Source organism: Pyrus communis, chromosome 2 (genome assembly GCF_041283825.1).
Source record: "Pyrus communis isolate YQ-2024b chromosome 2, ASM4128382v1, whole genome shotgun sequence".
Lineage (NCBI taxonomy): Eukaryota > Viridiplantae > Streptophyta > Magnoliopsida > Rosales > Rosaceae > Pyrus > Pyrus communis.
Genome location: NC_142566.1, coordinates 20,193,823 through 20,309,132, shown reverse-complemented (window position 1 = coordinate 20,309,132; position 115,310 = coordinate 20,193,823). Strand labels below are relative to the sequence as shown.

Sequence of the window (115,310 nt, the reverse complement as noted above, 5' to 3'; positions counted from 1 at the left end):
ATCTTGAAACCAAGACATTTGGAGAACACTCTTCCCTGTCCATAAGTTTGGAGTTCATCTTTCTCGGTACTGGTTTGGTACTAAGGTGCTTTCATAAAAAATGGATATAAAAAAAAGCTGAGCTCAAAAGGTGTTTGGTAAACACTTAAAAACAGCTTATTTTCATAGTTTTGGGTGAAAAAAGCTGAAAACGTGAAACAACAAAAATGAGCTTATTCTCACATCATAATAAAAATATTTTTTTCAGTATACCAAATCAGCCCTCCATATCGCCCAACAAATCATCTTAAAACCATCAAACTGGGCTGGGACATATGCTCTGAAATCTCCATTACCCAAGCTCTCATTGATAGTGATGCTGCGAAGCTCGGGGGAACACGGATAACCAAGCACATTTAACATAATGACATTCTTTCAAGAGTCTCATCATTTGGATTGCGGAAGACACACGAATGAGCAATTTCAATGCGATGCTTTCGGAGATTGGATCTTATGGAGATAAAGTCGTGGCATAGCCTCCACATTCCTACTTTTACTTTCGGAGGGATCAATGCCTTCCAAACCTTAGACCAAAGACCAGTAAAAGAGTTGGCAGAGGAAGATGAAGCTCCACCGATGGTTGGTTGGATCCACTCCCTAGCCACATGGTATGCGTTTTTTTTTTAACTGTAAATACACTCTTTTTGTTAGGAGGTCAGATCGAGCAATCATCAGGTTGTATAAGGCTAAGGGGAATTGAGCGAATCGAATCAACTTCAACTGGAGAGAGGAGAGACCGAAGAAAATTATATTCCAATTAAGTCCGACATTTTTGACCAATGTTAGATCATGGCTTGCTGGCCTTGAAGTAAAGATGTGGAATGATGAAGGCAAATTTCAAATGATTGCTTGCTTTCTTTTGAACATCTTGTGCTTGGCTATTGCTTCAAGGGTCTGACCACTATTTTTAAGTACTAATCGAATTAAAGCTCAAGATTTGACTAATTACATGTGTTTAGTTAATTAATAACATCTTTTAATTAGTATTGTTCTTCCAAACTTCTTAATATTGTGATTGAGTTCCGTTTGAGACTAGTGGGAAGTTTTGGTGAATGAAAAGGCTTCCATAAACTATTGGTTGAAGGAAAAGTACGGCTAAACTATAAACCAAATGTTGGTCAATTATTTGTTGTTATGTCATATGTTTTGGTCCTGAAAATTCAAGATGAGATTGGTGAGGTCATGCTTACATTTTTTCCTTTTGGTAAAAAAATGCTTTGCATCCTTTCAAAGTTTCAACTCCTCACTTCAAAATTAGACATTGCTTCATATGTGTGCCATTTTTTTACAAAAAAGGATAGCGATTTTAAAAATAACGGTTGTCACAAGGGTATATTTTTTAGTGATCAAATTATTGATCTGGAGATAATTTGCATCACATGGGTACATAGTCTACAATAACATTTAAAACAAAGTATTGATGCCCTTTATCGAACGATGTTTCTACGTCCACGCATAAAGCGGTATTATGACGTTTACAATGTAAAAAACAACGTTATATAATAATAAGAAGTCATTTTGTGTTGCAAACTATGACTCTACCCATATATTATGTAATTTTGAACTGTAAATTTTGACAAATACAATGTAACTTTATCCTTCTTGTAATTTAGACGCCTGATGTTGACATTGGTGTTGTAATGCCATTAAACATGAAGGTAATAAGTATAAAAGTGAATAACGATGATGGGTAATCCAATAATGTTTACTAATAATAAGTCTATAATGTAACAAGACGTTCATGATTTAACAATTAACGTTGGTAGTGTAATAAACAATATCATTATATAATCTAAATAATAACATTGGACAATAAACTTTGATGATTGTAATGTAACTTAGTTAAAACAAAGAGTACCAGTACCCTCCTTTCTATAAAAGGTATCTTGGAATCGTGTACGTAAATAAGTTACACGAACGTCACAGCTAACATACCTTTCATATGAACTGCACGTGTAGAATTCGAAGCAAGTTACTTTTGGTGGGTGCATAGATAAAGGAAATGATTTCTTTCAAGGGCGCATAAATCATTTTTCATTTATTTTCCACTGCTCTTCTCGTTAATTAATTTCACTAGATAGAGTGACCAAACATACATTTCAACCCTTTTACCATATATAAATATATATATATATATATATATATATATATATATATATATGTTAACGTAAAATACAGTTTAGTAAAGAACAATCAATCTTCACGTTATGAAAAAAAAAAAAAATATCAGTCTTTATACTTTTCAACCCTTTTAGTCCATTTCGAACTAAAAAGCTTAAAACATATATAGTCCGTCCAAAATTATAGTTTTGTAAAAAAATATTTTTAAATGAACAATGTTAGGTCAAATTCATATATCATCTTCAACCGAAGGGACTAAATATAGACCCCTCAATAATTTATTAACCTTAACTTTATATTTTAAATTTATTGGTTAATTTAATTAAACTACCATTGGATGCTCTCAAATCTAGCTGTTGAATTTGAATTAATTATTACAACTGATGAGTTAGGCCTTAGAAAAGGGGCTAAGAGAAGTGCTACATTTGGCTAGCCTGATGCCCATTTGGCCAAATAATAGCCTAATAGGCTCCACATAATGCAAATCAGGTCATTTTTGGCTTTTGGACCTTTAGCCATCTCCATTGGAGATGGTCTTAGCATATATAACTCCATCACGAGAAGATCCGCAGCTGCCCATTGAAATACCAAAAAGAGCTCAATATAGGAGTTGTAACACACCCTCATGCAAATATATCAACTATTATGCAGGATTACCCTTCCTGGGATTTGGCCGCAAATTTCATTTAGCAATGGCTTCGGTCTTAACATGTATAAAAATAAGAAAATCAACTATAGTGTGGCTTTATAGGATTTACCTACCGACAACACGGGATTATCCTTCGTGATACTTACCAGCAAAAACTTTATTTAACAATGGCCTCAACTTTCACACTTACAAAATTAAAAAAAATCAAATCAACTAACTATAGTGTGGTTTCGACTTAACTATATATAATGTGGCTTCATGAGATTTGCCTACTCACAACACCGGATTACCCTTCATAGGATTTACTGTCAACAACTTCTCCAAAACTCATCTTTTTAAGAAAAAAATAACCGGACTTACAACAAATACATGAAGCCACATTATATTGAGAAAATTCAAAGAACAATGAAGAATTGAAAAACCTGAAGAACTAGAGAGAGAAACTGAGGTGAAAAATAAAGAAAAATGAATGTGCTTTTTTGTATTGATTGAATGATTGTTCATTACAATAGTTAGCTCATAAGCTATTTATACAAACAAACTATTTAACCACTTTTAACTATACTAATCCAATGCAAAAGATAATACCACATGTTACTAAATCAAACTCATCACATAGTGACCGTCACTTAATATGGCAGATTAATATGAATTCGGAGGGTTATTTTTGTATATTATGAATTATATTGTCAATTGTCAAGTGAATTTAGTCAAACCCTAGATTCAGTAATCTTAACCAAACAGTGAATGGTCTAACAAAAGATGGAGGAATCGTACTTTATATATGCATTTGGAACATGAAAACACAGACCACGAAACTACCAGACCCCATCAGACTACGTATGTACTGAGCTATTGGATCGACTTGAATTTAAACAAATATGAATCCTCCCACAAATTACCTTGAACATTGTTTAGTACAAATAATGTTAGTGTTACTAGCTACTTCAACTAGCATAAGGACTGGTAGTTGTTTGCTTTAAAAAACATCATGTAATTATCATATTCCAATTCACCCTTTCTATTAAAAAAAATGGTAGCTAAATGGCTAAGAGATATTCGTAAGGATTCTCTTTGATTAAGCCAAGTTATCCGTGAAAAACCCAGTTTGGCCCCTTCCCACATTACGGCAAGTCATAGTTGAACATACATACATGAATGATTTGTTGAAGAAACTCACGTGTCAAATTGTGATTACAGACAATACGAATGAAAAAATGATTACTTTCGAAAAAAGATGTCAAGTATGTAATATCCATTTAAACAACAGAGATTCAAAAAAGAAGAAATTCTGTCATATAAGTGTGTACAAAGAAAAACTTTTGAATTGCACCTTTTATTTTCGAGGTTGAAATTGCATCTCCGTAGCTCAGAAGCATATAAATACAGATGTAAAATTTCATTAAGGTCTGACAATTGGATGCTGTCTCTTTTTTTGTTTCTTTGATCCGCAATCTAGGCACTCATTTTCTGTTTTATGCCAACCATTATCCAACCCAAAAGGCTTTGAACATGTTTATATTTATATATACTTATGGGCTTGATGAGTTTATGAAAGGTTGCCCCTCTAATCTTGTTTCAACAAGGCTCTGAATATCAGGCCCAAAAATTAACCTTTGCAAAATTAAATTTTTAGACTTGGTAGCATATAGAGCTCATGAAATCCCTAGTGAATGCTCGAGGCGAAATTTTTGTGAAATAGAGTTTACCTAACAATCACATTTCTTTTGGGACATTAGAAATGACTATCTCATGCCATATGTGTATTTATATAAAAGTAAAATACAAGAAAACTACTTCATGTCTAATCAACTAAATGCTAAAATCTATTTCATCTATTAAGCTCTAATAAACTAACTGTTTTCAAACTAGTTTTATCACTATAAATGTTAGTGCATTTGTTACTTAAGTTTCTTCTGTCTATGACATACTTTTACTTTGTAAATATTGGAGGAAACTAAATGACTAATTTCCTGTGCCATCAAATTTGGTCACAAGTACAAGCATGTCTTCTTATCCATTCTCGTTAGATGATTCGTCTGCAAGTCAAAGTCGTTCTCCTTCTCCATTTTTTACAGATGATTCACTTGCAAGTAGAAGTTCGTCTTCGTATCCATCCTCACCATCAAGTTCTCCTTCTGGACTGATGTCACCCCTTGCTTTGACAATTAAACTTATTACTCACAAACTAAAGAAATTATGGACCCTACTTGGTGACTAGTGACTAGTGACTACCATAAATGGATGGGAATCCCATAGTTTGGACCTAACTTTATGGGAATCCCATAGTTTGGACCTAAATTGATAGGAATAATTCGAACAAATTTTAAAACTAAGTTTTACTATAGATTCGGACATAGTCTAAAGTGGTATTTTAGTGCTTATCATTTCTTGGTACAACTGCAATTATAAAGAGAAGCAAATATATATAGAAATGTAACACAGCTTAATATTACAAATGTAAACAAAGTGTTTGAAGGTGCAAAACAATTGGATGGGCAACTCCATTAAAAAAATGGTTATAATTAAAATATTTTACACCAAATATTTACCAAGTTAACGGAAAAAAAATCTGACAATATGTGGTGGAGACCCTTTCAGGTATGAAAATAAAGATATTGATTTTTTAACCAGAGCTAATCGCCCGCTGATGTTTTCTGGACCACCAGACTAACAAACAACATAACTGGGGCACAAAGAGAGTATCAATTTTGACTAGGTTAACACACCGATGCTCTCTTTTTTGTTTCCTTGATCAGTAGTCTAGGCTCTCATTCACTGTTTTATGCTATCCATGACCCAACCCTAGGCGGAGAACATGTTTATATTTACAATTATACTCATGGCCTTGATGCGTTTATGGAAGGTTGCCCCTCTAGTCTTGTTTCAACAAGGCTCTGAATGTCGGACCCAAAAGTTTTACTTTGCAAAACAAATTTCTAGACTTGGTATGCAAGCAAACATCGAGGTCACGAAATCCTTGGTGAAAGATAGAGGCAAAAGTTTTGTGAAACAGAGTTTAGCTAACAATCGCATTTCTTTTGCAACATTAGAAATGAATATTTCATGCCGTATAGATTTTAACTTTTCTTGTAAAATTGAAATGTAAGTAAGATACAATAAAACTACTCCATGTCAATTAACTATATGCTAAAATCTATTTCATGTCTTAGATCTTGAAAAATTATATTCACACACCCCAAATTACTTCTTTCACACCCTTTTAATTTTTTTATATTTTCTACATACCACTAACACTTGATAGAAAAATATTAAAAAATTAAAAAGAGGTGGGAGATCTTAATGCATTTGTAGAATTTCCTCTCCCAACTCGTTGTTACTTAAAGTTTACTCTCTGTGTTACATACTTACGTAAATATTGGAAGAAATTAAAGGGTTACTATTCTGTACTCACCAGAAAATTTGGTCGCAAGCCCAAGCATATCTTTTTCTGCATCCTCATCGGATGATTATGTTGTAATTCCAAACAAATCTCCTTCTCCATCCTGGGCAGATGATTCGCGTCCAAGTTCGCCTCCATATCCATCCTCACCAACAAATTCTCCTTCTGAAGCGATGTCACCAAGCTCAAATCAAAGGACCAATTCATTTCTTAATCTTGTGAGGCTTGGGTTGGCTGATGTTGGTGATTTGAATTCAGCGTTTTATCTACCCTCGTTTAAATAAATCCCAATTGCAGACCAAATTTTTATTTTGGTCGTTTAAATATATTATTGCTACAGATTGAAGTCAATTTATTTATACTAATGGTTGAATTGATTTTATCGAGAATGATTATATAAATTTGTGGAATGTTTCATTAATTCTAGGCTGTTACCGTGGTTCTAGTTACATATATGCCAAGATTATTCATATTACACGTATATAATTTTTATTATGAGCAAATTTTTTAACCTGTTTAAGGCCTCCCTCACTCCCGAAAAAATCAATCATACAAACACAACAAAATGCAAATGAATGAAATATGAACAGGACCGTAAACCTCGAGTACCGGCGCAACTAGTTTCTTCAATATAAGAGAATAAGCATCTCTTACTTCAAGCATTAAAAGTTTGGGACTGCCAAGAACAAAAAGAGCAAAAACAACTTAAATTGGTCACTGAAAATGATATTTTTCTTTTTCCAACTCTTAAAACCTCTGCAACATTGATTCTTGAAGGTTAATATATATATTTCAATATTCTATGAAAATAGTTTTCCAGTTTTAAATTATGCCTAAAGGCAAAAGTAATACGAAGGGAGCCCAAACTCCGCAGAGAGAGGAGTCCAGGGTTTACCTTGTACAGTGAAGAAGCAGAGTGATGAGAATTTTCTTGTACTAACCAAATGAATTCAGTACCTAGTTTAAGTTAATATTGAAGCTTAATATACTAGCTCATAGAACTAAAATATTAAATCTAATTGTCATTCAGAATTTTAGTAATTTTCAATTTAACACAAAGTAATTTTGATCTCTACTACGCTAATAGTTAAGAAATATAGTCACCCAAATACGTAGGCAACTGACACGAACACTGCTCATATACCAAGGCATAAATTACAAAAGAGAAAAATCCAGTCCCTAGTAAAGCTAGAGGTACATAGTCACGTCCAATTATTGAAATCGACAAAAACAAAAATAGGATATAAAGTTGAGCCGCTATTACAGCACAATTATATACGTCCATTCGTGATATACCTGCCAAACATATTAGACTTACTATCTTTCCTATTGTCAAATATCTCATAAGATCACCTTGGAAAGAAAGAAATTAGGTGATGAAAATGACTTTCCATGGTAAATAAATTAAAGAGCAATCATCAATGTAAGACTATAGCCACAAAAACTTGCACTATATTATTACTATCAACGATGGATAAGGCTTCAAGTCAAACTTGCTTCATCATATCGCAAGATCAAACTTGCTTCAAGTGCACCAAATTCAAGTAGTGCTTGAACTTAGTTGTATTAATCACCTTTGTCAACACGTTGGCTGGATTATCTTCTGTATCAACCTTTTTTAGACGAATCTCACCTTCAGCTACCACTTCTCTCACAAAATGATATTGTACATCAATATGCTTAGTCCTAGCATGATGTACCTGATATCTGGCCAAATAAATGGCACTTTGGCTATCACAATATACATCCAACTTGTGTTGTTCTACACCTAAATCTCCTAACAACCCCAGAGTCCACATTGCTTCTTTGATAGCTTTAGCGATCACCATGTATTATGCTTCTATGGTTGATAGTGCCACCGTTGGTTGTAATATTGATCTCTAGCATATAAGACCCTTTGCCATAGTAAACACATACACAGTCATCGATATTATCTTGTCTAAGTCTCCAGCAAAGTCTGGGTCCACACATTCAACGTTGAGAACTTATCAATTCCTTCATCACATCTTTCAAAACAAATTAATTTGTCCCTCATTCCATGTAAATACCTTAGTATCCACTCAGCAGCATTTCAATGCTCTCTTCCAGGATTATACATGAATTTACTAACAATTCCAGCTGCGTGTGGTATATCAGGACGAGTACACACCATAGCATACATTAATCCTCTAACTAAATTAGCATATGGAATACCATCCATCTTCATCTTTTCTTCATTAGTTTTGGGACATTGTTGACTGCTCAACTTGAAGTGAGCCCCTAATGGAGTTCGTACAGGCTTAGTGTCTTTTGTTACTCCAAACTTTTGTAACAACTTCTCAAGATATTGCTTCTGAGACAAACGCACCAAACATTTTTGTCTATCCCTTGCGATCTCCATTCCCAATATTTTCTTGGCTTCACCGAGATCCCTCATTTCGAACTCCCTTCTCATTTGCTCCTTCAACTTTTCTATCTCTGAAATATTGCTTGAGGCTATGAGCATGTCATTCACATAGATTAACAAGTACATGAATGAACCATCTTTCAACTTCTTGTGATAAACACAATGATCATAGTGACTTCTTGTATAGTCTTGACCCTTCATAAACTTGTCAAATCTCAAATACCATTGCATGGGTGACTGCTTTAAACCATAAAAAGATTTTCTGAGCTTACAAACCAATCTTTCTTTGCCCTTCACTTGATACCCCTCGGGTTGTCTCATATAAATCTCTTCATTCAAATTATCATGAAAGAATGCAGTCTTCACATCAAGTTGCACCAATTCAAGGTTGAATTGTGCAACTAGGGCAAGCAATATTCGAATGGAGGAGTGCTTAACCATACGAGAAAAGATCTCATTGTAATCTATTCCCTCATTCTGAGCATATCATTTGGCGACTAGCCTAGCTTTAAATCTTACCAAGCTCTTTTCATCCACTTCATCCTTCTTTGCATAAATCCATTTGCAGCTAATTGCTTTCATTCCTCTAGGCAGCTCCACCAATTCCCAAGTCTTATTCTTGTGAAGGGAGAGCATTTCATCGTCCATTGCATCATGCCATTTACTTTATTCTTCACTATTTACTGCTTCTTCAACATTAATGGGAATTTCAGCCTCAATTACTGGCAATGCATATACCATGCAGGCCATGCAATCTTTATAACTCGCAGGTAAGGATATGTCTCTTCTTCCTTTCCTTTTGGCTATGCAATCATCTTGTATCTTTAGTTTTTCTGATGGTGTTTCTTCTTCGTGATCAGAGGTATATTCCCCTCCATTGTCACTTCTCAATATCTTAATCTTCTTTCCAGTGTTGTTCTCCACCATGTTCTTCCATTCCTGAAAGATGTCAAGAAACTCGTCCTTTCGTTTCATCATATATATCCATGATCTGCAAGAGTAGTCATCAATAAAAGATACAAACCATCTTTTTCCACCTAAAGAAGCATTCTTTGCAAGCTCCCAAACATGAGAATGAACATAGTCCAAAATCAAGCATTTTGTTTGATTAACAGGTGAGCCAAATTTCACCTTTGTTTGTTTGCCAAGAACGCAATGCTCATAGAACTCTATCTTTCCAATTTTTGCTCTTTTTAAACACCCTTGCTTGATCAATCCTTGCAATGTTTTCCTCCTGCATGTCCCAACCTCATGTGCCATAATGCAGACAAGTCACTTTTATCACTTTGCACTTCATCAACTACCATAGCCACTCCATTTTCCAAAGTCTTTCCTTGTAGAATTTGCACTTCATCAACTACCATAGCCACTCCATTTTCCAAAGTCTTTCCTTGTAGAATATAGAGTAAGCCATTCTGAGGCCCTTTCATTATGACAAGTGCTCATTTAGTAACTTTGAGCACGTTGTTATCAGAGTAAAACTTGTAGCCTTGTGACTCGAGAGTGTCTAGTGAGATCAAATCTTTCTTCAAATTTGGGACTTACCTTACACCATGCAATTCTCGAATCACATTATCATGATGCTTCCAATTCCTTGAGTTGTACATGGGTTATCATCTCCCATATAAATAGTTTCATTCATACATTTGAAGCTTGAAAACCAATGCCTTTGAGAAGTCATATGATGGGTACAACCTGTGTCGAGCACCCATTTTTTCATATAATCCACAGTGCTTGATGCAGTTAAGGTATAGACAAATTCCTTATCCTCAACTTCAACCATATTTGCTTCTAAGTCATCCTTTTTTTTTTTTAGTCTTTTCATTGATTTTAGGGTAGTCCTTCTTCCAGTGTCATTTTTCATGACATAAAACACACTCATTTTTGTCCAAGAACTTTCTATTATTTAAGACTCCTCTAGTATGAGACCTAGTATTTTTCCTGTACAAACCTTTCTTTTCTTTCGATCTCCCTCTCACCATCAAAGCTTCAGAGTTATTCCTTTCTTGCCTATCAAGGTGTCTCACCTCATGATTCATAAGAGCACTTAAGATTTCATCATACTTAATTGTCTCTCTGCCATAAATCCAAGCAGTCACGAAAGACTCATAAGATTCAGGCAATGAGTTCATTAGGATCAAGGCCTTATCTTCATCTTTGATTATCTCTTCAAGATTTTCCAGTTCAGCTAGAAGTTTGTTAAACTCTTCTAGATGGCCAATCATCTTTGTGCCTTCTTTGTACTAGAACCTGTACAACTTGTTCTTGAGATGTAGTCGATTCTCTGCACTCTTCTTCATATAATTTGTCTCTAATGCAGCCCACAATTCCTTCGCAGAAGTTATGTTCATCACACCATACTCCTGTTGCTTTCCCAAGCATAGCCAAATTGTAGAACATGCATGAGCATTCAATCTTTCTCATTCTTCTTTTTTCAACGAAAACGACATGTCTCATAACACAACAACCAAACCTTGTTGTATCAGGACATCTCGAACCTCGCATTCCACAAATCAAAGTTGGTCGTTCCATCAAATTTCTCAATTTCAAAGCTAGCACTCTGAACTGTCGTCTTGGTTCCACTAGTGCCAGACTTTTCTTCAACATCATCACCACTGGTAGAATCACTAGTCTTCGTCATTGCTTGATAGTTACAACCCACGTAAGACCACTTGTTGTAAACTAAACCAAAACCAATCAAGCAATAAACAAAACACGATGATTTTAGAGTTCCTCCAATATAGGAGTACTTCTCTAATAATAGAAGCTTTATTGATTACCAACAAGTACAAGAGAACTCACAAACACAAAGTGTTCTCAAGTATACAAATTTATGCCTCTAAAAAACTCTCACACAAAACTCTATCCCACATCCATCTATTTATACTAATAGATGTCATAGGTTTACACAAGGTCCCTAGAATATAGGAAACCAAATCCTATACTAAAACCAAATCCCAAACCAACTAGGAAACACAAATCCAAATATCTTGCATCCACGATATCCTAATCTTTGTTTGATTGTTGTTTTAGTTAGGCATGTTGATTTAATGCCAAATCCAACAAACCCTAGCGATAATAGGGAGATGGAAAGATTAATTATGGTTCTCTAGATTTGGATTTGATTTCAGCATACATGCATGCAAATGTGCTTTCAAGAAGCTACACCATTATTTGCTTCCTTGGTACATGTAGTCTTCTTCACCTCTTGTAGTCCCTTTTCTCCAGTGTTTATAGTAGATGTACTGCAAAATTATCTGTTATGCTTGTTAAGGCATATCAATAAAATCATAAGTATAGGTACTTATAGTTACCGATCATATTATTGATCACATTTTTAATCATATTTCTCACGTTTCACAAGTATAGGTACTTATAGTTACTGATCATATTATTGATCACATTTTTAATCATATTTCTCACGTTTCACTTATGTTAAAAGATATGTGAACAAAGTAATCTGTAAATCTAGTAAGTATATTAATTACTTAATGCAATGTTAGGACTATTTTAATATGGGTTATTTGTATCATGTTTACCGATCACACCTCTCACGTTTCACTTATTTTAAAAGATATATATATATATATATATATATATGTGTGTGTGTGTGTGTGTGTGTGTGTGTGTGTGTGCAGGAGGACTAGCAAAGGATACAAATAAGTCAAGTACTACGCAAACTGCAGCATCGAGCAACCATGACATGTTGGCCTTAATGTTATCCCACTCGGTGGTTCTTACAAGTATGCTGCAAATTTTGGAATATTCAAAAAATTAATTAAGAAGCATGAGAAAGTAGAGATAGGAAGATAGTGTGGTAGACACATTGTAAACTAACCTTCCCACATAAGTGACATTTGCGATCAGTGCAAAGACGAACATTAGAGGATTCAAGCCCTGTATATACATAACCAATAGTTTTAAACTGTTCGCCTATATACATGATCATATTTAATTGAATATATTAGAAAGGAATCAAAGAGTAAAGAATTACCTCCACACTTCCTCTTTTAATCTGGCCAATGTAAATCACACCGCGATTAAGTTCGGAACGTCCAAAATAAAATCGGTAAATAAGGTAAAATAAACGTTTTGATAGTGACAGAGATATGAATGAATAAAGTATAGTAATTAAGAGGATATACTTCAGCTATTCCTATTTAATTCAACGGCTAAGGATAACTCTTAAGTTAATTAGTAAAATATATACACGTACATTTAACCAAATCTGAGGGAGTCGACCACCCATGTATATACCAGCCATTAGCCAGCCCAGCCATTGACCCAAGGCACTATGCTCATCTGAGTGTTCCTGTACAGACACTAGTATCAGCTAATGACTATTTTGGAGGAAAAATGTTATTTTCTCAGATTGTTGGACAACATAACCCTGTGAATCTAGACCATTGATCATGTTTTTTTTCTTTTTGCATCAGCGGTATTAATAGATATGGTTTGCATGACAACCAATCATACCTGCAAGAGTTTCCTCCCAGTAACTCCCAGGTATACTTGTGCCAAACCCTTTGTTTGTGAAGGCAAGTTAAATGATGTTGCTAGAAATGTTCCGTAACCAACCTGGAATTATTTTACACAAAGTGGTGATTAAATCAAAATGATATAGTAGAACAAAACACTTGTTAATTAATTATGTAAAGTTTTTAAGACAACAGAACTACAAATATACGCCTAATATTCTCCCAAATCCTCGTTACTAACTGATGTGATATATAAACATAACAATTCATTATTAAACATGCACAATTTAGGCAATTTACTAAATGATCATAAGTAGGAAATTAGATTTTCGAGGCTCACGGATCTTGGGATTGGCCTAGGCTGGGTAACAGAGTTCTTGTTGGATGTAACCAGAACTGACTCGTCCTCAGAAGACGAGTCACTGTCCATTATCATTGCAGAAGGACCACTTCTAGCTGCTCTCATATAAGTTCGAAACGGCGGAGTTCCACTGCCAGCCATTGATCTTGCTGACCTGTAAAAAGTATGTGACAAGAAATTCGTTTTATCAATCAAGTTAAGAAGATACATCCTAAATATGGAACATATATATGTAGAAGTTGTAGGAGGAGGTTACATACGTGTAGTAGAACTCCCTTTTAGGAGTGGCTTTGGGTGCAGCAGTTGGTATTGGAATGCCTAAATCAGCCAACTTAGGATTCAATGGTTTTATATTCTCTTCTTCATCCTAATTACATGTTAATTAATTGATCATTAGACGCTCGTATTATCCAGCCAGCTTCAGTTAATAACAATTATTTTGAAAATAATTGATAGATTGAGAGGCCGAAAACCAAAATTGAAATGAAAATGTTGTACCTTATGTCTGGCTTTGATATTTCGGCATTTCCACCATGCATAGATGTAGTCATAGTACACACTCTGCAATACTAATACTACGGTACTTGCTGTGTAGAGCTATTAAATAAAGAAAAACAAAAGAAAATGTTACATATAATAAATTAAAGCTTATAAAACGGTATCACTAATTTAAGCTAGAATGAGTTTAAAACGTAGTGGGTTAGATAGAAAAATCATAACTAACAAAGTAATTCAGCACTTTCTTTACAAATTAAATTTATTACTCACAAAATTAAAAAAATTAATGGACCCTACTTAGTGCCAAGTGACTCCCCTAAATTGATGGGATCATAGTTTACACCTAAATTGATGGGAAAATTTTGAACAAATTTTAGATTCAAAAAACCAAGTCTTCCTAAATATTCGGACATGGGCCTAAATTATCGTGCATTTTAGTGCTTATCATTTCTTCCTACAACTGCAATTACCAAGAGAAGCAAAGATACATGGAAACATAACACAGTTTAATATTTTAAAAAAATTATATTCAGAAACGTAATACAAAGTTTTTGAAGGTGCAAAATTACCAGAGCTGTGTACAACTGGGTCGGCAACTGCATGAAAAAATAGCTATCATTAAAATATTTAACCCAGATATTTGCCAAATCCAAAAAAAAAAAAAAAAAAAAAATCTGACAATATATGGTGGAGACCCGTCATGCATGAAAATAAAGATGGTGGTTTTAACCAGAGCCAATCATGTTGATGGTTTTCTGGACCACCAGACTAACAAACGAAGAGAATAGATTTTTCAGTGTAACCGGCATACGGAGTGATACATCATGTGTCATTATATAAATGATGAGATATATGGATTAAAAAGTTAATAACTTATCAAATAAAACTTCTTACCATTTACATAAAAATACATATACATGGTGTACACCGTAAAAAATTTCTCCGCAATGAAAAAGTCAATAGCAATATTGACTGGGGTTAACTCACCGTTGCTGGTTCCAGAAAACAACCCAACAAATTAAACACATCCCTGCATGAAACCCAAAAAATAATTAATTAATTAATTAACTTTCAATAACATTACACAACTTTAAAACCTTTTTTTTCTATTCAGGGACGAAGGAGAATATTCGAGAGCTGAGAAGACAAATATTACTAGACTTCTTAGTTTAATCGTGGGTCAGAAAACTAACCCGGCGACCCAGGTGCAGAGGAAGGCGAGGGAAACACCGTGGCTGGACTTGGTGTGAAAGTTTGTGATGATTTGAGGAATTTCAGCCACACCCCAACACACTAAGCTGATCAGACCCAGAGCAAACGAGATGTCATCGCTTAGGTTGCAAAGGCAGTCCTTGAAATATTTCTGAACCCAACGCACACAGGGTTTATTCTCCGCCACACAATAAGAGAGCGGCATTCTCTCCGGACGCCCCTGAGTGGCAGCTGAGTTCTGTTTTGTTGGTGGTTTTGCAATTGGCAGAGCTGATGATGGTGGTTTTAAGAGAGGGAGAGACGGGGGAGAGAGAGAGGCGGCAATACTTATAAAGTGAATAACACAACAGAAGGCAGCATATTACAGAGGAAGTGAGGACTTAATTATAAGTTATATAGAAGCCTAAAGTATCTCCGAAGTCTTCCTTTTTTAGGTCAAAATGTAATTATGTAAAATAGGGCAACGCTAGACATGTGGTGTGCCTAGTTTTTAGCCTGATGTACTCAGAAGTGTATGTGTCTGTTTGTTGGAGCAAAAGAATAAACTTGGTACACAAGCTGGGGTGTGTGCGGTGGTGAGCATATTCTATAATACCATGATGCTTTTTTTATTTCCATAGGAAAATAATATCGATAAAACAGATCCTCTGAGGTCTGAAAAGTTCATACTGGTTAAGTGTACAAGCGTTTCTTTAAAGTGAGTAGTTGAAATGGACAAAACCATTACGCAAAAGTGTTTTTGAAAAAGGCTCGAATACTTCTTTATGCTTCTAGCGCTTAGACTAAAATGTTTTCATTAGAAATTTTTATTAAAAACAAAATTTTTTAAGCAATTTGTGGAAAAGTAGCAAACTGCTTCTTAAAAAAAAAGATACTAGATGCTAGTCAGGTTGTGGACTAGAACCTAATGCTTAGGTGAATAGGCGGGAGTCTAGGTGGATTAGGTAAATTTAAGTATATTTATTATATATCATGTAATAAGTGCTTACTTATACTAAAAAAATTGGGATAAATAACTTGCCAAATATATAGATTATAAAGTATTAGAACATAATAAAACATAGGTAACAAGCATATAATGTGTGTTCACCTAAGTATTTAATAAGTCTCTTACAATTTATAGAAAAATAAAATACAAAATAAAAGTGTCTAAGTGAGAGTCGCGATCTTGGTGGGTTTAGGCGGGCTAGGCAGGCACCTAGACCGTTCTTAATTTCAAACGTCAAGGGATTAATCAGGACGATGGTCAGTCGCCAAGCGCTTAGGCGGGACCTAAGCGACGCTAGACGTGTATTTATTTTAAAACAATGCTTGTATAAAGCTTTCGAGTGCAGTTTTTAATTAAAAATTTTCAATCAAACATAATTATAAGTGTTTTTGGTAATATGAAAATATTTTCAATTACTTTACAAGCACTTTCAAATAGATCTGACTACTCCTAAATATAAAAATAACATACTTGGGAATTTAGAAATTTGAATGCAAGAAAATGTGGAATTAAAATTTTAACTAGAGAAGTCATTTCCTCAACTGTTAAATTTTGTTTCTCTCTGGTGAATATGATCTCATTTTTCCCAAAAGAAATTAAACATCTTTGAATATATTATAATCAAACAACAACAACAATAACAAAAGGTTACAACAATCTTAAAATTAAACTGCCTTTAAAAATATAAATTTAGAAATCCCTCGATGCGAATCTTTATTTCAGATGCCTCCCCTCATGCTTGCATGGTTTTCCTATAAACCGACATGAATTGGCGGTCGAGCTAACTCAGCACCAAAAATGGTTTAAAAATGCACGATAGGTCCAAAATGTCAAGGACATGTCAACATCCTCTTTTTCGTGTCACCGCTTACAGGTCTTTATGATAATTTATTTTATTTATCAATTGCAACTATTTAGCATCTCTCTTTGATGATAACAACTCTCTTTGATGATAACCTTGCTTGCTTTTTATATTGAACAGAACTTGGTTGCTGAAAAATCAGCAACCGTTTCTGTTGTTGATAAATCATAGATGAATATGTGTTTAATTTATAATTAAAAAATTAATTATTTGGACACTATCTATTTGTGATTTGTTTGTAGCAGCTCCTGCTGCTATTTTTTCTGCAATCAAGTTCTATCTTTTTATGTTTGAGACCAAAGAGAAGAAGATATTAGACAAAAGAAAAGGATCCTCGCTGGATCATTTTCTTGGGAATCATGCGATTGTGATAATTCATCGTGCATTGTGCGGTCAGTTTTTGTTAGACATTATTTATATTTAATTTTAAATTTTAAAATGATTTATAACCGTATGATGTACAATGAACGATCACAAAATCCCTAAGATCCCTAAGAAAATAATTTGGTGAGGATCCTTTTCCTTAGAAAAAGATGTGTGGGTGTCAATCACAGTGAGAGCCGTTAAGTGGAGTGCAAAGTAGAAATGATTTTGAGAAAGAGAAATTGAATGCAAATTGGGGAATATTTTTTTTGTGAGGATCCTGAGAATTCTTAAATCGTGTTCGTTCATCGTACATCATGCGATCAATTTTTGTCCGATACTATTCATATTTAATTTTAAATAAAAGTATTTAAAATGATTTCTGATCGTACGATGCCCGATAAACGGACACGTTGTGAGAATTCTGAGGATTCCCACCAAGAGGATCCTCATTCCAAATAGGGTCCCAGCAGGATAGAAAGGAAAATGATTCTAAAATGTTTCTATGCCCCAATATACAAAGAGATTTTTCACTAGAATCAGAACACGGAGTGGTGTACTCCATGTCATTATACAAATAATGCAATATGTATGTTAAAAAGTTAATAACTTAAAAAATAAAAATTTTCACTACTTATATAAAAATACATGATATATCATCCGTGTTTTGGCTACAATGAAAAATTTCTTCAATACACAAATAAAGACTATTATTTCAAGAGCATACTTTCAAACAATGATCTAATTAATAATAAGTAATGATATTCATACCATATTTTTATATTATATTTCTATACCACCTTAGGTGACATCTGATGTGGACAGCCACATCATTTGAAAAATTTGGAAAACCCAATGAAAGGAAGGAGAAAGACTCCTCGTATACCACAATCATCATTTAATTAACTAATTTTTCTTAATTATTAATTTATTAAATAATAAACAAAATTTAAAAATCTGATTAATTCAAATGATATGGCTATCCACATCAAATATCACCTAAGGTAGTATGAAATGTGGTACAAAAACGTTGATATGAATAACATTACTCGTTAATAATAAAAATCAATAATTGTAAATGTTGCATGAAAATGATGAAAGAGACTGAGTATTTATAGAAATCAATGCATCAGTGATGCCAGATCATGTTAGAGATAAAAAATTTTAAAAATTAATTACGGGATAAGAAAACATGTCATACTTCTATCTGAACATTAAGGAAAAACATATCATATCCAATACGTACTCTAGGCGAAGAACTAACAAAACAGCTTCAAAACGACCAAACTCGCATATATGTGATGAGACGATCAAACTTGCCTAAAGCGAGACACCAAACTCGCATGTAACGAGGCCTAATAAGTCTTACTGAGTTTCTTAAATTATTACAAAACAGCTTATGAGAGAATCGTGATGCTCACAATAATAACTCGATTCCAAAATACCAACACATCAACACTAGAATAAAATAAAACCAACAATAAAAAAAAAAAACAACACAACTTCGCTCAGCAGGATCTACCCATTTTATCTATAAAGTTATCTTGTTTTTCCTCGTCTCTGTCACAAATTTCTCATATCTTTTTGCCTCTTTTATTTTTATTATTATTTTTTAAGAAACGATGTCATCTACGGAGAAGGGGATGAGTTTAGTCTTATAATGGGCTAACAATGATGTAGTTCAAATTCATTTTTAGCAAAAATCAAATTTAAGATCCTCTCACTTACAAGTAAAGAGAAATACCACTAGATCATAGTATTAAATAATATTTTATTTTTATAATAGAAAGTTGACAAAGGATTATCAAATGGATTCCAACTTGCTGATACAAGTTTATTTGAAATATTCAATTATCGCATGATCCAAAAATCATATTTGAGATGTTTACTTTTGCAATCTAAATATGCTTTAGAGACTAGCTAAGTCGTCCACTAGGATCTAATTATATTCATCATCGGCTTTCTTTTGTTTGAGCTGTGATCTTGGCATATAGCAAATTTGTGGTATCAAACAAAGATATACTTGAATGAGTCCGGATCGTCGTCTGATTCTCTTTGTGAGGATTCCGGAGATTCGTGAATCGTATCTGTTTATCGTATATCATGTAGTCATAAATTATTTTAAATATTTTTATTTAAAAATAAATATAAACAATATTTGATAAAAACTGATCGCATAATATACGATTAACAGACACAATTCATGAATTCTCAGGATCCTCATCAAAAGAATCCGGACAAAATTCTGTTGGTACTTGAATATCCTGCTAGCGCGGTCGTAGTACTCCACCTTCCTGCAAGTTGCAGATTACTTTAAAACAAAAAATTATGAATATCGCATAACGATAAATTTGGTTATGGGCATGGCAATTAAGAAAGTAACATAAATACAACTTATATCACATACAAAGGAGATGATTGGATGATGGCTTGCGAGATAGAACCGGATCGATTTTCATTATTCATCTTTGCTTCTAAATTTTCAGTACAAAAAATGTCTATAAGTAACGTGATAGCATTTATCCATCAGGAATAAACTAGCTTCTAAGTTATAATTCATACGAATGAACAAGTATTCAAATAATATCATATCATTTATTAGTTCGAATCGAAAATGAAATATTTGTTTGGTGTCCTTAACAGTATTCAAATAGACTTGTTTTTATAAAAAATTACCTAATTCTTATTACCGTTCAATTTCTACTTTCCATTCCATGAACTAATCACCAAACTAAAACTCTGCGCGTCAAAAACATTTTCTTGCTTGTAATAGCATATGACGAGTACTTTTTTGATCTGGAAACCACACATCCATACATCAGAAACATATCCATACATCAGAAGCGCATCCAAAAATGACAATCATTGTGAATTAAGGAAAAGGATCCACGCCGGATTTTTTTTATGGGGATCCTAGGGATCTTGAAATCATGATCGTTTATCGTATATCGTGCGATTGGTTTTCGTTAGTTACTATTTATATTTAATTTTAAATTTTAAATTTTGAAATAATTTATAACTGCGTAATATACGATGAACAATCATAATCACGAAATCCATATGCAGACAAATAAACTAACGCAATAATCTATATGGATTGCCCGCGTCCTCAGTAATTTATTCGAATATAGCCTCCATACTCATCCAGGTTCATCCATTTTACATTACTTGTCCTTCTTTTTGGATTTGGAACCCATCCAAATCTAAATGGTGGGGATTATAGGGATCATCATATCCTAACTGTTTATCATATATCGTACGGTCAGAAATCATTTGAATTTTTTATTTAAAATTAAATATAAATAGTACTTAACGAAAATTAACATCATTATATATGATAAACGGTTAGGATATGAGGATCCTTACGATCCCTATCATTTGGATCCAGATGGGATCCTTATCGCTTTTTTTTATATTTTCGTTTCTATTTAGAATAAAAAAAACATATCGTGTATTTAGTTTTCATTAGGTACTATTTATATTTAATTTTAAAATTTTAAAATAATTTCTAACTGTATGATATACGATAAACGATCATAATCACGAAATCTCTAATATCCTCATGAAAAAAATCCGGGGATAATCATTTTCCAAAAACCTGCACGTTGCCCTGGTCTATCTCATCAAACTTTATGACGGAGAACAGTGATGTTAAGTTCGACAAGTGTGGAATCCCTTCCGTATCAGAATTGTTTCCTTCTCCTCTTACTTTCCATTTCTGAACCGTTCATTTAATGACAAGTTAATTTAAAGCTCCAAATTATGTCATGTCACCAACAGCACCCAGCATTTTCTGCAGGCGTTCCCTCTCCCTCCTATCTGCCCTTTATGCCGCCTATGTTTCGGAACTGTTTTTATATTTGCTCTGTTATATGGCATGTTTTTGCTGTTAAGACAAAAGTAAGAGTGCTGTTGCTGAAAAATGAAATTTTATAAGCCTGGACTGCAGCAACAGAATCTGCAAATTGAAAATTACATACAAAAATATTTGTTTTGCAATAGTTCCTCAATTTTTCTTTTAGTTTAATTTAAGTTATTGACCTCTCAATATTCATTTCTTTAGCCATTAAACTTAACAATATATTGTACATTAATTTTTTTCACGAATGTTCTTTCTTTGAAATATTAGTAAAAGAAACATACAATCGAAAAAGAAAATGAAGAGAAGGAAAAAAAATTAATAAATATTAAGCAGTTGTGGATGAGAATAACCCTTTAAAGTGTTGGAAAAAAAAAAAAAAAAACTCTTTAAGGCAGATCGAAAACGACAAAAAAAGAACGGAGACGGTGCGCCACAACTTGGCCACTGATCATTGGCACGCGTATGTCAATGTCATTTCATGCTTATCCATCGATATCCTAGAGTGTGTTTGCCTGTAGAGATAAAGTACGAGTGTATTCTCGTACTCAATTGTATGTGCGTATATTGATTGAAGAATTTAATCGTAGAATGGATATATATGGGGTTAGAGTCTAAGACAGATAGGTTTGTAAAAATTTGAGATAAAGACGGCAAGCGCCCAAGGTTTTGTACAAAAAGCTGTCTATGATGAAGAAAGATGATAGTGTTTAGTCGACATCAAATAATAGGGCCGGGGGTTTAGTTAAAAAACCGACTTTGTGATTTTTCACTCAAGTGGAGCCTGCAGAGTGGCATTTACGATTTTGCTAGCTGTATATATATATGTTGTCCTCATCCATGCATGTCTCCCGCACAAAGTCTTAAGTACAAGGGTTTTAATATTTTTTTTTTTTTCCCATCCCACCTAGAAATGTAGTAGTTTTTTTTTTTTTTGAAAACTTGTAGTAGTTTTTTTTTTGGTATCTTAACTTTATTGTTATTTCAAGTTCACGAGAAAAGTGAATGCGTTATGACATGAGATATTCATTTCTCATGTTGCAGAACAAATGTGATTGTTAGGTTAACAACTCTATTTCATAAAAAATTTGCCTCGCGGGTCTAACTCAATCCCGAGTCTAAGACCGTCTAACTTATCAAAAGCATGTGCATGGACGTGCCAGCAGCAGCAATCCCATCTATGTTTGATTGCATACCAAGTCTTGAAATCAAGTTTTCAAAGTTAAATTTTTGGTCCCGACATTCATGAGAGCCTTGTTGAAAAAAGCATAGAGTGGCAACCTTCCAAATCCACAAACCTTTTCGGCTTGGATAATGGATGGCATAAGATAAGACAGTGAATGGGAAGAGATTTTTCGGTGTGACCGTCACACGAGGTGATACACTACGTGTTTTCATATAAATGGTGGCATATGTATGTTAAAAGGTTAATAACTTAAAAATTAAAATTTTTTACCACTTACATAAAAACACGTGGTGTACCATCTGTGTTCTCGTCACAACTAAATTTGCCTCGTAAATGGGAGCCTAGATTATTGATCAAGAAAACTATAAAGAGAGAACATCCAATTAACTTTGTTTTGCCCCTGATGTAATTTGTCATCTATCTTTACATGTGTTTGGACCTAGATTTACACTATCGGCCCGTGTAATCGAGACCGTTGTTTGAGCATAGTTCCAGATCGACGGATGGAAATGTAAAGATAATATTATGGTTTTATCATAATAATTATCTTTTAGTAAAGAATTGTTTTTATATAAGATAAATGGGATGCAAACTATATCTCAAGCTTTGAGACTCTTATCTGGTTAAGCAACAATTTGCGTGCAAATTAAATGTTGGTCAGATAAAGACTATGAGGAGATACATATGAGATTGAATGGGTGATTGACTGATGTCGTGCAAGAATTGGATGCCATGCGTTTGATGGAAGATGGTCTTTGAAGTATTAGATAATAAGGCATGCATGATGGGATTATATTCCATTTTATTATGCATGCATGGGACAAAGGCTACTATGGAGTTTTGGTGATGAGGTAAGAAGCCTAGGTGGGCTAAGCTTTTGATATGATGTGATAAGCCTAGGATTTGATGGTGATGGAGTTATGATAAGAAGCCTAGGTAGGCTAGGTCTTTGGTCATGATGGGATAAAACTCGATGGGTTTTTATTTGAAAAGTCAGCCACACTGATCATATTTCATTCTGCAAGTTAGAATTGTAGTCGGACTCCACAATTATCTAGCCGTGTCAAGCAAATATCAACCCTATAAATATAAGGCGCTGTGCAACGTAAAGGCTACCTCCAATTCAACACACAATTAACCTGCGCAAACCTCTCAAACATCTTGATATTTTTTATTTTCTTTTTTAGCTGACACATCTTCATTTTGGATAAACAGCACTGTGAAGGCAACCGGCGAACATCTTCAGTTTGGATAAACAACACTGTTGTCGTAGAACCAGCCGACCGAGGAACACCTTCAGTTTGGATAAACAGCACTGCGTCGAGGCCGACTGGTTACCTATCCAAGTCTCGGTTGAGAAGGGTTTCCGAATCCTTATTGGCAGAGGTCATCTTATTAGCCTTCCCGGGGAAGTAAGGTGTTACGAGTTACGAAATTTGACACATTGATTGTCGAGTGATTTTATGATTGGATACTCACAAGTGAGTTTCAGAGTTCGGCATTCTGACGGCCGAACCACATTTACCATCAAGACATACATCTCCTTTTAGTACTTGTGTCCATATAGTCTGGTGTCGATTCGACGTGCTTATACTCTCACGAATATAATCACTGTGACCGAATCCGGCGCCGACGATTCGTGAACTTCGTAGAACTAGCAGCCTTGTCTTCAAGCTCGAGAATCCAAAGGCCGAGATTTGTTCCTTCCTCGGCCACAATCGCAAGATCAAGAAATTAGCAACGCGCTCAACGCAACATCAACAAATTGTACTCCTCAGCCAGACTCGGCCGACGAGTTGGCACGCCCCGTATCAACCGAATGACGTAATTAGCTCATTAGTTACTCGGCATGCGCTCCACGTAGGCTTTGCAATTTTTAAGATCAACAACATGCTACTGAGCTATGGAGAAGTAATTCAACCGAGAATGTGCAAATCAAAAGTTCTTATATATAATGGAATTTCTTCTATTTTGAATCACATACAGTTGTTTAATTAGATATTAAATTTTTGGCATCTTTATTTGAAGGTAGCAATCATTACTGTGTAGTCACAGTTTGACATGTGAATATAATTTTGTTTTTTTGTTTTTTCATGAATTATCTTTGCACGTATCAAAATTAGAAATGAACGTGGGAAAGAGCCGAACAATAAAAAGAATCCATACGAATGATACATAGCTATCATTTTTTTTAATAACAACTAACGAACATATTCTAGTAAAGATAATATATACTTGGGTACTCACTAATGACTACTCTATACTATATGTACCTAGGTATCATCCTTGGATAATAAAACATGTACCCTATACACCTAAGTTTCATAACATATTCATTATTTTTTAAAATAATAATACATGCGTTAATATATTATTAGACAAAATTAAAAAGTAAATGCTACCTAATGAGTACTCAAGTGTTATCGTTTTAACAAATGAAAGGCAGCGAAAGTTATCTTGTTTTTACAATTAACGTACGTTGTAACTAGTAACTCTCAAACACAGAAGTTCTGTTCGAGTCATTGAAAAAAGCTGTTGCACCATCTGCAAAACGCATTTTATTGCAGGTTTTTACCTTTAAAGCTTTTGTTTTAGAGGGTTTCAGAAATACATTTCTTATTAGGTAAGGGTGCTGAAAAGGGTTGTCTATCTTTATTTAGTGTTTGGTTTTATTGCTTCACGAGGGATACAAAATCTGACTTCTTAACTAGGTATAAACTTCTTCTTCTTTAATAGAGAACTTTAACGAAAAACTCTTGTTATTGTTTATTTTAATAAAAAAAATCATATTTTTACATTAAAAAATCAATTCTGATACTATTCATTTTATACCTAATTTTATCCTTGTCATTAAAACTCAAAATTTTTAAATTTTTTTCATTAGTTTTCTTTTTTTAATATCAATAAAATTTTCTGGCATGCCCAAGTTTTTTATATAAAAAAATGTTGCAAAAGCACATCTGATGTCATAAGCTTGACAATTCTTCACGTAATATATATTTTTTGGCCTAAAATATTCGCGCAGCTTCAAACACCATTTCATCACCGTACTTTCCCTACAATTTCCTCACATTGACCGCAGCATAATTAATCAAAACTGACGCATTAACTCGCCCACAATATTTGATCAATTTCCTCCTTGACCTCGACTTCGTCTCCACCCTGGTTACGCCAATAATTTGAAACATGTAGTTTTAGCCTGGGAACCAAAAACAGAAAACCCATAAGGTAACCCTGCTGTAGTTTCTTTTGAGAACTTACTTTAATAAATATGTACTTTTGTATTGACTAAAAAAAATTTTACCTGCAGGCAGAAGAATAGAGGACTAACCGAGAGAAATCTGAAGACAAATAATAGGGAAAGTGGGTGAAAAAGAGATTGACAAGAAAAAGTTAATGAGAAAGTTGTGCGTTGCGGAATTTTAGAGTAGCCTATATTAAAATTATGTATATTATAGTGGTTTAACTAATATATACAGTGATCTTCAGTTGACAGATCCGTCTAATAAGATTTTTTGTAGGATCATTTTGCAATGAATTTTGACAGAAGGGGGTTGTATTTTTCGGATAGGAGTTTGATAGATATGATTTTTTTTTAGGGACAACCTTAAAGATATATATGATTGAATCATTGAAATACAGTGAGAATTGAACCCTACAAGAGATCTTTTATTCTCTTTTACTTTATTGAATTCAAAGACCGTAAAAACAAATTTGTGCATGGGTTAAAAAATTTTGTGTGGAAATCATTTCCCTTTGAATATTAAGCATTTGATCAAACCAATGACCTAGGTGATGTACACGTACTAATTTGAATTATCTTTATTTTTTAAACATTAAAAGAGGTTCAAGTTGGAATTCTCCAACCAGGCTAATAAGAAATGTATTAATAATGCAAATAAAACAAAGTTTACAACTTCGTGCTTCTGTTGTGGGCCAGATCCTTTTTCTAGGGATCCTAGGGATATCGTGATCGTGATTGTTCACCATGTATCGTGCGATCATAAATCATTTTAAAATTTAAATTTTAAAATTAAATATAAATAGTACCTAACGAAAATTGACCGCACGATACGATGAGCAGTTACGATCATGAGATTCCTAGGATCCTTAAGAAAAGGATATTCTGGAACACAATAACAAGAAGGTTTCCACATCAACTGTAGGGAAAGAAGGTTAAAAGTTCAAATGAAAGCTCCATCAACCTTCTTGCTTTAGACATTAAACAACACTAGTAAATTCCAAAGTTTATGTGACCAAATACCAACATAAAGCATTTTTATTGGGTTTGTGGTATAACCTGAATCATCAAAGCGGAATCCGGATACTCTTTACGAGGATCTCTAAAAACTGTAAATCATGTCTATTCATTGTGTATCGTGTGGTTAGAAATTATTTAAAATTTTTAATTTAAAATTAAATACAAACAGTACTTGACGAAAACTGACCGCAAGATGTATGATGAATCCCCGAATTCTCATAAAGAGGATCAGGAGAGGATTCTGTTGGATAAAGCATATGAGAATCATCCAAATGTTAGTGATCGTCAGGACCCCTTTGGAAGTTGCCATGCCCTTCCTCTTAGACCATCTCCAACCGAACAAGGGCTAGAAGGCTCGTTTTAGCCCTCTAGCCTTCCAAGAAATTAATATTTAAATGAATAGTGTATGGTCATATTTCTTACCATCTCAAACCGAGGGCCAAAGGGTCATAAGGATCGTTTTAACCTTGGCATAAAAAACCGTCTTCAACCGAGAGCCAAATGGCCAAACATAATTTATTATTTAAATTTAAAAACTACAACTTAAATTTAAAAACTACAACTTATATATAGAAACTACAATTTATATTTAAAAAATACAAATTAAATATAAAAACTACAACAACTTAAATTTATGTTGTATAATTTTTATGTTGTTTAATGTTATTTCATATTGTTTAATGTTGTTTCATGTTACTTAAATTAATTTAATGTTGTTTAATAGCTTAGGGAGTTATAGGAAAAATAATTTGTAAAAGTTAAAAATAAAAATAAAAAAAAATAAAAAAAAATTATGGCTAGCTGACGTCAGCTAGCTAGCCGTTGCAATTTGTCTTCTAGCCCGGCCCGGGGCTGGCTACTTTGGGTCAGAAATCATTTCAAAATTTAAATTTTAAAATTAAATATAAATAGTATCTAACAAAAATTGACCGTACGATGTACGATGAATGGTTACGATTACAAGATCCAATAGCTTAGGGAGTTATAGGAAAAAAAATTTGTAAAAGTAAAAAAAAAAAAAAAAAAAAAAATTATGGCTAGCTGACGTCAGCTAGCTAGCCGTTGCAATTTGTCTTCTAGCCCGGCCCGGGGTTGGCTACTTTGGGTCAGAAATCATTTCAAAATTTAAATTTTAAAATTAAATATAAATAGTATCTAACAAAAATTGACCGTACGATGTACGATGAATGGTTACGATTACAAGATCCCTAGGATCCTAGGAAAATGATATTGTGGAACACAATAACAAGAAGGGATCCACATCAACTGTAGGGAAAGAAGGTTAAAAGTTCAAATGAAAGCTCCATCAACCTTCTTGCTTTAGACATTAAACAACACTAGTAAATTCCAAAGTTTATGTGACCAAATACCAACATAAAGCATTTTTGTTGGGTTTTTGGTATAACTTGAATCATCAAAGCGGAATCTGGACACTCTTTACGAGGATCTTGAAAAACTGTAAATTATGTCCATTCATCGTATATTGTGCAATTAGAAATTATTGTAAATTTTTTAATTTAAAATTAAACACAAACAGTACTTGACGAAAACTGAACGCACAATGTACGATGAATCCACGAATCCTCGTAAAGAGGATCAGGAGAGGATTCTGTTGGATAAAGTGTATGGGAATCATCCAAATGTAAGTGACCGTCATGGGACCCATTAGGAAGTTGCCATGCCTTTCCTCTTAGACCATCTCGAATCGAAGGAAGGCCAGATGGCTCGTTTTAGCCCTCTGGCCCTCCAAGAAATTAATATTATAATGAACAGTGCAGGGCCATATTTCTTACCATCTCCAACTGAGGGCCAAAGGGCCATAGGGCTCGTTTTAGCCCTGTCACAAAAAAACGGTCTCCAACCGAGAGCCAAAAGCCATAGGGTCAAACATAATTTATTATTTAAATTTAAAAACTACAACAACTTAAATTTAAGAACTAAAACTTATATTTAAAAACTACAACTTAAATTTAAAAACTATAACAACTTAAATTTATGTTGTATAATTTTAATGCTGTTTAATGTTATTTAATGTTGTTTCATATTGTTTTATGTTGTTTCATGTTACTTAGTTTAATTTAATGTTGTTTAATGGCTTAGGAAGTTATAGAAAAAAAAAAAAAAGAATTTAAAAACTTTTGTGAAAAAAAAAAAAAAAAAAACGGCTAGCTGACATCAGCTAGCTAGCCGTTGCAATTTGAATTCTAGCCCAGCTCGGGGCCGGTTGGCTGGCTGCTTTGGGACGGTCGGTTGGCCCTTTAGCCCTTTTTTGTCCAGTGAGGCCCACAAGCCCTTTGGCTTGGCCTTTGGTTGAAGATGATTTTCAGGCTATTTTTGACCCTCTGAACCCTTTGGTTGGAGATGACCTCAGTACTCTCCACCTAAGAAGTCTGTGCAATCGAATTGTTTTCCTCGGCCTTGCAATTTCACTGCCCAACACTTTGTGCTCATACCAAATAAACCCTAATTTATATTCCTCTTACTATATAAGATGTGACACATTATGAATTGTATCATAGTTTCTAGCATAGAAAATACTAATTGTCTAATTTTAGGTTCTTCTTAACCTTTGTGTCTAGCTTTAGTAGCCTCATCTTGCGTTACTATATATCGTCTCCTTAATAATGAAATGCGAATTTGGAGACTTGAACCTTATGTTGAGTAAGGGTTATAATTGCCCTTCCGACCTATATAATAAGCGTCATATACAAAAGGAATTATTGGGTATAATATAAAAATTTTCATGAGAAAAATACTAACATAAGATAATGTGTACATCAGATTATAGAAGTATTTAATTGCTCTATAGTGCCTTCCCAACCAATGTTGACACGTGCAAAGATTAGTGCCACAATACAAACCTACTCTTTTTAATAAGAACAGAATAAACTATTTTTTAGTACTAATTGAAGATTAACTCCACTTACAGATCATGTTCTGATAAAAGTTGAAGTCAAACAAGGCAACTAAGAGGAAGTCAACTAGACGGTCCTTCAATCCACCCTGGGTTTTGCATAAATTATGCTAATAATTCACCATAGAAATTCGATATTAGTATCTCAAGAGGCCCACAAATTTTGCACAAATTTAAAAACTACAAATTAAATTTAAAAACTATAACAACTTAAATTTATGTTGTATAATTTTAATGTTGTTTAATGTTATTTAATATTGTTTCATATTGTTTAATGTTGTTTCATATTGTTTAATGTTGTTTAATGTTATTTAATGTTGTTTCATATTGTTTAATGTTGTTTAATGTTATTTAATGTTGTGTCATATTGTTTAATGTTGTTTCATGTTACTTAGTTTAATTTAATGTTGTTTAATGGCTTAGGAAATTATAGGAAAATAAAAAATAAAAAAAAACGGCTAGCTGACCGTTGCAATTTGAATTCTAGCTTGGCTCGGGGCTGGCTGGCTGGCTGTTTTGGGACGTTCGGTTGGCCCTTTGGCCTTTTTTTGTCCAGTGAGGTCCACAAGCCCTTTGACCTGGCCTTTGGTTGGAGATGGTTTTCGGACTATTTTTTACCATCTGGACCTTCGGTTGGAGATGACCTCAATACTCTCCACCTAAGAAGTCTGTGCAATCGAATTGTTTTCCTCGGCCCTGCAATTTTATTGCCCAACACTTTATGCTCATACGAATTAAACCCTAATTTATATTCCTCTTACTATATAAGATGTGACACGCTTAGTGAATTGTATCATAGTTTCTGGCATAGAAAATACTAATTGCCTAATTTTAGGTTCTTCTTAGCCTTTGTGTGTAGCTTTATTAGCCTAATCTTTCGTTACTGTATATCGTCTCCTTAATAATGAAATGCGAATTTGGCGACTTGAACCTTATGTTGAGTAAGGGTTATAATTGCCCTTCTGACCTATGTAATAAGCGTCATATACAAAAGGAATTATTGGGTATAATATAAAAATTTTCATGAGAAAAATACTAATAACATAAGATAATGTGCACATCAGATTAGAGAAGTATTCAATTGCTCTTTAGTGCCTTCCCAACCAATGTTGACACGTGTCAAAGATTAGTGCCACAATACAAACCTACTCTTTCTAATAAGAACAGAATAAACTATTTTTTAGTACTAATTGAAGATTAACTCCACTTACAGATCCTGTTCTGATAAAAGTTGAAGTCAAACAAGGCAACTAAGAAGAAGTCAACTAGACAGTCCTTCAATCCACGCTGGTTTTTGCATAAATTATGCTAATACTTCACCATGGAAATTCGACATTAGTATCTCAAGAGGCCCACAAATTTTGGAATATATTCCAAGTCCGAAGTTCCGAACTTCTCCTTGCAGAAAAACTCCACACCTTTCGATTCAAGAAAAATGAATATCCTCCCTCTCGTATCTGCTATAATTCTCACCATTTTTTGTTTCTCTTGTTTGATTTTCGCTCAGCAGCCTTACGAGGGGCAGGCCTTCTCAGATTGTCACAACCCAGAAACTTACTCAAAATCTGTTCTTGGCTACACCTGCAATGGAGCAAGCAAGAGTTGCCAATCATTCCTCACCTTCAGATCCCGAGCGCCTTACAACACGGTCTCTTCCATCTCCAGTATGCTGGCTTCCGACCCGTCTCAGCTGGCGGAGATCAATTCGGTTTCTGAGACTGCAACGTTCGAAACCAATAAGTTGGTGATTGTTCCGATTAATTGCTCCTGCTCAGGTGAGTACTATCAGCTAAACACATCTCATGTTGTTGTCCATGGCGATACCATTTTTATCATTGCGAATAACACATTGCAAGGCCTTTCGACATGTCAAGCTATGTTGAGTCAGAATGCTAATCGAACTACAAAAGACTTGTATACTGGTAATAGACTCAATGTTCCTCTTAGATGTGCTTGTCCCACAAAGAACCAAACTGATCTAGGTTTTAAGTATCTTTTGACTTACTTAGTCGCCCCAGGCGATTATGTTTCATTGATCAGCAATAGATTTGGACCATTTGGTTCAGATACAGGGAGAACTCTCGAAGCTAACGGCCTTTCGGAGCAGGATTCCACAATTTTTTCCTTCAGCACACTCTTAGTTCCTTTGAAAAACCCTCTAAATAGTTCTCAAATTGTAGAGCCTCCCTCGTCATCACCATCACCTCCGGCAACACCTCCACCTGCCTCCAATAACTCAAACAAAACATGGGTTTACGCCCTTGTTGGGGCTCTTGGAGGAGGTGGGCTTGTATTAGTCATAGGCGTTATTATCTTCTGTGCATTTTTCCGCAGAAGTACTAAGAAGGGCTTCGATCCAGTTATCGCCTCACAGAGCTTTGAGGCACTTGAGAAATCACAAGAGAAGAAGGTGGAGGAAGAAGGATCTCGGGACTTCTTAGAGTCCTTATCTGGCATAGCTCAATCCCTCAAAGTTTACAAATTTGAGGAACTGCAACGCGCAACAGATGGTTTTAGCACTGCTTATTTGATTAAAGGGTCTATTTATCGCGCCAAAATTAATGAGGATTTGGCAGCCATTAAGGAGATGAATGGAGATGTGTCCAAAGAGATTAATTTACTAAAAAAAATCAGCCATTCCAATATCATTCGCCTCTCTGGAGTTTGCTTTAATGATGGACATTCGTATCTTATCTACGAGTATGCTGTCAATGGACCCTTGAGTGATTGGATTTACAACAGTAGCAATGACGGGAAGTTCCTGAATTGGACACAGAGAATACAGATTATGCTGGATGTGGCCTCAGGGCTTCACTATCTCCACAGCTTCACAACTCCTCCCCATGTCCACAAGGATGTAATGAGCAGTAACATTCTTCTTGACAGTGATTTCAGGGCCAAGATTGCAAACTTCGGTCTAGCAAGGTCAACAGAAGCGCCGGAAGGTGAGTTTTCTTTGACAAATCACATTGTCGGAACAATAGGCTTCATGGCTCCTGAGTACTTGGAAAATGGCCTGATATCCCCAAAGCTTGATGTCTACGCATTTGGCGTTCTCATGCTGGAAATACTCACTGGAAAAGAGGTTGCTATGTTTTACGAAAAGAATATTCTCTTGTCTGATGTTGTAAACTCTGTGCTTAACAACAAAGACGGAGGTCAGAGTTTGAGGGAGTTCATGGATCCTTCTATGCAAGAGAGTTATCCTCCAGAACTTGCTGTGTTCGTGATCAAACTGATTGATAACTGCTTGAACAAAAACCCCACTGCTCGCCCGGGCATGGAGGAGATTGTACAGTTTCTGTCAAGAACCATGAGCAATTCACTGAGTTGGGAATTGTCAAGCAACGTCTCAGGCTACCAAACTTTAGTGGGAGTTCTTGGTAGTACCGAAACTGGAACAGGATCTCATTCAACTACTTAGTTTAAATTTGGATTTTATTGTAATTTACTGCTTCTCTTTCTCTTTTTCCAATTAAGATTCATCTGCTGCTATTGTGTATAAGTTATGGAAAATTCTTCGGATATGCAGCAGTAAAAAGCCTCAGGCAAATTTCCATAAAAAATAAGCCAATGACTGGAGGAAATGTTTTGACATAGAAAAGTGATCTGTTTCTGCAGAATTATGTGTCTTGGCCCGATCCCGAGATACGTTCAGTTTAGGCTTGGATTTTATTGTAATGTACTGCTTCTCTTTCTCTTTTTCCATTTAAGATTCATCTGCTGCTATTGTGTATAAATTATGGAAAATTCTTCGGATATGCAGCAGTAAAAGCCTCGGGCAAATTTCTAGTAAAAATAAGCCAATGACTGGAAGAAATGTTTTGACCAAGAAAAATGATCTGTTTCATGTAGAATTAAGTATATGTGTCATGCTCCGAGATACGTTTAGGATCGACATGTAACGTCAGAGAGTACCTATTTAACTGTCATGTCTCACTTCCGAGATATGACCAAAAACAATCCGGTTCAAAGCGCAGTAACTTTTTCTTTTATTTCATGATTGCATCTAACCTTTGTGTTAGACTGCTTACATACTTAAGACGGATCAAGTTATTTGTAGTTCACCCTTTGTTAAGCTCTGACATTTCTCATGACATTCCTAGCAGGAAAATATAAACAAACAACTTTCGATGTAAGTAATTCACCAATATTTCACTCCATTGTTTTTGGAAATGAGGCAGCATGCAGCATGTGAGTTCTCGTAGGACAGAGATGGAGATAACATGCAGTACGTAGAGATTAGTGTATATATATACATACTTGTATATATATATATATATGTTGTGCGTTTATATATTTATATATATGTTAGAGAGAGAGAGAGAGAGAGAGAGAGAGAGAGAGATTTAGCAAAGAAAAGAGAGTAAAAGAAAGATATAAATGGCATTAGGAGTGATAAATGGTATTGGTGAGGAATATTGCTTGCTTGGCTTGGAGACCAGGTAGGGAGATCCTCACTTACCCTAGTTATGGAATTTTATGAATGTATGTATATGTAAATATACGAATGCCTGTGAAAGCTGCATGAATTTTATTGTGATAGAACCATGAGGAAAAATGGTTTTATTTTATATCATGATATGCATGTTGTTTTATGCTACAAATTAAAGTGATGACTTGAGAGTGAAGGGGGCATAGCGACCGCCTTGGGTTTTGATCCCCTAAACCTCCGGAGGGGCTACTATGAAGGGATTATTACTGCTACCCCTCTAGGAGAGGTACTAAGATATCTAAGGGTAGAGCATTAAAGGACACTTTCGCTACATGGGGTAGTTGGTCATTGGACTGGTCATTAGGCATGTAGCGATTTATTGGGATCCCTATTTTTTTTTTAAAAGGAAATTGTGTGAACATACAATCTATTTTCAAAACTAAACAAAGCTTTTGTTGTGCATCATTTTCCTATAATATATATAGTGTCATATACTATTTTCAAACCTAGCTAGGGTGGATTCTCTGAGGGGGAGCGATGAACGATGCTCACCCCCTACTTTATTACATGACCGGTGCACCTACAGATAGACGTTAAGTCGGGACTAGTGTTGTTTGTTACTTGTAAACTTCTCGGTCGTTCATTGCCTCATCGTCTTGAAGGATTTTTATAGCCAAATTCAACGTTTTGCATTTTCAAATCGTAAGAGTTGGTTTAGTATGATAATTACTTTAAACACTTTGGTTTTGTTGTAAGTTGTAAACTTCATCTTTGATGTAAAAAATTTATCCAAATTCCGTTGCCCTTTTATTCTTCGTTTTACCAAAATGATTTCCACTTCCGTACTACTTAAAAATAAATTATTTTACTTCCCCTCAAATAGCCTTACATTCTATTGGGAATGTAGTGCTATAGTGTTGGAATTTAACACTATAATATTGTGTTACTAATAGAGCGTGACATTGTTATGTGCCCCTTTTTGGGGCATGACAACATAAATAATAATAATTTCCAGAAAATTCGAAATACAACAAACTGAATTGTGAAATCCAATAACAGGATTTCATAATATGGATCGGAAATGCTTTGTGCAAAACGTCCATTCATTACAAAAGAACCGACTGTGAATACACCATAGACAATGTTGCAATGTCGTTGTGTCGAACAAAACGTACGTAGCATAGCCAAATTATTAATATGGACTACAAGGTATTTTTATTGGCATATAAGGAGACTTGGTCTAGTCAAGAGTGCTACTAGTCATATGATTCTCCCCCACATCCCTACCCTAAACTCCCTTAATTAAGGAACTACTGCTCCTTTAAAAAAGATTAAAGTTCAATACAAGTTAAATTTGGGTCCCAACCACGGATGATTTTCTGGGAAAATTCCATGTGATTAAACCTAATTAGTCAACATAAGTACAAAAAGTCAATTATTCAAAATAATTAGAACGCGGTAATGCTGATGCTGCAGACATTGTCATTGCCATGTACTACAAAACTTCAAGACTTCAAGCTTTTCCTCTGCCAGAAGTCTTCACAGAAAGTAGAAACTTGATCATGGATTGCTCTATGTTCATGTTCTTAGTTTTGTTGCTCTTCACTCCGAAAACCAAAGCCCAACAAAGTTATTTAGAAGACTCGGCTTCTGATTGTGGCGAAAATGTTGGTACATCTCCGGCTTTTCTGTACAGCTGCAGTAGAAAAAAGCAGTCATGCAAGGCTTTCTTGATTTTCCTCTCTCAACCCCCTTATGATTCCGTCTCTGCCATATCGAACCTCACAGCTTCAGACCCGTCTGAACTTGCGCGGATCAACAATGTCTCGGATCATACTCTCTTGCTGCCTCCAAACAAAGAGGTGATTGTTCCGGTGGTCTGTTCTTGTTCAGATCAGTCCTATGAGGCCAAAGCCTCTTTTGTCATTCCCTCTATAGACCACACATATTATATAATAGCAACTCAGACATATCAGAGTTTGTCTACTTGTAATGCTCTCATGCAACAGAACAATTATAGTGCATTCCACTTGCAGCCTGGCATGAAATTAAAGGTGCCGCTGAGATGTGCTTGTCCCACAAGCAACCAAACTGCCGATGGTACTAAATTTCTAATGACTTACTTGGTCAGCTTGGATGATTCTGTCCCTGACGTGAGTAAGAGATTTAATGTAAGTGTAAAGAGTGTAGCTTATGCAAATAGGTTTACAGAAGATGATCCTCCTTTGCTAGCATTTACACCCATTCTAATTCCACTGTCGGTGGAGCCTTCGAGCTCTCAAACCGTAATTCACCACCTGCCTGGGCCACCGCCATTCCTTTCTCCTCCGGTTACTTCTATTCATGGAAATAGAAGATCTAAGGATATACTTATTTGGGTGGAATTGGAATTCTTCTGCTAGTTCTCTGCTTGGTTATCTCTGTGGTCTTCTTTCGTTGCCAGAAAAAGGGTTCTCAAAAGAATACACAAGGAAAGAAGAAAGGGGCACTGGAGGAAGATTTATTTGTTACCATTTCTCAAGTTGATGTAGGGTTGAAAGTCTTCGAATACGGAGAATTGAAACATGCTACGGAGGATTTCAGCGAAAAGAGCTGGTTGGGGGGCTCTGTACATAAGGGGTTTCTCAACGGAAAAGCGCTAGCCATTAAGAAAATGAGCAAAGATGTGACTAAGGAGGTGAACTTACTGAAAAAGGTTAACCATTTCAATCTGATCAGCCTTTTGGGTGCATGTGAACACGGCGGGGATTTGTACCTCATGTATGAGTTCATGGAAAATGGTTCGTTACGAGATTGGATCAAGAAAAACAATTGTCCAGAAGTTCAGAGTTGGGATCGTAGGGTTCAGATCGCTTTGGACATTGCCAATGGGCTTCACTATCTGCACAACTTCACCAGTCCTGCTTACGTGCACAAGGATCTTAGCAGTACCAATGTTCTACTCAACAAAAATTTAAGGGCTAAGATTGCAAATTTCAGCCTCGCACGGTCAGCAGAGAATCAATCGAATGGGAATTCATCTATAAGGTATGCCAGGGTACCAAATGGTTACATGGCACCAGAATATATAGAATATGGATTGGTGACACCTGCAATCGATATCTACGCCTTTGGGGTTGTTATGCTGGAGTTGGTAACAGGAAAAGAAGCTGTATTCTTGCAGGATGGAGTGGAAGTACTTCTTTCAGACACAATCTCTACAACAATGGGAGGAGAAAATGCAGAAGCTCAGCCTGATGGGCTAATAGATCCGAATTTCAATGTAGAGCGCTGCGCAGAGTTTGCAGTACGAATGATAAAGCTAAGTCTTGAATGCTTGGCTCAAGAGCCAGAAAACGGACCAAGAATCCATCAAGTACTCTCGTTCCTGCAAAAAATTCAATTCGATGCAATAAAAGTAGATTCATTTTTGTAAAATACTGATCTAGTTGAAACAGTACGCATCTCATAAAGCACTGTTTTTCTGCAACATGTAAGTGTAACAATTGCATGATGAATAATTGTTTTGTTGTCAACTTTATTGCCATTCATAATAAACAATTGTAACAGTTGCATGATATGGATGATGTAATGAAATAAAGACGGTTTGAATCGTTGAAAAAAGTTACGGAATAAACATTACAAGGTGTCCCTCAAATAAATTTTTTTTTGAAGGATCCCCAACGGAAGGGGAGTGGTTTCTACAATATGACATTTGCATATAGCAAGAAAATTACAGATTCAGGTTCCTTCATGAACAGGCAAACTTAAATTAGTCGAAAACTTTACACTCAATTCCATCATCAAGCAAACTCTAAATTAGCTGAAAATTCAGAACTTCAAAGGAATTGTACATCATTTTCTCAGTACATAATTATGAACATGTAAATACAGATCTAATTGGGCTAAAGCTTCCGGCTTCCTCCCTGAATCAACGAGCAGCGATTGGACTGACAGTTTCAAGAACTTCTGCTTCTAACGCCGAAGTCCAAGACCTTTCCAATGTCGACTGAGAAGATGAATGAGTAAGTACAGAGAGGTTGAACACAACTTCTCCCATGCTTGGTCTAGTTGATGGCTTCTCCTGTGTGCAGGCCCTTGCCAAGGCTGTCAAGCTCAAAGCACCATCAATCGGATAGAAGTTCTCCAAATTCGGATCCATCCATTTTCTCAACCTCTCCACTTTTTCCTCTTCGGCTTCCAAAACCCACCTAACATCCTTCCACAACATGACAGCCTCTCCATTTTCTTTCGCTTCCATGCCTTTCTTTCCGGAAAGCAAGGCCAAAAGTACAACCCCAAAAGCAAAAACATCTACTTTGGGGGTGACATCGTTTGCAGCTGCTCTAGCCATGGAGAAATTTGCTATCTTGGCCTTGAATTTGGAGTCGAGAAGTATGTTACTCGTCCTGATATCCATGTGAACAATGCTTCGCTGCGTGTGTTCGTGCATGTATTGCAGGCCATTGGCGACATCTAGAGCTATACTTAGTCTCCGATTCCACGTGAGCAGCTCCGCAGATCTTGAAGTGGCCGAAGATTTGGAGTACAACCACTTATCAAGTGATCCATTTTCAGCGTATTCGTAGACCAAGAAGCGACTCCCGTCTGTTTCAGATGAGACTCCGACAAGCTTCACCAAATTTGCATGATTTACCTTCTGCAGAATATTTAGCTCCTCCGTGACATCTTCTTTAGTGTTCTTTACAGCCAAGACTTGTCCATCAACTATGGCTCTGTATACCGACCCTCCAATTCTGCAGTGCTCGTTAAGATTCATCGTTGCTTCCATAATCGTTTTGACCTCGTACATGATTGGCTTTCCAAGATAGCTTGAAACTCCCGGAAGAAGCTTATCTTGTATAAACTTCAGGCCAAAATTCTCATCAATTTTCCCTTCTTTCATTTTGAACCATTCAGCGCTCTCCAGAGATGAACCAGGACCGTCCAAAGCCTTCTTCACCTTATGTTGGCGACCAGTATACACCGCAAACATCGCCAAAAGTGAAGAAACTAATAGAACACCTCCCAAGATTATGATGAGAATGAGCCACCACCGCTGCTTGAATATGTTTCTTCCTTGGGGGGGCTTTGGTTGAACTAGAGCAGGCAAACTTGACACGGGGATCACCACCGGAAGTCCCACTGCAGCGCTGTCATTGTGGAGGTTATTTGCAGATGAGATTTCAAGTGTTGACACACTGAACCTGGAACTCACACGACTGATGTCATCGTTGGGTTGCCATATGTATGTGATGTGATACTTGATTCCATTTTTCGTATACATCTTCGAGGGGCACTTGCAGAACAGAGGAAAGATGACTTTCTGGCCAATCTGCAAGAGGGTCGGATTCAGAGTTGGGTTCATATTTAGCACTTCATGCCAATCGGTGAGATTCTCAAATGAATTGACTGAAACTAAGTAGAAGCTATCTCCGCTCTTGATCTCATATGTGATGTTAGAAAAGTAACTGTTTCCAGAGCAACCGCAGCTGATTGGAACTAGTAAGAGTTGGCCTGCAATCAATCTGATGTGCTCAGAAACTAGATTACTCGCCTTGGCAATCGATAAGGGACTGACCCCGAATAGATGAGATATATTTTCCAGGCTCATAAACTGAGGCTGGGGGAAGTAGGACACGTACGTGTCACACGAAGGAGGTGAATCTACAGAGCACGAGAAACTTGTGCTCGAGTTGGATGGCGTTGATTGAGCTAAAATTCGGGCAGTGAAGAAGAGGAGTAGCAGAAGAATACAGAGAGGTTTGGAGCAGAGGAAGGAGATCGCCATTGTTATGACCTGCTAAAATTCTGCAGGCTTCTCAACTAGTTAATGCAACATTTGCTTACGTGATCGTGCTAAAAGTCGAAAAAAAAGCTGGAAGGAAGGCTTGCAGAGAGAGCTTTCAATCCAAATTAAAAACATATAATTCATTTCAGGTGACCATCTCTCTAGCTTCAAATTGAACGAGTCTTAATCGTTTGATTTTATATAAACTAAAATATAATCATACAATTATTGTGCATTCGGACAGACGTTTGATTTTATATAAACTAAAATATAATCATACAATTATTGTGCATTCGGACAGAAAATAGATTTAAATACTTCAAAATTCCTTTCTGCAATGAAGTATTCAAATAAAGCAGATTAGTTTAAAACAAGCAACAAACTCTGGACGGCAAGTTGTCTCTTAATCCGACCATTTCTGTATATAAAGTCAGCTACAGGAACCATGGATGAGATCATGGTATCGAATGCAACGTGATAGATTATTGCTCATTATTTGTTGGCCTGTTGGAAAAAACCAAAGGATGGCAATCATGCTGTTGTGTTGAGACAATCACAAGAGACAGATGATTATTTTCAATCAAAAGGGTTTCGATGTCAGGTGATTCCCGACACAACCATAAGTTCATAACCACAGATTTGATTCTGAACGGCTGCTACTAGAGAGATACACTAACAAACTCAAGGGGCGGCCGCCTGCGGTAGTTGAATGAAAATAGCTGTACCAACGTTTTCAATGGAAGAAAATAATCAGACAATTTAAAATAACAACGTTTGTTCGATAGTGACATCAACCGAAGTAAAAGATAACAATACATTGTAAAGGGGAAAACTACCGGCACATAACAATACAAACAAAAACATCCGGTATCTGCAGTTATAGGACTGCCCTTAACTTCAAGATTATACGATTTCAAGTATTCGGCTACAAAGTAAATCGTCGGTTTTACATAATTCATCTTAAAAAACTCTATTCGCCAGCAGATGAGAAATTACTGGAGTAAATAGAAAAAGCTTTGGTAAGATCTGCAGAGCTCAGCGTCCATATGCGACCCGGCAACGTGAGAGGAAGGGTGTTGCTTACTTCCTCACAACTCTTCCGCAATGCAAGAGCAGCTCTCCCACATTTGCAATATGCTTGGATCAGGACTTTAAACATATAAACATCTGGCTGGACTCCACTCTGCCTAACCATTGCGAAGAGTTTCTGCACAGTTTTGATGTCCGCGTTTTGTGCAAAATGATGCATCAACCCTGAAAATGTCTGGATATCGGGAACAATTCTAGACATAATCATCTCTTGAAGCACATTCGAAGCTAACATCATCACCAACATCCTCATCATCATCACCGCTGATTATTGATATGCTCTTGGTCCCCTCATTGAGTAATTGGGCAGCGTTTCTCTTAGAAATTCATAAGTCTCATGTACAAACCCTGCTTTTTGAATCCGTTCCAAAGACAAACGCATAGCGTGACCCGGCAGTATCCCATCAACCCGAATTTCATTAAGTAAATTCTTAACCTCGTCAAACTGTTCGACATCAACACATGCCTCTACCAAAACTGAAAACTGGTTTAAAGTTGGATTCACCCTCATCAAAGGAAGCACATTAAACACCTCCATTGCAGACTTCCCAAAACAATTTTAAATTCTTTTTTATTTATATAATACAATTATTTATCCGGATATTGATACGATTCCTCTAATTATTCTTTGTAATACAATACTTCAGTAAATTTTGATTAATTTATCATATTTTAGTTTTGTTTTATGAAATTTCATAAAAAATAACAAGTCTTTATGTCACGTTACATATGGCCTCGTTTTCAAAAAATTCATCATCTACAGGCTTTACCAGGACTAACTAGTGAAAAGCCTAGAGCCGGAAGCGATCTTAGAAACCAATCGCGCGGTGATTGGATTGATGATAAAATAGAATTCTAGGTCTCGAACAGTGATTCGATGGATGATAAAGAAAGAGAATTCTTGGTTCAGAAGAGAATTCTTTGTTCATTCTCCACCTTAACGACAGAAAAAATAATTGATCTCTATTGAGTTTGACTCGGTATTCAAGCTCTTATTTTTGCAACCTTAGTTGCGGCTTATATTGGCAAATCCATGAGAGATCATCATTGACTAGTTACATAGTCTTAGCTTGACGCAATGTATCCGCGACTCTAGGTAATCCACTTAGAGAAGATAAATAAGGTATAAATAAAGGTATATACGCCAGAACTCAGAAGGTGCTCAATCATCACTGTCTTAAGTCCAACTATTCGGGACTGCCCCTTCTTCAATCATCATACTAAAATCCCTCCGCGCCTCCGAATCTTTCCTCATTTGGGCAAAAATACGCATCACAATGTTATAAGACTCGGCGCGCACACGTTTCACCGAGCTAACTCTATACTCCTTCCACGTTTCTCCGAGCACATGTATCTGAAGTTTCTCACACACTCCTATATTTTTGGATTGCATAAATCAAATGGAACAAATGACATTATTCAAGTTGAGTGTGTGAGAGAATAAAAATGGTATGTGATCATTTTCCTTAATTTAGAATGTTATGAAATGAAAAATACCTGACTGCATGTAAGAAGTCGTTATCTGCGCATAAATCACAGTTTGATAATGAGATACTTTTGTGTACGTATCAGACTGTGATTAAAGGTAATGAAGGTAAGGAGCATGTAAGATGCCAAACAAAGTTCTTTCAACCATTCATATCATATTCAAGCCAACAATTTTTTTTGGAAAATTAGTCTAGCGGACACCGTATAGAGCTCTATTTTAACCTTTTTTTTTCATCAATAGATATTGGCGGTGAGAAATTCAATCTCGAAACCTCACCTCAAATACAATAGTGGACACACTACACCTAGAGGGAAACTCCCCGAGTTTTTACAAAACAAGTACATGGAAAACCAGAAGGATGGTCAAGCTTGATATCCATGGATAAAATGCCTCTAAGAGCAATCCCGTCGTAATGGTCATCTGTCTTTTAGATACAATTTCTTCTAAACAGATTTGAAGGGTAAAATGTGGTAGTATAATTTCTAAATATGTTCCACAAACTGTTTTGAGATGACAACAATCCACACAGAAATGAGCATTTTCTTTGCTTATCTCTCTCTTATGATCTACATCCTATATAGTTATTGGCAAGGCCGAGGTATGGACTTATGTGGTAAGAACTCTTTTGTATCAACTCTAAAAGTCACTCGGGAAAGTTTCCGACCAATCTAATATGGTCGAGGGTCCTCCTCAGACCATACTTGAGCACTGCTTGGTTACCTATCCTGAATCCTTCTCCGTAAGCTGTTGATGAATCCGACTCAATTTGGTGTTTGAAAAATTCACCGAGTTTCTTCTCAAAGTCAGACCGTTTACCCTTCTTAGATGATGCCGAACTAGAAGAGGATGACGAGGAAGAGGAAGAAGAGGATGATGACGAGGCAATATCACTACCCGGTGTAGAATATGTCTCAGCATCCAGCCACATATGTGCCAACACTTGGCAGATACCTTCTTCTACCTCTGGGCTCAGGTTCGGATAGCCTGCGCAGCAACCTATCAGTAAATCCAACCGACCAAAAGGAAATGTTGTAAATGTCAAAAACAGAATATGGAGTGCAGGACAGGCACGCACCGTTAAGCCTCAGCCATGCATGCATCATCTCGTGAGCGAGAATCGACCCTGTCAACAACCTGCGTTCACAGAAGTTTTAGGTCGTATGTATCAATTAGCAGCATGATTAATGACCATGGATAAAGAGGAATCGAGAGAAATATTACCTAGGAAGGCCATACAGTACAAGAATTGCTGTTACTTCACAGCGACGAATCAGCCTATGAGGCTCAGTAACCATGTCTATCAGCCGGTAGCCAGCTCCAATCCTTGGCCTCCGTAAAATCTGCAACATAGTAAGAGATATACAGAGAACTCTATCAATGAACTGTTAGCTTAAGAAATGTAATTGACAAAGCTGAGGGAAAAAAATTCCTACGGTAGTGACAGTCTGTTCTTCTGACAAGCAGAGTCCTCTAGTCTCCGGCATGTGATGATGACCCTGCCAACGTAAAGGAAAATTTCAACTAAACTTTTAGATTGAAGAAACGGAAAGGCACTTTTTTTTTTCCAAAGCATGAAGCTCTAGTGCATCAGGATTACATTCTTTTCTCCCTCCATAGCCTCGTTTAGAGCTTGCCTCTCGACCAAGAGCATTGGAACTTGCTGCTTCAGTTTCATGTTTAAACCTTCGTAAAAGTCTTGTATCTCAAGGTAAAGGGGTTGGCATTCGTGAGTATCCATAATTGCCGAGTCTAGACACTCCAGACATAGCTTCCGACCATCGTCAAGTAACAAATATCTTGTGTCCCGTGCCTGCAAGGTTAGAAGGCATATCAATACCAATAATAATGTCTTCTATCCTTTTCAATTCCTTCAGGATTTATTGTTTGGTTGCAAAGAGGACGAGTTGTGTTTTCATGAACTTACCTCCATTCTTTCACAGCTACAACACCGAGGAGTCCCATCGCGCTCATGAGCAGGACAGTACTTTTGTAGCCAGAAAGGATGTGCTCTATACTCAATAAGCCCAGCTGAATTTGTTGGGATCTGTATGAAAGAACCAACAAAGAAAAAACAGAAAATTATAAAGAGAAATCATTTTAAAGGGGCATGGAAATTCAATATCATTAAAGAACTAAATAGAAGAGAAACTTACGAAACTCTTGCAAACATCGCATTTTGGGTGATGCTTCTCCTTATAGCAGGATTTATGGTAAGGGTGATTCCCAGACATCGAATACTGTCATGGATAGGAGATCCAAAAATTAAATTATATATATAGCTATATACAATTCATATTTCCAATTTAAATAATTCAGCTGGGAATTCAAGTATTTTGTCAGTCAATTCCAAATAAAATTCTTACTGAACAAGATGTCAAGAACCAGATTCTGACCTCATAATCAGTAATTGGAAGATTGCAAGCACGGCAACGGAAACATTCTGGATGCCAAACAGCACCCATGCAACTCAAATATCGTCCGTGGCCGATTCCCAATTTGCAGCCAGCACATATCCTACAAACAACAATTTTAACAACCTTCGGAATAAAGCTATAAAATTACATGAAATGAAAGAGTCAATTCTCAAGTGGCTTCATTTTATGTAACTACCCTATGTGAATTCATACATAAAGATCATATTGATATCTTGGATCTCTGATTCGTAATGTTACAGTAAAACAACTCCAGAAAAATTATTACGCTCCTCTCTGGTTACGGAAGAAACACGTGTATACCAAAGGATAAATTTATATCAACCTATTTATCTCATGCTCAAACAAGTTACAGTTTAATAATTTGATTTTGTACCTTTTGTATCAATTCTTACTACACAGGTAGAAAACTCATCAGGCGGCTTAATATATTTAACTGAGCACGTGAGCTACAGAGCCAGTCTAAGCTCCCATATAGGCAATTCAAACTTCAATTTTCTCTTTACATCCATTTTGTTTCACAATATTTTTCAATGTTTACCATCAAACAAAGTCTAGTCATATTCAAAGTTATTAAGAACCTATAGATAACAGAAATTGGCATATAACAGTACTTGATTGACTAGACTAGATTCAAGAGACAGCAAAGTGTCCGCATGCACCTGTACCTGGCTGGCGTGAATAATGAAAGAGGTTGAAATATATTGCCATTATCACGTCGAGGAGGAGAATCCATGTTCAAACTTTCTTGAATAGCCTTTGCAAGAAGTTCATCTTCCTCCAATTGAAGTTTAGCACTTTGTTCATCTTCCTCGTAGTCAAATTTGGCAGGTTTTTCATCATCATCCGACTGAACTTTGGCAGATCGTGCATCATCATCTGATTCAACTTTGGCAAATCGTTCATCATCGTCTGATTCAACTTTGGCTGATCGTTCATCATCGTCTGATTCAACTTTATAAGGTTGTTCGTCATCCTCTGATTGAGAATCATCTTCTGAAAAATAAGTAGGGTAATGGATTATAAGTAACTTATCAATCAAACAGAAGATAACAACCAAGATTTATGAGTATGCCCTTTAGTGGAGTTATGTCGAAGTCACACTCTATGCTTGATGGAAAATGTCACAATTCATTATGGATTTCATGAAGATTTGCACACCTACAGCATATTGCTCGATCGCTCATGTCTAACACTAGTAGCTACTAATCCTTGTACGAAAAGTGGGGGAATTCCAAGTTATTCAGTTAGTCTATTGTATCCACTGAGGAAACTCTCGTACTTATGCAGCATATGAAGTTATCAATTAGTTTTTGCATGTTGGTGAAACTTACCGATTACACTTTTCCCTTTTTGATCTAGTTCTGAAAGGGACATTGCAATAGCAACATCTATGTCTTCTTCCTGCATTCCAAGTTCCCAACAACATAAAGTTAGCATCATGTGACATAAACTAAACATCGTACAATAAAGTTAGCATCAGTATGACGAACCTTCAGAATTTGGATTATCATGGTAATTTCTGTAAATTATCTTTGTGATGGGTAGATATCGATTACCTACTATGAGCATAAAACTAGTCCACCGCAACATTAAATGTGCAGGAACAATGACAAATTCTGTTTATATTAGTCAAAAGAGTAATTACCACTGAATTACGAGGCTCGTCCCATGTTCTATCCTCTCTAAATTTCCTATGAGAATGCCCTTTATAGCTAGAACCTTTAAGAATCTTAGTCAGCCAACCCATAACGAGAAATCTTACCCACCCCTGGTCTGGCAAACTGTTCCTGCACCAATAGTATTTCATTTAGGCACAGAGAAAGCACAGCATTAAATAAACAGCAAAGTAAAAACCAAAATGCAAAAATAGAAGATATTCAGTGGCACACATGTTAAATTGTGCTAGCTATTACTATATATAGTATTATCATATAATCACTCCACAGTTTGAACGTACATCAAACGAAAACATTAATGGATGTCATAAGGATTAGTACGATACACACTGAGAAATCAAATATAACATTACTGTTCTATTAAAGCGAAGAAATAGGACTAAAAATGGTCGTCTTTAACAAAGATAACACGATAACATTCGCGAAGCAAGAAACTGCAAAAGTGAGATCCAAGAATATCTACGACCACCATACAATCAATAAGTCTCAACCTGGGAACAATTTCCAGATTTAGAGGGGCAACAGTTCACAGAACATGCACATGAACCAAGAGCAGATAAGCAACGAAATCATAACTAAGAGAAAGCGCAAAAACTGGAAAAGAGAGAGAGAGAGAGAGAGAGAGAGAGAGAGAGAGAGAGAGAGAGAGAGAGAGTCTAGCTAACTATTATACAAACTCAACAAGTTCATTACAGCATAGAGGAGCAACCAGATAACCATTCAACAGATTCATATAATACTGAAATGACTACGAACGGAATTTTGCTCTGTGAAATTCACACCCTGTTCCAATAACCTCAATCCAATTGAAAGAATTTAACCTATAAAGAATCAAGAATTAATAGCAATAAGCTCAATCCACCCCAGACTGAAAGTACCCAAGAAGGCCTCCTTTTCCCAAAATTCCAATAGCATGCAGCAATCCATAATCCAATTTCATCAAACCACATATTTATAAGAGAACACATTCCATCCACCCACCCACATCAAAATAAAGAAACCAAATTAAAGCAGGTGGAGCACTCAAATTCAATGAAGAAAAAGTAACAAAGCAGAAGTCCCTGTAAAACTACCTGACACAGATTAAGATTCTGCAAAAATAGTCGAATCTGATGAATCCCAGATAAGATGAAAGTTCCCAATTCCCCACCCTACCACCCACAGCTTTTCACCCCTGCAAATCCCCCAGCCTTTCTTTGAACAAAGTCACAACCATTTTAGTAAAGATAAAGGATACTGCTTGAATCCTGCGCAAAATTCCAAAAGGGTATAAATTAATAATATAAAATTGCAAATAGTTGGGAGTGCTCCGATCATCATCAAGGTATTATAATCTGCCTTTTTTCAAACCCCACCAAACAAAAGACAAGTTTTTTTTTTTTTTTTTTTTTTTTTTTTTTCACCTTATTTATTTAAGGATACTAAAAAGATTAGGGTTTGATCATTAGTCTATCATAGTTGCCTTATTCTCTAAACCACCATAACATGGTTAGAAAGAACCAAAACCCCGAAATTTAGTAATCAACTACAAAGTAGACTACTTCATTTTCATTCAAAGCGATTAGAAATGGCTAATTCTTTGATAGAACGACCATATGTCCCCTATTTACATAGTTTTATTAAATAAAAAAGAGCAATAAAAAATAAACAAGGGGAGGACAAAGCCAAAACCCAGAAAGAAAAAATAATACATCATTCCAGAATGCGCATTAATTTCTAAAGCGGAAGCAACATGAATCACCGATGGAGGAAAATCATGCCAAACCAAAATAGGAGAAGACATACCTATGTTAGCAAAGGTATCCGCACCAACATTTCCCTCTCAAAAGATGTGAGAGAAGCACAAAGTCATCTTCTAAATGCAGGCCAAACAAGTGCTAAAAAGCCAAGGAAGATCAATATCATTCGAATAGAAAACGGAAACAGCACTAGAAGAGTCACTTTTCAACCAAAAACAACGTCGGCTCCTTTGGATAAGAGAGTTCAACACTAATAATAATTAGATTGCGATGGTCAATACCCTGACAGAAACCACCAAAAAATTGACCAAAATAATCCCTAAAAACGTCCCAACAAGCAACATGACCAGAATTTTCTATAGATAAACTGTTTAATTCAAAGGAAAACTAATGAAAAGGGCTTGAAAACTTTGAGTTTTAACGATAAGGACAAAATAAAGGGTAAAGTAAATAGTATCAGGATTGATTTTTTAATTTTAAAATGTGGTTTTTCGTTAAAATGAATAATATCGCAGATTTTTTTTTTTTTGTTAAAACTCCCCTTCAATAGTAACAAGGAAGAGGCCATAATAATGGAAAAATAATAGGAGCCCTGCAAGGAATAAACCAAATTTTTAAAGAAGAAATGATACGAGTATTCAAATCTTGAGAGTCCAAATTTCTAAAGGTTTGTGCTTTTCTTGCAGTTTTTCTACTCCCTAGTGGGTCCTTTATCAATTCTCCACCACACTCCACTAAATGTCAAAACCCCCATTATAGCTTTTTTTTTTTGGCTGACAAAGAGTCAAAAGGATGACGTTTGGTCCTCCCATTTGGTTCCAACTGAAAGTGACGCGGCTCTAGACTTCAGAGCCAAGCTTATCCGATGGTACCCAACCATTGCTACCGCTATATTTCATGTCGCATGTCTACATTAGGTCTTATATTCGACTCACATGATTAATGACGTTTAATATTATATTTTCACTGCAATATCTAGTTATAATTGATTTGTTGTGAATCCAAATCCCACATTGCATTAGAATATCTCCTTAAAAAGAATGTCGATGTATCGGAAAAAAATTATATTGTTGTAGGCCTAACTCTATAAATGACAGAGAAGGAGAGGGGCTGGCGGCAACAGAGAGAGAAAAGAGATATGTAATTCTAAGGTGTGTGTTGTATCACCCCCTTATGCCCTTATTTATAGTAGTAGGATAGGTAGAATCCTTACCCTAGTAGGATTACATCTCTAATACGAATTAAACTACTAAAGGGAACATACAAGATACTCCTATATACATTAGGATTTACACAATCACATTTCTAATCCAATAGAACTTCAAAACTCCCCCCTTGAGTGTGTAAATACTCAAACAAAGCGTCACATTAGATCTTCAGCAGATGAGGTAGAACAGTTAATGAAGTCGTCAGTACAACGGGTGAATGTGAGTCTCAGATATAAGAAAGTAAGTATGCATTGGTAGTAAAACTCACAAAACCTTACTATGGTAAAACCCAAGGCATAGGGAAAACCCATAGACTAAGGAGAAAAGTGAGAAGTATGCATAATGTCTAAAACAAATGTCAAACATGACGAAAGTAGTGAACTCGATGGAGTATGATCATCTCAGGATGGGTGCCTCATCAAAACCTCATTAGGTAGCAAAAACCCAGTGGAAAAAATACTCCTAATCATAGGAAAAAATGTACATTAATATCAAGTGAGTATGCTTCAGGATACTCCCCCTGAGTTAGACATAACTTTCAAATAAAAGAATTACAAGTAATTCAACTCATATAATTTACGCATACTAATTCCTTGGACGAGCTTTCAACCAATAACACTCACAATGCTTTATGCAAGGCGAGAATCTCAGCACGATTCAATGCAGTCGCAACTAGCGTTTGCTTGGTAGACCTTCAAGATATAGCGATGTCTCCAACTGTAAAGGCATAACCTATTTAGGAATGTGCCCTGTGTGGGTTAGATAGATAACCAGCATCTCCATAACCAACGAGGCAAGAATCAATGCGAGGACCGAGGGGGCGGTGATTCCTTTCAAGGATTTATGGGTGTAGAATAAGCCTAAATCCGCCATACCCTTGAGGTAGCGGAAAATATCTTTAACACCATTTCAGTGTCTGCATGTAGGCGTATTGTTGTATCTAGCCAAAAGATTAACAACGAATGAGATGTCGGGTATAGTGCATTGAGTCAAGTACAATAAAGCATCAATTGCACTTAGGTATGAAACTTCAGGCTCCAAAATCTCTTCTTTATCCTCATTTGGACGGAAGGGATCTCGTTTAGCATTTAGAATCTGAACGACCATAGAAGTACTTGAAGGCTTTGCTTTATCCTCATAAAAATGTCGCAACACCTTTTGGGTGTAGTTCGATTGATGTACTAGGATTTCATCCGAACAATGCTCGATCTCCAAGCAGAGACAATATCTAGTTTTCCCAAGATCTTTCATCCCAAATTCCGATTTCAAATGAAAGGTAAATTCCTCAAACTCTGCGGGAGTTACAATGAGGTTTATGTCGTCGACATAAATTGCAACAATTACAAATCCAGAATGTGACTTCTTAATGAACATGCATCGGCATAGTTCGTTGTTCACATAACCCTGACTTGTCAAATATTCATTAAGACAATTATACCACATCAGCTCGGATTGCTTTAATCTGTAGAGTGATCTCCTTAATCTAATCGAGAGAATGTTCCATGTTTTAGAACTATTTGAAACAGTCAATGAAAGTCCTTCTGGAACTTTCATGTACATTTTCATATCTAAATCCCCATAGAGATATGCAGTTGCCACGTCCATAAGCTGTATATTCAGTTTTTCAGAAATTACCAAACTAATAAGGTAGTGGAACGTTATGACGTTCATTACGGGAGAATATGTCTCCTCGTAATTAATCCCAAGGTGTTGAGAAAAGCCTTGTGCTACGAGGCGTGCTTTGTATCGCACTATTTCATTCTTCTTATTACGCTTCTTCATGAAAACCCACTTGTAGCCCACTGGCTTCATATATGGTGGAGTAGAAGCTACAAGCCCAAACACCTTATGTTTCACGAACGAATCGAGTTCAACCTGGATTGCTTGTTTCTAGTTTAACCAATCCGTTTTACATCGACATTCATCAACGGAACGTGGTTCAATGTCATTGCTAAGCATAATTCAGAAGCAACGGTATACACGAATGAATCATCGATAATCATTTTATTCCAATTCCAGACCTTATCCAATACTGCATAATAGACCGAAATATTGCGATTTTTGAGAGGCCGGTATGTCTCATCTAAGACATCATCGTAATCTAAAATAAACTCATACGTTGGAACATATGAGTAATCAATGGTCGGATTCAGACTAAGGTCACTAGTTTGTGCCGTTTTCCTCTTCTTGGGTTGTGAATCCTTTGAACCAAGGGGTCTGCCACGCTTCAGGGTAGGAAAATGTGATTGGTTAGCTGCCACTGTACCTTGTCGTGTGGGAGGTACGGTCGCCCTAGCCTCGGGGACGGTCCGGCCTTCCATGGTGGTGTTACGGCATACGTTAAGTACGTCCATCTTTGCAGGTGCATTTGTAGCGGGTATATGTGAACTTGTCACCTTTGCTAGATTAGTAAAAACATCTGACATGCTTTGAAGATCTAGAATACGTCGTACTTCAGTTTCAGACTGAGGTGTGCAGGGATCTAAATGAGACATAGTGAGAGTAATCCACGAATATACGCGATGTTCTACAGAAACATTAGTGATCTTATCTCCCCCTAACGATAGGAAGACTGTCTCATCAAAATGACAATGCGCAAAACATGCGGTAAATAGATATTCTGTCAAGGGCTCTAAGTAGCGAATAATTGATGGCGAATTATAACCAACATAGATTCCCATTTTCCTCTAAAGACCCATTTTGGAATGTAGTGGCAGCGCTATTGGCACATAGACTACGTATCCAAACACACGTAAATGAGAGACATAAGGCTCGTATTCAATGACCAATGAGACGTCAGGCTAGTATCCAGTAACCAACTGTAACAGTGAATGAGGTTGGGTAGCAGTGGGCCTCAGGCGGACCAACATAGCTGCGTGCAATATTGTATGGCCCTAGGCAGATACTGGCAGGTTGGTTCTTATAACCAAAGTCTAAGCTATCATTTAAAGACACTTTATGAAAGCTTCTGCCAGGCCATTTTGAGTGTGAACATGGGGTACATGATGTTTAACATCAATCCCAACAGACATGCAATAATCATCAAAAGTCTGTGACGTAAACTCTTCAACATTATCCAGTCGAATCGACCTGATCAGATAATTAGGGTGTTAAGCCCTAAGCTTATTGATTTGTGCTAGGAGTTTCGCAAATACAACATTATTTGTGGACAATAAGCAGACATGTGACCATCATGTCGATGCATCAACCAACACTATAAAGTATCCAAATGGTCCGCATGTTGGTTGGATAAGTCCACAAATATCCCCTTGAATCTTTTGAAGAATTTAAGGGGGGTCGTGAATAATCTTTGTAATTGAAGGTTGTTCAATTTCCCCAAAGAGTATGCTTTGCAAAGCGGATGGTCGGGATAAGATTTTAAGTGATGCCTATGAAATACTTTGAGGATACGGCACATCATATCTTTTATGGGGTGTCCTATTCGATCATGCCAAAGCAGGAGAGTGTTATGGAACCTAGTCATAGGGCCGGCCACGTGGTATGTCTCGAGGGCTCGAATGGTTGTTATGTACAACCAACTCGGGAGACGTTCTAACTTCTCGTGAATGCGCTTCTGGCCATATTCGTAAGAAGTGATACAAGGAAATTCAGAACCATTCTATTCAATGGTTTCAACATGATATTGATTATCCCGAATATCTCTAAAACTCAGCAACGTTCTTTCGGAACGTGGAGAATAGAGTGCCTATTTAATGGTTAATTTAGTACCATTGGACAACATTATACGGGCTTTTCCGTATCCTTCTATCAGGTTGGATGAGCCTGAGAGGGTTGTCAGAGGTACATTCTTAGGTACGAAGTTAGTAAAATAGTGTTTCTCACGCAATATGGTGTGTGTGGTTGCACTATCAACCAGACAACTAACTTTCCCATTAGTCATACGTAGAAATAAATTAATTGAATCGGTCACATGCATAAATATAATTTCATTCATTCAATTAATCAATTCAAGAAATAATATCCATAAAATAATCATCCAGAGTTCAAAACAAATCAAAACCAAACAAATAATTCCGAAGTCTTAGAAAAATTGTCCGAAAATTAAACCATAAACCTAAAATTTAGGAGGGGTTCGGCCACTAGGGGTGTAAAAACAACCTCACATGTCTCAAAAAAATAAAACTTTATTCATCCATAAGAGTGGTTGCCTCCTGAAAATCTGAAACCTCCAGAGTTGTAGTAACATCTTCGAGATGTTCCACATGCACAAAGTTAGTCTCATGACATAAATAATACTTGGCAATAGCCTCGGGGGTAGCTCAGCATACGCGTGACCAATGATCTTTTGATCCACAGCGATAACACATGTCAAATTCAGTGGAAGCCAATTGAATGGTAGCATTTCCCTTGTTCTTGAAGTTTAGGGCCTTAAGGGCAAGGGGTTGCCACTTCTGGGTCAAATTTCTTCCTTTCGGTGGGCCTCTGTTTTGTGGACCTTGGGCCCGTGGTGGGCCTTGCTGCCCATTACCACGGCCACGATAGGGTTTCTGTCGGTTATGGCTGCTAGAATTTGTCGCATATGCTTCAGGCGGAGCGTTCGAGCCAGTAGGTCGAGCTTGATGAATTTTCATCAAAAGCTAGTTCTGCTTTTCAATGAAAAGTAGAACAGAAATCAAATCCAAAAATTTGATGAACTTCTATGCCATATATTGTTGTTGCAGGACAATATTGGTGGCATTGAAGGTCGAATAGGTATTCTCCAGAAATCCTGTTCGGTTAAGTCCTCGTTACAAAACTTATGTAATGATCGGATTCTACAAACTTCAGAGTTGTATTCATTCATAGACTTAAAGTCTTGGAAGCGTAAATGCTACCAGTTGTGTCTTGCTTCAAGCAAGTAAATGTCTTTCTGGTGATCGAAACGATTGGCCAAAAAGCGAGCCAGAAGGTACGTGGATCCTCTTTTATGAGGTACTCGGTCTGCAGTGCATTATAGATGTGTTTGCGAATGAAGATTATAGCAGTAGCTTTATAAGCTACGTCGACGGGTTCATCGTCGATTGGTTCCTCGATAATAGCTCTAAGACTCTTTGCAGTAAGATAGAGTTTCACGTCTTGAACCCACTTTAGGTAGTTTCTTCCAGAGACTTCCAAAGTAGTGAAATCAAGCTTGTTCAAGTTCGATATGTCCCTAAAACAAAGGATACAACAAAACATGGTTAGTCATATGGAAAGCCATAAACATATATCGTAGAACATTCGGGTTCTATAAACATGTATTGGTTTAATTTAAGCATGAAAGCTACAGGTTTCATGTGTTAAGTTTTGAATGAAAACTTCGGGTTTCAAAGGTACTAAATTCGAAACTACAGGTTCAATTTAGTTATGAACGTTTAGTTCATATATAGGGGTACTTACAAGAATACATAATACAATATACAATAAAGTGCAGTGAATTTGTGGTTTGCATCAGGAACCCAAGTGTGAGTGCGTTAGGACTACGAAAGATAGTCAACGGTTCAAGGAAACAAAATAATTTATTGAATTGTTAATGCCAAAAAGTGAAATTCAGGTCAATAATTTTGGATTAATTGTCAGATTAATAAACTGCTGGTCATTTTAATTAATTCAATAGATTGGACCATACCTGGTCAATTGTAGAAGCAATATAATAATATTATAGCATTCAGGTTAAAAATATTTAGAATGCCAAAAATTAGCATTGAATTTGAAAAACCTTAGCTCAATGTATTGGGCTTGGGTGTCGTGAGTATGGCAAAGCCCTAAAAGGGCATATGGGTCTTGAGTGGCTGCGGAGCACCCAAAACATGGTTGTAGGCCATGGGCTGAGTGATTGGGACGGGCCCAACAGCAAAGCTGCTGGCGTTTTGGGCCAAAACTAGCACAGGTGCATAGGCCCAGCACAGGGTGGCCTGGGATATGGGTGCGTGTGAAGCCCATCAAAGCTGGCTTTAGTTTTTGGGCTGTAGGGACAAGCCCAGTCGTTTAGGCTGGCTTATGGTGGTCACAGGCTGGGGCTAAGGCAAAGCTTAGCAAGCACAAAAAGCTTGCTAGTAGATTGGGCCAAGACAAAAGACAAGCCTAGTAGGCTTCAAGCATGCTAGAATGTGGGCTAGGGCTTCGGCCTCGTGTGCGTGATCCAACCCAAGCCGAAGCCTGGTTGTGGTTTACTGACAGCAAGCCTAAATGGCTGCTATGGTCGATCCAAGGTGTAAAAAAACGACATCGTTCAAATGTTGTCTCCATGCGGCTGGGCTGCAAGCCAACGCGATGGTTCGATAATGGTGCCACAGTGGTGCGGCAGCAGTGCCCAGTTTTTTTTTTTTTTTAATTTTTTTTTAATTTTTTTTAATTTTTCTAATTCTAGGGTTAAAAACCCTAATTGATTCTAAATTAGTTTTGATGCTTTGACTTACAAATTCCACATAGCATAATTGCGTATTGCATGAACAAGTATATATATTGACAAAATATATGAACATATACACAATATATATAATTGAAGGGAAAATATAAATATAAGAGGTTCATGCATCATGGGGAATGTTTTCATGCTTCAAGGTTTTTTCAAATATCTTAATTTATTTTAGAAGAACCTAATTGGCAGAAAAAAATTGAAAGCCTTTGAATTTTGTAGAAGAAAGCCTCCTCTACGATCCTTCAGTTCCTTAGCCTCTAGCAAGAGCGTGCTGATAACGTATTGTAGGCCTATTTGACTGAACTATATAAAGGATAGAGAGGGAAAGGGACCAGCGACAATAGAGGGAGAAGAGAGATATGTAATTCTGAGGTGTGTATTGTATCACCCCCTTATGCATTTATTTATAGTAGTAGGATAGGTAGAATCCTTACCCTAATAGGATTACATTTCTAATAAGATTACATCTCTAATAAGAATTAAACTACTAAAGGGAATGTACAAGATACTCTTAGTCTTAGATACATATTTTCTAACTAACTAGAGAAATACACCACTAAATTAAGAGCAAGGTTCTAAAAAACGCTAGGCTGTAGTCGGGTGGCGGGCTGACGCTTAGCCACCTAGGTCTAAACGGTCGCCTAGGTAGCCTAGGTGGATTTAGCTAAATTTCTTGTATATCTTGTAAATAAGTGCATATTGACACTTACAAAAAATTATACTTGTATGAAATCCATGGATAAGATAATAAAAGAATGATAAATGAAAAAAGAGTATCCAACAAGTCCAAAATTTAAAAACACATCAAGCATATATGCCATATAACCATTGTGAGGAGTATTGTAGGACGACGCATGTACAACAAGTTCACAATTTAAAACCACATAAAATGCAAAATAGGAGGAAGATAAGGAAATATAGTAATGTAAGATACTTGCAAAGTTACAAGGCTAGGCATCAAACTCCTCTTCACCATATGCCTCCAAGACTCTCTCCGTGTCGGACTCAAAACTCAACTTCTTCATCATCTCCTTCTTCTTCTTTTGCGTCCTCATCTGATATAAAATCTTCTTCATGAAGTTCTCTTAATTCAACATTTTTAGAACTCCCCCTAGGCTCTAGGGAACTACCTACCTTTGATGTCTCTCTAATTCCCGAACCAAGCTCACGTTCTTCATCACCACCCTCCACAATCCATCCTTGAGCCATACTAGCTTCACTTGCAAGTAGTATGACTACTTAGACTTAGATAGGATTTTTTTTTTAATTAAAAACAAATGCCTAGCCGCCTAGCCGCCTGTCTAGAGCCCAACCAATTTTTCCAACCGATTTGCAAGAAAACGTCTCAGGTCACCACCACTCAGCGCCAAGGCGGTCACCTACATTGACTAAGAGTAATTGGTCCAACACTTACAATTCCCGTGCCACATTATAAAACATTGCGCCCAAAATATGAGATGACGGAGAATCCATGTAGAGTCTCACTTTAAAAAAGTTTCCTTAGCATTTCTTTTACTTGCAATTGTGTTTTCATTAAACATTTAAGAGGCTCTCCTTCTAAGAATGGATGTCAATTTCAATGCCTTGACACCTTCAACAAGAACTTTATTTCCTTTATGGCTTCACCATGTTCAGTGATCAATCAAATTTTGTTTTACCAAAAAAAATATCAAAGTTTGTTTGTTTTGTTTGAATCTAAAGCAAAAGTAATTTAAGACTCTTTTTCTAAGATTGCATACCCTTTTACCTTTGTACACCTTTTTTTACTAGTTATTTTATTGGACAATGTAAAATAAAGGCTCAAATTAGAAGGGTGATGCTATCCATACATCTTTTCTTTCATACTCCATCTTAATTTTCGGTTGTCAAATTGAATAAATTAAAAAAGACCAATGGTAGTTGACAAAGAGTGTATGAGAAGTAAAAATGAGTATATGGATAGCACCACCTAATTAAAAAGTTAAATAAAAAAATAGGGTGGTGCTACCCTCACACCCATTTTTATCTTACACACCTTTCTTAATTTTCGACTGTCAGATCAAAATGAATTGAAAAAGATTAAAGAATAAATATTAACAAAAAGTATGTAAAAAAATAAAAATAAGTATATAGATAGCACAGAAAAAAATAATAATGTCCATAAGTTATTTCTCTTCGTACATGCACACTAAAAAGGGTGCATAGTGATGAAATTTTGATGGAATTTTCACTACCTACTGTATACCTGCTGTGCAGACACACAAAATCCTATTTTTCTTTCATCTTGACTTGGTTAACTACTTAACTTAATAAATAATTCCCAAGCACTCACTTTCTTGTGATCCCACCCAACTAATCTGGATTGTTCGGCAATCTGCAACATCAATAATCAACCATCTATTCTAATGATTATAATAACCAAATTATAATTGTTATTATTCTTCTCAGGTTATCAATTGCTTTCTATTTTTAACTGACAACAGTTTGATGATGATAATGTCAAAATAATTTCGCATTATTTTGGAGAAGATGGAAAGAAGACGAGATTTTTCAATGTGTCTAAAACACGAGGTAGTATGACATACGCTATTATATAAGTAGATGGAAGTTTTTTTTTTTTTTTTTTTTCCAAATGTCCCTCTACTTTTTTTTTTTTTTTTTTTCCTCCAACTGTCATTCCAATTGTATAATGTATGACATATGCTATGCACTTCGCTTATTTTTTTTTCTTAATTTTTTGTATTGATTTAAGTTTTTTCAAGCATTTTGTCGACTACTCTTGCACTACACTCATAGGGATGACAATTCTAACCGTTAAATTCAATAACCGTAGATAACCGCCCGAATGAATTAGATTTGGGTATGAAAATTCGGGTATATTTTGGGTATGGGAAAAAACCATGAATATTATTCAGTTATGGTTTTGGATATGGTTATAGAGGTCCCCAATCCTTATCCGTCCCCGAATCCGAACCGAATAATATATAATATAATTATTCTTAATATTAAAGTATTAAAATACACACACACACACACGTATACTCATTATTTGCCAATTCCCTTACTTTTGAGTGTAAATACAAAAATTGTATTATGTGAGTTGCATTTTGTGGAAAAGTTCATAAGTTTTGATATGAATCAAAATCTATGAGAATTCAATGACACTTATGGGAGATATCAAAGATTAGCCAACATTATTAATGTTTAACTTTAATTTTTACGCTCCACAAGATCCGTTTATTAAAGGGAGTTTTAACAAAACACTCACAGTACTGTTCACTTTTAACGAAAAACCACATTTATACCTTTCTCTAGTACTATTCACTATACCTTTAAAAAGAGCTTTTCATTAAAAGAGAAGTTTTTTGGATTTTTCATTAGTTTTCCTTTTATTAAATCATTTTATACATTAAATATTTAATAATGAAATTAATATTTACTAAATTATCATGCGTCAATTGAACGAATATATTTTTTGTATTAACAAAGATGAATATAACCATTAACCGATGGAGAATCCGTTATCCAGTGGATATGGTTATGGATAATACCCGATGTGCAATTATGAATATGATTAATTTTCGTGATTATGAGAATGAATATAGCATTTCCGTCCCCAAATCAAACCGTTGTCATCCCTATACACTCATGTCGCTAGATGAATATTCAAGAAACTTAATTGAGCAACATTAATGAACAATTCCATGTGTAGCATCAATGCAGTCGGGCAATTGAATTTATTGGCTTTGACGTAGATCTGCACACATAGGGATTGAATTCATTGGCTCGGTCGTAAATCCCAATGTACAGTGATTGAACAACGCATGCAACTAAAAATACTAGAGGCATTGAGGCACCAGCATAATTTTATTCCATAGTCGGCAAGTTATAGGTACTTGATAAGGTAATCCTAATTCACTTGCTAAAATTTATGATTTAACTGCTAAAAAGGGATTGATTTGGAGTTAGAGCTTCATAGACAATGATTAGTGTAGACCAACTTAAGAATTTGTCGACCTTTATGATTTAACGCTCGTAATGTTATTAGTCAAATCTGGTGACCTAAGATATGTCTAATTTTAAAACATTAGATAATTATTTAAAATATTTTAAAATGTTGAGATTAATTTAAAATCACCCCAAAAGGTTGGATAGAATTCCTTACATAACCCTAATTTTTATTTTTGATCTTATGAAGTTGGAAACGAATTCCATGCCCCCATATTTGACAGGGCACCCTTGGTTTTGATTTCAGGCGCTGGTAAACCACAAGACAGTGGTCATGGGAAGACTGAAACTGTGAGCTTCTAGGTGCCAGAAAGGGTGAAGTGCCGTTGCAAACCAATCAGGTCCCTTTTTTAAAGGGAAAAAAAAAAAATAAAAATAAACCATCGCTTGAGGAGTTTATGGACGTATAATATCAAATTGTCTTATTCTTTTAAATATCAAGCTTCTTATACGAATCGATTTTATATTTTTGGCTAGATGTAAATTGTTTATTTTTCATGAATAATTTAATAGGAAAAAGAGGTTAACATCGCTTTCCTTTTTATATCTTAGGAAATCTTGAAAGTTTGGTCATGCCAAATATATCTGTGTAGCCAGCGCTTGTCGTGGCTCAATAATTATATTTCTCCGCATTTTTGAGCCATGAGTTATGAGCAAGGTCTAAAATATCGATAATATCGGAAATTTCAGTAGTTTAAAAATATGAAAATTTTGATGGAAATATCATAATATTATCGATATTGATAAAAATTGAATAAAAACCACGGAAATTGTAAGAAAAACTTGGAAATTTTTATTGAAACTTTGCAGGATGTTTATTTAGTCAATTATCTATTAGTTTATCACAAAAAATTGGAAGGAAATGCATTGCATGATGGATTTAATTGATTTAAGTTGATTATATAGCGAGCTGACAAACATTGTGAGTTTAGAAAATATGTAGTAATTAATGAAAGAAGTTTAAACACACCATAATCATTTATATATAATGAATTAGTACAATATTTTACACTTTATACATTGCATGGTAAGATACATGAGTGACTTAGTACCACATAGAGTTCCTATGAGGTTCAAAATTTTCACTATCTTCATCATCTCTATGTGTAGAGTAAGTGTATTGTGAAGAGTAGTCATCAAATGATAAATCCCCAAAACCATATATATAAATATTTTAACATATTTTCACAAAAGCATAACTGATATGGTGGTCAAGGTGTTGAAGGAGTAAAATGGGAGGGGTTCGAATCCCCTCTATGCTCAAGATTGAGACTGTGCAACATTTTTCAAGTATTTTTGGGTTTCCACTCATGATATTATCGATAATATCGCGATATATTGCTCAAATATATGCATTAAAATGTTGAAAATATCGTCTATCGATAATATCGTCAAGATTGAGACTGTGCAACATTTTTCAAGTATTTTTGGGTTTCAACTCATGATATTATCGATAATATCGCGATATATTGCTCAAATATATGCATTAAAATGTTGAAAATATCATCTATGATAATATCGTGATATTATCGATATATTGATGATAATTAAGTGGATAAGTGTGAAAATATCGTCATCTAAAAAAAATGATATTATTGGCGAAATATCGATATTTTAGACCTTGATTATGAGTATCAATACGTATCTTGGTAGAGCCATGCAACGTTTTTGGTTTGGATATTTCAAACTATTGATATGAAACTGAACAATGTTTGTCTAGGGTTAATTAGTAGATGGTTTAAAATTTGAAAACCTGAAGGTATATCATCTATTTAAGCTGAGATCATTTACGATCTTCATAAGAAGTCACTTTATATCCAGAACACAAGTTGGTACACTATATACTATAATACAAGCACTGGAGGGACAATAAAAATTATATTCTTCATTGGGTTGTTCCCTTTATTATTTGGGGCGAATATTTGAGTATTTAATATATAAAAGTTCGACTTTTGCTCTTTTAACTAATTTACTTTTTATATTAAAAAAAAAATAAAGAAAGTACCTGCAATTCAGTTGGTTAATGATATTCATTTTTACTCCGAAATTCTCAAGTTTGATTCTCTCCCCAATTTGACTTGTAGAAAAATGACTTTTAGACGTATAGTTTTATGTGGACCGCATAGGAGCCAAATGTGACTAATTAACCGAATACAAAGAGGTGACATGACTATATGCTATCTCTATAGTAAGTTTGGATGGATGCATTCTTGTCCTACAGATGGGTTTCTCAAATAGAGTGGCGGTATCAAATTCAAAAGAAATCATTACGAGTAGGGGTGGATTTAAAAAACCGAAAACTCAAAAAAATTGAATTGAACATCGAACCGAAATCGAAAAAACGAAAAAAAAAAAAAATCCAACCGAAAAAGAAAAAAAACTGAACAGAACCAAATTGAACCTTATTGGTTTGGTTTCGGTTTCAGTTTCGATTTTGGAGGTTCGGAAACCGAATGGAACTGAACCGAATCCCTTTACACTTTATGAATGCATGCCCGTTTTTGTGAAACTTTGTTACCAAGTTTGAAACTAAGCCTAGGTCTTTTTCAAGGAACATGCTTAATTCAATTAGGGAGGATATTTCATTGGTTATAGAGAAAAATTAAGGAAGGCTTTGGAACTTGGAAGAACTTCTCTATTTGTTTACTTTTTGAATGGATACGGTGATCAACTTTTTTTTTTTTTTGCAAATAAGGTTGTTGATAGCATAGGATTGGTTTATATGATCTTGTCTGTGTAGAACTACCTTTCCACTTTTCCACTTTCCCCATTTTCTTTTGTTGAAAGAAGGAATTGATAAAGGCAGCCGAGAGGCATTCCCAATTCTAACGAGTATTGCCGAGTTGTAGGAGTCCTTTCAAGCTTGCAGCTAGTCCTGGGTTTATCGGGCAACTAATGAAGCGACATATTTTGTTGTGTCGCATCAAGGGGCGGATATGAGTGATTTTGCTTGGGTCGTTAGACCCCATCTTCATTTGAAAGGATCTTAAACAAAGATGGCTTGGCATGTCCGTTAGTTGATGCAACATGTAAGTGAGTAGTGTGAGGGGATGACGCCTGAGATATCTATAGCAGCGTCTTTCTTACTTCTCTTTTCTTTTTTTTGTTAGGAAAACTAATGAAAAAGGCTTGAAAACTTTGAGTTTTAATGACAAGGACAAAATAAAGAGTAAAGTGAATAGTACACTGTACCAGGATTGACTTTTTAGTGTAAAAATATGATTTTTTGTTAAAACGAACAGTATCATAGGCTTTTCGTTAAAATTCCCATTTTTGTTATGTTTTTCTATTTGTTAGCCTTCAGTTTGGTTTTCTATTTTTATGGTGTTTTGCTTTGACAATAAATTTCAGCTTTACATAAAAAAAGATGTGACATGACATGCCACTTGAAACCCACAACAGTAAGTGCTCACCAGCACCAATTTATCTAGGGGTGTATTATTCACACATATTTTTTTACTTTTTACACACTTCTTGTTAATTTCTCGTCGTTGATCTTCTTCAGTTCATCCGATCCGGTGGCCGAAAATTTAAAAAGGTGTGTGAGAAGTAAACAAGAGTGTGTAGATATCACATCTCCTTACCTAACTAGCTGCCAATATCACTATTAATCTCTTATAAACTAAGTTTATCTCCAATGTTCTAGCCTAAAATTAAAAATTATAAAATTATATATGACTTCAAAAGTTATGTCATCTTCAACGCATATTTTGGCTTCTAACTTTTAACTTGTTCAATAGAAATGGATCAAAGCTAAATTTTGATTATGTTTTTCTTTTCTTTCGAACCCTAAACAGGCCAGTTTAGATTAAATACCAATTTTGATAAAAAAAAATTTAAGGACAAAATACCAACTTTAAGAAAAACTACAAATCTATTGCCATTCTATTTAAGATTAATCCAGAAATTGTGGGCACATACACTTACAAGCATAGGAACATTGGTCGTTTAGAGGGCCATCAATTCACAAAAGATCCATGGAAGGTACAAATGGATGTGTAAACAACACTACCCTATAGATTATGGTCATTGAAGACATGTTGGGAGGGTTGGAAAAAATTACCGAAAATCTTAAACCGAACAGAAAAAACTCCGAAACTGAACCAAAAATATCCCAAACTAAAAATCCTGAAAATTTCGGTATCTAATATCAAACCGATCCTGAAAATTTAGTACGGGAATTGGTCTCACTTTTTATTTCGTTCAATAATTCCAAACCAAATCGAAATAAAATTTTTTTATTTAATTTTAAATATATATTTAGAATTGTAACAGCCGTCCGATTTGGTTGAGATTTAATCTCAACCGTTGAATCCAAATAAAACCCTCACTGCACTTAGTCACTCTCTCAGACTCTCTCCGTCTTTCGACCTCTCCTCAACTTCACTCGTCCTCACCCTCACTCAGGCACTCTCTCTCGACCTCACCCTCACCCTCCTCGACCTCACCCTCACTCAGTCACTCTCTCTCTCGACCTCACCTCTCACCTCACCCTCCTCGCCGATTTGTCTTGATCTCTCTCCTCCTCCCACATCAGATAAGTGACTCACCCCTTACTGTGGAGCCTTTCTTCTCATCCCTCACCTCACTGTGCACTGATTCTCCCCCACATCAGGTAAATTTTGGAATAAATTTAGGGTTCGAATTCACTGTGCACCGATTCTCTGGTTATTGGATAATTGGATTTGCATATGGAATGCATTGCAGTCAAACGGCTCTGCTTTTGTTCCCAAGCGTATAAATTTCTGAGAGCAAAGTGTCCAAAACCCAGTATCTATTTGTGGTACGCATACCAGTTCTGTTCTTGTTTTATATCTAAATAAATGCTTTTTTTTGCATAAGTATATAGGGGCCGTATATATGTTGGAGGACTTTGGGAGATTAATAGTTCTCCAAATTATTTGAGAATGAAACAATGTCTCACTGCAGACTGGCAAAAACTATTGTGCTTCATTTGTTGGGCATTTGTTGGAGTACTATTGTGATTCTCAGTCAGTCTTCTTCCATTAGCCGTTGTATTCGGTCTGTATTTCCGATTTGTCCTTAAATGCTGAAACTATTTCGTGATTCTCGAAATTTGGGATTTCTGGAAATTTGGTTTGGGATCGGTCTTGAAATTGGGATTCCTGAAAACTTTGATTTGGGATCGATCTTGAAATTAGGATTCATGAAAACTTTGGTTTGGAAATCGGAACATGGTTTTCGGTTCGGTATCCCATATCCATACGGAACCAACCCTATGTTGGGTGCAACTCTTTGGGGAAAAAAAAAATGGTAGCAACTATTTAAAATAAAATAGCCACTAAGCAAGAATTTTGTGGTATGCCATCAAATGATGGCAGTAAATCCATAAAGCTGCCCATCAATTTTTTAAATAATAATTGTTTTTTGTGTAATTCAACGAGGATTCCACTTTAATTGTAGAGTTAAACTTCAATCAAATATGATTTAACACTTAACTCTAAAGTCATATATAACTTTAATTTTTTTTGTGCACTGAAAAACGATTGAGTCAAATTTAAAGTCGAATACAGCTTTCGACTCCAAAAATTTTGGCCTATTGGAGATAGCCTAATACCGTTTACTATTAGAAATATAAATAACAAAAGATTTGTGTCTCAACTGCAGAGGCATTTTCTGAATCTTTCAATTCATTCTGCTGTAGTTAGGTGAATTGGTGCCAATGGCGAGTATTGATGTTAATATGAACATATGATGACTCTTCTTATCACAAGCATATGTAATCACCTTATCATTGTGGTCACTGATATTGTCATTCCCATATTGGGTAGGGTCTACTCCACTAATGTCATTGTCAGCATCTTACAATCTTCACCACTATGCTTCATCGATTTGAACCAAATTTCTTCTAGGTAAGAGGGAATTGTGATAAGGGAGTGGTTGGCTCGACGTTGAGCTCGTGGCCATGGTAGGGTGTTGATACGAGTATACCCTCGAAAATATGTTCATGTGGACTGACTCGCATTTGATCAATTTTGACGGAAAATTAGATGAAATTGACGTCAAAGATGACATTGATATGCAGCATTAGAGCATGTGCACGAAATTGATCGAATTGGAATTCGTTGTTTTCCATTATTTTCTCGTGACAGGAAAAACACATACAAGTACATTCCTTGTACGAAGGGGAAACTTAGGGTTAGGGTTAATAACCCAAGTTAATTGGAATCCTTAGCGGAAACAAAAACCCTACGTTATTAGGAATCCTTACTCAAACAGGCAAGCGCATGGTCACATCATATATATACACAAACAATCAAGGATTAAAGGCACTCAATCAATATCTCCTGGCTAATTTTGCTTGCACAGGGCCTTCAATTATTCTCTGCTAACAAAGATGGACGTAGCAACTAATCAATTAAGTCTGAAGAGTCACAGTATTAGTCCTAGTAGGTCCATAGACGCCCCACTAAACCCAACAAATGTTAGCTTTCAGAAGATCTACCCGTGGCCTGAAGCAGACAGGTCGAAGCTGATCAGAAGTTTAAGCGTGGCTTGTTCAGCTTCTGGTTCCACTAATCATTTGCAGTACGAAAGGGTGGCTTCCAGAAAAAGATTCCTCGGAAGCTACCCGTTTTGCAAGAAAGAACCGACACCGTCCCTTGCGAAAAGAATCAAGAATGGTTCAAGAGCAACATGGACAAGGATAAGATCGCTATTACTATAGGACGTGCCTGCATGCATCTCTAAGACTGGTCGGCTACTGAATTTTGCTTGCTTTGCTGCGGATTCCGGAAGGCGTTTTATAGTTTTCGATCTGAAGTTAGATTGTAATTATTCGATGTAATGTTTTTTTTCAGCATTATTTAATACCGAGTGTAAGATTGAATTTTTATTTTGTTCAATTTATTAGGTACATTTTTTTTAGTATAAAGTTTATAAACTTATCTGTGACATCCTAAATAAAATATTCATAGGTATATATATTGTTCTGGCATGAATTTATCCTTTTTTTTTTTTTTGGCTTACAACTAGATCTTGGGAATGTTTATTAATTTTTATTATTTTAATGATTTGGGCTACATTTAGAAGATGCACCTCAGAGAATTTGTTTTGTATATAATTAAGGCATCTTTGGCATTTTTTAGAACGATACGTTAATGACTTAAATAGTGAGTTGTTGGGGAAGAAAAATCATTGGGAATGGACCATCCCCAAGGTTCACCTCAAATAATTTGTATTCTAATAACATTTATTAAAGGCATTTTGTTTTGATACAAGCGATATTCCTACTTTAAATTACACCACAAAGAGGGAAGGATTTTAACTTGAGAGGTATTAGGTTGGAAAGGAAAGCCTAATAATCAGGGCAATCCACCACTTGCTTTATTGCAACATCTTTGTATTGCCTTCTTTTGTGCTTTTGTGGTTTTCTTTCCTTGTACTGTTTGCAGGATATAAATTTTCTTAGGTACAATTTGCGATAGGGTTTCAATGTGAGATTAGGTTTAACTATCGAACTAATTAGCTCTTAGTCTAATGATATATAATTCTTTTTCTCAAGGTGGCAAGATATCTCAAATGAGAAACCCTTCTCTTATGTAGATAATACATGGAAATTGGCAATTCATTGCATAAATGGGCTATTTTGTGATTCAAATTGTAGTGTAGGCCCAAGTAAGCCCATTTGTACTTTCTCTTTCTTTTTTTGGACAAATCCATTAATACTTTCTCTAACCTAAACATTAAGGCAAGTGTGGATCTGTGGATTCATGAGTCAAGACAACCCCATTAGAAATATGAGAGAAAATGTACTCAACCTAAAGCCCATTTCCAATGTCTTAAGGTGGGATTTCTCCACCCACATTTTTTCATGAGTAAACAGTTAAGATTTAACAAAGCTCTATAGTAAAAAGCATGAGGCATTCTACTCTCTTTATGTAAAAGATTAAGGGAATAATGAATGGAGGATGCCAGTTTGGAGTCCTATTAACAGTTCCTAAGTGAAAATTCCTTTGCTAATTAAACTTTGATTTTGATCTTTGCAGTCAATTTTCCTGAAACATGTACCCATCCACATCACTTACTATCCTCTTTTTCTCATTCTTTTTCAGTGGGTAATCGATAAACACTTGGTACCCCTATTCGTTATAGTATTGCTATGGATCATACAAACTGTGACAATTCGAAGACTGTATCTTAAAGTTGGACACAACTACAACCTGCACATAGACAGACATCTAGAAGACTAGAACTTTAAAACAACGACTATGTGTGTTTCTCTTTGTTATTGCTGCTTTGTTTATTGATGTGCATGTTTGATGTATTTGGGTATTACCTAATTGATTGAACTTATATGAGTTTTATAAGTATTTTCATTCAAAATTTCCAACAAAACATGATCAATTTCCATCCTCCAAAATATAAACATAAAGAACAGTCACCAAAATTTTCATGTAAAATTACATTAATTTTTCACAAAATAGCTGAAGATTTTTTAAAATCTGAGAGCATGCATGATTAAGAAAGAAATGTGTTCAAATAATAGTTAAATTTAGAAGTAAAAATCAACCAAAACCCTAGTTTCTCCAAACCCCAAAATTGGTCCATGTCTGTCCTGATGTCCATCCAAATAACTGAAGCTCTTGAAAAGAGTTTTTGTAGTTCTCTTTAGTCTTGAACCAAAACAAGACCGACCCCGCAAGGCTGCAAACTCACTTTCTCCAGTCTCTACCCACTTTTAACACATCAAAAAATAAAACAAAATGAGAGTAGAAAAAGGAAAAAAAAAAAAAAAATCAAAAAAATTAAAGCATCACTCTCACCCATGCCAAAACCCTACAGCCTGTCTCCCCCCTTTTCCCACCACGTGTCACATTTCAGGCACGCCTCCATTTCCTTGGACCACTGCTCCCCTTTGGCCACCCCCTGCCTGCCCCGCCACGTGTACCCCTTCTTCTACCATTGGTGCCAATAGGACCACCTTGCAGATACACACACACACATACAAATTGCCTTCGAAAATCATGCAAGGGGCAGCTGCATTTCGTTTCAGATCATCACCCACAATTGCTAAATGTTCACTGCCACTGCTCTCTGCCTCTCTCTTTGCTTTCAATAATTTCGGGTCGTTTTCTGCATGGGGCCAACCCCATCATGCCCAAAAGGCCTCCAAGCCCAAGGCTGCTGGCACCCATAATTTTTAATGCTTTTTCTGTCTTTTTCTTTTCCCTTTTTATCACCTTATTATATCATGCATGCTTCAGTTTTTAATTTTTTTTTTTTAATTCTTTTGAGAGAAAAATGTGGATGAATTATGAAACAGGAAAAGTAAGAAAGTGGAAAAAGGGGGTAAAATTCTCGAAAAGGGTGGAGGCTCAGCTCATGCTATACCATGAGAATGTTGGTCCCTTTGTGAAATGACCCACTTGAGAAGGACATCGCTGTTTTTTTCTCTGTCCCAAGAGACAAAAAACAACCACCAAACCCTAAAGATTATATTCTACATTACCCATATTTTGCATATATATTGCCTCTTAGCTTAATTGTTTGATTAAGTTTTTTCTAATCTCGGTTTAATTAGCTTTGTCATCTATATTGTAAATATTATATGTTCGTCAAACACTCTAGAAATGAGCTTTCGGCTTTTTTCCACTAGGGTCTATTAAATTGGACAGAAATCGAACATTTTTAAAATATTCTTGATATGTTATTTTTATGGATTTAAAGTTATGAATACATATAAATCAAGTTTACATCCTCCTCACCTTGTTTTATTCTATTGGATTCTCTTGCCTTTGCCAAAATTTGAAGCATATATTTAATTAAACATGGATTATTAGGTTTCTTATCTCTGGTGACTAGGAAAGTAGAAAAAAAGTGTTCAAGGTGTCCCCATTTGTTCACATTTCAATTCAGTTTAATTTTTTTTTAACACACATATGTTTAAATTCAATTGTTTTACTTAGTCCACAATCATATCCATTAATTAATTCTACCTATATTATTTACTATAATATCTTATACCAATAATTAATAGCTTGGAAAACTTTTTGGACCATGAAAGGTGATGATCAACAGTTCCCAATATAGAGGGCTAACATTTCTTATGTTGCTCATTTGTTTCTCTAAATACTAATTTTCTTGTTTCTTTCTCTAAAATAACCACAAATCTTCAAAACTTGCGTCTGACACGAATGAAACCTTTGAAATAGACAGCCTTAGACACTAATCTAATCTTACTATACGTTCTAACCTTAATTGATTCAACTTATTCGACCAATGGGAGGACAACTGAGACATTAAAAATACTAGGGTTTGGTGGAGTGAGTGAGTCACGAGGCTTAATTTTTAAGCAAAAATGTACAAGGGTTTAGGGAATTAAGGAAGATGTTGGTTGGGGCATAACATCATTAGGTAAGAGTTGCCCTTTTTTAAATTTAAAGTTTTTATTTTTGTTTTTAGATGAGCATGAACAAACAAGCAGGGTACAACTACAATTAGATTAGACAAAAAATACAAACACTAATTAATTAATTAATTTTGCTTGGCAACATATATATATATATATATATATATATATATATATATTAGATAATGTGGCACAAGAGGAGCATGGAGTTCCTACGTACGCTATATACTGGCCGATTAGAGAGAGATATGTCATCTTCACTTGGATACGATTGGTATCTTTGAGTGGTGTACGTCAACTTGCTCAAGTCTTTGTGGCCTTTATACAAATTTTGTCCTTTATATATTTGACATAGGTTGCATGGAGATTTCTTGCATTCATTTTGTAATTGTGGCAGAAAATAACACAAATGCTACCATATTTATATCATTTCTCTAATAGAGATGAGATTAGTGTTAGTGAGCACTACCTTTATTAGAGATGTGATACAAATATGACATGAAAAATGTGATAAGTATAACATTAATCAGAAAACAATAATTGTTTGGTATCATGATAAAAATAAAAAATAAAAAACCCCATTTCTGAGAAGGTATGAGAGTCACCAATGATCAGCATTAGGGTTTAGCGAGGGAAGCTCTAGAATTCCTCAAATTCTTTGCTGTAATAGTACTACATGTTCTTTAATTTGGCCAATATTGAAATTCATTAGAACCCTAGATTACCTGTTGGCTTCCAGATATAATTGATAAGATTGGGTTGGATATTATTCCCTCTTGCATTTGGTTTGGTGTTGGAAATAAGTTTTGGATAACTGATCCCGTTTGAAAAAAAAAAAAAAAAAAAAAGAGGGTTTATTTACGTTTTTTATTTTGTGTACAAAAATATGAAAAGGTTATGGCAATAGGCCAACAACCATGCATAGACATTGTAACAAGAGTGGTGGTTGTATGCAGTAATAGTCGTGGTGACATTAGTAGTGATATCGATCATCTAGCAAGTAAAATTTCTGTGTTATTAACATTTTTTTTATAATATGAATGAGCGGTATATTGATATTGCAGAAAACTTATATATGATACCATTTATAAGAGAAATTCAAATTAAATATAGCCTTATCCAACTGTGCGGGTCAAATATTACTAGTTATGGATGTGTCAAACACAAATCACAGCAAGCTATAATAATTTGCTATGTTTTTAGGGTCTCAATGTCAGCTATGTGTGAGAACCAGAATATGAACAAAGTTGTGACACGATTTGTTCCTACGTAGGGTCCATTTCCAGTCGAGTAAATCACCATCGCTTGGAGCTAGTTTCACATACTTCTGCATGCAGCCTCTGGTGTGGTGAAAAACCTGAAAAGGGCCCCGGCTGTATGCATCACGCATGGACTCTGTTTATAACAGCTATAGTTTGGTTTTAACCTGAAAATATTCTTTTGTGGATTATTATTCTAACAAGAATCTAATTTTATGATATTGTAAAATCAAGATTATTGATCAAGTTGATTTTTGTCAGATATGTTGCCTGCATTCATACTCGTACAAGTTAAGTATATGTTTGATAAAATAAAAGAAGAAAAAGATATGTAACCAATGACATACAATGATTCTTCAAAAAATTACTTTTGGAATGATTCTTCAAAAATTACTTATAGGCAATGGAAAATATATTACAATCGATTTACAAGTTGTTGGTGATAGTATAGAGGTCGTCTGTGTGCACGGATAGGGTAGAACCCAACCACCACCATCACCACCACCACCCCATCTCCCTTCCTTTTCATTGGACGCAGAAGATTGCAGGGTAATTTTGAGCATTGACTACGGCCCATCTGGTAGCTTTCGTGAAGAAAAAAAACTAGAGATTGTCATACATGTTTTCATGTATTTTAAATGTAATTCACCGCCTATATTATGCTTAGTAGCCCACCCACACCCACGCCAGTTGAGCTTAAGAAAGTCATTATTCACTCAAATTTGCAGGGAACAAGACATCTTAGAGCGTAATTTGTTAACTCAAATATATAAAATCATCCCTTAATTATCATTTTTGAATTCTTCCTCTTTTACTTCTTCCTAATTACTAAAATTGTGCTTTGATTTTTCGTTAAACTTATGTTACCAACAAGCTAGCCAACTTAAATTACAGCTAGTCCATCCATTCAAAAATTTCTAGTTCCGCCCTTAATTTTTTAGTATGTTATTATTGTAGAATTATCAAAGAAACAGGTCGAGGGCCCACTTCCAACAACACTGATACTGTCTCCAACTTAGTAATTATCACCTGCACAATCCGTCAAGTGTGGGGTTTTATCACAAAAGGCGTAATTATCACCTGCACAATTTGTGTCACGTGTGGGGTTTTATCAAAAAAATATCTCGGTATTAGTTAGAGTAGAGTTAATGTATTTAAACTATTACTTCTCTTTTTCTAGAGCCGATGTGGGATTCAACACGTCCCCTCACGTGGGACCCAACTAGTGGGTCACACGTGAGAGATCCGCACATCGGTAACCACGTGGAGCCAATGAGACTCACCCTACACGTGGAGCCAAGGAGACCCACCCATCACGTGGTAATACAGATGGGCCCGTGCCCTGACTCTAATACCATGTAGAATTATCAAAGAGACGGACCGAGGGCCCACTTCCAACAATACCGATACTATTAGTTAGAATGAGATTTTATCACAAAAGACGTCGGTATTAGTTGAAGTGAAATTAATGTATTTAAACTATTACTTCTCTTTTTCTACAGCTGATGTGGAATTCAACAATTGTACATATATAGACAACTTTAGAATCTGAACTAGATGACTACAGTAAAGTCCTAGCTAGTGGTTTCGTTCGCGATCTTTCAAAATCTAGTAATCAAAGCAAAATATACTTTTAATTGCTGTTAATTTAGTTATTTTAATATAATAGCTAATGACATAAAATTTTTCATTATAGAAGTTATTAATCGTATAGTTTGTTTGAGTCGGACCGGAACCAATAATTTATTATCATAGATATAATTTTATTTTATCTACCTGCAACTTGGTCGTAGTTGAGATCACGCAATCAAAAGTACCATTTTCTTCCTATATATACTAATAGCAACAAGTGGAAGAAATGAAATGGTGGGAGCTACACATAATTTGTTAGTTCGATACGTTAATATTTTGAACTTATATACTAAATCCATGGTTGATCTTTTAGCCTAAAAAAGCTTGGTAGATTTCTACACCACAAAACGTAAGGGTGGTGCCACATAAACCAAATTTATGCACTAAATTTTTGCACCAAATAATGTGGCACATTTTTCATCATATAAATTTTTATGACAACTATTAATCTAATTTTGAACTTAAATTAAAGTAGAAATTTGATTGATTCCATATCATTGGGTGCACAAATTTTTTAGGGAGTTGACCATTAATGTGTATCTAGATGATGCGTGGAGTTCTATAATAAAAAGTTTATTTTGAAATTATGAAATTTTTTCACTTTAATATAACTTCTCATAAGCACACGTCTTAAGAGTGTGCTTATGAGAAGTTATATTAAAGTTTATTTAGAAATTAAGAAAATTTATCATTTTAAAAATAAAAAGTTTATTTGATGTAAATTGTAAATTAAGAACCTATATCTTTGTTCATCACACGTCTTAAGAGTATCCATGCGATGTCGAACTATGCTAACAGAAGATTTTATATGTTCAAATGCTACCTCATCAGGAGTCCACTAATACATTCTCATATACCAAAAACGCTGCAAAGTGATAGGTTCAAAGAGTACAAAAGATAAATCTCAAAACCGCTAGAGCTTGTAGTGGTCAGCCGACTCAGCCCTAAACTTGCTCTTTGCAAGTGCGTTCAAAAGCGAGGAAAAAAAAGGGGGAAGCATCCAAAAAAGAAAGGAATAATATGATTGCCATCAAAAGGACAAAGAGAATCAAGGGACCATCAATAATGAATAATGAACATATGAATTGTCAATCGTCATATGCTACTCAATCAGTATTACTAGGATAATATTACTCACACGCCTATTGGTACCTTTTACATATTTTTGTTAATTTTTTATCATTAATTTTTTTCAATTCATTTAATCTGACGATTAAAAATTGAAAAACGTGTGTGAAAAGTAAAATTACATGTGTATATAACACTACCATATTATTATTAGTGTCTATCTGTCTATATTGAAATAAACAAAAAAAAGGGAAATAATTCTTCCAGTGTATGTACAACTGAGTGATAAAAAATTAACTGCTGAATTTTACATCTAAGAATCTAGTGAATCTTTATAACTGCTAAATTTTGCATAAAACTCATCATACTGTGTGACAAATACTAATGTAGCCGAACAAAAAAAAAAAAAAAAAAAAAGATAAAAAGATAAAAAGAGAGAAAAAGGGTTGAGGGTGAGTCCTGTTTTGTCCCTAACCCTTTTGCTTTGCAATTTTCATCATTATATTTCCTTTTCCCATCTCTAGCTCAGTCTACCGAGCAAAAGAGACAGTTACAAATTGGCGTTGACGCTTCCTCGTACATCAATCACCTCAAACACTACATTCTTTACCATCCTTTTCTTCCTGCATGTAATCCCCCTCTGTTATTTTTACTTTCCCCTCCCTCTTTCTTTTTAAATTTTTGTATAAACACAGAAAGGGTGCATAAATCTTATCTTTGATTTGTGTTTTGTATACAAAAGAAAAAAAAAACTGCCACGTTAGAGTAGGATGTGACATAAATAGTGGAGCAGCATGCTCCCTATTATCAGGTCTAGGGTTAGGACCGCCCTCTTCTATGTGTAGAATCGCTCACAAGTCACAATAACATTAATTTAGGTCAATATTAGTTGAAAATCAGAGTACGCAAAACAAATCAACAAATGAATTGCAAAAAGTATTACTACAAAAGAAAAAGAAAAAAAAAAAAAAAAACAAACACTTAGCCAGACAAAATTACTTTGTCGTCCAAAAGTTGTATCTGTCACCACAGAGTTTAGCCAACGAAGGTTCGTCAAGTAAAACCCGTCACCCGAAACCTTAAACAACAAAAACTCAAATTTTTCAGGCAAGTTTCAGTTAACCCAACATACATCTTCGTCGGGCGGACACGCGTTGATCGAATTGACCCAACAAATGATTTCTCGTCGGCTAGCACATAATTAAATAATGTAATGAACTTGACCTAATGGCCTAGTCGTTGGGCCAACGGTAAGAAACCAAATTTAGAATATATTAAAATTTTTGAGCGACAAAAGGTCCGTCGGACTAACACTGTTTAATTTAAAAAACTATTTATATTAAATAATTTATTCAATTCTAATTTAAAAAAATATTTATAATAAATATTAAAAACAATATGTACAATCAAAATAAAATTGTTCGTACAATTATATTACAAAAACTAAACACAAAAAAAAAAAAAAAAAAAAAAAAAAAAAAAAGAAGCAAAATACTGGGGTGGCTGGGGAAATGGCTGCAAAAGCTCGACCAAGGGCTCGGGAATCTTGATGCCAGAATCTGACAAGGACTCGGCTGCAGCAGTGAAGTACATGCGCACTAATTCTTTGCCTTTTGCAGCAGCTTATGCCAAGCGCTGCTTCTTCTTTTAGGTGCTCCCCTTCTTCCATTTGGCATGCTAGCTCTATCTCCACCCGCTAAAGTCTGGAATTAGTTTGAGTCAATGGATTAGAGCTCACTGACGAAGAATACTCTCCGAGTTCACGAACTCGATCTGTTCTTAGGCCGTAAACTTTTTTGCCTTTCTGTGGCCCAGCCTCATCCATCAGCAACGGGAGAGACACATTTGGGTCAAGTTTCAGTTCTTCCATAGGTACGTTTGTTGCTACTGGGAGAGGTTGGCAAGGTACTCATCATTCTTCTAAATTATAAAAGCCTAAAAAAAAAAAAAAAAAAAAACAAATTATTATCGAATATATTTTAAACCTTATTATTGTAATGATATTTACAATTAAAACACATAAATGAACACTTACGTAAATTTCGTCCGCGACCTCGTTGCCATAATTGACATGCGTTTCACCTGAAACCTCCACCTTCGCCCGCTGATCCTTAACCTGGTAAGATAGGGGTTAAGAACCGGAGTGGTGAAGGTATGGTTTTTCTATCGGTTACTTTTATTTCCCAGTCCATTAAAATATATTAATTCAACTTAACTAAAAATATTGCAATTGAACTAAAATTTAATTACCTAAATTTTTTTACTTTGAAAATGAGTGCACAGCCACTACAATTTGTCCACCTTCTCCGCAAACTAAGGTAAATCTATAGGAGTTGCCTCAAGCGACACACAGGTCTCATAATACTTGTGCAACTTTTACTTCCATTCCTTATATCAGCTGCTCTACAATGGTTTATGTAATCAACACAAGCCATTCCACGCTCGTCCCACTTGAAGTTGGCTTGAAATTTGCAAAAAAAAAAAAAAAAAAAAAAAGAGGTGAAATTTAAAACCACATAAAATAAGTAAGGTGTTGCAGTCATATTTAGAATAGGAATGTGATTGTGTAAATCCTAGGGAATCTGGGAATGTATCTTATATTCCTATGAAGTATGAAAACATTCCCCATGATGCATGAACCTTTATATGTTTATATTTTTCTTTCGATATATATATATATATATATATATATATATATATTGTATATGTTCATATATTTGTCAATATATATATTTGTTTCATGCATCGCACAATTAAATTGTTATGTGGAATTTGTGACTCAAAATATATAAAATAAATTAGAAGCATATTTAAGGTTTCGTAAACCCTAAGGGATTTTGAAAACTATATGGGAATGGGATATGGTGTGGCATACCACCGCACCATCACTATGGACACAGCATCAGGCCATGACCTGGATTTCAACTCGGCATGGCCTGAAGCCTTACGCCCAAAACGCTGCCAGCCTAGATTGGTTGAGTCCACTCCTACATGCCGCAGCCTTTATGGTTGCTGGGCTACCTTGACCTACATCCAATCCAGCCCAGTTAGCTAGGATTTTCCCACGGCCCGCGTCCTATGCAGCCAGCCCTTGCTGCTAGGCTTCCAGCGCCAAATCTGCAAGCTTTTGAGCTTGCTCCCGTGTCCTCCTCCCTTGGTCCAACTTCGAAACCCAACTGCGGCTGGGGTTTCCCTTCCTCACCCGTGGCCTGCAACCATCACTCGAGGTCCTTTGGGTATTGCCTTATGCTTAAGGCACCCAAACCCGTGCCATATTACCCACAATACTAAGCCCAAATTATTTTGGGGCTATATTTTTCGATCAATAATATTATTATTTTCATATTATTTTGCTTCTATAATCGACCCTGTACGGCTCGATTTATTGAATTAATTAAAAGTGACATGCAGTCCATTAATCTGATAATGAATCCAAAATTATTGACCTGAAGATTACTTTTGGACATGAACGATTCAATAATTTATTTTTATACTTTGAACCGTCACATACTTTCGTTGTCACATCCCAACCCTCAGCTCCAACTATATTGTCCGCTTTGGCATTCCCTGCCCGAAGACAGAGCTACCGCACGGTTTTGTTTCTGTGGACCGGTACTCAACCGTAGCCAGCGCCTGCTCTTCCCTCAGGGAGTCCACAAAATGCCTAGTTGAAACTTAAGGTTGGCAATGGATATATAAGGCCCAAAGACCACGCCCTCACGGGCGATGTGGGATACTACATTCGTAGTAACGAAGCTCTCACACTTGAGTTCCCGAAGAACCTCAAATCCATTATATCCAAATTAGTATATTGCATTCTGTGTTTCTTGCAGGAACCTCTCATTATGAACTAATTGTTCATAAAAACTAAATTGAACCTGTAGTTTCAAATTTAGTGCCTTTGAAACCTGAAGTTTTCATTCAAAATATACCATATGAAACCCATAGTTTTCATGCACAAATTAAACCACTACATGTCTATAGAACCTGTATGTTCTATGATATATGTCTATAGCTTACCATATGACTAATCACGTTTTCTCCCTCCGTTTTAAGGACATGTCAAACTTGAACAAGCTCGATTTCTCCGCTCTAGAAGTTTTTGGAAGAAACTATTTGAAGTGGGTACAAGACGTGAAGCTCCATTTAACTGCAAAAGGCATTCGAGCCACCATCGAGGCACCGATCGTCGACAAACCTGTTAACGAAACTCAAAAGGTTACTGCAATAATCTTCATTCGAAGACACATTCATGATGCACTGCAGACTGAGTATCTCGCTGAGGAGGACCCACACACCCTCTGGCTTGCTCTGGCCGATTGTTTCGATCACCAGAAAGACATATACTTGCTTGAAGCAAGACACGACTGACAGCATATTTGCTTCCAAGACTTTAAGTCCGTGAATGAATACAACTCTAAAGTGGAACTAACTGAATTAGATCTCCTGGAGAAGACCTATTCGACTTTCCATGCCACCAATATTGTCCTGCAACAACAATATAAAGCACAGAAATTCACCAAGTTTTCGGATTTGATCTCTGTTTTACTTCTGGCTAAAAAGTAGAACCAGCTTCTAATGAAGAATCATCAAGCTCGACCCACTAGCTCGAACGCCGTGCCTGAAGCGCATGCGACCTATTCTAGCAGTCATAAACGATGAAAGAACCATTGTGGCCGTGGAAATAGGCGGTAAGCCCAACCATGGGCCCAAGGTCAATAGAGTGCCACACCTAAGGGAAGAATTACGACCCGGGAGTGTCCATCACTCGCCCCAAAAGTCTCAAACTTTAAGAACAAGGGCAAAGCCCTCGTTCAGGCTGCTTCTCCTGAACATGACATGTGTTATCGTTGTGGATCAAGGAATCATTGGTCACGCGTATGCCTAGCTTCCCCTAAGGCTATTGTCAAGTATCATTCCCGTCGTGAGTCTAACTTTGCACATGTGGATCATCTGGAAGATTCAACTATATCAATGGAGATATCGGATTTTCAGGAGGCGTCAACACCTATGGATGAATAAATTAGGCATGTTTTTTTAGGGTGTTTACCCCAAGTGGCCGAACCCACTAGGAGTGGCCGGCCCTACCCTCCCTATTTTGCTAGGTTTATGGTTTAATTTTCAACAATTTTTCTATGTATTTGGAATAATTTGTTTGGTTTTGGTTTGTTTTGAATTATGGATTGTTATTTGAATGGATATTATTTTCTCGAATTGCTTAATTGAATGAATGGACTTATATCTATGCATGTGACCAATTCAATCAATTTATTTCTAGGTATGTTTAGTAGGGAAGTTAGTTGTCTGGCAGATAGTGCAACCAAGCACACCAACTTGTGTGAACGACACTATTTTACTAACTTAATACCCAAGAAAGCTCCTCTGACAACTCTCTCAGGCCCATCCAACCTAATTGAAAGATACAGACAGACACATATCATGTTATCTAATTGTACAATCTTGACCATGAAGGAGGCATTCTATTCTCCACATTTCGGAAGAACATTGCTGAGTTTTAGAGATATTCGAGATAATAAATATTATCTTGAAACCACTGAAGTTCATGGTTCTGAATTTCTTTGTATCACTTCATACGAATATGGCAAGAAGCATATTCACGAGAAGTTGGAACGACTGCCGAGTGGGTTGTACATTACAACCATTCGCAGCACAGAAGCCCATAGTGTGGCCGGGCTTATGCCTGAGTTCCAAGACACTTTGTTGCTTTGGCATGACCGTTTGGGACATCCTGGACGTGACATGATGCACCGTATCCTCAAATCTTCTCACGGGCATAAGTTACATCCTTATGTTGGAATTCCGCCATACAAAGCGTGTTCTTTAGGGAAGTTGAATACTCAACTATCCCATACAAAGATTATTCACGACCCCCCCTAAATTTCTTCAGAGGATTCAAGGGGACATTTGTGGACTAATCCAACCAACCTGCGAACCATTTAAATATTTTATGGTGTTGGTTCATGCATCGACAAGATGGTCACATGTTTGCTTGTTGTCCACACGCAACGCCGCATTTGCTAAACTCCTAGCTCAAATAATTAAGCTAAGGGTTCACCATCCTGATTATCCAATTAAGTCAATTTGACTGGATAACGCTGGAGAGTTTACATCAAAGACTTTTGACGATTATTGCATGTCAGTAAAGATTGATGTGGAACATCTTGTGCCCCATGTTCACACCCAAAATGGCGTGGCAGAAGCTTTCATAAAGAGCCTTCAAATGAAAGCTTGGACTTTGGTTATGCGAACCAAACTGCTGGTATCTGCATAGGGCTATGCAAGCTATGTTGGTCAGCCTAAGGCCCATCGTTATGGTTGGTCACTGGATACGAGCTTGACATTTCGCATTTACGGGTGTTTAGGTGCACCATTTATGTGCCAATAGCGTCGCCGCTACGTACCAAAATAGGTCCTCAGAGAAAAATGGGAATTTATGTCGGTTATGATTCGCCATTAATTGTTTGCTACTTAAAACCCTTGACAAGAGATCTTTTTACCACACGTCTTGCGGATTATTACTTTGATGAGACAGTCTTCCCGTCATTAGGAAGAAATAAGCATGCTAACGTTCCCATAAAACGCTGCGAATTGTCGTGGTATGCTCTCATTATGCCTCATTTAGATCCCTACACTGCCCAGTCTGAAACTGAGGTGCGTCGAATTATAGATCTTCAGAGCGTTGCTCAAAGCATGCCTGATGCTTTTAATGATCTAGCTAAGGTGACAAGATCACATATACCCGCTGTAAACATAACTGCAAGGATAGATGTACCCCACGTACGTCAACAACCCGCCTAGGAAGGCTGGACAGTCCCTAAAGGTGGGGAGGTCGTACCTTCTACGCGGCAAGGCACATTGGCGGCTAGCCAATCATTTGCTCCGACCCTGAAGCGTGGCAGACCCCTTGGTTCAGAGGATTCACAGCCCTGGAAGAGGAAAATAGCACCAACTAGTAACCCTAATTTGAATCCGATGATCGCTCACTCATCCGTTCCAACGCATGAGGTTATTCTAGATTATGGTGATGCTTCAGATGGAACATGTAGACCTCCCGAGAATCGTGAAATTTCGGTCCACTACACAGTATTGGATGAGGTTTGGAATAGGAATGAGATGATCATTGACGATGTATTCTTGTACTTAGTAGCTACTGACATCATGTTTAGCGATGACATTGAATCACGTTCCATCAATGAATTCTGACATAGAACCGATCGATCAAACTAGAAACAAGCAATCCAGGTCGAACTTGATTCATTCGCGAACGTAAAGTGTTTGGACCTATTGTTCCTACACCACCACGCATGAAGCCTGTTGGTTATAAATGGGTTTTCGTGAGGAAGCATAATGAGAAAAATGAAATAGTGTGAAACAAAGCATGCCTCGTAGCGCAAGGCTTCTCTCAACGCCTAGGGATTGATTACGAGGAGAAGTATTCCCCAGTAATGGACGTTATAATGTTCCGATACCTAATCAGTTTGGTAGTTTTTGAAAATTTGAATATGCAACTTATGGGCGTGGTAATCGCATATCTCTATAGGGATCTAGATACGGAAATCTACATGAAAGTTCTAGAAGGACTTCCATTGACTAGTTCAAATAGTTCTAGACCACGAAACACTCTCTCAATTAGGTTGAGGAGTTCACTCTACAGACTAAAACAATCCGGGCGGATGTGGTAAAACCGTCTGAGTGAATATTTGACAAGTCATGATTATGTGAACAACGAACTATTCCCATGCGTGGTCATAAAGAAGTCACATTCCGGATTTGCAATCGTTGCAGTTTATGTCGATAACATAAATCTTATTGGGACTCCCGCATAGCTTGAGGAAATTGCTGCATATTTGAAATCAGAATTTGAGATGAAGGATCTTGGGAAAACTCGATATTGTCTCAGCCTGGAAATCGAGCATTGTTTGGATGGAATCCTAGTACATCAATCGAACTACACCCAAAATGTGTTATGTCGTTTTAATGAGGATAAAACGAAGCCTTCAAGTACTCCCATGGTCGTTCGGACTCTAGATGCTAAACGAGATCCATTTCGTCCAAATGAGGATGATGAAGAGATTTTGGAACCTGAAGTTCCTTACCTAAGTGCAATTAGAGCTTTATTATACTTAGCTCAATGTACTAGACCCGACATCTCCTTCCCTGTGAATCTTTTGGCAAGATATAGTAATGTGCCCACCTGTAGGCACTGGAATGGTGTTAAAGACATTTTTCGCTACCTCAAAGGTACTACGGATTTGGGCTTGTTTTATACCCGCGAATCTCCAAGTGTTATCACCCCATGTGGCCCTTGAATTGGTTTTCGCCTTGTTGGTTACGCAAATGCTGGATATCTGTCTGACCCACATAAAGCACATTCTCAAACGGGCTATGTCTTTACTGTTGGAGACAGTGCTATATCTTGGAGGTCTACCAATCAACCGCTAGTTGCGACTTCATCTAACCATGCTGAGATTCTCGCCCTGCATGAAGTATCGTGTGAGTGCTTTTGGCTACATCAAGGAAGACAACACCAAGCACATAGCACTGAAGTTCTTTTACTCATATTAGCAGCAGCAACATCAGAACATTAAAGCCAAGCAAATTTGTTCCCAAGATAACCTGGCCGATCTCGTCCAAGGAATCGGTATGCGTAAATTATCTGAGTTGAATCGCTTGTAGTTCTCTTATTTAGAAGTTATATCTAACTCAGGGGGAGTATCTAGAAGCATACTCACATGGTCTTAATGTATTATTTTTTCCCTACGATTCGGAGCATTTTTCCTACCGGGTTTTTGCTACCTAACCAGGTTTTAATGAGGCACCCATCCTGGGATGATCATACTCCGTTGAGTTTACTACCTTCATCCAATTTGACATTCGTTTTTAGACATTATGCATACTTCTCACTTTTCTCCTTAGTCTATAGGTTTTCCCCATGCCTTGGGTTTTACCATAGGGAGGTTTTGTGAGTTTTACTACAAATGCATACTTCACTTAAATTTGAGACTTGCGATCACCCGTTATGGCGATGACTTCATCAACTATTCTACCTTATTTGCTGAAGATCTGATGCAATGGTTTGTTGAGTATTTACACACTCAAGGGGGAGTGTTGCAGTCATATTTAGAATAAGAATGTGATTGTGTAAATCCAGGGAATCTGGGAATGTATCTTATATTCCTATTAGGAGTAGATTACCCATTCAATATTGTAATCCTAAAGGGAAAGGTTTTTACCCAACCTACTACTATAAATAAAGGCACACTGGGGTGAATCAAAGACACCTCACAATTAAATCAATCTCTCTTCTCTCTCAATATTGCCAAACCCCTCTCTCTCTCTAAACCCTAGATCATTCAATCAAATAGGCCTACAACATAAGGGAATTTTTTTTTAATAAACTAAGAAAGTTATTGTATACTTAATGAAAGTGGTCGGTTCATCTCAATATGGATCGGCTTCCAGGAATCGGTGACCATAGGACATTTGGTGCGAATGATGGCACCGATGTCGTGAGTCAACAAACTATTAACTTAGGCACTCGCTCAGCGGTGTCTAAGGAGGTATACAACTTGGATCCGCTTCTGTGTGACCCACGTGATCCAGTTGCTCGCCAACCCCTACAAATTCCTCGAGTTTTATTAGTCTTCGGCCTGTGGAAAGGTCTACATCCCCCACCTCCTCCACGATTGCCAAATTGGTCTCTACGCTACCTTGAGAAAGGTGGGATTAGATGGGGACAAGTGCTGCCACATGTTGGTGGCGACTATAGTTGTGAAGCAGCTCCACATATCGAACAACATGGGTAAATGATGTAGACATACTCGCGCTGGTAGTCAACTCAATGGTGGCCTCCTAGGTCCCAATTGTCGTCGAAGTGGCACTGAGGGTTGACCACTTGCTTTGAGCAGAGGTAGAGGCAGAACGACAAACACTAGTGACCAAGCACAAAGGCATCTATGGAAAAAAACCACATAATTTCTAAAATTTCCTAATATTTCAAATAATTTTTACTGTGTTTAATAAAATTCACATATTTCTAAAATTTCAAACAATTTCTAAAATTGCCTAACATTTCAAATAATCTCTAAAATTTCACAAAATTTCTTATGTGTTTAAAAAAATTTCACATATTTCCTAAAATTTAAACAACCTAAATTAAATGCTCCATTCAAATTTAATACCACCCCCCCCACCCCCCAGCCCCATTACCCCACTACCCCGTCCTACCATCCTCCGTCGCCACTACTGTACCCACCTAAAACCACCACCATACACTCCTCAATCCCACACCGTACTTGTACCCAACCAAACCAACACCATACCCATACCCCCACCACCGTACACGTCCTCATACCCAACCCACCCACAAATCACAACATATTTCCAAATCATATCACATGCTAATGAATTACAATTTCAAATCAAAGCCTAAGATAATCAATCCACTAATCATAACATAATCAAATCCTAATAATTTCAAATTAAAAAAAAAAAAGGAGAGAGAGACATACATACTACAATTGAGAGATGGGAGACAGAGAGAGATGAGAATTTAAGAGAGAGACGAGGATTTAAGAGAGAGAGAGATTGCAGAGAGGAATTAAGAGTTGCACGACACGAGGAGGAAAAAATAAGAAGGTTCTCACGGTTATAACATTTTAAACTTTTGTCTGATGCAAGGTTCGTCGGGCAAAGCTTTTTTTAAAACTTTAACACGTGTTCAAAACCCTAAATTTTTATCGAGCAAACACAAGAAATCCGTCGGGCAAAGTTAGTGAGAAATAGAGTTTACCTCACGAACTTTTGGAATATGTCGTCGGGTTACTACTATTTTGGGGGCAAATTTCAATTTTGAAGAACACTTTTAAAGGGTTTTTTTGGACCTTGCCCGATGGATACTAAACTTTAGCCGAAGTGATGTAGAAAGTTGGCCCGACAAATACAAGTATTCCGTCCGGCAAACTTTTTAAAAAATAATAATAAATAAAAAAAATCTCTACTTTTAAACATTAAGTTCAAACAGTTTAAAAAATCATCAAATTTGATGATCAAGTAAATTTGGAGTGTGATTTTACTCATAATTTGAGGGCTTGTAAAAATCAACAAAATCGAAACTAAAACGACTTTAAGTCGTGATTTTTCATTCTTAACCATCGAACGATTTGTCTCGTTACTTAATTTGCAAACGTCTTTTTGTGTAATTTTTGGCGTAGGAGATCTCGAAGTACATGCAAACACGCTTGACGGTTGGATTGTGGATTGAGATTTTTTAAGAATAGTGAATTTGAGTGAGCTGAAAAATGGAGGAAGAAGTGTTTATAAAGTAGATGTGGAGATGAATCCAATGGTATGGATTGAAGATGAGATTAGGGTTTTGTTTTCACATATCTAGATATGGGATCCCTGAAATGATGAAAATTGGACTTCGCTTATATTCGTCATCACTCATGCATTAAATGCTATTAGCAAATGCTGTGATACAAGACAAATCCCATTTTGCACTACCTCATGCATTTGTTGGGGATTCCAAAATACTTAAGAGTTTATTCTATACTTCCATTAAGTACAATGTAGTCTTTCATGAAAAAAAAGCTCAGCCATGGAGTTTAGACTTTAGAACTCATTGCAAAAAGAAGTAAAGAACTGGGAAAAGTAGAGAAATTTAAATGCTATAAGCTAATGGTTTGATACCAGACAAATCCGATTTTGCATTGCCTCAAGCATTTGTTGGGGATATTTCTAATTATGACAGAGGTATCATCTCCATGTTCTTCCACATGCAAGACATCCGAGTAACTATTCATCACCACCTTCTCCGACACAGAGAATTTACTCAAGTACTTTAGACGGCGATCCTTATATCCCTTCGAGCTACTAGTTCTAATATTACCATTAGAAATCTCATAGTTGCTGGGAACCACCACAATTAACTTCCACTCCTTGCTCTTCTCATACTTACTACTCTAATTTTTACTGCCAATAATACTCCTTAGATCCCTTCCCATAACTAGCCGTGTAGTCCTAGGCACCGTCATCTTCAAGAGGAACTTAAGGACTCAGGCTCCATAGCCATGCCTTTGCTACTTCTCTTTATCATGAGGTACTTGGGGACTTTGTGCAAAGTGGAGAAAGGGTAGGGTTTGGGTAGTGGGAAAAAAGGGAATTGAAGTCAAGAAGAAAGGGAGAAGGATGGGAGGAAGGTATTAAAGAGAAAGAGGAAGTAGACACAAACTTATAATTGATGAATATGGATTTGCTAGACTAACCACTCTGTCAACAAGTATAAAGAAAATGTCGAGTTATGATTGTGTATGTGGATATTTTTACACATCATTGTGGGCCTTTGCCCACCCATAATAGAACTTATCTCATGAACAGTGTTGTTGGGCAAAGTCAACCTAGTTGACGAACACACGATTCGTCAGGCAAACCGTGAGATATTGCATGCCATTTTTCTCTCTTCGCACCAAAATTTTGCCCGACAAATTGTGAATTGCCCTACAATCACCTTTCCTCGCTTAGAGGTTTTGAGCAAATCCTAAATGTTGACCATCTTTGCGCTACTAACTAAAAAATTTCGTCAATTAAAGTCTCTTTGCTCGACAAAATTTGATTTGTCGGGTAAAATTTTGTAGGGCTAGCCCTATTTTCTGGTAATGTATGGCTATTACTCATTAACTAAAAATCTAAAAAGAAAAAGAGAACACAATAAATTCGTCGAGACGACTTTATGGCCTGTAAGATTACATTGTAATTGTTTTAACGGAATTACTGAACATCTTATTTACAGAGAACTAACCCTAATCCTAATAGGCAAGGAATCCAAATCCTTAACTTATAAGAAAACCCTAAGTCACAAAATACGAAAAATAACCCTTCCATAATAATAAACTAAGCGGCTAACTAATTAACTTTCCATATTTTGGATACCACTTGACTCATTAATGTAAAGAGTTCATTAATTCCTTCTTCAATTACTGACGTGATATTATTTTATTGTACAAACGTCAAAATCTAAATTATTTGTTTCTTTATCATCGTCTAAGGATCATTAAAAAAAAACATTTGATTTGGAGACCGTTCAATCATCCGTTTTAGTCAAACAAATTGAAAGTTGATCATAAAAATACTACTTATTACCGTACCATCAATTAGTAGACACCAATGCATAGTTGTCACTATCTCTCAACCTTAGCTAAGACTCAAACCTATCAATCACCCTAGTAACAAACACTTAGACACCAACTATTTCACTTTATTTAAAAAGAGTTCAAAGAGAGTTCTTCAAATGTATTAGATCCAACTACCCAGTCAATATATTAAAGCTGAATATTGTAATAAGCATGCTTAATTAATCAATGAGTATTCTAGTATCTAGTTCCATTTCTTTTTCTTTGAGTTCTTTCTTAGTTTATCTTTGATAGAAGTCTTAATACATGTATGCTCATTTGTGACCAAAAGATCACAGGTTCGAATCATAGAAACAGTCCCTTTGTAACACAAGGGTAAGGCTACATATGATAGGCGTTCTTTCCTTCCCTCCAACACTCACAAAGCGGAGAGCCTTGTTAGCTTGGAGCAAAAAAAAAGAAAAAAAAAAAAAAGACACTTTGGATGCGGTCCCTAACTATCAATATTGTTTGATTGAAACCGTGTCTGTTTTTAGTTTTTTTATTAAAGTCCATGACATTAATGTAATAATGTAAGATACTATTGTTTTTAAATTAAAAATTAAAAATTGAAATTTGTATTTTTTTTAATATTAATGAGATTTTAAATAAAACCCGTGATTTGTGTGATTAAAAATAATAAAATATAAAGTATACTCCCTATTCTATTGTGTGTGTGTGTGTGTGTGTATATATATACATATATACATATATATATATATATATATATGTGTAAATATAGGTACATTCATCAAATATAACAAAAAAAATATTATTGTACTAAAACAAAACATGGGTACATTCTTCAAAACCACAGGAAAAAAAAGATATTAGGCTTAATAACATTAGTAAATTTCTTCGATTAAACTTGACATGGATATATCTTCAAAATCTACGAAAAAGAATGTACCCATATAAGTTTTAAAATGGATTAAAAAAATAGGAAAACTAATAAAAATGGCTTGAAAACTTTGAGTTTTAACTATAAGGACAAAATAAAGGGTAGAGTGAATAGTACCAGGATTGACTTTTTAGTGTAAAAATGTGATTTTTCTTTAAAGTGAACAATACCGGGAACTTTTCATTAAAAATTTTTAATGTAAAAATGTGGTTTTTTTGTTAAAATGAACAGTATCGGAAGCTTTTCGCTAAAGTTCCTTAAAAAAATTTGAATGGATATTATATTGAAAAATTGGGTTCATTTTATATTAAAAAAAAAGGGTACATTTTATGACACACCCCGACCCAGAAAGTCCACTTGAACCCTGAATCGAGCTGTGCTAGCCGACACTTGGAAGGTGACGAAGCCATAAAATGTGATGGTATATAAAAAGTGAATAAATTTGAATCTGAAAGTGTCTAAGTACCAGAGTGCGCTGCAAGTGGGAGCGAACCCATTTCACACGCGATGTCAGAGCATAGGTAAGGTACAGTAGTGCGGGTAAGAATCATACCCTCAGAAATATTCATCAATACTAAGATTCGCCACAGATTCTTGTCGATACAAACTCAGCAGCTAAAACCTGAAGGGCACCAAACAGAAGGTGTGAGTAAGCAATAAAACCAAGTTTCCCAAAGTTATTACCTCTCTAAAAGTAATGCCCCTAAATGTAAAACCCGTATCGTTTTCCATAAGACAATACAACATATATACATATATCCAAACCATACTCAAAAATGACCAAAACCACGGTTTGCCATCAACTCCACCATACATTAATAAGTAGGCTAAATGAACTAAATCAATACAAAGTGATATATCAGTCAGAGTCATCTAAAATGACATGTACAACTTATCCATATCTCATCAATCATGGCTAGCATATAAGTCGGAGTCTCCTATAGTGACCTGTACGACTTATCCATATCTTAATCTCATCAATCATGGCTAGCATATAAGTCGGAGTCACCTATAGTGACCTGTACGACTTATCCATATCTCAATCTCATTAATCATGGCTAGCATATAAGTCGGAGTCACCTATAGTGACCTGTACGACTTATCCATATCTCAATCTCATCAATCATGGCTAGCCAATAGCTCAATAAGTATACCTGCACACGAGTCGGAACCACCTAAAGTGGTCTGTACGACAGGACTGGGTGTAAATAAATACGCCCCAAGTGCTACGATCACGTGAAGACTGGGCAAATAATCGTGGGTCACCTATGAGTCGGAACCACCGAAAGTGGTCTGTACGACAGGACTGTGCACCTACCTTGAATCCAAGGTGAGCGTAAGGTGCGGGAGGTGAACATCACGTGAAGGACTGTGCCCTGGCCACGGGCGGGAGCACTAACACCGGGGTGCAGGTTTATGAGCTATATTATATCTCAACACAATCGTACTCACTACCATCACTAACATCAACATGTACTCACCTGAAGCTTATCTGGGTGTCCTACGTCCACCTTTGCACTTGAAAGCATTCCCAATAATTATATGCAAGTAATATACATATGGATATACCATGATGCAATCTAATACTCAACAATGTCGTAGCATTTTCAATTATACACAATACAGTGAGAAGTGTACAATCAATAACGCCCTACACCCAAACTACTTATTTTCAGGGATAATTATCCATAACAACCCAATTAACACTAATTAACCAACTAATTCACAAAACTAAAACTTGCCTTTACCAAATTTCCTTCGCATTACTCAATTTCCCAAATAAGGCTTTTGTCTCCAATATATTATGGCTGCATCTAACGTCTTGTTAGACTGCCTACGTACCCTAAACAGGGATCAAGCCATTCGTAGTTCATATAGTACTTCGAGCATTCACAAAAATTATATATGAAAGTAATATGCCTAATCAATTTAAAAGTGCCGATAGAACTCTCAACAATATGTACGATAAAAAGGAAAAGATCCACTCACCTGAAGTCCACGCTATGATTCTCTAGCGCACACATCGAGGCATCCTGAATGATTGGTCTCTGTAACCAATTATCAAATCACATCTCAGAACTCTTATCCGAAGAATACGTAATTCACATAAAACACAACCTCAACGACATTCTAAAATAGTTTGAAACCCATTGACCACAAGTCAACCGTCGATCAAAGATCGACGGTAGGGTTTACAACCCTGTATAACTTGACCCGGAAGATCCGCATATCAAATTTCCAATCCGCATATCAGATTTCCAATCCGCAACTCCTAACGATCCACAATATGTTTCTAGAATAACATATTAAAATTTCATTACGATCCAACGGTCAGATCTCCGCCAATTGCCTAAAACAAGTGACCGTGAATATTTATTTTACTAACTTACAAATCCAATTCAGGAAGATCCGTAAGTCGGATTCCTGATCCATAAATTCCCATGATCTTTAAATATTACGTATTATAATGTATCCAATTTTGGTGACGATCCAACGGTCGGATCATCGATTCACATTTTTATCAAGCAACGTATCGTAACGAATTTAGGTTCCAACTATCAACCTACGTCATTCAAATGACAAAAATGAATTCAAGACATTTGACATAGCCTAAAAATAGCATTGGCGGCCCACTGGCCACGCGCCGCCGCGGGTGGCGGTCGGCCGCCCCGACTCGCCGAAAAATCCAACTATTTCCAAAAATTCTCAAAATTCACATAAATGAATATCTCAGTGAGTGGAGCAAACTTTCATACCTGCCACGAAGTCCAAAAGTGGACGAAAGATGGTCAATTTTGCCCATAAAGCCGGCGGGTGCCTAAAATTTCCCGACGTTGATTCGTCGTCTACGGTGGTCCGACGGGGTCAAGGTTGGTTGGGTTTTGCTCCTGGGATGATGGGGTACAAAGCCCAAGTGGTGGCATCGGCCATTGCTTTGCAGATTTGCCGGAAAATCGAAAGGGTGCTGGAGCACCATTAATTTTCGTCAACTTTCGTGGCCTCAAACCGCCCCATACCATGGTTAATCAAGGTGGTTCTTGGATGGGTTTTGTAGAGGGGAATGAGAGCTTCAAGATGGTGTGGTGGCATCCAAAAACTCCACCGGAATTGGCCGGAATCGACCTTGGAAGATGAACCCGCGGTGGGTGCGGGTGGACGGAAACCACCTCCGTTTCTTTTTTTTTTTTTTTTTTTTTTTTTTCCTTTCTTTCTTTCCTCCCTCCATTTCTGATTTTTGGGCTTCCCCCACAAAGTGGGGATTTAATTTAAATAAACACTAAACCTTGAATAACCAATTTCGAACATCCGTAACTATACCGTTATAATCCGGACTCGCAAACGGCTTTTGCCTATACGTTCATACCAAAGAGTACTACGAGGGTATGCTTAAAGAATAAGTCTCACATCTCTCAAGTCGATGGTCAACGGAAGTCAAAGTCCTTACCTCTAGGGCAATTTCGTAAATTCACGCTTTTAAAATAAAATAAAAACATAAAATTTGGAACGGGTTGTCACATTTTACATATAACAAATTGGTATATTTAAGAATGGATACATTTAAGATTAAAAAAAATTGAAAATGATATGAATGGGTATATTTAAGATTAAAAATTTGAGAATGTTTTTGTAAAAAACTAATAAGTACAAACTTATTCTAATATTATTATTATTATTATTATTTCTTTTTTGTCTTTTTTTTTTTGGAAATGGTTGAATTGAAAATTAATTTGGAGTTTAATTGAGGTGTGATTATTAAAACCCTAAATCAATTACTAATTTTTATTTTAAAAAAATTATGTAATAAACATGTAATTCATTATCACATTAATGCTAGAGATTTCAATCAAATTTTGAAAACTGATAATGTCTCAATCAATACACAATAGTAACTAGGGACCGGATACTAATTTAAAAAAAAAAAAAAAAGTATTTATATCTTTACATATACCAATAATAAAAAATACCATTAATTATTATTTCGCCCACTGGATACCACAAGGTCACCATCCAATTTGCAATGATAAAATATAAAAAGTGGCACATGATAATTGATAAATATTCTTCCATAAATAAAATAGTGACTTTGTTTAGTTGCTGCAAATGACCAGTGAGTGGGAGCACAGTTTTGGCGCGGTGTAGTTGCTATCTTCGATTAATAAGTTTTGCACTGAGCTATTCAAGGAGGACATATTAGCATACGCTGTCCGTATTATGATGGAGATGGTTCTGAGAAATGTGCTCCTATGGCTACAAAGGTCACTCCCAAACCTTTATTAACTATGTGCAATCCTTTGGAAGTCATTGGGCCACTGCGCGCACACAATAATCTCAAAACTAAAAGTTAAATTGTAATGATATATATACTGCATGTAGACAAATATATCTTTTATTAATTTCGGAAGTAGTTTACGATAAAACAAATATGAATTTAAATACAAAATAATGAGAAGAGTATTATGTCCAAGTGACATAACCCACATTTGTTACAGATAAATAGACTTTGGTGTACAAAAACTCAATCTACATGCAGAAAAACTTATAGTAATTATTATACATAAGCAAAGATAACCATTAACTTTTGTTTAAACAAGCAACAAATACATTTTTTATTACATGTCTGAAATAAGTATCGCCTAAGATTAGCAGAAATTCATCATGTTCAAGTTCAAGTTTGTTTATTAATATTAATATTGCACAGTACCATTTAAATCATTATTTATCTATATTATAATACATGAATTAGTAACATATCTTCAAAAACTTCTTCAACATTAGGCTTTATTAAATTTGATATGACCCAAATGTTGCATTGGTATTTTAAAATAAAATCTAGATCTAGACCTTCACAAAGTTTAGGTTGTGGAGTAAAGGGCTAATCTTATTTTCAAAAATTTTATTATAATCGATGGCTCGGTATGACAACTTAGTTATTGACTAATAAGTTAGAACATCAACTTTATTTACCGATAGAAGAGTAGTTCATGACTTAGCTCCCTCTTTGACATAAAATAAATAAATAAAAGGGCTCAAACCTCTTGGATCAAAATGACGGTTGTGGAGCCAAAAATAATTTCAAAAATCTTGGAGGCAACGAGTGGATCTTCTCTCAATGAAAGCACTAATGTTTGATAGCAAGAATCTGTTGTCTTCAATCTTGACGAATTTGAACCTACAAAACAATCAACACCTTTGATCAAAGACCAAAGCCTCACGCGCTCATGAGGTGAGGGGGGTTTGGCCCGTAGATCTCCGATGCCTGAGTTAGTTTCTCTAAAAAGAGTGATGAGGTATTTATAGGGAGGTAGCCCGAGGTGTAGGGTTTTTCCCTACACATGGCGACTTCCCATTGTCCAAGGTTTTGTCATCTGTATTTGTAGGATGAATCCCAAGATAGTATCTCCTATCTATGAGCCTAATTGAAAGAGGGCGAGGGAGAGAGGCATGGCTGCTGCTAGGCCTCTATGTTGTCAGAGAGAGAAGTGGGATATCTACATCAAATTGGGAAACAACTCTTAGCTCACCTAAGCAGCTTGGGATTTCTCCACCTACTCCTTTTCTACTTGCAGGCTAGCAAGTGTAGGGGTATTTGTGGAGCCAAAAATAATATTAAAAATCCGGGAGGGGAAGCGTGGACCTTCTCTCAATGAAAGCACCAATTTGTGGTAGTAAGAATCAATCGTCTTTAGTCTTGACAAATTTGTACCTACAAAACAATCAACACCCTTGATTAAAGATCAAAACCTCACGTGCCCATGAGGGGGTGGGGGTGGGGGGTTGCCCATGGATCTCTGATGCCTAAGTTAGTTTCTTTGAAAAGAGTGAGTGTTTAGTGCTTGTATGCGTAGCAAGAAGTTTACTAAAATATGGTGGAGTTGAGGTATGTATAGGGAGGTGGTTGGTTTTCCCTACACTTGGCGACTTCCATTGACCAAGGTTATGTCATGTGTGGGATGAATGAGGAAGTCGTCATGTGTAGGGCAAAGTTCTATATCTAGGTCTGCCACCTCCCTATAAATACCTCATCACTACCATATTTTGGTAAGCTTTTTGCTATGCATACAAGCACTCAAAACTCACTCTCTTTAGATGAACTAACTTAGGTATCGAAGATCCATTGGCCAAACCCCTAGCGTGTGAGGTTTTGGTTTTTTTTTTATCAGAAGTGTTAATTGTTTTGTAGGTAAAAATTCATCAAGATTGAAAATAGCAGATTCTTGCTACCACAACGGTAATGTTTTTAGTGACTAGAATTCTCTATGTAGTTCATAAACTTGAACGCTCACAAGTACTATATATTGATATAAGGCCTAATGTCAAGTACTGAGATTCTCTGCTGATTTTTAAATTTGGTATTAACTTTGTGCTTGTGTACATAAGGATGTGGTTTTGGGTTTAGAATTTGAACTAGAATTGCTTTGAGAAGATAATTATATGAAAGTCCAAAAACGCTGCAGTTTAAGTACAAGATTAACACCAAAGTGTCAAGTACATAATTTCATCCCATAATATATTTATATATATATATATATATATATATATATATATATATATATATTTTCATCCCATAATTAAGGTAGCCTTTATTGTACTTGAGATTAGCCTTTAAATTAGTTGTAATAATATTTTTCTGCTACATAAAATCTGAAACATATACATTAGTACTAGTACTGTAACGCAATGTCACTATCTTAATTATTGAATACTCTGTAGTTGCGGTGTAATGCATAGATCGTTGCAATCTATGATAGATAAGTTAGGAATTAGAAAATAAAGCATGTACACATATCAGCATACGCTGTCGGCATTACGATTGGGATGCTGGTGTGTTGGGATGCTCATGTGCAGTAACTGCTAAAATATTTGAACAACGTACAGATCGAGTTGTAACTAACTAGCTGTAGCTGTACTGATCCAAGGGAAATAAATAAATAAAATCTTCAAGAAGATATTAAGCATTTGGTATTGACATAGAATCGCAGATCTAACTATCAAAAACGAACAAATTAATGTACTTATGCACAATTTTTGTTCAATAGTTTCAAATGAAAGGGTGATTTTTATCTTAATTAAGGTATCACTTGTGACTTGTTTGGACTTCTACATGTTTAGAATTGAAATATAACTAACTATTTGACGTGCCAAGTAATGTGTACATGTCACATCAATTAATGAGTTTATCTAATCAGATGTTGGTTGTATAGATGCATAAATTGCCACACCATATAATACACTAATATGATATAAATATGTGACCTCACTAGCATTAGTCTATAGAAAATTGGTGTTCCTTAATGATCATATGATTAAGTATAATTACTATAGTCATATTTTCTTAATGTGATGAAAAATCCCTTCTTTTTATTATTATTATTATTATTATTATTATTATTATTATTAAGGGAAGGGGGAGAGTTAGAAATTATTACAATAATTTAGAGGAGGGGAGAGTTTCGAACTCAAGACGCATGGATAGAAATCCAACACTCTATCTACTAGGATATTGGACCACATACACCGATCAAACTTATCAAACCTTTCTTACTTAGACACTGTTCAAACTTTCTTAATTAATTTATCACAACATATAATATGTGAATGTAGAGAGTTGTTCCACATCGTCACATATAATACCAAGAGAAAAGTTTCATTTTAGAGCCAGAAACAATCAATCTGAATCACACTGCTCACCTTGCGTTACGTATATATCAAGAAATTGCAAATAATAACACATGCATGCATTATGGCTCGACAAGCTAGTTAATGTGATAGACAAATTAAATCTTGCCTAAAATAATTAAAAGATGTGAGCAACGTACACATTCTGAACTTCCACATTTTTTGTTACAGTATATATACATATTGATGTGCAGTGTGCACGCATGATCAACCTGCGTACGTGATGAATCGATCACTCTTTTTCATTATATTAATAACAGCATGAATATATACATAGTTCATGAATGAGCTAGCTAGCAAGAGATGCTTATATGTATGTATATATACATGATGATGAACTTGTGGGGTATATATGTTTTAGAAAAAATGTGCTTCAAGTGAGGATACACACACATCACATAAATTTTGGTCCCTTACAATTAAGTAGCTCCAAGGTTTAATTGGATAAGCTGGTACAGTGTAGTTGGAGGAGCTCTGTCAAACGATGCTAGCTTTTCTCCATCATGATAACAATATTAGGTGCTTGATGTTATCATGTTAGAGTGTGCTTGTTGTGGAAAATGGGCGTATTTTTTAGGTTGTTGCTTGAAATGAGATCGAAAAAAAGCTTAGTTAAAGCCAACCAAAAATTTATATTTCTCTTGTACAAGATATTAGTTACTAAGCAGTCGCTTATATTGATGGTATAGTAATATTTCTTATATTAAAAGATGCGCTATCTAGCTTGCAAGGATTAAGCACGTATGCACGTTTAAATTGTGTGAGAATGTGAAAGGACAAAGAGTCCTACATTGGTGAAGGACTAAATTTTGCAAGAGTTTATAAGGAGTTGGGCCACTCCCCTTATTATCAATTGATTTTATGGTGGAACCACAAGTTCTTTCATGGTATCAGAGCACATGTTGATCCGCGTGTAAATCCCAATAGCCATATATTCTCCACGTCACCAAATTTGTGTTGTCCAAGTATTTAACTCGGAAATTAACCCCTAGTGAGAGGTCGGTTTTATTGTAAAACCTCAACTTCCATCAAATTGATCTTGGAAATTCCTATTTTGTAAGTCTCACAAGTATAAATGGTTAGAGTCAGCTCAATTTTATCAAATTTCCAATAATTTCGAATTCAATGTTGTTGCTGAAGAAAGTTTATAATTGATATTGAAATGTTTTACAGTCGAATAATTGATATTATTGTAGGTTCAAATATAATCGAAGCCATGTCATAAGATTAAACAAATGTAGGCATATATAATCGAAGCCCCTGTCATAAGATTAAACGAACATATCTCTTAGATTGTGGTTAATTACTCAACTCTCTACATATGCAAGTTAGGAACATCCGTAATGTATGAGATGCTCTTACTTATCTTATGTAATTGATCACAAGATTCTTGCTATCCGAACTAATTAGAATTCTTCCTTTTTATTTTCAATTGTCAACACACTCTTTTTTCGATTCAATGTGGTTGTTGGATGGCCAAGAGGGTTTGCGGTTGATATTGTTTTTCTTGTAAAACAAAAGCAAAGCCAAAACTAAAGCCAGAACCATAACCATAACCAACCCTTAATCTTGCACAACCACCTATGCAAAGGGGTGGCTTCTATTCTCTCCAGTCTTCCTCTTACCCTTTACCACTTGAACGTGAACTTAAGAGAATAAAGCAAATTGAGAGGACAAAAGTGGTGCATTTAGGTATGGCAACCGGCAAGTTGCATGCAAGTAAAACATTAAACATGTAGGATTTAAGTATGATATGGTAGTAAATGTATATTAAAGTACATGTACGCGTGCATAGCCGACTTTGGCACGTGACTTGATGAATGATTGGGGTCTTTTTTTTATTGATGAGGAAGTAGGGCTAGGCCGCTAGGGTATCAACCATGCACACAATAAATCAAGCGTGTGAGGGAATAGGAGAGGGAAGGTGGATTCACGTGACATCACCCCAAAAGACGACAGGTGGGAGGAGAAGCTAGCTAGTTGGGGTGTCAATTATCAATCCGGTTCGCAGTTGGAAAAGAAACCTTTTAATCTTCTACTTAATGAGTGTTAAGCATATTTTAAGTCGTCTAAATTTTGTAGTAAGAAATTCAGAGAACAGTTCCGACGTTTTCCATTGTAATTTGAATTAGAATACAAGCTAGCTACTTTCATTTGAAGGAATAAGAAACAAGTTTTATTGGATGAAACTTAATTAATACAATTAAGAATGTCTTAAAACTAGAGAGAAATGGTTTTAGCCAATTATATTGACAATGTAATGCCTATGTACCTGGTGCATGTTTGATCTCCACTGATCTCTCTTCCTAACTTTTGACAATTTAACATACTAACGCTACATTTGTAGAAAAGGGAAAAAAAAAATTATATCAACAATTTAAGTAAGGGAAGTGTTATTGGCACTCCAAAAATCTTATTCTACACTTCTTATAAATGTATTTTTCTTTTCCAATATAGAAAGTTTGGAGTGTAGAATAAGATTTTTGGAGTGCTAATAACAATTCACTTTAAGTAATTGATCAAGTAGCTTAAAAATGTCCCAACTTTGAAATCAAAATTTTTGGCGCAATCCAATCACTATAAAACTTCTGTGTGCCCTGAGTTTAATTGATAAACATCGTTTGAGAGTTGTTATGACTTATGAGAGGGCCAAAATAACTTAAAGGATTTTTAATTAAACTTTTAAATTACCAAAAACACTAACGAATAAAATCACTTCAATAAAAACACTCTCAAATAAGCATTCAGAAAGTAGCTCTTCAGATTGTTGTGCTGCACCTAAAAGACAACAGCTTTGATATTCAAAATCTAAGTTCTTCTTCTTCTCTTTATTTTATTTTTGGCCAAAATTAATGAAGTCAAATGAGTGGAGATGTACTTCTTACTCCCATTTCTTATATTAAAGCAGAGTCTGTGTGTTTTGCGTGAGAAAGAATACTAATCAACTTTATCTTATTTATCGAAAACGATAAAATATTGTGATAAGTGCAGTGTTTTTGAAAAAAAAAAAAAAAAAAAAAAGCCTATTAATGCTCATAGTCTAATTTTTTAGACTAAATTTACAAATTATGTGATGTGCTACTAATAGAAAATAAATAAATTAATCAATATTTAAGTAATAATCTAATCATCAACAACTACTTCATATGATTTATAAAATTTAATTTAAATAGATAATCTTCCTAGCATTACTACATTTAGCTAGCTTCGTACTAGCTTTGGCGTATCTGTCTAATTTAAAGTCTAGTCATCACTTTTAGCATGAACTGATTAATCATATGCATGGAAAATCATTGGGAACAGAACTCCCAGGATAAAGGAAACAAAGATATTGGATTTCGGATTATAATAAGCATTTGGTCAGTAAAAAGAAAAATTAGCCGAAATAAACACACGTTTTGGATGGCAACATCAGACGAAAGGCACCCTCACATGCCAAATTAAAACCGCATGCTTTGCTAAGTTTCTATTGAAAGAAATTTATAACTTATTGGTTTCACCAACATGCAAACATGTTCTAAACGACTAGAACATCTCTTTATCAAACTTTTCAAGTTTTATGTCATGAATACATGCCTAGAGAAGGACACCACATATAGGACAAAAAAAAAGTATTCTATGGGATCGTTTGTTGAATCTGGAAGTTGGAAAGAGAATCATTGTAGCTGTATATTTTTGTCTCTAATGTACTGAAGGCACATCCTTGCTTAAAGACTCACTATGTATTTTTAAATTCACGTATTGATTAAAATTACGCACGAAACTTACTCAAAATGTCATTAGTAATCATCCATCAGTTATTGAAAAATAGATTTTACAGGTTTGCCTTAGCTCGAGAACTTATCCCCAAACCCCTGAAATCCCTTCCACGATCAATGATGACATTTAAGATATCGGTGGAGTTGGAATCGCAATGGCTTACCGTGACGGTGGTGCCTATACTACTGAGTTTGTGATCAGCGGAAAGCCTCCGAAATCGGAATAATAATAATGCTACATCTTAAAAAAGTAATGAATTTTCCTTTTGACATTGGTTAATTATGAAATCGAAATAATTAAGTAACATTATGTTTGGATAAAGAAATTTAAGATTATTAAAGAATTTTAAAATGATAGAAATTGAAATGATGGGATTTTATTTTCTAGAATTTGTAAATTTTCTTGTTTGGTTAACCTAAAATACGGAATTTGTTATTTTTAAACTTTTAATCATAGAAATTGAGAAATGACACATATTTACATGGAATTTAAACTTGGGAATTGAAGGTCCCAAATTCCTTTTTTTTTTCTTTTTTTTTTTTAACTCTAAAATTCTAAATTTCTATGTTTATGAATCCAAACAAGGGAATTGGTGTATGCCAATTTATAAATTCCTACTTCTACCCAAATTCCAAGTTTATTTTCTTCATCCAAACATAATGTAAGAGTATCTTTACTATGAAAGAATTAGAGTAAGCATGAAGGGGAAACATGATTCTCATTAAAGTGTTTACTATTTTATCAAAAATCAGAATAATAAAGAGCCATTTTAGCCAAAATGGTCCATGTGAGTAGCATAACTCCTCACTTTGGTCCTTGAGATTTAAATTTGATAAAATTGATCATTGAGTTTGTCCACCATCAACCGCTTTGGTTCTTCCATGAAAAATCTGTTAAATAAGGAGCAAATGACAAAAACAACCTCAATATTTGTCAAATCATTTTGGCCCATTGCTAACCAAATTGAGGGTATTTTTGTCATTTTCTCTTATATTTACAGAGGTTTTTCACAGAATGATGAAAATGATTGACGATGGACAAACTCAAAGACCACTTCTATCAATTTCAAAACTCAAGGATCAAAGCGAAGAGTTATGCAAATCTTAAAGACCATTTTAACTAAAAAGCGTAATAAATAAGACTAAATTCTAACAAAGTGTTTATTAAATAAAAAATCAGAATTAGAACTAACTTGATTATTGAAATACCCTTGCAGGAAATAAATTTGACTTTTCATCGTTAACAATTCGAGGCCCGTTTTGGTTGAAAAAATGTTGATTTTGATTCACCCTTTTCTATTTCCTATCTCCTTCTAAGAGCAAGTCCACTGGTGTATTTGGCACGATGGACAGGCGACAGAAATGAGGCAATAGCCCCAGCAATCAGTTCCAGCCCATGCAGGCAATGGGGTTAGGGGGAAGCCCGGTGGACAGGCCAGGCGCAAATCCACAGCTCGAGAGCCTGAGGCCCAAGTGATGAATGGTTGATGTCAACCACAATATAAAATTAATAAAAATAAAAAATATTAATAAAAAATGTAAAAAATTAATTATAAAAAAAAAGTAAAAAATTAATAAAAAAATCCGGAAAAAAAATTAATTTTTCTATAAATATGTTATCATTATCTTCCAACTTACACCATAATTTTATATTTTCTCAAATACTTTGGGTTGTAATTTCTTATTTAATGACACGTGGTACAACGAGACCAATTAAAAATCATATCCGAAATTACAAATAAAATTATTTTGTATTATTTTATAAAATAAAAAATACTAATATTTTATTGCCTATTGCCAGGGCTATTCAGTGCAGGGGTGGAGATGCAAAAGGCAGTTACTGTTCATTGGAGGCTATTCAATAATGACTTTCCTTAAGGGGGCCTTTGCAACGGTAGAGTTGCTCTAAGGAATTCCACTCTTTACAAATCAGTATTGGCGTTCCCAATTTTAGGTTTTCCGAAACATATTTTCTCAAAATTTCGCTTTCAAATATAACGCAACGCAACATAGAATTCAAATTAATAATTTAACAACACGAAATATATATACACACACACACACATATATGTATGAATAGATATGTAGTGCATGAGACATGATAATACTTCTCTTTAGTCTTCACACCAAAAAGTATAAAGCACAGATAACACCTGTGAAGATCAAGGGTCACGCCAAAACAGTAATCGAATTTGCCATCTTGACATTGCCAATCCCATGAAGCGGTTAAGTGTGATTGTCAGACCCAAAATTACCCAACTTCTCGCACGTGCCACCCATCCTTTGCGTGCACGATTTCTGTATTAATAAAACCGATATCTTCCTCTTTGTTTTGAGAAAACAACTTGTATAGTGCAAGCTTACCGTTATAGTAGTGTTTCGTATCAATAATATGTAAATATGTAAAAAATATTGACACATTTCTTTATATTTTTGCACGAGACACCATATGATAGTAAACTGGTGCCATTGTTACTTTCTTCTTCACTCAGTTTTGTATGTGCATCTATCGATCTCTTACTATGGTTGGGTTATTAATGCATTGGTCTATCACTCAAAGTGACCAAAATGCTCCTACCAAACTAATGATCCTTGCCTACGCAAGATAATGATTGACATGGGTATCATGGTCATTTGGACATATCAAGGGATGGTGGCAGTTTGGATCGTTGAGATGACTTTCTACTCACCTTATCTTTATTTTATTCCGTAGTTTGCGTTGGTTTCCAAAAGAACACCCCCCCCCCCCCCAAAACAAAAACAAAAAAAAAAACAATCAAATGACAATAGTAGCCGACATCTAAAAAGGGTATTCTAGTCATAAAAAATACATAAAATAACTAGAAAACCCTTAGAAATTTTGTGTTTTTTTTTTTTTTTTTTTTTTTTTAAGCATGTTTTAATATACTATAATTTGCAAGAAAGAAGACTCGAATTTATGTGCAATAGAACATGTATATGTGAAGTAAAAAATAGTATGTGAACAACAGATCCCTAAAACATATACTCTGACAAAATAGTCTAACTCTAATCAACATAAAACATAAGGAAAGTTGCCAAAATAATCAAAAATAAAATTTCAATTACTCAAACCCATCAAACTTAAAATATTGATCAAATCTTCATAACATAATGATCAACAACATAATAATCTTATATTGTCGATACATCAATTAAATACCGACAACATATTAAAAAACAAATCATTTTAACAATAATTTGATAAATAATTATTTATACCAATTTCCCTAACAACCATGATTCCACTTTTTTAGTGGACGAAAGTAACCTCAACCACTGCATTCCAAGGTGAGGACATTAGGGTCATTGGAAACAAAAGTTAAATGAATTAATTTCATCCTTTTTTCCGGAAAGAGATCCTCTCCGGATCTATTCAATCAAAACCTTCGAATTAAGTGATTTGGATTCTTGAAATTTTGTTCTAACGGTTAAAAACAAAGGTTTCTTTTTAAATTTATAATAATTTTAACCGTTTGATCAAATTTTAAGAATCCAGATCACTTGATGCGAGAGCTTTGAAAGAAGAGATCCGGAGAGAATGTCTTTTATTTTTCCCAACTTGGTTTGATATGTAATGATATTAATGATTTTAAAAAGTATTAGGCGAATAGAAGCATAAATAAATATAAAATAATGGTGTGGAAAAGAAGAGTCGATGAAGAAGAACAACAGCGACTGCTTCTCTTTCTCCTTTTTGTTTGTTTCTCTCTCTTGGAGCTAATAAGCTATATCTGCGTTTATTGGTTAATTAGAGAGAGATATATTAAATAGTGAGGAGTCTCCGAAAGAAAGCCAGCATTTTCATTTTTATATTAGCAAACATATACTCCCTCTCTTGCTATTGCCTCTTTTTTTCCAGAAGGGTTGAAGGTGATTGCATAAACAATCACTGCAAAGAGCAAAAAAGGAGAAAGGAAAGGAGAGAAAGAGAAAGACAGACACGACAGACAGAGCGACAACACAAACAAGAGAGAGAGAGAGAGAGAGAGAGAGAGAGGAATTCAAGAAGCTTTCAATACCACAGAAGGGAAAACGATGTCTGAGAGCTTTACATCCTTTCATACTCTGCAACTCCTCGAGGTATATATATCTATGTATATAAATATACTTGATGATGATGAACGAAGCTGAAAATGATAAGTATAGATGAAAAGAGAACACAAAAATTAAAAAAGAACACCAACAACAAAGGGTAGTAGTAACCATTTTATCATTTCTCTCCTCTCTCTCTCTCTCTCTCTCTCTCTCTCTCTCTCTCTCTCTCTCTCTCTCTTATATATATATATATATATATTGTTTATAATAATTCTTCTCATAGTGATATATTTAATCAGCTTGATGAATTAATGAGTACTCCAAGTACTCTTCCATGATGGGTATTGTTTGTTATTTGCTTGTGTCTGACAAATTCGTGCTGAATTGAACAGTAAATCAAGTGTGAAAAGAGAGGGAAGTGACTATAAAGCCAACAAGGGGAGGGAGGGAGAGATAAAAATGATGAGGAAGAAGATCAGTACTAGTTTTATGATATGGGCATAGTAACTTTACCGCCACTCCCACCACCGCCACCAAAGGGTAATCTTCATCACCGTCACCACTCAATTGATTCAGAAAACTACTCCAATCCTCCTAATTCTATGTCCCAAGACTACCACCAAGGCATCTTCACCTTCTCCAATGGCTTCGAGAGATCGGCTATGACAACTCACCAAGAACAACAGCAGCAGCAGCAGCAACACCACTTGGCACAGCAGATCCGGAGGGAAAAGCTGAGGGTGCAAGGCTTCGAAACCCCTCCCCCGCCGCCACTGGCTGGCCTAAACGAGGAAGAATCCAGTGGCCTCCCAGCATACGAAACCGCTGGGATGTTGTCTGAGATGTTCAATTACCCTCCAGGCGGTGGCCCTGTTGGGGCCGCCGAACTGCTAGAGCATCCAATGTCAGCCAATTATCGGATGATACCTCGGCCGCAGCAGGCTGCAGCAGTGTCTGCTGCGGCTGACTGGTACGGAAGAGTGGGTGGTGGTGGACTGGGACCATTGGGAGATTCAAAAAATCAGCACCATCATCAGATTTCAACAATTAATGCAGACTCAGCGGCAGCCATGCAGCTTTTTCTAATGAACCCATCACAACCAAGATCGCCTTCTCCTCCTCCTTCTCACACCACTTCTTCCACCCTTCACATGTTGCTTCCAAACCCTTCCACCACCACCAATTCACTCCAAGGGTTTGCTGCTGCATCCGGTGGAGGGGGCTTTGGTCAATTCACTTGGGTCCCTGAGAGTCATCAAGGCCATGAAGCAGGAGGCAATACCGCTGGCGGCGGTGGTGAAATTGGTGGGGTTGTGGAAGGCCAAGGACTTTCATTGTCTCTATCGACTTCTTTGCAGCACTTGGAGGCAGCAAAGGCTGAGGAATTCAGGATGGGATCAGATAGTGCGAGTGGCTTGCTGTATTACAATAATCAAGGAGATCATCAACATCAAGGGTCTAATCCTCAGTATAAGAATTTGGGTTCCCATCATCATCAGGCATTGCATAGTTTGCAGCAAGGCGGCGTTGTAGGCGGTCATCACGTCAGTTTCGGGTCGTCATCGTCCTTCGGAGTTGTGAACGTGTTGAGGAACTCCAAGTATGTGAAGGCTGCCCAAGAATTGTTGGAAGAGTTTTGCAGTGTGGGGAGGGGTCAGCTCAAGAAGAACAAGTTTGGTGGCAGTACAAGTGGTAGGCAGAACACCACCACAAACCCTAGTTCTAATCCAGCTACTGGCGGTGGCGGTGGCGGTGGCGGTGATGGTGGTACCTCTTCATCTTCATCAAAGGATGTGCCTCCGTTGTCAGCCGCTGATAGGATTGAACATCAACGAAGGAAAGTCAAACTATTGTCCATGCTTGATGAGGCATGTAATCTCTCTCTCTCTCTCTCTCTCTCTCTCCAAAGACTTCTGCTTTTTTATTAAGGACTCCAAATTTTTTTTCTCCCAAGTCACCGGACAAACATAGAAAATTCCGGCCACTTACAATTATTTAAAAAAGTGTATTTCTTCAAAAAAATAGGTAAAAAAGCCGGCTGGTGTAGTAGGGCTTTTCTTCTTTTTCATAAGGTCGAGGGTAGCTAGTCTATGGTTTAAACACTACATTAAAATGATAATATATTTCACTGATCGAAATGGTTTATACTTAGCTTCGCATCCTCATATTACGTATAGGAAGGCAGTTATGAATATCAGTGCCTTTCTAGTTTATGATCATACTGTTCATAGTAATTTCTTGGGCAATCTATTGATATTATAACTTAGTTGACCCTGTTTTTATTTCCGTTTTAGTTCTATTATAAATTGGACGAGTAAGTGTGTCAATTTTGTAAATACCAAAGATATTCTTATAGTTGCCATTACCAACCAATTTTTTTGTTGTACCACTTATTTGATATATGCATTTGTTCTCTTCTTTAATCAAGATCAAAACCATCCTTCTCAATATTTTTTAGGCTTATAATACTCTGAGAATAAGAAGACCCTCTCTCTCTCTCTCTCTCTCTCTCTCTCTCTCTCTCTCCCCCCCCCCCTCTCATTTGATCTGACTGTTGCACTCATATCTCATGTTTTAATTTTCTCGTACTCAATCTTTCTTGTTTTAGTCATCTTCTCGTTTTCTTTTGTTACACTTCGTAACTACCTTCTCTAATCTAACATGATTTAGACTTCTTATCTGCTTCTAAGGTTGCTTAGTTATCAACATGTTGCCTTCTTTGGTCAAAACTTTTTTGTTGGTTGAGGAGGAAGATTAATTAACCGTGAACATGAATCTTTAAATTATGTTGCACGTTTTACATTATTTAATTTATTTGGTTGTTTTCTACATTTATTTCAAGCCATCAAGTCACTCCAACTTCTTTAAAATGTGAACATTTAAGGCCTCAAGAGATTGTGACTTGCTAGTAATTCAGACATTTGCATTGAATACGTACATGTATAGTTAATATTGATTACATGTGCATGATTGCAGGTGGATCGAAGGTACAATCACTACTGCGAACAAATGCAGATGGTGGTAAACGCATTCGATCTGGTGATGGGTTTCGGAGCAGCGGTGCCGTACACAGCTCTAGCACAAAAGGCCATGTCACGGCATTTTCGATGCCTAAAGGATGCGATCACGGCACAGTTGAAGCACAGCTGTGAGCTAATTGGAGAGAAAGATGGTGCGGGGACCTCAGGAATAACAAAAGGAGAGACCCCGAGGCTGAAGCTGCTAGAGCAAAGCCTAAGGCAGCAAAGAGCATTTCATCAAATGGGCATGATGGAACAAGAAGCTTGGAGGCCCCAACGAGGCCTGCCGGAACGCTCAGTCAACATCTTGAGAGCCTGGCTTTTTGAGCATTTTCTTCACCCGTGCGTTACCTTTTACCATGCTCTTTTAGCTTTACTTCATATTATGATATATAATTGTGAAAATGACCATCAACTATTACTTAGGAGACTTTTATTTTAATGCACACAATCAAGTAAACACTATGTCAAAGATAATAATAATATTTTAACACACAAAACTGACTACATTGATGCATTTTTTAATATAGAAGCATGCGCCATGTAAGCCATATCTGTATCAGATTGTACCTCAGCAACATAGTTAGTTCTATGTCGAGATATCATTACTAGAGATATCATATATGGAAATGCTCTCTTGCATGATAGGCTTTTTATTCTGCCTTTGGACTGTTGATCAGGTTGATTTTTGGTTCAAAACACAAGTATAGTATTGAAACATTACTTATATTAGTCTAGGTAATGTTTTGTTTGGTCGAAACGAGTCGAAGTAACGTAAGTCTTTGATATATGATACGTACCATCAGAGCGGGGTTGCCATGCACTTTATTAATTAGTTAAATAATTACGTCAAGCTACGTACAGGTCTATTCTGATTACTGTTAAAAGGGGGTCGTAATTATACGCAGTGTCCTGGGATGTTGCATGGTCAGCCAAAAGCTGGGGAAAAAGTAATGCATTAATTCACTAAAGCATTATCTCTCTCTCTCTTTCTTAGAAAACACATTGTCTTGTATAAAAAGGCTAGAGAGAAAGAGAAAAGAGAGGAGATTGTACGTGGTAGCTAGTCTGTTACGTCTTGTTGTTGTGGTGGTACAGTCCAGGTACAGCGCAGATGAGCTGAGCTAGCGATCGATCGAGACTGGATATCTTCTTGTCTTAGATTCTCACGACCATGCAGAGAGCGAAAGGAGAAATATTTTTTAACCTCATGTAGGCTTAGGGATGTGAGGAGGATGTGAGGAGGATGTGAGACTCTTTATACTGTTCAGACAAGGACTCTGATGTCATTTCCTTTCTGGTCTCTTTCTCAGGTATCCAAGCGATGCTGATAAGCATCTGTTGGCTCGACAGACTGGTCTGTCCAGAAATCAGGTAATTATTTTAGTTTTGGCTTCATCTTGAACAGTAAGTAAAGCATCTCAAAAAGAGATTTATGTTTAAAAGTTTCCTTTGCTAATCCATTTAACACTTTTATGCTACTTTAAAAATTATGAACTTTAATGAAAAAAATTTGGTACGATTTATTTTAATGAAAAATCACTTTTTTACATTAAAAAGTCAATCCTGATACTATTTACTTTACCTTTTATTTTGTCATTATCGTTAAAACTCAAAGTTTTCAAGCCATTTTCATTAGTTTTCTTTAAAAATTTGTCTTTCCAATTAACTCTTCAAATTTCACCTTTCATTTTAAAATATTTAAAACTTGACTTTATCTTATTTGGTGGAGCTCAAATTTAATTTCAAACTTGCAAGTGACCCTTTACTACAATAGTAGAAATGTGTTGAGTCCTTACATGACGGTGTGGTTCAAATTCCGTTGGTGACTAATTTAACATCTAATTTAACAAAAATTTATGGTTTGACAAAAAAAAAATATATATATATTTTCAAAGTTTTTACCAAATAATACTTTCAAATAAAATATTGCACGGCCCAATTTGCTAACTTGAAGAAGTAGGAACTGACCTTGTAAATTGGGTTGCTACAAGATCAGTTGTTAATTCTTCAATTAGCTAATTGGGTTGCTAGATACGTTGAAGATGCATTTTTCCTACGTGGCATATCGAATTTAACCTGGGTACTTCTTTTGAAGATGCTCTTATACAAACTATGTATTCACTAGACATTACCTCATATATATTTCACTTTTTCGTCCATTTTTTTCTTCAATATACGAGGGTCTTATAGTTAAATTCATTGTCCCTACATGATATTTAAATATCATTTCATTTCTGCCACATTATAACGGAAACCCTGCTATGAAAAGGCTCCTGTATATAAACATGCATATGTATAGACCATCGTGCTAACGAAGAAGAAAGAAATGATAGGTAACTAGGTAGAAAGACGAGATGGGAGGGAAGGGACCAGCAGTAGGTTCAGAAGGACTTACATGGGATTGGATTTTATTTATCCGGGTTTCTACGCTTCTCTATTGAAGAAAGACAATGTGTTTTCTCTGCCTCTTTCTTTCTTCTTTTAACTGTGGATTCTTTTAACTCCTTGACATAAATTCTGATAACGGTGAAAACCAACCCCACACCAGCAGACAATAAAGGCTTTGCCATGCAAGTACATAACAGATGAGACATGAGAGTTTGCAGCTTTGGTTCTCTCGCGCGCTCTCTCTCTCACACACACTCATACCAAATGACACCTTCCCTACCACATCTTATCATTTAAGAACCTTAAGTTAAAAGACAAAATACATGTTCCGACTTAAATTGTTCATAGGAAATCAAAGCTATTCATAATCTTTAATTAACTATGGCAACTTCATCTCTTGTTTCATCATTAGCTAGGTCATTAAACATCGTAAACTTTAGCAATGTTACGTAGTAGTATCTTTTGCATTTATTATGTTTTTTTTTTCTTCACTTCAATCTCGTTTATTTGACAAAAAAAAATGTGGTTTTCATTGTTTGCATGAAAACCCAAAATATGATATTGGTTACAAAAATCTTATAACATGTCAAAATTTATAGTTATATAGTTGTTCTCTCAACTTTATATTGAGAAAAAAGATGTAAATTTTATTTTCTTATCCTGCCAAAATAAATATTTTTATTGCCAGATTGCCCACCACACTTAGGGTTTTTCACATGCTTGCTAAGTTTCTAAGCAAGATATTGGCATCATATATAGTGATCAAGAAGCAGTGGTAGTGAGAACAAGTTACATAAAATGATTTATTGCCGCATGGCTTCTCTATTTAATAAGGCAATGGCATGTATTGAGAAACTTATTATGTTTTATTGAAACGGGACGACACGCTGGTGGTGAACCCGTTCTATATAAATTCTTCTCATAATGTAGACCCGTGGTTTGACTGTTATGAAATTGAGAGATGGATTAATTTTTATTTATAACTTTGATGCATGACCTAAAAATAAAGTGTTTTGATTTTGAATGCAGGTCTCAAATTGGTTCATAAATGCTAGGGTTCGGTTGTGGAAACCCATGGTGGAAGAGATGTACCAGCAAGAAGCCAATGAAGAAGAAGAAGTAGGACAAGGAGGAGTAGGAGGAGCTACTAGTGCAGCAGCAGATCAAGAGAGAGAACGTAACAACAATGCTGGCCTCGCTGCACAAACTCCAACGCCTACAACGACAACGACAACAACAACAACAAATTCGCCAGCAAGCAAAAGATCCGATATCAATGCCTCTGAAAACGACCCTTCACTCGTAGCAATCAATAGGCATCAGCAGCAGCAGCACCACCCTATGATGGCCACCACCACCTCCACTGCGGTGGCTCCTCCTGCGTACCAGTGCTTCCCCCCGGCAGCTTCCGATGACACGGGTCGAAGTTACGGGACCACCTCGGCTAATGCAAATATTGCAGCTCATCATGATCATCAAAATAGTAGTAATATCGATTCTTCTACGACGCTTATAAGCTTCGGGACCACCACGGCAGCTGGTGACGTGTCACTCACTCTAGGGCTCCGTCACGCTGGTGGTGGTGGTGGAAACAATATGCCCGACAAGACTTCTTCTTCTTTCTCCATTAGAGACTTCGGGGGCTGTTAGGGAATTAATCAACCACTTCTCTTTATTGATTAGTATATCAAACTTCTATAGACTATAGAACGTAGTAAAAAGAAAAGAAAAAACAGTTAATTAGTTTCTTTATCTTTTTTTCAATATTTTTTTTTACTTTTATATATATAACCTTCCATCCATTCTATGAAGAAAGATACATGGTGAGAAAAGTAGCATTATGTAATTAGTGAAGTCTATTGTAATTGCATAGTAGATGGTTTTTGCAATTACTATTTCTCCTTTTTAAAACTTTAATTAGATCTTGTACCTCAATAGGAGGTATTTACTAGAATAATATCATGAAATTAAATCATATTTTGAGAAGAAGAAGGAGAGTTACTTTGCACTATATGTCCATCATATAAATTGGTTAATGAAGGGAGAATTATGGTGATCATGTATATTTGTTATTTTAAACAATATGAATGAGAGATCCCATCATGAGTTGGGTTTATTAATTAATCTAGGGAAGTGGTTTTCGCATACTCTTATTTTCTCACTGCACACTCTTGTTTATTTTTTTACTTATGAATTGACTAAGTTAAAGGAAAAATCAATGCAAAAAAATCGGCAGGAGCGTGTAGAAGAAGAAAATGAATGTGTGAAAGTTACTTTCTCAATTTATCTTTTGCTTGCTTGTCTCCGTGAACAACCCATCCTCTATGATTGAGTATTCACCAGAAACAATATATTTATGATTGATTTGTAAATGTTATGCCTAGCCAAAACTAGAAATAGTGGTTTAGAACCACATGGTGTGGGAATTGCACGTAGACGTAAAGTTGAATTGAAGGCATGTCGATATTTTGTCACGTTGACTAGGTGTGGCAGTGTCTGTAGAGTCTAGTGTGGCTCCAAGTTTCAGGACGCTTTCCTTGATTGATTTCCCCTTTCAGATGGGGTAAACAATTAATTGCGTACGTTTGTCTGAATTTCCCCTCTCAAGCATTGATAGACATACTATTGAAGGTTGAATTAGACTATGATTGGCAAAAGGAAGTGAAAACTGAGTTTTCTAATATATATATATTGAGCTGCATTATGGTGGGAGGTTTTGAACTTCAAATTCGGAGTAAATTGCTATAAATGGATGTTGTGTTATTTTCCATCAATGGTCATTTCAAGGGTCGCTTAATTGTACATGCAACATCGACGTTACTATGTCTTTGATCTAAATTGGTTAGCCAAGGGGTTCCTTATCATGTTTTCAGTGTGGCATTTGAAGTGGTATTACCCTATGAAGTTCCGGTACTTTAATTCGATTGTACGGTACATTGTCAATATGTAGTTTATATTAACTGAACAATGTCAAATAAATAGACAATGATCAAATATCGACAATGTATCATGTATTGTCAAATAATCTTTTCTGGTACCAAAGAAATTCTTTGCTGTTTTTTACTTTGGAAATCATTAAGCGCCTACTAGAAGCATTGGTGCCGAAATGGTGTTGAACTAATAAGAAAATTTTTCCAACTACAAAATTGAAAATCAATGTTGTGTATATATATATATATATATATTTGGAGTGCAAATTAAGGATTCTGTTTGGTTTGGTTCAAACGATTCTCAAAATATAATATGTTCATCCAAAGGACCAAAGATACAGTAAGTGTACAGTGATGCTTTGGTTGTTTGAGAAGTACTGTGCGTGAAGAGTAGAAAGTACTTTGAACTCCACAACCTAAAGCTAAGCAAGTTGTGTTCTTCAGTGGCGAATATATAGTGCAACATTGTTATACATCGCAATAGCTTGTCAATATATTTTGTCTCCAACAATGCTCGTAGATGTGATAGATTGGTAGGTTTTGTTATTTACCTGATAACAAGTACCAAAACTACGCTTCCTTGAATCCCAAACAAGAATTTGCAAAAGCAACAAGTACACTTCACCTAATGTGTTGCTTTTTCTTTCAGCAACAATATATAACAAACTGAAAACAATACAACCTACAGTTTGATTTCCTATGTTGTTGTGCCGCAACGATCAAGTGATGTTGCTATTCTAGTCAACAAAAACTAAATTGGAATTAATCTTTGGTGTGACCATTATATTGTATGGTATGACAAGGGGAAGAAAACTCCATTAATCAGCACATCAGTGTTTTGCTTTAAAATTTGTTGGTACTGAATTTCAGGTCTCAATAAAGGTGCTTATGAATAGAAATGCTAACGTTAGTTGGTTTTGCGTGTATGTAAATAGTTGATAGTTAGACATCGGCGGGGTACAGCAAATTACCATAAATTCCACTCTCATGTGATATAGTTTTAGTACAATCATGTAGGTGCACGTGGTTGAGCTATATATTAACATATTTATCCTCAAGAAGTATAGGCTAAAGAATGTAAAGTTCCACCTTAAATCAAACACAATATATATTGAATGTTCAACTACTAATTGCATTGAGGTCTTGTGTATAAAACTTCACACATGCTAAACTGTTAGGTTGAAAACAATATCAATGTTGACAGTCACTATAACACGGACAATTGCAACAAGGAGGATAACTCCCTTCACCTTAACTTACCATCAAGATAGTTGTCAAAATCAAACAGTGATTCTGGTACCTGAATGAGACACCAGAACGAATCCTCTGAGGGTTGCTGAAATCTAAAACTTCGCAATAGATATCGGATCTTAAAATTAATAAATTAGACTGAAAAAGTTATACGATGAATGTTCTGGATCAAACGTTCATTCAAATCTAAGTTTTTTTTTTACCTTGGCTTGAATGCATGCATGATGCATGCACTATAAGCTATAAAGGTTGCTTTCTGGTAGGGGTCCTCCACGCCTGTAAGTCTGTGAAACTGTTCATTAACACTCCTGGAGCGACAGCACAGAGAGAGAGAGAGAGAGAGAGAGAGACAGACAGACAGACAGACAGGCCTACCACACTCAACTATACTAGCAATCTTTAATTAATAGGGTTTGCAATTGCATACATCCATACATTTCAGAATATCGTTTCTTTGTCTTGTTTGGTCACCCAATTTAATCACAAATTCAATGTGAAGCAAAAAACAGACGAAAGTTGTATGCAGGGCATTTGAATTTTTTTTCTTCGTTTTTCATTAAATTAAAAGGCCCCATTTGCGCTTCCATATGAGTACAGCTACAATACTGCATTTTGCAGGACATCAATGGGTGGACCTAACCCTAACCATCTATGTCTATTATAGAAAAATAATGTTATTCTTACCATATTTTTATACTACAATTGTATACCATCTTAGGTAGCATTTGAAGTAGATAGCCACATCATCTAAATTAATTAGCATTTAATTTCAAAATGTTAATCAATAATTAATAAAAAGATTGTTAATTAAATGATGATTGTGGTATACAAAGAGTTTTCTTCTGCCACATAAGATTATTTAAGTGTTTTAATTAATAAAAAGATTGAAATTAAATGATGTAGCTTGTCCAACTCATCTGCCACCTGAGATGATAAATCTGACTGGCCACCAACCAAAAACTAGGATGTGGGCACCTTAGGAAATAGAGAGATTGGACACGTAATTAAGTTTAATTTGGGATTGGGTCCATTATTACCTTTGTGTGCATGTCTCTATCATAACAAAATGTTGAACAAAATTGAGCTTACACCATAAAATCAATTGGTAGTATAAGGAGTAGAACATACAAAGTCCATCCTTTCATCAATTTGAGATTTATTCTCAATACGTCTCCTCATGTGTGGCAATCCCTTCTTTCATCAAAGTGAGATTCATCCTCAACACGACCTATCACGTGTAGCGAATTTTTAAGCCTAACATGTAGACAGGAGAATTAGGTGATATGAAGCACGTGTGGCCGTTGGGCTTCAGACGTGGGACAACTTACTCTTATGAAAGTTTTGAGATTATATAACCAATTGGCAATATAGGAGTATCCCAACTATTTATAAGTACATGCAAGGTCTCTCCTTTCATCAATGTGTGATTCAATCTCAACACATACTGTCTTTGTATCCTACACACTTGCTTTTGCTAATTGAAGTCTATTGAATTGAATATTTTTGTTTGTTTGCTAAAAATTTAGGGGGGGGTTGGTTACTCTCAACACTAGCACCAGGGCAGACCACAACCTCAAGGTTGAAGGACTTACGAGTGACACCTAACTGCCAACTGCCATCAGTATGGATTTGTTTACAGATTTCGCACCAACGAAAATTGCTGGCAGTGAAACTCAAACCTTGGTGGGGTGACACACAAGGCTAGGACCTTACTAACCGAGTCAACCCTCGTTGGCTATTGAATTGAGTATGTTAGGGTTAAATGTCTTATTATTTATATTTCATACCCTTTTAGATAAATAAAAATAAAAATTTTAAAATCCTAATTAAATGCATTATTATTATTATTATTATTATTATTTTACAAACGATAGTGTTAGTGGGTTAAATTGTTAAATGTTAGGGAAAGAAGATCAGTGGAGATCGAATTTGCACCATGATGCATAGGCATTATTGCATTATTTAGTCTAGCTAATTATACATTTGAATTTTTAAGC

General features: G+C 35.9%; 5 protein-coding genes, 1 long non-coding RNA gene and 1 pseudogene across 15 annotated transcripts; 4 read left to right on the top strand and 3 right to left on the bottom strand.

Annotated features, from left to right (window-relative positions):
* Positions 1–11,320: 11,320 nt before the first annotated feature.
* On the bottom strand, positions 11,321–15,552 carry LOC137748939 (vacuolar lysine transporter YPQ1-like). Its single transcript, XM_068489130.2, has 12 exons — positions 15,129–15,552; positions 14,923–14,965; positions 14,505–14,531; positions 13,936–14,034; positions 13,698–13,804; positions 13,417–13,591; positions 13,075–13,176; positions 12,815–12,910; positions 12,593–12,613; positions 12,437–12,495; positions 12,256–12,346; positions 11,321–11,855 (listed from the first exon to the last, which is right to left on the bottom strand). The coding sequence occupies exons 1-12, from the start codon at positions 15,350–15,352 to the stop codon at positions 11,769–11,771; spliced, it is 1,131 nt and encodes a 376-aa protein (XP_068345231.2). The 5' UTR covers positions 15,353–15,552; the 3' UTR covers positions 11,321–11,768.
* Positions 15,553–30,782: 15,230 nt separating this feature from the next.
* On the top strand, positions 30,783–33,288 carry LOC137748311 (lysM domain receptor-like kinase 4). Its single transcript, XM_068488449.2, has one exon. The coding sequence runs from the start codon at positions 31,016–31,018 to the stop codon at positions 33,002–33,004; it is 1,989 nt and encodes a 662-aa protein (XP_068344550.2). The 5' UTR covers positions 30,783–31,015; the 3' UTR covers positions 33,005–33,288.
* Positions 33,289–35,513: 2,225 nt separating this feature from the next.
* On the top strand, positions 35,514–39,796 carry LOC137746531 (protein LYK5 pseudogene; annotated as a pseudogene). Its single transcript, XR_015956835.1, has one exon. The product of XR_015956835.1 is annotated as a protein LYK5 pseudogene (transcript).
* On the bottom strand, positions 37,596–39,785 carry LOC137746838 (serine/threonine receptor-like kinase NFP). Its single transcript, XM_068486849.2, has one exon. It carries the CDS (start codon positions 39,783–39,785, stop codon positions 37,926–37,928), a length of 1,860 nt encoding a protein of 619 aa, XP_068342950.2. The 3' UTR covers positions 37,596–37,925.
* Positions 39,797–42,577: 2,781 nt separating the features above from the next.
* LOC137747119 (protein DA1-related 1) lies at positions 42,578–48,029 on the bottom strand. 8 transcript variants are annotated; one of them, XM_068487132.2, is made up of 12 exons: positions 47,548–48,029; positions 46,444–46,585; positions 46,130–46,199; positions 45,464–45,791; positions 44,757–44,877; positions 44,517–44,600; positions 44,288–44,407; positions 43,961–44,173; positions 43,797–43,859; positions 43,585–43,703; positions 43,439–43,497; positions 42,578–43,347 (listed from the first exon to the last, which is right to left on the bottom strand). In XM_068487132.2, exons 2-12 carry the CDS (start codon positions 46,543–46,545, stop codon positions 43,007–43,009), a joined length of 1,620 nt encoding a protein of 539 aa, XP_068343233.2. In that variant the 5' UTR covers positions 46,546–46,585; positions 47,548–48,029; the 3' UTR covers positions 42,578–43,006. The 8 variants fall into 8 exon arrangements, with proteins under 8 accessions (XP_068343233.2, XP_088542114.1, XP_068343231.2 ...); XM_088685988.1 differs by having other exon boundaries at positions 46,444–46,579; positions 47,548–47,939; XM_068487130.2 differs by having other exon boundaries at positions 45,458–45,791; positions 47,548–47,805.
* A 16,132-nt stretch (positions 48,030–64,161) lies between these two features.
* Positions 64,162–66,770, top strand: LOC148698701 (uncharacterized). Its single transcript, XR_015956814.1, has 3 exons — positions 64,162–64,423; positions 64,516–64,591; positions 65,601–66,770. It is a non-coding gene; the product is annotated as an uncharacterized LOC148698701 (long non-coding RNA).
* Positions 66,771–103,335: 36,565 nt separating this feature from the next.
* On the top strand, positions 103,336–111,021 carry LOC137748536 (BEL1-like homeodomain protein 2). Of its 2 annotated transcripts, none has more exons than XM_068488703.2 (5): positions 103,336–103,766; positions 104,114–105,589; positions 106,698–107,083; positions 108,055–108,115; positions 110,162–111,021. In XM_068488703.2, the coding sequence occupies exons 2-5, from the start codon at positions 104,216–104,218 to the stop codon at positions 110,780–110,782; spliced, it is 2,442 nt and encodes an 813-aa protein (XP_068344804.2). In that variant the 5' UTR covers positions 103,336–103,766; positions 104,114–104,215; the 3' UTR covers positions 110,783–111,021. The 2 variants fall into 2 exon arrangements, with proteins under 2 accessions (XP_068344804.2, XP_068344805.2); XM_068488704.2 differs by lacking the exon at positions 103,336–103,766 and adding an exon at positions 103,777–103,878.
* The last annotated feature ends 4,289 nt before the right edge of the window (positions 111,022–115,310 follow it).

Bases quoted from the DNA above. Each gene is read 5' to 3' on its own strand.
- LOC137748939 (XM_068489130.2), bottom strand. From the start codon at position 15,352: ATGCCGCTCTCTTATTGTGTGGCGGAGAATAAACCCTGTGTGCGTTGG. The intron at 14,966-15,128 runs GTTAGTTTTCTG...GGTTTCATGCAG, and splicing joins CTCTGCACCTGGGTCGCCGG to GGATGTGTTTAATTTGTTGG. The intron at 13,592-13,697 runs GTATGTAACCTC...TACTTTTTACAG, and splicing joins AAAAGGGAGTTCTACTACAC to GTCAGCAAGATCAATGGCTG.
- LOC137747119 (XM_088685999.1), bottom strand. From the start codon at position 47,401: ATGGATTGCTGCATGCTATTGGAATTTTGGGAAAAGGAGGCCTTCTTG. The intron at 46,586-47,336 runs GTGGATTGAGCT...CTATTGGTGCAG, and splicing joins TTGGGTACTTTCAGTCTGGG to GAACAGTTTGCCAGACCAGG. The intron at 44,174-44,287 runs GTAAGTTCATGA...CTAACCTTGCAG, and splicing joins GTAGCTGTGAAAGAATGGAG to GCACGGGACACAAGATATTT.
- LOC137748311 (XM_068488449.2), top strand. From the start codon at position 31,016: ATGAATATCCTCCCTCTCGTATCTGCTATAATTCTCACCATTTTTTGT.
- LOC137748536 (XM_068488703.2), top strand. From the start codon at position 104,216: ATGGGCATAGTAACTTTACCGCCACTCCCACCACCGCCACCAAAGGGT. The intron at 105,590-106,697 runs GCATGTAATCTC...GCATGATTGCAG, and splicing joins TATTGTCCATGCTTGATGAG to GTGGATCGAAGGTACAATCA. The intron at 108,116-110,161 runs GTAATTATTTTA...TTTTGAATGCAG, and splicing joins CTGGTCTGTCCAGAAATCAG to GTCTCAAATTGGTTCATAAA.
- LOC137746838 (XM_068486849.2), bottom strand. From the start codon at position 39,785: ATGGCGATCTCCTTCCTCTGCTCCAAACCTCTCTGTATTCTTCTGCTA.